Source organism: Equus caballus, chromosome 8, assembly GCF_041296265.1.
Source record: "Equus caballus isolate H_3958 breed thoroughbred chromosome 8, TB-T2T, whole genome shotgun sequence".
NCBI lineage: Eukaryota > Metazoa > Chordata > Mammalia > Perissodactyla > Equidae > Equus > Equus caballus.
Genome location: NC_091691.1, coordinates 2,973,736 through 3,116,301, shown reverse-complemented (window position 1 = coordinate 3,116,301; position 142,566 = coordinate 2,973,736). Strand labels below are relative to the sequence as shown.

Genomic DNA, 142,566 nt, shown 5'->3' with positions numbered 1-142,566 from the left:
AAAGGACAGTTGAGCATCACCTCTTCACAGAGGCTTCCCAGATCAGCCCATCTAGCATGGGGCCCACCACCAGATCCTGCACCCCAATGTGGCTGTTAATTCCATCAGCGCACAGTCCTGTCTACACCAGCTCTCATGTTAGCATAGGGCTCTGACCGCCTGTCTCCTCGGCTCCATCATGAGGGACAGCGTCTCTGTTGGCTGCCATGTCTCCAGCATCCAGAACGTGCTCCACACAGTAGGCGCTCAATAAATGCTGGGCTCTCATTACAGTTGCAGGGAGGTCATGATCAAGGACACGGTCTGCCCAATGAGACGACTGAGGTTGGTGTACGTGGGCAGCTCGATATCCAGGTTGTGATGACATATGTCATAGATGGCTTCAGTGTCCACCAGGAAGGCACAATCAGCATGTTCCAGGGTCGTGTGGGTGGTCAGGATGGAGTTGGAGGGCTCCACCATGGCTGTGGAAACCTGGGGGGCTGGGGAAATGGCAAGTTCGAGCTGGACTTCTTGCCATAGTCCACCGAGAGGCGCTCCATGAGCAGAGATGCAAACCCAGAGCTGGGGCCACTGCCAGAGCTGTGGAAGATGAGGAAGCCCTGCAGCCCCGCACACAGATCACCTGAGAGAAAGCAGAGGAAGGGAGCCAACGTGGGCAGAAGGCACAGCGCAACCTCCAACCAGCCCCAGTCACTTCTCCTCCTCTGCAGGATTATAGGATTCACACCCTCCACAGTGAGCATGCATGGCACTGAGAGGCAAAGCAGACAGATAGTAAAAATGTGTGCATGCACCGCAGCCACACTGGAGGGTAAGACCGTGGACTCGTGATTAAGGCCTCAGTTTTGCCAAAACATCATCCAGGTTGTAATCCAAGTCCTACCCTCCTGTCCAGGACAGCATCCACAGGAAGCTTTCTTGGCACTCTTCTCACCAGTTTGCAGATCCGGTCCAGGACCAGGTTGACGATCTCCTTGCCGATGGTGCAATGGCCTCTGGCATAATTATTGGCTGCATCTTCCTTCCTGGTGATCAGCTGCTCCGGCTGGAAGGGCTGCCTGTTGGTCCCTGCGCACTTCATTTACAAACAGGACACAGGGACCACGAGTCTTTAAGGCTTGTTGTTAACTCACCAGGGTGGACAGATTGGGACTGTCCCCTTCTACCAAGCACATGCTGTTCCTTGTAGGTCAGCAGCATCAGTGTCTCACAGGAAACGTCTATGTAATACACAGACCACAACTGCACCTGATGGCTCTAGGAGAGAGGAGTCAACTCGCGGGACAAATGCCAAGGTGTCTGGTTCCCCACGAAGGGAGGAGAGCTCTCACACCCGCACACAGGCAACTCTACACGTGTGTGTTTCTTCCATCCCTGTAGCCAAAGCCAAGGGTGGAATTTAAAAATCCCTACAGGCTAGACAGTCCCCAGCATGACTGCTGCTGGGCAGTCCCATCAGGGCACCCTATGTGGCCTGGGTCTCACAGGCTTCAGGGTGACATTCTGTCATCCCCTGATGGCCACTGAAAGGTGCTCTCTTTGCAGCTCTCCTCGGAAACTACCTCAGACTTCTAATCTGGAGGAACCCAATGAATGTTCTATACTGAGCTTTCTATGTCAAAAAAAGGTGATTCTCAACAATAAAAGGAGCCATGTTGACACCGGCAACCACACAGATGAATCTCAGTCATAGTGAAAGAATCCAAACCACACCAACCAATGAACTCAGTGATCCCATTGACATAAAACTATAGGAAATACAGAAAAGTAGATTGGTAGGGAGGGGGAGAAGGGGTGCAGGAGAGAACTTTGGGTGATGACTATGTTCATTATCTTGATGGAGGTGATGGCTTCATGGGTTATCAATATGTTAATCACTGTTAACCCTCGTCAAATTACGGACTTTAAATGAGTACTTCATTTTTATGTCAATTACACCTCAACTAAACTGTAGGAAAAAAATAGCAGGATAAAGATTTTTCAGACGTTGGAACACTGAGAGAATTAATCATCAGCAGAACACAATGACAAGAGATGTGAAAGGAACCCCTCCAGCAGAGGGAAACAATCCTAGATGGACAGCTGGGACTACGCAAGGAATACAGACACCACGATTGCTACATATGAGGCAAATATCAAAGACTTTCACCATATTTTAGAAACACAGTTGAATGTTAAAGCAAAGATAATGATTGATTGTGGGGTTAATAACTCACATAAAAGTAAAATATGACAATCAATAGCAGATGGCCAAGAAGGGGACACAGAAGTGGGCTCGAACCTGCAGCTGGGTGGGCAGACTAGCAGGAACTCAGGGTCTCTCAGTTCTCTGATGCCCCCACAGGCCTCTGGTTGGGGGTGGGAGGCAGGCCCTGCCAGACAGCATCTGGCACACAGGGAGCTCCCAGGGAGCAGTGCACTCACTGGGGTCCAGTGGGGAGAGCGCAGGACAGGACCAACAGTGCTGCTTTCAAAGCAAAGAATTTCCCAGGGAAAGAGGGTCATTTCTTTATAATAAAGGGGCCATTCACCAGGAAGGCATCACAGTCCTCGATGGCTGTGTATCAGGAGAGTCACAGCTTCTAGACCCAGAGCTTCAACTATACAAAGAAAACCCACAGAACTGAAAGGAGAAACAGACGGCCCACAGTCCGAGATTTCAACACTCGTTCGATCACTGATGGAGCAGCTAGACAGAGACGAGGATGGATGCAGAAGCCCTGGACGACACTGTCACCTCTCTGCCCAAACTCACGTTACAGAACATGCCCCCAACACAGCAGAGGACGCATTCTTCTCACGTGCACAGGGGACATTTGCCAAGAGGGACCACATTCCCCACCAACCAAAGACAAGTCTCAATAAATCCCAAACAATCCAAAGAAGAGTTTGCTCAGTATTGGGAGGAAGAGCGGAGCCCGGAGAGCCCTGAGCATCCCTGCCTCCAGCTCCGGCCTCCATCACTGCACCCTTGAGGGCTGAGCTGGCCCAGCCACTGTCACCACACCCTGAGCAGCAAGGCCAAGACCCTCAGCTACCCCCACCCCCTGTGCTGCCAACACCAAGCCCAACACCACTGGTGGAGTGCAGGGACAAGAGGGTAATTGTGACACAGGCTTGGGAACAGTAAAATGGTTCAGTGTAAGAAGTGGATATGGTTTCATCCACAGGAGGGACCAGGGAAGATGCACTGTTACCCAGACCACCACAGAGGAGGAAGCCCAGTGCGGACCTTCCAGTGCAGGAGATGAGGAGACTGTGCAGTCTGATGCAACTGAGGGAGAAGGGGCAGAGGCAGCAGATGTGACAGGCCTGGCACAGCTGCAGTGCAGACAGAAAATGTGCAGAAGCCTGGGGCCAGCACAGCCGCTGTTCATGTCGCAGAGGCCTCCACACAGCCCCCAGCAGAACCACCAGAATAGTGAGAGCGGGAATGAATGCGGGATCAGAGCGTGCTCCGAAAGCCAGACCCCACGCCGGCCTGATCGCATGCAGCCACGGTCCCCACCCCACTATATGCGGAGACCCTACAGGTGACCACAGTTTTCCAGCCTCCTGTGCAGGGAGAAGTGATGGAGGGGACTGACACCCAGGTGCAGGGAACAAGGCAGACCAGTAGACAGAAGCTGTATCGGGGTGTAGACCACAGTGCTGCAGGGAGCCTCCTTGGCAAAGACAGCCAGAGAGGACGGCCATGCAGATCAGGAAGATCAGGGACAGGAGACCTACTGTAAGCAGCCACCTCAACGTCAGCACCGCCGCACCTTCAATGACCAACAGAGAGGCCAAGAAACCCCTAGACCACAAGATGACCGGGAGACGAAAGCAGCTGCTTCCCAGCTGAGAACCCCCACTGTGGCTGAGCAGGGTGGGTGCGTAATCACAGGCTTCCCGCCTCCACCACCGTCTGTAGACATCCAACACAAAGAGATGAAGACAACATTCCAGCACCGAGAAATGAACAGAAGATCAGAGTGGAAGACCTCCAGGGCTTGATTCTTTCCTCTTGACCAGGTAACTACAACTACCTGCATTATCTATGCAGCACTGGACTTTCCTTCATTTTTTCCCCTGCTGTGTCTCCCCAAATCCCCCCAGTCATACTTCTATATTAGTTGTGGGTCCTTCTAGTTGTGGCATGTGGGACACTGCCTCAGCAAGGCCTAATGAGCAGTGCCATGTCCATGCCCGAGATCCGAACTGGTGAAACTCTGGGCTGCTGAAGTGGAGCACGCAAACTTAACCACTCTGCCACGGGTCCCAGCCAGCATGGGACTTGCATTATTTTATCTAAAGACATCTCTTTTTGGTAATGAAAAATCTGTTTGTGCTTTTTTTAATGTCTAGTTTTTCTAAATACTAAAGATTTTTAAGTTGTTTCATATCTTGTCAAGTTTGGTTTTAAGATCCTCGTTTTTAATTTGTGATAAAAGTTTACAACTTGATATTTTCAAAAGAAAAACAAACTGCAAGCACCTGTTAATAGAAGTCTTAATAAAAAATTCAAATAATACAAAATATGTTTTCTGAATGTTGGAATTAAATTAGAAACAAATAACAAAAAGATATCTGAAAAATCCTCAAGTACTTGGAAACTAATACCAAGAGAGATTATAAAGTATTTTGACTGGAATTAAAAGAAAGACATGACATACCGAAATTTCTAGGATGCAGCTAAAACAGTGCTTCAAATGAAAGTTCTATAAAACACTCATATCAGAAAAAGGGAGAGATAGTGTCAAGATGGTGGCATACGTGGACTCTGAACTCACCTCCTCCCATGGACACAACAAAGTTACATCTACTCTTGGAAAAATTACCCCTAAAAGACAAATGAAAACTGGGTAAAAAGAACCCCCAAACAAGGGACAGCACGGACTGAGGTAGAAGAGGCAGAAATTCATTTCTGAAGAGAAAAAAAAAGCCACCTTTGAGCCACGATGCTTCATGACTGGCTGGGGGCAACAATAGGTATGAAGCCTTTCCTGGAGGAGTGGGGATCTGAGCAGAGGAGTGTTACCACATTAAGCAGCTTTTGGACTCAGCACAACTGAGATGAGTGTCATAAGACTTAGCTTTGCTGGCTATTAACTACAATGGAGAATACACCCAGAAAAGCTATTGGACAAAAGGGGAAAAAATGTCTGCTCTTAAAGGGCCCAGACACATATTAACTCATTTCAGAAAGCAACCTAAAATCATCAGAAAGGGACACAGTCCTTTGGTGAAAAGAGACTCACCCTATAGGTTCTGGGTGCATCTCGATGAGAGGTCAGACCTCTCCAGAGATTAAGACATTGGCAGCAGCCCTTATTGTGACCTAGTACAGGTGTGCTGACGCAGACACTGGCCTGTTAGCACAGAGGTCTGCCTCACCTCCTAGAGCACTGATTTAATCTAGCTCAGTCAGGGCAGGCAGCCTGCCCTAGGGACTGGCCCCACCCAACTTCAGCCCCTTGGGCAAGCCATGGGCCTGCGTAGGTGGGGGTGCATGGAACCTCTGCTACTGGGTGACTGGATCCCCCTCTGTGGGACAGGGAGCACGAGGGATGGGCCTGCATTGGTGGAGTGTGTGGGTCTTTGCAGTGAGGCAATAGGGTCCACTTCAGTGAGTCAGGGTGTGCACATAGGGCAGGATTGTGTTGACAGAGTGTGTGGCCCTGCAGGCAGTGGGGCTTGTCACCTGCAGCAGACTTGTGCTTCTCAAACAGCCACATAGGAGGTCAGCCTGACCTTCTAAATCCTGAAACAATTGGTGCTCCTGTGCCTGGGGTCAGGCCCACTCAGCTGCAGTCCTGAGAGAGCTGACCACAGCCTTGCAGGACTGGGGCCTACAGCAATTGAAAGCCCCTGACCCTACCAAGCAAACACACTGGGAGTCTACTCACTTAACAGAAAAACTGCAACAGGAAAGTGCTATTAGGCCTTGCAGCCAACTGTGCTGGGGCTCCCCATGCCCGATAAACTGACTGAAAGGACCATAACAGCCACACACAGCTGAGCATTACAACCAGATGGCCAGGGGGACAGCCCAGCCTCCCCAGGCACCTACAGTATGAGTAACCCTGCCATAACAGAGGGCACACATGGCCCACACAGGGGACACTCCTGGAACATCTGGATCTTGTGACAAGAGGGTAGCAAACTGCTGGGCCTCATAAGACATCTCTTACATAAGGCCACTTCTCCAAGATCAGGAGATGTAGTTGACCTATCTAAAACATGGACATAAGCACAGAGAAAGAGGCAAATTGAGACAAAGGAATATGTTCCAAGTAAGGGAACAAGGCAAAACCTCAGAAAAAGAACTAAATGAAACATAAATAAATAATCTACCTGACAAAGAATTCAAACAAAGAGTCATAAGGATGCTCCCTGATCTTGGGAGAAGAATGGATGAACTCTGAGAACTTCAACAAGGAATTGGAAAATATAAAAAAGAACCAATCGGAAATGAAGAATACAATACTGGAAATGAAAAATTCATTTCACTTTCATTTAATTTCCTTTCATAATGAGGGACTCATTACCAGAGTAGATGATACAGAAGAGTGGATCAGTGAGCTGGATGAAAGAATAGAGGAAATCATTCAATCTGAACAGTAAAAGAAAAGAGAATTAAAAAGAACAAGAGGGTCTAAGGGACCTCTGGGACAGCATCAAACACACTAGCATCCATGTTATAAGTGCCCAGGAGATGAGAGAGACAAAAGGACAGAGAATCTACTTGAAGAAATTATAGCTGAAAACTTTCCTAACCTAAGGAAGGAAACAGATATCCAGGTACAAGAAGCACAGACAGCACCAAACAAGACAAGCCCAAAGAGGCCCACACCAACACACCTTATAATTAAAATGTGAAGAATTAAAGATAAAGAGAACATCCTAAAAGCCACAAGAGAAAGGGAACAAATTACACAAAAATAGAGCCAGACAAGGCTACCATCTGACCTGTCAGCAGAAAATTTATGGGATAGAAGGCAGTGGCACAATGTATTTAAAGTGCTGAAAGGAAAAACCCTACAGCCAAGAATACTCTAGCCTGCAAGGTTATCATTCATAATGGAAACAGAGATAAAGAACTTAGCAGACAAGCAAAAACTAAAGGAGTTTATCACAAAGAAACCAGCTTGACAAGAAATACTAAAGTGACCTATGTAAGTGGAAAAGAGAAGATCACAAAGAGGAATAAGAAAATCATAAAAAAGTAATAAAACTAAAGGTAGCAGATCAACTACCTATGAAGCTAATATGAAGGTCAAAAGACAAAAGTACTAAAATTATTTACTTCCATTATAAGAGGGTAACAGATACACATGGACAAAAAAAGAGGTTAGGTATGATATCAAAAACATAAAATGTGGGAGGAAGGGAGTAAAAGAGTAGAGCTTTTAAGCAAGAGGTCAAACTAAAGAGACCGTCAACTTAATATAGATTGCTATGTACATAGGTTTTTATATATGAACCTCATGGTAATCACAAACCAGAAACTTATGATAAAGACACAAAGAATTAAGAGAAAGGAACCCCAACATAATATTAAAGAAATCCGCAAAGGCAAGGGAAGAGAGCAAGTGAAGAAGAACAAAGAAGAGCTACTAAAACACCCAGAAGAAAGTAACAAATGGCAACAAGTACATTCTTGTCAATAGCTACTTTAAATGTCAATGGACTAAATACTCCAATCAAAGGGCATAAGGTGGCTGATTGGAAAAGAAAGAAAGACCTGTATATATGCTGCTTACTAGAGACACACTTCAGACCTGAAGACACTCATGAACTGAAAGTGAAGGGTTGGAAAAAGATACTCCATGCAAATGGCAAGAAAAAGAAAGCTGGTGTCGCAATACTTATCAGATAAAATACACTTTAAAACAAAAACTGTAACAAGACACAAAGAAAGACACTACATAATGATAAAGGGAACACTCCAACAAGAGGCTGCAACACTTGTAAATATCTATGCACCCAACATAGGAGCACCTAAATATATAAAGCAATTATTAACAGACATAAAAGGAGAAATAGACAACAACACAGTATAGTAGGGGACTTTAGCACTCGGCTTACATCAATGGGTAAATCATCCAAACAGAAGATCAATATGGAAGCATTGGCCTTAAATGGCACATTAGACTAGTGGTGCTTGGCAGATATATGCAAACATTCTATCCCAAAACCACAGAATACACATTCTTCTCAAATGCATTTGGAACATTCTCCAGGATAGATCACATTCAATAGATTTAAGAAGACTGAAATAATACCAAGCATTTTTTTCTGACCAAAACAGTATGAAACTAGAAAGCTGCAAATATGTGCAAATATGTGTTGATTAAACAAAATGCTGTTGAAAAACAATTAGGTCAAGGAGAAAATTAAAGGAGAAATTAAAAAATACTTGGAGAAAAATGAAAATCAAAATATGACATACTGAAATTTATGGGATACATCAAATGTAGTTCTAAGAAGGAAGTTTGTAGCAGTACATGCCTACCTCAACAAACAAGGAAAATCCCAAATAAATACTCTAGCAGTGCACCTAAAGGAATTGGAAAAAGAAGAGCAAACAACGCCCAAAATCCGTAGAGGGAAGAAAATAAAATAAAAACCAGAGCAGAAATAAATGAAATAACGATTTAAAAAAATAGAAAAAGATCAATGAAACTAAGAGCTGGTTCTTTGAAAAGATAAAAAAAAATTGACAAGCCTTTAGGCAGACTTACCAAGACAAAAAGAGAGAACTCTCAAATAAATAAAATCAGAAATGAAAGAAGATAATTACAACAGACACTTCAGAAATACAAAAGATTATAAGAGAATACTGTGAAAAGTTACACGACAACAAATTGTTTTATGTATAAGAAATGGATAAATATTTAGAATCACACAACCTTCCAAAATTGAATCAAGAAGAAATGCGCAATTTGAATAGACAAATCACCAGTAATGATATTGAAACAGTAGTCAAAAATCTCCCAAAAATAAAAGTCCAGGACCAGATGGCTTCCCTGGTGAATTCTTCCAAACATTCAAAGAAGACGTAATGCCTATCCTTCTCAAACTCTTCCAAAAAGTTGACAAGGGCAAGAAGCTTCCTAACTCATTCTATGGAAGCCAACACTACCCTGATATCAAAACCAGAGGGGGGCAAGACAAAAAAAGAAAATTACAGGGCAGTATCACTGATGAACATCGATGCAAAAATCCTCAAAAGTACTAACAAATCAAATACAACAATACATTAACAACATCATACAGCATGATCAAGTGGGATTTACTCCAGGGACACAGGGATGGCTCAACATCCACAAATCAATCAAGGTGATACATCACATTAACAAAATGAAGAATAAAAATCACATGATCATCTCAACAGATGCAGAGAAAGTGTTTGACAAGTTACAGCATCAATTTATGATAAAAAAAAAAAAAAAAACCTGAGTAAAATGGGTATAGAAGGAAAGCACCTCAGCATAATAAGGCCATATATGAGAAACTCACCACTAATATCATTCCCAATGGAGAAAAACTGAAAGCTAGCCCTCTAAGAACAGGAACCAGACAAAGATGCCTACTTTCACTGCTCTCATTTAACATAGTATTAGAAGTCCTAGCCAGAGCAATCAGGCAAGGAAAAGAAAGAAAAGGAATCTAAATTGGAAAGGAAGAAGTGAAACTGTCACTATTAGGAGATGATAAGATTTTACATACAGAAAACCCTAAAGAATCCACCAAAACCCTTTTAGAAATAAAAAATGAATACAGTCAAGTTGCTGGATACAAAATCAACATACACATATCAGTTGTGTTTCTATACACTAACAACAAAGTAGCATAAAGAGAATAAAGAATACAATCCCATTTACAATAACAACGAAAAGAATAAAATATCTAGGAATAAATTTAACCAAAGAGGGGAAAAGACCTGTACACTGAAAACTATAAAACATTGTTGAAAAAAATTAAAGAACACACAAAGAAATAGAAAGATAATCCGTGCACTCAGATTGGAAGAATTAACATAGTTAAAATGTCCATACTTCCCAAATCAATCTACAGATTCAGTGCAATCCCTATCAAAGATGCAATGACATTTTTCACAGAAATAGAACAAAGAATCCTAAAATTTATATGGAACAACAAAAGGCCCTAATAGCCAAGGGAATCCTGAGAAAAAACACCAAAGATGCAAGTACCAAAGTCTCTGATTTCAAAGTATACTACAAAGTTATAGTAATCAAAACAGCATGGTACTGGCATAAAAACAGACACACACGTCCGTGGAACAGAATCGAGATCCCAGAAATAAACCCACACATCTACAGATAGCTAATTTTCAACAAAGAAGTCAAGAACATACAATGGTGAAAGGAAACCCTCTTCAGTAAAGGATGCTGGGAAAACTGGACAGCCACATGCCAGAGAATGAAAGTAGACCATTATCTTAACCATACACAAAAATTAACTCAAAATGGATTAAAAACTTCAATATAAGACCTGAAACCATGAAACTTCTAGAAGAAAACATAGGCAGTACGCTCTTCAAGATCTGTCTTAGCAGCACATTTTTAAGTATCATGGCTGACTGGGCAATGGAAACAATAGAAAAAATAAAGAAATGGGACTACACCCAACTAAAAAGCTTCTGCACAGCAAAGGAGACCATCAACAAAATGAAAAGACAACCTAACAATTGGGAGAAGATATTTAGGAACCATATATCTGATAAGGGGTTGATATCCAAAACATATAAAAAACTCATACATCTCAAAAACAACAAAAGTAACAACACAATTAAAAAATGGGCAAAAGATCTGAGCAGACATTTCTCAAAAGAAGATATATAGATGGCCAACAGGTACATGAAAGAATGTTCAACATCTTTAGCTATCAGGGAAATGCAAATCAAAACTACAAAGAGATATCACTTCATGCCCATCAGAATGGCTATAATTAGCAAGACAAGATATGACAAGTTGTGGAGAGGATGTGGAGGAAACAGAGCTCTAATGCACTGCTGGTGGGAGTGCAAACTGGTGCAGCCACTATGGAAGACAATATGGAGAGTCCACAAATCATTAGGAAAACAATTACCATACAATCCAGCTATTCCAATGCTGGGTATTTATCCAAAGAACAAGAAAACACGAATGCATAAAGATATCTGCAACCCTATGTTCTTCACAGCCTTCATTATTCTTCATTCTTCACAGTTCTTCATTATTCACAATAGCCAAAGCCACGAAGCAACCTAGATGCCCATCAATGGATGAATGGATAAAGACGTGGTATATATACACAATGGAATATGACAGCCATAAAAAAGGATGAAATCTGGCCATGTATGACAACATGGATGGATCTTGAGGGTATTACGCTAAGTGAAATAAGTCACAAGGAGAAATTCAAATACCAGATGATCTCAATCAAAAATAGAAGATAAAATGAACAACACATAGAGACAGAGATTGGAGTGGACAGAGGGGAAGGGGGGAGGGAGGAGGATGAAAGAGGTGATTAGGCACACGTGTCTGGTGATGGATTGTAATTAGTCTTTGGGTAGTAAACATGATGTAATCTATATAGAAGTTGAAATATAATCCAGTGCACCTGAAATTTACATAATGTTATAAACCAATGTTACTGCAACAAAAAAATTTTTAAGTGTCTAAAACCAGTCTTACAATGATGTAAAATGATGGAAGGGTTAGTTAGAAGAGTCTGCTCAAATGTGGTCTGTGGCCATGTATAGAGGTGTTGTGTCCTGGGAACTTGTAGAACAGCACACACAGCCTGTGGAACACAGACATGACTGGGAGAGCCCAATGTTAGAGTACTGGCTTTGTCAGTCAGGGTGGCAGCTGCAAACACCACACATAAGCATGGGGCATACCTGATGCTACAGGGTCTAGCTGGCATGAGAAATATGCTATAGGACATGTCTGAGAGCCAAAAGACTGTCCTAGAATGCAGGCAGAAGTTCCATTATTTTCATGGCAGTATAGATGAAAAGGTTTGTCAAAATTAGATAAGCCAAGAGTTGTAGTGTGGACAAAGCAAATTTTAAGGCTTCACAGGAGTTTCATGGCTCTGAAGGCCAGGAAATAGGCTGTGGGGTGATGTCTGGGAGAAAAGCACACAGAGGGTTAGCAAGGGCTGCAACATCAGGAATCCACTGGGGCAGTAACCAGCTGCCCCTAGCTGTTTCTTCATTTGGGGAGAGGGGTGGACAAAATGGACTCAAGGCATTTGGGGTGAGCTGTTGAAAGCCTTGACATGGCTCCTGTCCTGAGTAGGTCCCAGTCATCTGCACCCACTGAGGTTTAGATCTGGAGGCTTTATGGCCTCGAGCAGCTCGTGCCTTCAGGAGAGTGAGGGGTCTGTAAGGTTCCCTCATTACTCTGATTACAGAGCAGAAGGTCATCCACATTCTGAACAGGAGTGGAGCCTTGAGTGAGGGCTACAGAATCCAGGTGGGCTGTAGGATTGGGGACAATATGAGGGGGACTCACAATATCCCTGAGCAAGGCGAGTCCATGTGAATGGCCTTCCTTTACATGTAAAAGCAGAATGAACTTGTGAGTCAGGCTGCAGTGGGATTGACAAGAGAGCTGAGCAAGGGTCAACTCCTGTCACCCAGGCTGCACCACCAGGAACCAAGCTCAGGATGACAGCTGGATCAGGGGCAAAGGATGCCGAGGAATACAGACTCTATGGCTCTGAGGGCTTGTACAGATCTATGGATTTGGTTCCTGTCTGAGTCAAACGTGCCTGCTTTTTTCAAGATTGGAGGATTACAAGGGGAGGAAGTAAGAACTAGTCCACCCTGTTGCAGAAGGGGGTCAGTTAGAGGTTCAGTTCCTCACTCTGTGTCTCTGCACAGTGGGTAATGGGCTACTGATGGACACAGTTCATTCTTTGTCTTAGTAATGTGCATGGTAACAATCCTACCTCACTTGCATGGGTAGCCCAGAGACTAATGGGGACATCTTTTAAAGACTCACCCTCTTCAGAAGAATTTAAATCAGGATGCCTTTCTAACAAGGAAAGTAGGAGACTTGGGGTTTGGTCCCAGGGCAGGGAGTTGAAAATGCCTGTGTCATTACAATTTCTAGTGGCATTAAATTTACATAACAAACCTCTGCCAAAAAGGTGGGAACAGTGGGAGACTAGAGAGGCAGGGTGAGTGTTAAGGGGCTGAATCTGTTGCAGTGGGCTGGGACCTTGGCCATGAAATAGGCTGTCCAGAGACTCCGACAGCTTGCACAGAATCAGAGGGGACGGGTAGAGATCAACCCTCTGAAGGGAGAGTAGGGAAAGACACACCAGTGTCCCTTAAGAAATCCAGTTCCCAATCCTCTATTTTAAGTTTAGTGGTGGCTCAGGGCAGTGACTGAGGATCAGCTGACCCCATCATTTAAGGGGGAAATGCCCCTCAGGAGGAGAAAAGTGAGCCTTCTGGGGGAGCTGGGGCCAAGGGGGGAGAGGTATTTTTAAGCTTTCCTTTCTCTTAAGAGCAGGACAATCTCTCTCCAATGCCCTGGTTTGCTGCGAGACCTGCAAGTGTCTGGAGGCGAATAGGGAGCCTTCTGAGTGGCTTCAGTTTCCTCTCACAGTTGCAGTTTCGCTTCTCTAGAGATTCAAGTTGAAAAGCAAGAAGAGTTGCTCATAATTCTTTTTTTCATTTAATTTCATGCCAACTATTTTCAAAGAACTGTGTAGCAGCCTCCGTTATTACACTTAATGGCTGCACTGACCCACCAACCACACTATTTGGAATTTGGTTTTTGATATCAGGAAGAAAATTTCCTACTAAGCAGGAATTAGGAGATTCCTGTGCTCTGGGGCTTCCAGGTGTAATGCACTGCACCTTTGAAAAGTTTATATAAAGTGTTCAACAAGGGCTTATGGATGTTCCCCTCATTCTAAGTGCATAATTCCCTTTTTGACCATTTAACTTTAGGATGAAACAGCTCTAAAATGGCTCCTATTAAACCTTGGGTATCAGCCTCCCACAGAGCCCCTTCCTGATCACTTTCAGGAGGGCCTGGGAGAGGGTCTGGCCCTCTATTTCCCCTGTGAGGGGGCCCCCGGCCTGTCTCATAACTACAGTGTAATCCTGGGCTGGAAGAACCCCCTTAGCAGCCAGCCACGATCTCCGTGGCTGGGGTTATGAACAGCCACTGACCTTTCTGAGTCCTCTCTAAATTTAGTGGGATCTTCTGACCATGGAGGCAGGAGAGGTTTATAATGTAATAGACCGGCTGAGTCCAGGGGACATGAACTGTCTACAGCGGAGGTCCAGGGTACATCCACAGTGGACCCTGCATGGACTGCCTGACGCTGGATCATATGGTAATTCTGTTTTTAGTTTTTTGAGGAATCTCCATACTGTTTTCCATAGTGGCTGCACCAGTTTGAATTCCCTCTAGCAATGTAAGAGGGTTCCCTTTTCTCTACATCCTCTCCAACATTTGTTGGTTTTGGTCTTGGTAATTACAGACATTCTGACTGGTGCAAGGTGATATCTCATTGATTTGCATTTCCCTAATCATTAGTGATGTTGAGCATCTTTTCATGTGCCTGTTGTCCATTCACATATCTTCCTTTGAGAAATTTCTGTTCATATCCTTTGCCCGTTTTTTAATCGGACTGTTTGTTTTGTTGTTGTTGTTGTTGAGTTGTGTGGGTTCTTTATATACTTTGGATATCAACCCCTTGTGTGATAAATGATTTGCAAATATCTTCTCCCATATTGGTGGGTTGTATTTCCATTTTGTTGATGGTTTCCTTTGCTTTGTAGAAGGTTTTTAGTCTGATGTAGTCCCTTTCGTTAACTTTTTCTTTTGTTTCCCTTACCCAAGTAGACATGGTATTCGAAAAGATGTGGCTAAGACCAAAGCCGAAGAGTGTATTGCCTATATTTTCTTCTAGGAGTTTTATGGTTTCAGTTCTTACATTCAAATCTTTAATCAATTTGGAGTTAATTTTTGCATATAGTGCAAGATAATGTTCTACTTTCATTCTTTTGCATGTGTCTGTCCAGTTTTCCCAACATCACTTATTGGAGAGAGTTTCCTTTCTCTGTTGTATGTTCTTGGCTCCTTTGTCAAAGATAAACTGTCCATAGATGTGTGGTTTTATTTCTGGACTTTCAATTCTGGTCCATTGATCTGTTTGCTTTTGTGCCAGAAGCATGCTATTTTGATTACTCTAGCTTTGTAGTCAAGGATTGTGATGCCTCCAGCTTTGTTCTTTTTTCTAAGAATTGCTTTGGCTATTTGGGGTCTCTTTTTGTTCCATGTAAATTTTAGGATTCTTTGTTCTAGTTCTGTGAAGAATGACATTGGGATTGCATTGAATCCGTAGACTGTTTTAGGTAGTATGGACATTTTGACTGTGTTTATTTTTCCAATCCATGAGCATGGAATATCTTTCCATCTCTTTCTGTCTTCCTCAATTTCTTTCAATAATGACTTATAGTTTTCAGTGTACAGGTCTTTCACTGCATTTGTTAAATTTATTCCTAGGTATTTTATTCTTTCTGTTGTGATTGTAAGTGGGATTCTATTCTTGGTTTCTTTTTCTGCTAGTTCATTGTTAGTGTATAGGAATGCAACTGATTTTTTAAAAGCGATTTTTGTACCCTGCAACTTTGCTGTAGTTGTTGATTATTTCTAGTAGTTTTTTGGTGGATTCTTTAGGGTTTTCTACATAGAGAATCATATCAAATAGCAAATAGCAAAAGTTTTGCTTCTTCCTTTCCAATTTGGATTCCTTTTATTTCTTTTTCTTGGCTAATTGCTCTGGCCAATACCTCCAGTACTATGTTGAATAGGAGTGGTGATAGTGGGCACAGTTGTCCCGTTCCTGTTCTCAGAGGGATCCAGTTTTTTGCTGTTAAATATGATGTTGGCTGTGGGTTTGTCATATATGGACTTTATTATGTTGAGGCACTTTCCTTCAATACCCCTTTTATTGAGAGTTTTTATCATAAATGGATGTTGAATCTTGTCAAATGCTTTCTCTGCATCTATTGAGATGATCATGTGATTTTTATTCCTCATTTTGTTAATGTGGTGTACCACACTGATTGATTTGCAGATCTTGAATCATCCTTGCACCCCTGGAATGTATCCCACTTTATTGTGGTGTACGATTCTTTTAATGTATTGCTGTATTCAGTTTGCCGATATTTTGTGGAGGGTTTTTGCATCTAAGTTCATCAGTGATCTTGGCCTGTAGTTTTCCTGCTTTGTGTTGTCCTTTTCTGGTTTTGGTATCAGGGTGATGTTGGCCTCACAGAATGTGTTAGGAAGTGTTCCATCTTCTTCAATTTTTCAGAATAGTTTGAGAAGGATAGGTACTAAATCTTCTTTGAATGTTAGTAGAATTCCCCAGAGAAGCCATCTGGTCCTGGACTTTTGTTTTTTGGGAGGTTTTTGATTACTGTTTCAATATTGATCCTCGTGATTGGTTTGTTCAGATTCACTGTTTCTAATTGATTCAGTTTGGGGAGGTTGTATGAGTCTAGGAATTCATCCATTTCTTCTAGGTTACTGAATTTGTGGGCATATAGCTTTTCATAGTATTCTCTTATAATCCTTTGTATTTCTGCAGTAGCTGTTGTTATTTCTCCTCTTTCACTTCGAATTTCATTTATTTGAGCCTTCTCTTTTTTTCCTTGGTGAGTCTGGCTAAGGATTTGTCAATTTTGTTTATCTTCTCAAAGAACCAGCCCTTGGTTTCATTGATCCTTTTTACAGTTTTTTCCGTCTCTATTTCATGTATTTCTGCTTTGATTTTTATTATTTCCCTCCTTCTGCTGACTTTGGGCTTTGTTTATTCTTCTTTTTCTAGCTGTGTTAGGTACATTGTAAGATTACTTATTTGAGATTTCTCTTGCTTGTTGACGTGGGCCTGTATTGCTATGAATTTCCCTCTTATGAATGCTTTTGCAGCATCCGGTAAGAGTTGCTATGTTGTATTTTCATTTTCATTTGTCTCCAGGTATTTTTAATTTCCCTCTTTGATTTCATCAATGATCCATTGGTTGTTCAATAGCACGTTGTTTAGTCTCCACATATTTCTGACTTTCCCAGTTTTGTTCTTGTGGTTGATTTCTAGCTTCAGAGCATTGTGATCAGAAAAGATGGTTGGGATGATTTCAATCTTCTTGCATTTGTTGAGGCTTACCCTGTGACCCAACATACGGTCTCTCTCTCTGTTTTTTTTTTTTTTTTTTTGAGGAAGATTAGCCCTGAGCTAACTGCTGCCAATCCCCCTCTTTTTGCTGAGGAAGGCTGGCCCTGAGCTAACATCCGTGTCCATCTTCCTCTACTTTATATATGGGACGCCTACCACAGCATGGCCTGCCAAGCAGTGCCATGTCTGTACCTGGGATCTGAACCTGTGAACCCTGGGCCTCTGAAGCAGAATATGCACACTTAACCAGTGTCCCACCGTGCCGACCCCTGGTCTATCTTTGAGAATGTGCCATGGGCACTTGAGAAGAATGTATATTCTGCTGTTTTGGGATAGAATGCTCTGTATATGTCTACTAAGTCCATCTGGTCAAGTGTTTCATTTAAATCTATTTCCTTGTTGACTTTTTGTCTGCATGATCTGTCCACTGAAGTAAGTTGGGTGTTGAGGTCCCCTACCATTATTGTGTTGCTGTTGATTTCTCCCCTTAGGTCTGTTAATAATTCCTTTATGTACTTTTGTGCCCCTGTGTTAGGTGCATATGTATTAATAAATGTTACGTCCTCTTGGTGGAATGTCCCTTTTATCATTATATACTGCCCCTCTTTGTCCCTCATTGTCTTTTTTTAAATCATAGTCTGCTTTGCCTGATAAAAGTATGGCAACACCTACCTTCTTTCATTGCCATTAGCATAGAGTATTGTCTTCCATCCCTTCACTCTAAGGCTATGTTTGTCTTTGAAGCTGAGGTGCATTTCCTGGAGGTAGCATATTGTTGGGTCTTGTCTTTTTGAGGAAGATTAGCCCTGAGCTAACATCTGCCGCCAATCCTCTTTTTGCTGAGGAAGACTGGCCTTGAGCTAACATCTGTGCCCATCTTCCTGTACTTTATATGTGGGATGCCTACCACAGCATGGCTTGCCAAGTGGTGCCATATCCACACCCAGGATCCAAACCGGTGAACCCTGGGCTACTGAAGCACAACATGCGAACTTAACAACTGCACCACTGGGCTAGCCCATGTTGGGTCTTGTGTTTTAATCCATCCAGTTACTCTGTGGCTTTTGGTTGGAGAGTTCAATCCATTTACATTCTGAGAGATTATTGTTACATGAGGGCTTAATGCTGCCATTTTATCTCTTGTTTTCTGATTGTTCTATGTTTCTACTGTTTCACTTCCTTTGTATTTCATTTTTTTCCTCTTTTCTTTTTTAAAAATTATTGGCAGCTGTGCTAAAAACTGTTGCCAATCTTTTTTTTTTTCTGCTTTTTCTCCCCAACTACCCCCAGTACATAGTTGTTTATTTTAGTTGTGGGTCCTTCTGGTTGTGCTATGTGAGGTGAGGCCTCAGCATGGCCTGACAAGCGGTGCCATGTCTGTGCCCAGAATCCAAACCAGTGAAATCCTGGGCCGCCGAAGTGGAGCACGTGAACTTAACCACTTGGACACAGGGCTGCTCCCCTTTTGAATTTCTGACTGCCATTTCATTTGTTGGTTTTCTGAGAGGGATTTCTCAGTTCTCTCTCTTTTTCTGAATTGTGGCTGTGCTCTGATTTTTTAGTGTTTACGATGTGGATTGTATGAAAGATATTGCAGATGAGATAGTCCATTTTCTTATAGCCTCTTATCTCCATTAGCCTAACCAGGTTCCTTCCCTTTCCTCTCCCCTCTGAGTCATTGCTGTTACACCTTGTTCTGTTTTTAACTTCCTGAGCATGTAGCTGAGTTGAAGTGTGCATCGTTACTTTGGATGCTTTCTTTCCCTTTCTCTTTAAGTTGTGTCTGAGCCTTTGCCTCCCTGTTCTGGTGGAGAGCTGCAGGTTTCTCATCATCTCTGCCTATTTATCTCCTTACTCAGAGCTTTGTAGACTTTTCCCTCTTTGTTGCTGGTATGAGGGCATCTTTAATTATTTCTTGTAGGGGAGGACTGTGGTGACATCCTCCCTCATCTTTTGTTTATCTGAGACAGCTTTTATTGCTCCATCATATCTGCAGGAAAGTTTCGCTGGATAGAGTATTCTTGGCTGAAAGTTTTCGTCTTTCAGTATTTTGAATATATCATTCCGTTCTCTCATAGCCTGTTGGGTCTCTGCAGAGAAATCTGCTGAAGGCCTGATAGAGTTTCCTTTGTAGGTTATTTTCTTCTGCCTTGCTGTTCCTAATATTCTTTCCTTACCCCAAACTTTTGCCATTTTCACTATTATATGCCTTGGAGAGGGTCTTTTAGCATTGATGAAGTTGGGCATTTGATTAGCTTCATTTATCTGCAAATCTGAAACCATCCTCATACTTGGGGAGTTCTCAGCAATTATTTCTTTGAACAGGCTCTCTGCTCCTTACTCCCTCTCTTCTTCCTCTGGAACACCTATAACCCTTATGTTGCCTTTCGTAATTGAGCTGAATATTTCTCAGACAATTCCTTCATTTTTGTAAAATCTTAGTTCCGTCTCATCCTCCACCTGTAGACTTTCTACATTTTCATCCTCAAGAAGACTAATTATTTCCTCCATAAGATGAATTCAATTTCTTAATGATTCTAGATTATTATTTATTTCATAAGTTGTGTTTTTCATATCCAGATTTCTGCTTGATTTTTTAATAGTTTCAATCTCTTTGGTGAAGAGGTTCATTTTATTGCTGAGCTCCTTGAATTGTCTTTCCATGTTTTCTTGTAAGTCATTGAGTTTCCTTTTGATGGCTATTTTGAATTCTCTGTCATTTAGGTTGTGTATTTCTGTGTCTTCAGTGTCAGTTTCTGGAGAATTGTCATTTTCCCTCTGGGCTGAATTGTTGCTGAAGTTTCTCATGCTGTTTGCTGAACTAATCTTTTGTTGGGGCATTTGTGGTATTCTTAGCACACAGATTCCCCCTGTTACTGCTGGGGGGAGAAGGAGCAGTGTTTCTGGCCCCACCCCGACTGCTGGAAGCTGTGGGGGTATTATGAGCACTTACCCCAGCCTGGGGTGCCTTCAGGCACTTGTGTGGACTGTGCTTGTTGGGTGGGGCTTCCTCGCTAGGCTAAGGTCACTCTTTGGCACCTCAGGGGTGCTCTGAGCTCCCCCTCCCTGCAGGAAGAGATCACCAGTGGGTTCAAAGTTGCCACGCCTATTCCTGGATCTACCTCCTCTTTGGGAGTGCAGCTGCACTGTGAGCGCTCACACATGCCTGGGCTGTTTGCCCCAGCACAGAATCTGCTGAGGTCCCTGTTTACCATCTGCAGTTGGCAGTCCACTGTGCTTGTGGGTGAGTCTTCCTCACTGGGACCTGAGCTATGGCTGCTCTTTGATGGCCCTGGGGCACAGTGGGCTCCCCCTCCCCACCGTAAAAGTGAACACACATGTGTTCAAAGCTGCAGTGACTTTTACCACAGCCGCCCAGACCTGTCCCATCTTTGGGAACACAGCTGCACTGTGAGCGCTGGTGCATGCCTGGAAAGTGTTTGCTTCAGTGCGGAAATCTGCTGAGGCCCGTGTTTATGCTCCTCAGTCGCAGTCCACAGGCTGTCGTTCTCGGTGAGTGGGGCTTCCTTGCCAGAACCAGAGCTATGGCTGCTGCTTTACAGCACAGGGGTGTGGTGGGCTCTCTCTTTGTGCAGGGAGAAGGACCATGATTGTGGGCTAAGGGTTACTGCCTCCTCCTCTTACCATCGGCCTGCTGTGTGTTCCCACTTTCTGGGAGCTTGCAGCAGGTTGCAAAGTGTTCATGTGCGTGCACCGCACTACTGAGGGAGAGCAGGGCATGCTCACCTATCTCTGCCACTTCCCCAGTGGCCAGTCCATCCACCTGCAGAGGTATAGCTGTGTCTCTCAGGCATCCTTTGTGCTGTGTGGGCTTCCTCCAGTGGTCAGTGAATGTCCCTTTCATTGTAGTTCAAAAGGTGGAGAGACAAAGGGAACAGCTCACTCTGTCATGTTGCTGATGTCACCAAGTGGAAACTTTATTGAGGTTGGCAGCTGACCTGTTGTCATCTACCCTTTTCCTTGACCAACTTACCCTATCATGGGAGTCCTCTTGAGCCAGCAAGTACCTTGATGTCTCATCTGTTCAACCCATATCCACCAATATTGTGGTCATTTGGCTTCCAAGACGTCCCTTAGCCACAGCTTTTGCCTCATGTGCGTGTGAACCCACAGCAAAGTTTGTGTAAATAGATGCCGGTCTGCTGAGACCACAAACTCACCAGCCTGTGGGGCTGGCCCGGACAGCAGCCTTATAAGGCCTATGCCTGCATCCTACCCTATGTTATTTGTTTCTTGTAACATTTGACGCTAAACACAGAGACGAAAAGAAAAGATACAGTGACTATCTCTGGGAGGGAAAGGACCAACAAAGCCAGCAGTACTGCACCAAATTTACCAGAGTCACTAAAGAGCACAAGAAACTAGTTTCCAAAATATTTTCTCCTGCCAATCCAAATTTAGAAAGAGAGAAAGATATTCTCACCACCTGCTTCCCCCAGACCCGGCCGACAGAGATTCCAGAAAGCTGACGTGGTCAGAATCTCCCCTTTTGCTGGCCTTCACCAGATGACCCAGGATCTCCTCCTCTGCCACCGTCCTAGGGAGGAAGCAGTCCTTCCAGCCAGAGAGGGTAGCTTGCCAGCCAGTGGGGATGCTGCCAGCTGTGCCAAAGCTGCAGGGGAAGAGTGAGTATGCCCTCTTTTCCCCTCTGGTTCTCATGGCTGGTCAAAGAATTAAAATGACGTGAGGCAGGTTAGCAGGAGAAAATCAAGCAAAGTTTAATATGTGTACACAGGAATTCACATGAGCAGGAAGAATTCCAAAGACAGTCAGGCAAATGAGGTGCGTATGTTCTTCTGGACTAAGGAGAGGGAGATCAAGGTCTGGGACCTAAAGGGGGAGAAGGAAGTGTACAGGAAGATTAAAAGTGTTCACGTGTGGTAAGCGAATGTTTGCATTGTCCCATCGATAGACAATGGGACCTGAAAGAGATCTTTTGAAGCAGTGACCCCAGCTAAATGTCTACCATCCCCAGAATTGTCGACGGTAAGAGCTTCTTCCTAGGGCAGGCCCTTTTATCTTAAATTCTTTTAGGCAATTTGGGGGAAGGGCAAATGTTCTTCCAGAAACTTCTGGCCCTTGATTGTCTTCAGATTAAAATAGTTCACACACCAGAGTGACATATCTTCGGCAGCCTGTCCTGAACAGTGTCAAAAGTTTGTGGTAACCCTGCATCAACAAGTCTATGGGCACCCTTATTCTAACAGCATTTGCTCACTTTGTGTCTTTGTGTCATATTTTAACAATTCTCACAACGTTTTAAACTTTTTCATTATTATTAGTTTGTTATGTGATCTATCACTGATCTTTGATGTTAGTATTGTAATTGTTTGGGATTGCCACGAACTGTGCCCATGTAAGACAGCAAACTTAATAAATGTTGTGTGTTCTGACTGCCCCACCGACCAGCCATTCCCCCATCTCTCTCCCTCTGCTCAGGCCTCCCTATTCCCTGAGACACAGCAGTATTGAAATTAGACTGATTAGTAGCCCTATGGTGGCCTCTAAGTGTTCAAGTGAAAGGAAGAGTCACACGTTTCTCACCTTGGATCAAAAGCTAGAAATGACTAAGCTTCATGAGGAAGGCATGTCCAAAGCCTGGATTAGCCAAAAGCCAGGCATCTTACAGCAAACAGCTAAGATCTGAAGGCAAAGGAAAAGTTCTGGAAGGAAATTAAAAGTGCTACTCCAGTGAACACATAAAAGATAAAGCAAAACTGCCTTATTGCTGATATGGAGAAAGTGTTAGTGGTCTGGATAGAAGAGCAAACCAGCCACAACATTCACTTAAGCCAAAACCTAATCCAGAGCAAAGCCCTAACTCTCTTCAATTCTATGGAGGCTGAGAGAGGTGAGGAAGCTGCAGAATAAAATGTTGAAGCCAGAGGTTGATTCATGAGGTTTAAGGAAAGAAGCTGTCTCCATAACATGAAAGTGCAAGGGGGAGCAGCAAGTGCTGATGTAGAAGCTGCAGCAAGTTCTCCAGAAGATCCAGCTGAGATCACTAATGAAGGTGACCACACTAAACAGCAGATTGTCACTGTAGGTGAAACAGCCTTATGTTGGAAGAAGATGCCATCTAGGACTTTCCTAGCTAGAGAAGAGAAGTTAGTGCCTGGCTTCAAAGCTTCAAAGGACAGACTGACTCTCTTGTTAGGGGCTAATCCAGGTAGTGACTTTAAGGTGGAGCCAATGCTCATTTACCATTCTGAAAATCCCAAGACCCTTAAGAATTATGCTAAATACTGTGCCTGAGCTCTATAAATGGAATAACAAAGCCTAGATGACAGCACATCTGTTTATAACATAGTTTACTGAATGAATATTTTAGACCACTGTTGAGACCCACTGCACAGAAAAAAATGATTCCTCTCAAAATATTACTGCTCTTTGACAATGCATCTGGTCACCCGAGCTCTGATGGAGATGTACAATGAGATTGACGTTGTTGTCGTGCCTGCTAACACGACATCCATTCTGCAGGATCTGAGCAGTCATTTTGATTGTGAATCAAGGGGTAATTTCGACTTTCAAGTCTTATTATTTAAGAAATACAATTGATCAGGCTCTAGCTACCATAGACAGTGATTCCTCTCATGGATCTGGGCAAAGTAATTTGAAAACCTTCTGGAAAGGATTCATCATTCTACATGCGATTAAGAATATTCACGAGCCATGGGAAGAGGTGGAAATATCAACATTAAGAGGAGTGTGGAAGAAATTGATTTCAACCCTCATGGATGCCTTTGAGGGGTTCAAGACTTCAGTGGAAGAGGTAACTGCAGATGTGGTGAAAATAGCAAGAGAACTAGAATTAGAAGTGGAGCCTGAAGATGTGACTGAATTGCTGCAACCTCAGGATCAAACTTTAATGGATGAGGAGTTTCTTCTCACGAATGAGAAAAGAAGTGGTTTCTTAAGATGGAGTCCACTCCTGGTGAAGATGCTGTGAATATTGTGGAAATGACAACAAAGGATTTAATTATTAGACAATTTAGTTGATAAAGCAGTGGCAGATTTTGAGAGGATGGACTACAATTTTGAAAGAAGTTCTAGTGTGGCTAAATGCTATCAAACAGCACTGCATGCTACAGAGACATTGTTTGTGAAAGGAAGAGTCACTCAGAGTGTCAAATTTCATTGATGGCTTATTTTAAGAAATTGCCACAGCCACTCCAACATTCCAGAAACACCACCCTGACCAGTCAGCAGCCATCAACATCCAGCAAGATTTTCCACCAGTGAAAAGATTACAACTCACCGAAGGTTCAGAAGATGGTTGGCATTTTATAAGCAATAAAGTATTTTTAATTAATGTGTGTACTTTCTGTTTTTAGACATAATGCTTTGCACACATTAGACTACAGTATAGTGTAAGCATAACTTTTATATGCACTGGGAAACCAAAAATTCATGTGACTCACATCATTGTGATATTCATTCTATTGCAGTGGTCTGTAACCAAACCTGCGATATCTCCAAGGTATGTTTGTATAGTTTCAGCTCTTAGATTGAGGTCTCTGATCCATTCTGAGTTAATTTTTGTGTGGTGTGAGGTGGGAGTCTGACTTCATTCATTTGCATGTGGAGATCCAGTGTTACAGCACAGTGTGTTGAGAAGACTGTTGGTACCCCTGTTGAATGTTAAGGCACTTTGTCAAAAATCAATTGGCCATCAAGAGAATGAGAAGACAAGGCATAAACTAGGAAAAAATATTTGTAAAAGACATAGGTGATAAAGGATTGTTATGCAAAATATAGAAAGTACTCTTAAAAATCAACAATAGGAAAACCAACATCCCAATTAAAAATGGGCAAAATTCTGAACAAACACCTCACCAGAGAAGATATTCATCTGGCAAATAAACCTGTGAAAGCTGCCCCATATCCTATGTCATTTGGGAATTGCAAATTAAAACAACCAGGAGATACGACTAAAACCTTTTGGAATGCAAAAATCCAATTCACTGACAACAGCAAGCGTTGCTGAGGATGCAGACCAACAGGAATGCTGGTGGGAATGCAACATGGCATGGCCATTTTGGAAGAAGTTTTGCATTTTCTTGCAAAATTAAACATAATTTTACCATATGATTCAGCAACAACACTCCTTGATATTTCCCCAAATGGGTTGAAAACTTATGTCCACACAAAAACCTGCACATCTATGTTTTATTCATTATTCAGCTTTATTCATAATTAGCAAAACGTGGAAGCAACCAAGCCATCCTTCAGCAGGTGAATGGATAAATAAACTGTGGTCCATACAGACAAGAAATATTACTTAGCACTAAAAAGAAAAGTGCCATCAAGGCATGAGAAGACATAAAACAACCTTAAATGCCTATTTCTAAGTGAAAAAGGCCAATCTGAAAAGGCTACATAGTGTACAGTATGATTCCAACTCCATGACCTTCTGGAAAGTGAAAACTGTGGAGACAGTGAGAAGGTAGTGGTTGTCAGGGGTGAGTGGGGAGGGAGGGATAAATAGGTGAAGCACAGAGGATTTTCTTTTTTTTGCTTTTTTTTACTTTTATTTTTTATTTTTTTTTATTTTATTAAGATTATGATAGATTACAACCTTGTGAGATTTCAGTTGTACATTATTGTTAGTAATGTTGTGGGCACACCACTTCACCCTTTGTGCCCTCCCCCCACCCCCCCCTTTTCCCTGGTAACCACCGATCGGTTCTCTATGTCTATATGTTAACTTCCACCTATCAGTGGGGTCATATAGAGTTCGTCTTTCTCTGTCTGGCTTATTTCGCTTAACATAACACCCTCCAGGTCCATCCATGTTGATGCGAATGGAAGAATTTGGTCCTTTTTTATGGCTGAGTAGTATTCCATGGTGTATATATACCATATCTTCTTTATCCAGTTGTCAGTTTCTGGGCATTTAGGTTGATTCCACATCTTGGCTATTGTAAATAATGCTGCGATGAACATAGGGGTGCATGGCACTCTTGGGATTGCTGATTTCAGATTCTTAGGGTAGATACCCAGTAGTGGGATGGCTGGGTCATAAGGTATTTCTATTTTTAACTTTTTGAGGAATCTCCATACTGTTTTCCATAGTGGCTGCACTAGTTTGCATTCCCACCAACAGTGTATGAGGGTTCCTTTTTCTCCACAACCTCTCCAACATTTGTCACTTTTGGTTTTGGATATTTTTGCCAATCTAACGGGTGTAAGGTGATATCTTAGTGTAGTTTTGATTTGCATTTCCCTGATGATTAGGGATGATGAACATCTTTTCATGTGTCTCTTGGCCATACTTATGTCTTCTTTGGAGAAACATCTGTTCATGTCCTCTGCCCATTTTTTGATCGGGTTGTTTGTTTTTTTGTTGTTAAGCTGTGTGAGTTCTTTGTATATTATGGATATTAATCGAAGCACAGAGGATTTTTAGGGCTTACTGTAATAGTGTGTACATGTCATTATACATTTGTCAAAACCATGGAATGTACAACACTAAGAGTGAGCCCTAATGTAGACCCTGGACTGTAGGTGATAACGATGTGTCAACGCAGATTCATCAGTAATAACAAATGTACCAGTCTGCTGGGGGATGTTGACAGTGGGGGATGCTGTGCATGTGTAGTGGCTGGGGGTATATGAGAACTCCACCTTGCTTGATTCTTAAAAATAAATGGAAAGACTGTTTTTTTTAAAATCAGTTGGCCATAACTGTAAATTGGCCATGAATTTTAAAAAATTAACTGACCTTATTTTGGATTCTATTCCATTGATCTATATATGTCTATCCTTATGTCAGTAAGACATTGTCTTGATTCCTGTAGCTTTGTTTAGAAATCAGAAAGTGTGAGTCCTCCAACTTTGTTCTTTGTCAAAATTGTTTTGGCTATTCTGGGTCCCTTGTATCTGCATATGAATTTTATAATCAACTTGACAATTTTTGCAAAATAGGCAGTTGGGATTTTGATAGGGCTTGCACTGAATCTGCAGAACAATTTGTGGAGTGTTGTCATCTTGATAATATGAAGTTTTCTAGTCCATGAATGTGGGATCTTTCCACTTATTTAGATTTTCTTTGATTTTTTTCAATTATGTGGAGCAGTTTTCAGTGTACAAGTTTTGCATTTCTTTTGTTACATTTATTCTAATTATGCTTATACATAAACATTCTTTTTGACGCTATGCAGGCAGAAATATTTACTTAATTTCATTTCTGGACAGTTCATTTCTAGTGTATAGAAATACAATTGATTTTTGTACATTGATCTTGTATCCTGCACCTTTACTGAACCTGTTCTAATATTTTTTGTGTGGATGCCTTAGTATCTTGCCTACATAAGATCATGTCATCTGAGGCTAGAGATAGTCTTAGTTCTTCCTTTCCAATCTGGATTCCCTTTATTTCATGTTCTCACCTAATTGTCATGGCCAGAACGTCCAGTAAAATGTTGGATACAAGTGGTGAGAGGACCTCCCGATGTTGTTCCTGAGCAAAGGGAAAGCTTTCGGTCTCTCACCACTGAGCACAGCAGCCGAGGTTTTCTCGTAGATGGTCATCGTCAGTTTGAGGGCGGTCCCTTCTTTTCCAGGCTTGTTGACTGTTTTTTTTTCTGCCTCTGTTGAGAAGATCGTGTGGTTTTTGTACTTTATTCTATTAGTCTGGCATACTACATTGTTTGATTTTCATATGGGAAATCAATCTTGCATTCCTGGGATAAATATCACTTGGTCCCTTTCATATGTTGCTGGATTTAATTTGTGGCTATTCAATTGAGTAATTCTGCATCTATGCTGATAAAAGTTGTTGGTCTGTAGTTTTCTAGTGATGTCTTTGTTGGGTTTGGTGTCAGCATGCTCCTGGCTGTGTAGGATGTGGTGGGAAGTGTTCTCTCTTCTTCTCCTTGTATTTTTGGTGCTTTCTCTTCACTGCATCTCCATGTGTTGCTCTGTGTAACTGCCTTCCTCGCTGGGGTCCAGCACTTGGCCCAGCCATGTCCCTGGAAGTTTAGTTTACTGTGTCGACCATGCTTGGCCATGAGTATCCATTGGATGTTAGTGCCTGTGAAGGGGGGTGTGGTGAGAGCCCCTCTCTGGGTAGATAAAAGTCAGTGCTCTGAAACCCTGCACTCCAGCTCTCAGGTGGCCATCGCTCAGGCCTTGGGGAAGCTCCTGTTACACAACTGCCCAGGCTTCTTGGTTGCAAATGCACTTTTCTGGGTTTCTGTGAAGGCATTTCAGAACAAGGAACTCTGCTCAGTTATGTTTAGGCCACACAGGAGTGAGGTGCAGGTGGGGTCACCCCTGCAGGAAGTGGGAGCCCATCTGAGAAGCTCCTCAAAACAACGTCAGCCAAATACCAGAAGGGAGCAAGGGGCTGGCTAAGGCAGAGTGTTCCAAGTGGCGCCATCTGGTCTGGGGTCCACCATCCTGTCACCAGCCCACTGAGCCAGACAGCCTGCAGGTGCCCCTAACGTCTTATCCCACAAACCACATAGAAACCTGACAACACGGAGAGAGTTCTGGGGGAAGAAGATGACTGTTTTGGTTTTGCTTTGCTTGGATGGATTGTCCTCATTTTGCTATAAACAAGTTCACACCCTGTCACACCAGCCTTTCCACTTTCAAAGGAGCAGGAAGAGCAGAAGGACAAAGACCCCTCAGCCCCAGGAATAAATAAGCCTGAGGGGGTTTGTGATGGTCACGTGATCAGACATGTGATGTGTCCCCATGATGCAGGGACTGGCATGGAGCAGATGCTCAGTCCAAAACACCTCTCACGGATATCCATAAGTGGAGAACTGCTGTTAGGGCCCCCCAGGGTCCTCCATGCTTGACAGGTGCTCCTGGGCTGGGAGGGACTGCCATTGGGGTCTGAGGGACCCTAGGGTGCCTGAAGCTGGAGGGCTGGAGGTGGTCCCCAGGGGTCTGCCTGCCTCCTTTCAGGACACTGTCTGTAGCTGGAAGCTCAGAACAGCCAGCACGAGTTCTGTCAATTCACAGAACACTCCCCACAGCCGGGCGCTCCCTCGTCAGTGGGTTAGGGCGGCTTACTGCCATCCCATTGTGCCAGAGGTCAGGGACTGCCCAGGGCCTCTCAGCCACATTCAGACCCTCATCTTACCAGCGTCTTGCCTGACTCCTGCAGCCCTCAATGTTGAGGGACCTGGGTGGTGCCCAGCTGGTGAAGTCCATGTTTTGGGATGAGGGATCAAGGAGGGCTTCTCAGCAGTGGAAAGCAGGTGGGCTCCAGACCCACTCCCCATACCTGGACGTTAACATCCACAGGACTCCCAAGACCACCCCGGTGACCTGGGTTAGTCACTTTCCTGGTGGCCTGGGCTTCCTCATCTGTGAACCAGACACAGTCATAGGGCTTCCCTAGAACCTGGGAGTCTGGCTGACTGTGTGACGTGTAGGTAGGTTGGGCTGAGTGCATGTCTGACTGTGAGGCGGGGCTGGGTGCTGGATCTGGTGCCCAGAGTGTGGCTGACACAGCACACAGAACAGTCGTGACGGTACCTTAGTTGAAGCAGGTCCTTCAGGGACGGACTTGGGCCAGAGAGGAGGGAAAGGCTGTGGTACCACGGGACAGTGGCACAGCAGAACTGGCTCCAGAAGCATGTCAGGGTGTAGGGGTGGGGTGCCAGGTCTTGGATACTGGGCACAGGGCTCAGGTCACTGTCCACTCCAGGTGAGGTGTGCTGATACAGCAGCCCGGTGGCGCAGGGGATGGGACCATGACCACTGCCATCTGAGGCCACGTGGACGCATGGCCATAGCCCAGGGCCACAGACTCACTCCTGCTCAAGATCCTAGAGGCCGGGCTCAGCTCCAGGGAAGCCTTCAGTTTTCCCCCTGCTCAGAGATCCCAGAGCACTGGAGCGGCTCCTAGTTGGCTTCCTGGGGCTGCTGCCTCCCCATCCTCAGGTCCTCTCCCAAACATGCCCGTGTCAGGCCTGACCAGGCTCCCTCCCTTGCCTGGGAGGCAGGCTGAAGGGACCTCCATGCTCCCATGTGACCTCCTGCCCACCGGCTGGCAGGCCCTGACCCTGCCTCATCCCAGTGGTTCCAGGCTTGGGTCCCCAGGGCAGGGTCAGAGCAAGGACTGAAGGCTGGTCAGGACCCAGCTAGGCGACCTGTCACTCCCCTCTCACCCTTGTACATTCTGGCAGCTGGCCTGGTGCCCCTCTCAGCTGCCCATCATGGCCCATGGGCTGCCCAGCACTGCCAGCTGGCATTCTTCTGACAAAGGCTGAATTGGCTGAAGACACAGGAGGAGACTAATCATGGAGACATCGTTGTGTCACGACGTGACCACACTGGACCTGATCCTGCTGGGTGTGAGTGCCATGGGGAGAATGGGCCTCTATGTGCTCACGGGCACTGTGGTGAAGGGGATAGCTGTGGGTCTTCCTCATTGGTGGAACACGCTTCTTGAGTACCTCATTGGTGGTACATCATGGCCCCTGACTGCAGCAGCTTCCTGGAGGCCATCTTCAGCCCCTGCATCTGCAGCTTCACTGAGGCCCATGTGGGCATCTGGCAGGTGCCTTCCTGGCCAAGCCTCCAGTCTTTCTGGCTGCTAGTGCCATGCTTTTGGCTTCTGCATTATGCTCTTATGGAGCCCATGTCTCTCCCTGGCTCAACCGCACATTCTCTGTTATCAACTTGGTCATCATTTTATTCGTCATCATCCTGGGGTTTGTCCTGGCCCTCCAGCACAACTCAAGCACTGAGGAAGGTGGCTTTTCACCGCTTGGCTTCACTGGCATCATTGCTGGGGCTGCCACCTGCTTCATGCCTTTGTGGGCTTTGGTTCCTTTGCTGTCTCTAGTGTGGCAGCCTGGAACCCAAAGTGAGCTGTGCCTATGGCCATCACCATCTTCCTTGGCTTGCTGCTTGGTGTCAACATCCTCATCTCCACTGTGCTCACCCTCATGGTGCCCTGGCACAGCCTGGACCCTAACTGGGCGCTCACTGATGTCTTCAACCAACAGGGCTATTGCTGGGTGGGTTTCATCATGGCGGCTGTCTCCATCTATAGTAAGGGGCCCTTCCAGACAAGGTAGGAGGGAACAGCGTGGTGGGACACTGCCCTAAGCCTCCCAGGGAACACATCTCCATTTGGGCCTATGCTCCCAGTTGCATCCTGGGCCTAGGAAGCTGCTAATGATTAGACTCTCCACCTGGGCTTGTTTGGAGGGACCTACTCATCGCCCCTCCCATTTGTACATAGAATGTCAGTTCTGTGCATGTGCTTCCAGATCCTTCCAGGCAGAGGGACTCTGCCCTCATCAGATTCTCCAGTGGGTCTGTCACCTAAACAGGGGTGTCTTATTCCTGAGTGGTGAGGGGGAACGATCCAGCACCCACATACACTCAGGCTTACTCTTGTAATGGAAACTTTGGTCTCTGAACCTGGTGCCAATCCAAATAATGAGAACAGAATCTTGGGTCAAAAGGAAAAACAACTTGACTTCCTTTGCCAGGCAGAAGGAACAAAGCAATGGCTAGTGCCTTAGGAATTGCTAGCTCCCCATTAGGGACTGGGGTCAAGGGTTTTAAAGGTTTGTGAGGAATGTTTCTGCTGGTAGGAAGGATGGGGAGGAAACAAAGGATACCATAGGATAATGTCCTTGGCTGTCTGTCTCTGTGGTGGACTCTGGTGCCAGGAAGCTGAGGAGTTGGGCCTGGGAAGCTTCAGTTTCTTGATATTCTCTGGACATCAGCTTCCATGTAATCAACTTCAAGGACCTGAGATTAGCCAAAACTTTTGTGTGAGTTGTAAAGCTCAGGGAGTCAAAAGTTAAAGAAACAGGTATGTACATATGAGTGTAACTAAAGACGCAGAGAAGAGAGATGAGTGTTTTTAGTTTTGACCCCATATATGCTGGATTCAATGTAGGGGAACCTATATCAGGGCTGGCATTAATTGAAGGCCTGTAACATATGCCTCACTGTCATTTTTGCTTTCCACTTGTCTGGAAAAGGGGCATTGTGGTCATCTAGCTACTTCCTGCTGAATTGGGGTGACGTGAGGCAGTTTTCATGGTGGAAAGCTTGCACACACTTTTGCCACTTTCTTCTGTGATAGTTATAGTGTCAATTGGAATACAGGAGAGAAAGTGTTTAAACATGATATATATCCCAACCACCAACAGGTGTATAGATAAACCAAAGTGTAAAATGTCAATGTGGACCAGATTCCTCCCAGTATTCAGGAAAAGAAACTTGAAAAGCAGTCACCAACACTTGCTTTATACCATTCAGTACTGAAGTGTGATGATCTGACGTTTGTTAGAACCAGGTATTTAATAAGAAGCATTTCTAGAGAGACAAAAGGAAAATAAGGTTAATGGTTGGAGCAAATTATAAATCAATTTATGAGCTCAGGCACAACTGGTTAAAACATTTATAGGAATCAGAGTCGAAGCATATTTTGTAGCTTGCAGTGTCTCTGATGATATCATCTAGCATTTAGGTACATTTTGATTGGCTTATACAGCAGCAGACATGAATCTCTCTTAAATTCATATCAAGTTGTCCAGCTCCAGTTTGCAAGGCTTCAGGAAAAAGGGTTGGTTCAGTTTTCAATGATTCCAAGTGAAAATGATCGGGAAAAAAGGGAACGTTAGTTTGGAGGTTTGCTATTTCGGATATTTTAGGAGACTCGAAGAATTCAGGATCCAGTCCAGTTCACAGGTAGAAAACAAAAACCTCAAAGACAATTAACAGGACCCGGGTCTAATATCCACAAATGTGTATTGTGGTTTCTACTGAAACATATTTTTTCCCTAAAATCCTCCTTATTTTTATGAAAGATAGCCAAATTAAGACTAAGTGGTTTGCAAAATAAGTCTATTTTCAATAAATTTGGCCCATTTAGTTACATAAATACAGCAAGAATAGCAATGGATCATATAGGCTCTTTTAAATCTGCTTTGCTGGAACTTTTTACCAGGAATCTCAGATTGAACTTTAAACTCCTCTCAAGGCCAGGAAAGCCAAGCCAAGGACTTGTCATCAGATTTCACCTGTAATACCTACAGATTTGGGTGGATTCCTCTCTTTGTGAGGTCCCCCCAAATATTCTGGGGTTCTTGGCACATGCCAGAGGGAGTGACATTCTTCACTCTACCTTACCAGGTTCCTGGGAATCCATAAGTAGGGTACGAAGCCAATATTTTCAAATGGCTTTATTCCATAAAGTCAACCTTTATTCCTCAAAAGTTATCTGGTCATATCTGAGTCTGTATGTTTTTCTCAAATATGACGTTCCAGTCAAACTCTTGGTAATATAGTGTTTCCAATTGTCTCTTGTTATAGGAAGAACAGATTCTTATTGAACTTAGGTAATCAATTATATAGGCATGAAAATAAGAACACTTACTTATCAGGAGTTTTTAAATTCTGGAGGGATCAGATAAGGGAGAAAAAGATAAATGTTTCAATTTTGTTTGCAAATTTGTACAAGTTATAGTTGTCTAAGAGAAAAAGATCTCCTTAAATCTGGGGGGAAAACCCAAAACAAAACTTTTAGAAAATCAGCAGTATTTTGAACAAAAAGTCATAAAAGCTTACAGTTATCCTCATCAATTTATTTAGTCTCATGTAATTAATTCTTGACCTTCTGTTAGCAGTTTTATGAGGCCACCAGCTTTTCCGTAATTTTTTACCCAGTTCAGTTTTATGATCTGAAAGTTTATCAGAAAGCTGTATTCTAGAGTAAGTGCCAGAGTCCTTTCCACGATTTTTTCTGAAGATGCAACATATTTGCAAAAACATCAGAGTAAAACAGCAACTGTCTGCAAATAACAAAATATTCAAAAATGGCAACTGACAAAGACATTTGACCATTTCTGTGATATACAACGTTTTGAGATAATAACCAGAAATATGATTCATAACCAAGACAGATCACAATTTTAGGAATGTTATATAATTTTTAAACATTTATATCCATAACACTTACCCACACAATACCATCTAAGGAAGTTAATCATTACTTATTTGACACTCTTCGCATGTAATCTAACATGCCAAATAAGCCTAATTAGTTTAGTATTTTCCTCCTTGATAGGAAGAGAGTAAATTTCTCTGAGAAGTTTCAGGAGCCCTCTGAAAATCCCCAGAGAAACTCTCCCTCCTCTCCAGGTCAAAAGAAAGCTTTTATTCAGGACTTGAATATGTTTAGGTGAGGAGCTTGTCAAAAATTACTTACAAGTAAAGAAATGTTTTTTATAACCTCTTTATTAAGAACAGACCAAAAGTTAAAGAAAACTATCTTTTTAAGACAGAGAAAGCCAAATTCTAATTCTGCGCCAGCTTATCCTTGATATTGAAAATCATTTATTTAATTGAATTTATTTAAATCTCAGCCAACTTGACCATGCACAAAACCTCTCAGGGTTTTAATTCCACAAACGCCTGTCACTTACTTTTTACATTCAGAATTTATCCCATGTTTTCTTTTTTTTTTTCCCTTCTAGTACTTTAGGACAAACTTATCTTTTTTTAACAAACAAAAATATTTTCTTAATGAAAACATACATTTTATTTTCCTTGTATACGTAAAGATGTACTTATTTCACAGAAAATTCCACAGCATACATAAAACATGTTTATCAATAAACCAAGGCATCTTTTAGTTTTTCTGTAATAAGAAAACAAAAGTAGACAAACATATTTAATAATTAATGTCTAATATCTTATCTTATTTGAAAATGATCTAAATCTTTAATGAATTTTTATCCTTCAAATTAATCTAGCAAAACTTCAAAGTATGAAGTTACCAAAGAGATTTTCGAAGTTATTAAATACATGTTATATAATATAATTATTTTTTAAAGTTTACCCAACACCTTCATTGTTCCACATTTATTTAGTTTATTTACTGCCAATAATTATTTAGGTTGCCTACAAAGCTTCATGAGACATTTGGCCAAATTTTCCATCATTTTCAGCTATTATTTTTAACTAGTTTTGCAATAGAGATGACATCAGCTTATTTGACCAATAAACGTAGAATAAAGGCGCATGCCTGCACCACGGTCAATGCTGAAAACTCTGAAAACATGCTTATTTTAATCAAACCAACAAACTTAAATGAGCCTTCAGTTACCAAAGATTAATTTTTATCATGTTAATTTCAAAATCATTTGGGTTAATTTCTTTTACATTTAGAAACAATTTAGGTAAGTGCTTACTTTAAGCCAATTAAACAGAGCTCTTAATTATTGGCCATACTATCTGGAGGGAACATACCCCACACATATAACATATATATAGACACACATACACAGTTTCCACAGCTATTGTTTTAAAAATTACTGCCATGAATCATGTACAGTAATACAAACCTCCCTAGTCATGAATCCAAATTTTGTTTTAAGTCTTTTCATTAATATTTGTAAAGAAGACACTCAAGATGCTGGATTTTTGGTGAGGGCAGTCTCCTTCTCCCGTTCTTTCCAGGAAGGCCTGTAGTCTGAGTGCATTTTCTGGTGAGACCTGTAGTGGAGCTGTTTTTTCTTGGGTGAGAAAGTTATCTGAGCATTCAGTTTACAAAGCAAATCTCACCCCAGGAGGGGAATGGGACAATCTGTGATACATAAAAAGCTGTGTTTCAGCTTTTGTTTCCCCAAGTTGCATTCTGGCAGTTGCAGCGTGGATCTCTGTTGAGTTTCTCCAGTGAGTCCAACAACGGCAACCAAGGAATTACTTAATGATGTCATTTGCAGTTTAACACTGAATAAGTGCCACCACTATCCACTAGACAGTCAACCAATTGTGTCCCCACTGTCATTTGTACCAGGGCTGGTGGGGGACTGTTGGAATGGGAACCACCAGTACGGCAAGGAACCCTGGGCCCCATTGCTGTCTTCCTCTTCTGAGTCTTGGACTCAAGAGGTCATGAACATCCTCAGGGATCCTTGATTTTTCCTTTGGTGACTTTTTCTAACTTACAGCACTCGTTTTTCCTGTGCCCGTCTTCTTTGCAATAGGAACACTGATTTTTCTCTAATTTTTGGCATCCCTACCTCTTCCTCCCATCCGGGGGAGCTTCATAAACCACTGTGACTGCCTTGGCATTATGCTGCTCTCGAGTGTTATAAACTTTGAAAGCAACTTCCACCAATTGACCAGAACTCATAGCTATGGCCTCTTCAACCTCATTGAGCTTCCTTCTAATGTCTGGGGCATTTGCCATCAGTGGTTGTGTCACATTGAAATTAGGATTAAAAGGATTCAACACACTTAGGGCAGCCATGTCCTCGTCAAGTTTTCCTTTTGGTGTCTGTGCATCTTTGACTAATGGAGGCTTGACTTTTCTTTGGACCATCAACTTGGTCCTTGGCTGGTCACCTTCCTGATTATGTAACTGCATAAAAGCCTGCATGTATGGAATCTCATCCCATTTTCCAGACCTCTCATAAAACAACTCCAACTGTAAGATAGTGTAATAATTCAAATCTGCCTCAAATGGCCATCTTTCCTCACTTTCCAAGACAGACATTGGCCAAGTGGTGTTACAATAAAATACCATTTATTTTTTTGTCATCGTCTTATAACTATAGGTTGACCAATCAGCCAAAATCTTTCCCAAGGGGCTCTTAGGTGGAATAGATGTCGTGCCTCCCATGAGTCACTGGCAAAACTCAGCAGAGACCCATGCTGCAACTGCCAGGATGCAACTTGGGAAAACAAAGCTGAAACATACCTTTTTATATATCCCAGATTGTCCCACTCCCCTCCTTGGGCAAAATTTGCTTTATAAATTGAATGCTCAGACAACTTTCTCTCCCAAGAAAAAAACAGCTCCACCTATGGGTGCCACCGGAAAATGCACCCAGACTACTTTTAAAAGGACAGACAAAGATACAAACAACAAGCAAAGACCAAACAAGCATACTTTCCCAAAAACTCAGTTCAGAAGTTCATGTTCTGCTCGATGAGGATGTGCATGAGGCCCGTTTCCTTCATGGCTTCCCAGCTCCATTTTAAAGCCCTTAGACATGAGTGACTGTCTCACATTCCACATCCCCAGTCAGGTAACACACAAGGGGCCAGCTTGGGGGAAGCACTGATCTCCCCAGTTCTTACTCTGCTTCTCTGTTGACCAGGCTCCATCTCTCTCAGGCACCCAGCCCTTCCTGCCCCTGGAGTTCTTTCTTGGAAACAGTTTGCTGATTTATCTTTTCTTTTGGTAATAACTTTATTCACATAGCATAATACTCACCAACTGAAAACCTACACTTCAGTGGGTTGTAGTCTATCCATAGCATTGTGCAGCCATCGCCTCTAATTTCAGAACATTTTCATTGCCCCAAAAAGAAACTCTGTATCCAATAGCAGTCACTTCACGGTCCCCTCTCCCCCATCCCCTGCGAACTACTGATCTACTCTCTGTCTCTACGGATTTGCCTGTTCTGGACATTTCATATCAATGACATTATACAACGTGTGCTCCTTTGTAACTGTCTTTCACTTAGCATAATGTTCTCAAGATTCATCCATCTTGTATCACCACTTTTCTCATTCTTATGGACAAATTATATTCCATTGTAAGGAGATTTCACATTTTATTTCTCTACCATGAGTTGATGCACATTGGGATTGCTTCCACTCTGAGGTACTATGAGTAAAGCTGCTATGAATATTCATGTACGAGTTTTTGTGTGGACACATGTTTTCATGTCTTGAGTCCATACCTAGGGGCAGAAAGGCTGGATCATACGTTCACTTCATGTTTGGCATTTTAAGGAACTGCCCAATGGTTTTCTAAAATATCTGTGCCATCTTACATTCCCGCCAGCAGTGCGTGAGGTTTCCAGTCACTCCACATCATCCTCAACACTTGTTCTTCTCTGACTTTTTTTTTTTTCACTGAGGAAGAGTACCTCCTGGGACAGGCCCTTCTCTCTTCAATTCTTTTAGGCAATTAGGGGGAAGGTCAAATGTTCTTCCAGAGCTTTCTGAGCCTTGAATGTCTTAAACTCAAAATAATACACATACCAGAGTGGCCCGTCTTGTGGTGGCCTGCCCACAACCCCGTCAGTTCCTGTAATCACCAAAAGGGGTCTTCCACTCACCATGAGACAAGCTGACAGTCAGGAGGCAAAGTGGTAAGAGAGAAAAGGTCTTTTTATTATAGCTTGTCAGCAAGGGGGAAGATGTGGGACGCATGTCCTAAAGAACTGTCTTAAAACTACAAAATTTTGAAGCCTTTACATAGGGCAAGTGGGCCGAAAAGGGGGGGAGTCTCGAGGTGTTGACCATCTGGAGTTGTGGTACTTGAGACTACAGAGTATCCTTTTCTCTCTTCACCTGGTGACAGATATCCGCAGAGGTTTTTTCCTGAAGGTCATCACATCCCTGGAGACGCTGAGAGAACAAAGTTATTGCCTTATCAGAATAGGGAGGTCTGTGTATAAGCCAAGGCTACAAAAATAGCAGAGCAAGCAGGTGTGTACTTCTCCAAGCTGCATGCAAACCAGAGGATTGCTAACAAGGGAAAGAGAGTGTCTTGTTACAGTCCCAACGGAGTTCCCCTCTTTGAGATGGCTTCCCTTGTGCTAACCTATGTTAACCATTGGCTGAATTTATCTTAGCTATTTAGGCGGCACTAAAATTCCCTTCTCTGAAACTTCCCTGGAAGTGTCACATTTTAAAAGCTGAGCTGGTGACTATGGAGAGAGAAAATGAGTTAGTAGCCAGTTGGTAAGAAATCTGCAAATGGAGAAAAGAACATAGATTAGAATGAGGATGAACAAGCAGATAGGAAGGGATCAGAGCCCTTCTCTTCACACGCCATTAAGCCAGTTCCCGATCCTGGGAATGAGTCAGTCCAATGAAATGGGTGAGCTTCATTCATCTGATGGAAAGTGTGAATCTTCTCTTTATAGATGGAAGTTAGATACTACTTGCCCTGTTTTCACATAAAAGCAACACTTTTCACCAGTGACTGCACAAGCCCCTCCTTGCTGGGCAGTCAGTTTGTCCAGAGCAGGTCCCTTTTGGAGAAGCACAGAGACTAGGCAGTCAATCTGACTGGAGTGTCACCAAGGTTTGTGTGGTGGGGTTGAACTCTTGTTCCATCACCATGGAGAGACTGAAGACTGCCTTTTCCAACTCATAATTTCCAAAGCTGGGGAAGAAGACTCTCAATGCTGAAAAGAACTTGGAGTTGTGATAGTCAAATGGATTCTCTACAATCTTTCAACTGGCATGTTCATGTGGCACAATCTTATGAACAAAGGAACCTAAGTTTGCAATGTGGCTGGCATTTAGAGTAGAGTATCTGGTGACAGAAGAGACCAGGTATCTAAGTCCACATCATCCTGGCCAATTAGCTGGGAGCCCTTTATATACTTTGTTGTCATATAAAATAAAAAGACCAGTGTAGTTTATAGACAAGGTTAGAGCTGAACCTATAGTTTCCAGGTTCTGGAGTGTTCCATGACCTTTGTCTCTGGTGCTGTTAGTGCCTAAATATCTCCATTTTCCATCTGTTCCTGTCAACCTGGGAAAGCAGAACAGATGCAGAATGGCTGGTACAGGAGGTCTGCAGCCTCATTTGGGCAGCTGTAAAGCCTGGTCCTGTCATCTGACCAAGTGAGTCCAGAGTTTGGATCCACCCATATGTAGTTCATGGTATTGGGCAGCTTGACCATGTGGGCAGCTGTACTACCCCAAGTTGGACAAGGGTGGCTCGTAAGCCATCCAGAACATGTGGTGATTTGGCAAGTGTTTGTGCCAAAGGGAATAGTGTTAGAGTCACTTACAATTTCCTTTGAGAGGTTTGAAGATGCCACCTATGGGTCAAGTCATAGAGTGAGTTTGATTGCAATACTGTCCTGGTATGTCACCCAAGAAAGTCCAGTGTCTAGTTTACTTTCAATGCAAAGGGAACAACTTTCACCTATTGCCTTTATCTGGGCAAGGGACAGTGCTGGAGCTTCTATAGAGGTTTTCCGGGGCCCAAGTGACTCACCAGGAGAAGAGGCAGAGTGACGTCTTCCTTGTCGTGGACACCATGCCCTGTCGTTCATCCATCTTCTGCGCTTAGTCCACCAGGTGTTCACATCAGCAGGAACAGAGGCCAGTTCAGGTTCTTCTGTGCTCTCTGACTGTTGACATAGCCAACAGTCAGACATTATTTAGTGTGGCCAGGGTTTGGTAAACTGGGATAAGGGGGAGATTGGTTTGTGCTTGACCTGTTGAGAAAGAAAGAGTTAGTAACAGCAAGACAGAGATTGGAAAAGAGCCCGAGGTAGAAGCTTAGGGAGGAGAAGTGGGACAGATGGAGACCAGTGCTCTCCAGTCAGCTTTCTAATAAATGATTAAAAGGAATATACATATTCCATAATAGTAAAAGTGTTGTTGTCATTGTGTATGTGTGTGTGTGTGTGTGTGTGTGTGTGTAGGGAGTTTTAAAAGCAAGGGGAAAAATTGGGTGAAAGAGAGATTTCTTGATCCAGGATCTTCAGAAAAGCTGTCTACTCCATGAGGCCAGCCACTTCTGGGGCCTGGGAATCAGCCTTGGGAATCCTTAGTCTAAGGTCACCTGTAGGGACTGTCTCCAAGTGGTCCAACGAGTGATGTTATAGGTCTATGTTGTTGTGGCTTCTGTGGATCCAGGAATATTTTTCCTATATTTTGATGGCAGTGTAGGTGGTCAGTAGGACTTCATAAGGTCCTTCCGAGTGAGGTGACAGAGCATATTTTCTTCTAGAGTCCTGGATGGGCACCCGATCTCCAGGTCCAGAGGGAGGGCAAGTTTTGTCAGCAGGTGGGGGCCATGCCTCTTTTACCTGTTGACCACATACTTCAAGTGGACTAATTAATTTCTGTCTATAGCTACTCACAGCACCAAACTGTTCACTTAAGTTCCCACAATATTCACTTAATGCAGGTATGGAAGGTTTAGATGTGTCAGTAGGTGTTGGGTGTCCAAGAACTATTTCAAGGAGTCAATCCATGGCTCCTATTTGGAGTATATTGGATCTTTATTAGGGCCACGGGAAGAGGTTCCAGCCACTGAAGTCCCATTTCTTGACAGACCTTTTCTAAAGTCCTATTGATGTCTAGAATTTCCATTCCCCTTGCCCTGATGATTGAGGATGATATGGGGAATGACATTTTAATGAGTGCCCCATTAGTTTCTAATCCATCTGATCCTTGTTTGGTGCCTTTTGTATCCAATTATCTTTTTCAGATTGTGGGGCATTTGCCTGAAATTTAATATCAGTCAGGAAAAGTGAGGTTTAAAAATTGGGTGGAGAAGGGACAAGGGGGTCCATGGTGAGCTGCATATTTAGCAGCTCTGTCAGCCTGCTGTTTCCTGAAGATTTGACATCAGTCTCCTGAGTGTGGACTGACCAGGGAATAATGGCGCTTTGCGAAGGGAGGTGAATAGCTTGAAATAGGCAGGAATTAAGTGTCCATTGGCAATGGGAGTTCCCACAGAAGTTGAGAATCTGGGGGATTTCCAAACTGTGCCCACAGCATGGCCAACTCCAAAAGCGTATGTGGAGTCCATGTGAAGAGTGGCAGTTTTCCCTTTTGCTCATGTGCAGGCTCTAGTGAGAGCTATGATCCAGCAACTTGGGTGATTTTGCAGTGGGCAAGGAACAAGCTTTGAGCATTTCATGTGGGGAAACTGTGGCATAACCAGTTATTATGTTTCCCCAGAAATTCCAGTTACAGGAGCCATCACAAAACAGAAGTAAGTCTGGATTGTCTGAAACGGTGTCTGAGAGATCTTCTCATGGCTTTGAGACCATTTCTATGTTGCAGGGCAATCATGTGGGATGGAGTGGGGCTCTCCATCATCAGTAAGGGGTAATATGATAGCTGGATTTAAAGAATTACAGTGATGTAAGATGATGGAAGGGTTACTTAAAAGAACCTGCTCACAGGTGGTGTGTGACCATGTAGAGAGGTGTTGTGTCCTGTGAACTTGCAAAAAGCAGACACAGCATGGGGAACATAGAGATGACTGGGAGAGCCTAATGTTAGAGTACTGACTTTGTCAGTCAGAGTGGCAGCTATGAACACAACAGATAAGCATGGGGCATACCTGATGCCACAGGGTCTAGCTGGCATGAGAAATATGCTATAGTACATGTCTGAGAGGTGAATACTGTCCTAGAATGTCTGTAGCAGTTTCATTATTTTCATGGCAGTATAGATGAAAAGGTTTGTCAAAATTCAGTAAGCCAAGGGGCTGGCCCCGTGGCTGAATGTAAGTTCACACGCTCCGCTGCAGGCGGCCCAGTGTTTCATTGGTTCGAATCCTGGGCACAGACATGGCACTGCTCATCAAACCACGCTGAGGTGCCATCCCACATGCCACAACTAGAAGGACCCACAACGAAGAATATACAACTATGTACCGGGGGGCTTTGGGGAGAAAAAGGAAAAAAATAAAAAATCTTTAAAAAAAAATTTCAGTAAGCCAAGAGCCGGGGTGTGGACAAAGCAAATTTTAAGGCTTCACAGGAGTTTCACGGCTCTGAAGGCCAGGGAATAGGCTGTGGGGTGATGTCTGGGAGAAGAGCACACAGAGGGTTAGCAAGGGCTGCAGAATCAGGAATCCACTGGGGCAGTGACCAGCTGCCCCTAGATGTTTGCGCAGCTGTTTCTTCATTTTGGGGAGAGGGGTGGACAAAATGGACTCAAAGCATTTGGGGTGAGCTGTTGAATGCCTTGACATGGCTCCTGTCCCGAGTAGGGCCCAGTTGTCTGCACCCGCTGAGGTTTAGATCTGGAGGCTTTATGGCCTCGAGCAGCTCGTGCCTGCAGGAGAGTGAGGGGTCTGTAAGAGCTCCTTGTTTACTCTGATTACAGAGTAGAATGTCATCCACATACTGAACAGGAGCAGAGCCTTGAGTGAAGGCTACAGAATCCAGCTGGGCTGCAGGATTGGGGAAAATATGAGGGGGACTCACAATATCCCTAGGAAGGTGAGTCCACGTGAATGGCCTCCCTTTAAATGTAAATGCAGAACGAACTTGTGAGTCAGGCTGCAGTGGGATTGACAAGAGAGCTGAGCAAGGTCAACTCCTGTCACCCAGGCTGCACCAGCAGGAACCGAGCTCAGGATGACGGCTGGATCGGGGCCAAGGATGCGGAGGATCACAGACTCTATGGCTCTGAGGGCTTGTACAGATCTATGGATTTGGTTCCCGTCTGAGTCAAACGTGCCTGCTTTTTTCACTGGCAAGATTGGGTGTTACAGGGTGAGGCGGTAAGAACTAGTCCACCCTGTTGCAGAAGGGGGTCTGTTAGAGGTTCAGTTACTCACTCTGTGTCTCTGCAGAGTGGGTATTGGGCTACCGATGGGAAAGTATTTTTTTCCAAGTAATGTGCATGGGTTCTGCATTCAGTAACAATCCTATTTCATTTGCATGTGTAGCCCAGAGACTAATGGGGACATCTTTTAAAGACTCATCCTCTTCAGAAGAGTTTAAATCAGATGAGTTTCTAGCAAGGAAAGTAGGAGACTTGGGGTTTGGTCTGAGGGCAGGGAGGTGAAAATGCCTTTGTCATTACAATTTCTAGCGGCATTAAATTCACATAACAAACCTCTGCCAAAAAGGTTTGCTGGTGAGCAGTGGGAGACTAGAGAGGCAGGGTGAGTGTTAAGGGGCTAAATCTGTTGGAGTGGCTGGGATGTGGGCCTCGAAGTAGGTAGAGATAAACCCTCTGAAGGGATAATAGAGATAGTGTCACTTAAGAAATCCAGTTCCCCATCCTCTGTTATAAGTTTCATGGTGGCTCAGGGGAGCGACTGAGGATCAGCTGATCCCATCATTTAAGGGGGAAATGCCCCTCAGGAGGAGAAAAGTGAGACTTCTGGGGGTGCTGGGACCAGGGGGTTATTTTTTTTAACCTTCCCTTCTCTTTTTTCTTTTTCTTTCTTTTTTTTTTTTTTTTTTTGAGGAAGACTGGCCCTGAGCTAACATTCATGCCCATCTTCCTGTATTTTATATGTGGGACACCTGCCACAGCATGGCTTGACAAGCAGTGCCATGTCTACAACCCGTATCCACACCAGCAAATCCCGGGCCTCCGAAGCGGAACGTGCAAAATTAACCGCTGTGCCTCCAGGCTGGCCCCTAACTTTCCCTTCTCTTAAGAGCAGGACGATCTCTCTCCAATGCCCTGGTTTCCTGCGAGACCTGCAAGTGTCTGGAGGCGAATAGGGAGCGCTCTGAGTGGGCTTCAGTTGACTCTCAGTTACATTTTTTTTGCTTCTCTAAAGATTCACGTTGTAAAGCCAGAAGAGTTGCTCTTATTGTTGTCTTTTACTCTCCTGCTGACTATTTTCAAAGAACTGTGTAGCAGCCTCCATTATTACACATACTGGTTGCCCTGACCCACCAACCACACTATTGGAATTTGTTTTTTGATATCAGGAAGAAAATTTCCTACTAAAGCAAAAATTGGGAGATTCCTGTGCTCTGGGGCTTCCGGGTGTAATGCACTGCACCTTTGAAAAGTTTGTATAAAATGTTCAACAAAGTCTTTTAGATGTTCTCCTTTTTTTTTTTTTTTGAGGGTTTGATACCGACCCTGGTATCAGTTCCCCCACATTAAACCCAGCATATATAGGGTTAAAACCAAAACACCCATTCCCTGCTTACTCTCTGGCTTCCTGCCTCCAGAATCCACTATTCTCCATGGAGACAGACACCGTCAAGGACAAGCACCTGGACCATCTCCTCCCCACAAAGAGATACAGGCTGGTGGGAAAGCTGCTGACCAGCAAGGTCACGGGCTCCCTCCTCTCTGCAAGTGTCTCAAGGCCAAAGACAGGCTGGTGGGAAAGCTCCCACCAGCAAGACCATATGCTCCCCCTCCCCTACCTAAAACCCCAAATAAAATCCCTTCCTTTTAGCTTTTCGGGGAGTTTGGGATTTCAGCGTTAGCTGCCCTCTCTCCTTGCTCAGCGCTGTGCAAAAATAAAGTTCCTACTTTCTTCCACCACCCCCGGTGTCAGAGATTGGCTTGCTACGCAATGGGTGAGTGAACTCACTTCAGGTTCAGTAACAGGTTTTATTTTACTTTGTTTTTTTATTAAGATTATGATAGTTTACAACCTTGTGAGATTTCCGTTGTACATTATTATTAGCCATGTTGTAGGTACACCACTTCACCCTTTGTGCCCTCCCCCCAGCCCCCCTTTCCCCTGGTAACCACTGATCAGTTCTCTTTGTCCATATGTTAACTACCACCTATGAGTGGAGTCATACAGAGTTCATCTTTCTCTGTCTGGCTTATTTCGCTGAACATAATAGCCTCAAGGTCTATCCATGTTGTTGTGAATGGGACCATTTTGACCTTTTTTATGGCTGAGTAGTATTCCATTGTATATATATACCATATCTTCTTTGTCCAATAGTCAGTTGCTGGGCACTTAGGTTGGTTCCACGTCTTGGCTATTGTGAATAATGCTGCAATGAAGACAGAGGTGCATGGAACTTCTGGAATTGCTGATTTCAGGTTCTTAGGATAGATACCCAGTAGTGGGATGGCTGGGTCATAAGGTATTTCTATTTTTAACTTTTTGAGAAATCTCCATACTGTTTTCCGTAGTGGCTGCACCAGTTTGCATTCCCACCAGCAGTGCATGAGGGTTCCTTTTTCTCCACAACCTCTCCAACATTTGTCACTCTTGGTTTTGTATATTTTTGTCATTCTAACAGGTGTAAGGTGATATCCTAGTGTAGTTTTGATTTTCATTTCCCTGATGATTAGTGATGATGAGCATCTTTTCATGTGTCTATTGGCCATCCTTATATCTTCTTTGGAGAAATGTCTGTTCATATCCCCTGCCCATTTTTTGATCGGGTTCTTTGATTTTTTGCTGTTGAGCTGTGTGTGTTCTTTATATGTTATGGAGATTAACCCTTTGTCAGATAAATAACTTGTAAATATTTTTTCCCAATTAGTGGGCTGTTTTTTTGTTTCAATCCTGTTTCCCTTGCCTTGAAGAAGCTCTTTAGTCTGATGAAGTCCCATTTGTTTATTCTTTCTATTGTTTCCCTCGTCTGAGGAGTTATGGTGTCCGGAAAGATTCTTTTGAAACTGATGTCAAAGAGTGTACTGCCTATATTCTCTTCTAAAAGACTTATTGTTTCAGGCCTAATCTTTAGGTCTTTAATCCATTTTGAGTTTATTTTTGTGAATGGTGAAAAAGAATGGTCAATTTTCATTCTTTTACATGTGGTTGTCCAGTTTTCCCAGCACTATTTGTTGAAGAGACTTTCTTTTCTCCATTGTAGGGCCTCAGCTCCTTTGTCGAAGATTAGCTGTCCATAGATGTATGGTTTTATTTCTGGGCTTTCAATTCTATTCCATTGATCTGTGCACCTGTTTTTGTACCAGTACCATGCTGTTTTGATTACTGTAGCTTTGTAGTACGTTTTGAAGTCAGGGATTGTGATGCCTCCAGCTGTGTTCTTCTTTCTCAGGATTGCTTTAGCAATTCGGGGTCTTATGTTGCCCCATATGAATTTTAGGATTCTTTGTTCAATTTCTGTAAAGAATGTCATTGGGATTCTGATTGGGATAGCATTGAATCTGTAGATTGCTTTAGGTAGTATGGACATTTTAACAATGTTTATTCTTCCAATCCATGTGCATGGAATGTCTTTCCATCTCTTTACATCGTCATCGATTTCTTTCAGGAAAGTCTTGTAGTTTTTGTTGTATAGGTGTTTCACTTGCTTGGTTAAATTTATCCCAAGGTATTTTATTCTTTTTGTTGTGATTGTGAATGGGATTGAGTTCTTGAGTTCTTTTTCTGTTAGTTCATTGTTAGTGTATAGAAATACTACTGATTTATGTATGTTGATTTTATACCCTGCAACCTTGCTGTAGCTGTTGATTGTTTCTAATAGTTTTCCTAAGGATTCTTTGGGGTTTTCTATATATAAGATCATGTCATCTGCAAGCAGTGAGAGCTTTACTTCTTCATTGCCTATTTGGATTCCTTTTATTTCTTTTTCCTGCCGAATTGCTCTGGCCAACACCTCCAGTACTATGTTGAATAGGAGTGGTGAGAGTGGGCACCCTTGTCTTGTTCCTGTCCTCAGAGGGATGGCTTTCAGTTTTTGTCCATTGAGTATGATGTTGGCTGTGGGTTTGTCATATATGGCCTTTATTATGTTGAGGTATTTTCCTTCTATACCCATTTTATTGAGAGTTTTTATCATAAATGGGTGTTGGATCTTGTCGAATGCTTTCTCTGCATCTATTGAGATGATCATGTGGTTTTTCTTTCTCATTTTGTTAATGTGGTGTATCATGTTGATTGATTTGTGGATGTTGAACCATCCCTGTGTCCCTGGTATAAATCCCACTTGATCATGGTGTATAATCTTTTTGATGTATTGCTGTATTCAGTTGCCAGAATTTTGTTGAGGATTTTTGCATCTATGTTCATCAGTGGTATTGGCCTGTAGTTCTCCTTCTTTGTGTTGTCCTTGTCAGGTTTGGGGATCAGAGTGATGCTGGCTTCATAGAATGTGTTAGGGAGTACTCCATCTTCCTCAATTTTCTGGAATAGTTTGAGAAGGATAGGTATTAAATCTTCTTTGAATGTTTGGTAGAATTCTGCAGAGAAGCCATCTGGTCCTGGACTCTTATTTTTGGGGAGGTTTTTGATTATTGTTTCTATTTCTTTACTTGTGATTGGCCTATTCAGATTCTTCATTTCTTCCTGGTTCAGTTTGGGGAGGTTGTAAGAGTCCAGGAATTTGTCCATTTCTTCTAGGTTGTTCAATTTGTGGGCATATAGTTTTTCATAGTATTCTCTTATGATCCTTTGTATTTCTTTGGTATCTGTTGTGATTTCTCCTCTCTCATTCCTAATTTTATTTATTTGAGATTTCTCTCTTCTTTTCTTGGTGAGTCTGGCTAAGGGTTTGTTGATTTTGTTAATTTTTTCGAAGAACCAACTCTTTGTTTCATTGATCCTTTCTACTGTCTTTTTTGTTCAATATCGTTTATTTCTGCTCTTATTTCCCTCCTTCTACTGACTCTGGGCTTTGTTCTTCTTTTTCTAATTCTGTTAGGTGTTGTTTGAGGTTGCTTATGTGAGCTTTTTCTTGTTTAGTGAGGTGAGCCTGTATTGCAATGAATTTCCCTCTTAGGACTGCCTTTGCTGCATCCCAAGTGATTTGGTATGACGTATTCTCATTTTCACTTGTCTCCAGATAATATTTGATTTCTTCTTTAATTTCTTCAATAATCCATTGTTTGTTCAGTAGCGTGTTGTTTAGTCTCCACATTTTTGCAACTTTCTCTGCTTTATTCTTGTAGTTGATTTCTAGTTTCATAGGATTATGATCAGAAAAGATGCTTGATATTATTTCAACCCTCTTGAACTTATTGATGCTTGCTTTGTTTCCCAAAATATGGTCTATCCTTGAGAATGTTCCATGCACACTTGAGAAGAATGTGTAACCTGCTGTTTTTGGATGAAGTGTTCTATATATATCTATTAAGTCCATCTGGTCTAATTTTTCATTTAATTCTATAATTTCCTTGTTGATTTTCTGTCTGGATGTTCTATCTGTTGGTGTTAATGGGGTGTTGAGGTCCCCTACTATTATTGTATTGTTGTTGATGTCTTCTTTTAGTTCTGTTAAGAGTCGCTTTACAAATTTTGGTGCTCCTGTGTTGGGTGCGTATATGTTTATAAGTGTTATGTCTTCTTGGTGGAGAGTCCCATTTATCATTATATACTGTCCCTCTTTGTCTTTCTTTATCTGTTTTGCTTTGAAGTCTACTTTGTCTGATATTAGTATAGCGACACCTGCTTTCTTTTGTTCATTATTAGCTTGAAGTATTGTCCTCCATCCCTTCACTCTGAGTCTGTGTTTGTCTTTGGGGCTGAGGTGTGTTTCCTGGAGGCAGCATATTGTTGGGTCTTGTTCTTTGATCCATCCTGCCACTCTGTGTCTTTTGATTGGAGAGTTCAATCCATTTACATTTAGAGTGATTATTGAAATGTGGGGGCCTAACGCTGCTATTTTATGTCTTGTTTTCTGGTTCTCTTCAATTTCCTTTGTTTCTTGTCCCATGGTTTAGTCTGTTCTGATGGAGAGCTGCTTCTCTCTGTTGTTGTCCTTCTACTTATCTCCTTTGCTCTTGGTTTTTTAGCCCCTTTCCTTTTTTTTGATTTTTCAGGAATGAGGGTTTTCCTGAGCATTTCTTGAAGAGGAGGTTTTGTGGCAATGAATTCCCTTAATTTTTGTTTATCTGGGAAAGTTTTTATTTCTCCATCGTATTTGAAGGATATTTTCACTGGGTAGAGAATTCTAAGCTGCAGGTTTTTGTCCTTCAGATTTTTGAATACATCATTCCACTCTCTTCTAGCCTGTAAAGTTTCTGCTGAGAAATCTGCTGATAGCCTGATGGGGGTTCCTTTGTAGGTTAATTTCTTCTGCCTGGCTGCCCTTAGTATTCTCTCCTTGTTGTTGACTTTTGCTAGCTTCACTCCTATATGCCTCGGGGTTGGTCTTCTTGCATTGATAAAGTTTGGAGATCTATTGGCTTCTGTCACATGAAGTTCCATCTCTCTCCCCCAGGTTTGGGAAGTTCTCAGCCATTATTTCTTTGAATAGGCTTTCTGCCCCCTTCTCCCTCTCTTCTCCTTCTGGTATACCTATAATCCTTATGTTGCATCTCCTAATTGTGTCAGATTATTCTCAGAGAGTTTCTTCATTTCTTTTTATTCTTAGTTCTCTCTCCTCCTCTGCCTGCAGCATTTCTATATTCCTATCTTCCAAATTGCTAATTCTTTCCTCCATATTATCGGCCCTACTGTTCAGTGCGTCTAGATTCTTCTTAATCTCCTCTATTGTGTTCTTCATTTCCAGTATTTCTGTTTGGTTCTTCTTTATAGTATTGAACTCTTTTGTGGCATAGCTCCTGAACTTGTTGTCTATCTGAATTCTCTTTTAACTCATTGAGTTTTTTAATGATGGCTGTTTTGAAGTCATCATCATTTAGATTATATATTTCATTGTCTTTGAGATTGTTTTCTGTGTATTTGTCATTTTCCTTCTGTTTTGGAGATTTAATATATCTTTTCATATTGCTTGATGGTGTAGATTTGTGCCTCCGCATAGAGATAGAGTTTAGTTACTGCTTCCACTTGTTTCTACTGGTGTGGTGGAGGGACAGCTGTTTATACTGCACCAACAAGGAACCCTATCAGCTGTTGCTAACTGGGCCTGGGCCCCTCCTCATAGTCACAGTGGTCCTGTGGGTTCCCTCTTCAGCTGTGGGGGCCGTCACAAGGGGGCTTCAGGCTACTGGTGCCTACTGTTGCAGACCACCTAGACGTGCTCCCTCCTTAGGGTCTGCAGCAGTGTTATGGGCTTTCCCAGCAGCCAGGGGCAGGATCACTTATATTTGCAGCTCTGTCACTGTCAGCACCCACAAAATCTCACTTGTCCACTATGGGTCACAGCAGAGCTATGGGCATCTTCTGCAGTCTGTGGTTAGCTCACCTAGCTATGCTACTTTTGTCCCAGGGTCTTCCAGCCTTGTGGTTGCCAGGTGGGTGCTCTCTACTAGTGCTGTGCAGAGGCCATCACTGAGGCTGCTGTGAGACTGTAGAGTTTCTCCCTGGGCCACAGAGCTGGGTTGCTGGAACTCCACCCAGCCCCAGTCCTCTCCCCTAGGATCTCAGGGTGCCCCTTGCCCTGTCTGGGGGATAGCCAGAGACCTTGACTTCAGTGGCAGCTGGCCGGCTGCTGCCCTGCCTGGGATTCTCCTCTCGGGACCCTCCCAGCATTGTGGATGCCGGGCAAGGCCTCTCTGCTAATGGCAGGTAGAGACTTTGCCTGCTGCCCGGACGGAACTCCAGAGTTTCCCCCTGGGCCACGGAGCCTGCTGCTGGAGGTCCACCCAGCCCCAGTCCTCTCCCAGGAGATCTCCAGTAGCCCCGAGCCCTGCCCAGGTGAAAGCCTGGTCAGTGGGGCCAGCAGCGGCAGCTGGCAGGCCGCCGCCCCATTTGGGATTCTCTCCGGGAGCCTACCGGCATTGTGGATGCTGGGTGGGGCCTCTCTGCTAATGACGGGTAGGAGTTTTCCCTGCCGCCTCCGGAGTGTAACTCTGGAGCTTCCCTCTGGGCTTAGGTGTAATTGCGGGGGGCTTAGGTAGGGCTCTGGTCACCTGTTTCCACCGTCGCTCCTCTGGTGTGCACTCCCTCCTGCCCTTGGTGTGTGGCGATGTTCTGGGGGCGTCCACTGAAAGAAAGCTGCTTGCAGGTACTAGGCTGTTCGGGGGTCGGGGTCGGAGAGTTTTCACCTATCTCCACCTCCTCCCGGAGGGGAGTCTGTCCGCCTTCCGATGTATAGCAGCGTGGGTCTCTCAGGCGTCCTGAGATGCTATATGGATATCCTTTGTTAAGCGATGAATGTCCAATTAGTTGTAGATTTGAAGGGGGAGAGACAAAGAAGACTACTCATGCCGCCATCTTGGATCTTCTTCACAACTTTGCCTTTTTAATGTAGAAAAAATGTCATTCTTTTCCAAGGCAGTTACACACTAAGGAGAGAACCCCAAGTATGAATTATTAAAAGAAAGTCTAGTCCCAAATCACTGCTTATTCCACCCCTGTTTCACTTCAGTCCAGACCTGAGTCAAAGCCCCTCCAGAGACCTGTCTTCACAGCTCCAACCCTCAGGCTCGGGACACCTGGTGTCAAGCGTCCTTGTTTCCTTCTCCCTTCTACCTGCCTTATCTCTATGGCTCCACAGCCAGAGATGAGCTTGCCTTGACCACGTCCCTCTGCTCTGAGAAGGCCACTCAGCACTGGACTCCATCATTCTAACACAAACAGAATACATGAAATTGTCCTGAAACAGCACATGCTTGTTCAATACGATGTGCGGTTATTATCAGAAGTGTTAGTATAATGGAAATCCCATAGGGTTTCGGTCGACAGACCTGGGGCCAAATCCTGATCCATCAACATTGGATCCTGGATTCTGAATCAGAGATCAGCTCTAGTCTAGATACAATGTTCTGTTTCCTGTTCCTTCACTGCTGTCATTAGTCTAATCTGCCTAGCCCAGATTGTATCCTCAGCTTTAAGGGAAATCCTTCTGAATCCTTACAGTTCATGTAAAACCCTTCCCAGGACTCAGCCTTGTGTCCATGTAAAATGGGGCTAGTACCTTCCAGCCAGGGTCAATGTGAGACAGGATGAGATGACAGACCCACGGAAAGGGCCTGTGCAGAGACAGACTCAGTGCTGGTTCTCTTTCCCCAGTCTCTCTGGTTTTCATTTCCTGTTGAGGAACAACATTTATGCAGCAAAGTGCACATGGATTAAGGGCAGAGCCTGGTGAATTTTCACAAACAGCACAGACCTATGTAACCAGCCCCCAGAAGCCCCCTTGATGCCCTGCCCTTCTCTGTTTTAATAGTTTGGGGAGTAATGACGTTGTCATCCATAGGAGAGAAGCTGTCCTAAGGAGCTTCTTTGAGACCCTCTGTGTGTGAGTAAAAGAAGTGAAGTTCTCAGAAGGTGACCATGTGCTGCCTGGTCCTGGGTCTCTCCTCAGGATGTCCAGGTGAGCAGAGAGTTTGATGACCTTGCCAGCTCAGTGAAGGTCACTCTTCCAGGGCTTTGCATAAAGACTGCTGCCCACAGAGTGATTCACAGAACAGAGTTGCTGCCAGCCTTCAGCCCGTCCCCACCAGTGTCTGCCCCTAAATGACTGTGGAGTGTGGCTTCCTCATCTTCCATGGGCCACTTCAACTTCCACATGCAGGGTTCTTGGCCTCGCCATGCCTTGTTACCACGTGAGTGTGCACTGAGTCCCCATGTCACCTGACAGGTAAGTCGTATGGAGCTGGCCTTCATTATGACGCAAACATCTGCACCCTCCTCAGCCTCCACAGTTCCCACACTAACCTGGGCCTTTTTCTGTTCTCATATGTGTAATATGAACTCGTATGATGTGCTGCATGTTGAGCTGGACATGGCATCAACGATGCCATGAAAGATGAAGGAACTTAGGAGACGATGAGAATAGAAGGTGGTGTGCAACTGGCATTCCCAACATCAATTTGTGAGAATGTAAACTGACGCAACTCTTTTGGAAGGCAACTTATCACTACGCACCAAGAGCCTTAAAACTGCCTGTGCCCTTTGACCCAATGGTCTGACTAATCTTCTCTACAGAACTAACCAGAGATGCAGAAAAAGATTGATGCCCAAAGACATTTCCTGAAATGCTGTTTATAATATGAAAATTGGAAATAATCTAAACGCCCAATAACAAGGGATTGGTTAACTAAGATTTGGGTCCCTGCAAACATTAAAGCCAATGTTCAAAGAACATGTGAGAATTTGTGAAAATGTGCATGATTAATAAAGTGAGAAAATCCAGATTAAAAAATCACACAGTTTGCCTGGCAGGTCCTCAGAAGGTCCTCAGAAGGTTAAACATGGAGCTGTCATATGACACAGCAATTCCGCTCCTAGAGAAATGAAAACAGATGTTCACAGCAACACTTGTACACAGATGTTCACAGTAGCCTTCTTCATAACAGCCAGAGGTTGCAATGTCCATCAGTGATGGATGGATAAATACTGTGGTACACCCATGCAATGGAATATTACTTGGCAATGAAAATGAATAATATTTGGCATGATAAAAATGTTCTAAAATTGATTATCTTTATGGTTGCACAACTCCACGAATATACTGCAAAAACCTGAATTGTCTCTTTTAAATAGGTGAATTGTATGGCGTGTGAATTGTATCTCAATGCAGCTGTTTAATAGAGAAAAGAATGCAGTCGCATGCTACTACAGGACTGGATCATGGAGCAGGAGGATTGTGTCCTGCACAACATGGATGGACCTTGAAACATTCTGCTGAGTGAAAGAAGTCAGTCACATTGTAAGATTCTGTTTATACAAAATGTCCAAATTAGGCAAATCCACAGAGACAGAAAGTAGGTTCAAGGCTGCCCAGGGCTGGGGAGGTGGGAGGGATGGAGGTTGGCAGCTGAAGGGTCCGGGTTTCTTTTGGAGGTGGTTACAATGTTCTAAAATTGATGGTGGTGATGGTTGCACAACTCTGTGAACGTACTAAACACCATTGGATTGTCCACCACTTTAAATGGGTGAATTGTATGGGATGTAAATTATATCTCAAGAAAACTGTTACCAAAAAAACACGTTATTTGAACCAAATTATGTAAAAAGAAAATATGTGAATGTACATACACAGAAAAAAAAAGACCAAAAGAACCCCTGGCATGTTAACAATGTTTACCTCTAGGTTGTGAGTTTATGTATTTCTTCTTTATATTTTTCTGCATTTTATGCACTTTCTACTCTAAGTATGCGTACTTTTAGAATCAGAAAAATAAATGGTATTTAACACAACATGATACAGGCTACAGTTCAGTAATGTCCATGGCATGGTTGGATCCCTGAGGAAAGAGGGTGCTAATGAGTGAATTTTGTCACCCCACAGTTCATGCGTTGAGGCCTGAACACCCAGTGTGACTCTACTTGGAGACAGGAAGTAGTTAAGGTTAAATGAGGCCATAAGGACGGGGCCCTGACCCGAGAGCATTAGTGTCCTTATCAGAGGAAGCACCAGAAAGCTTGCTCTCTTGCCCTCACCCACGTGAGCACAGCAAGAAGACAGCCCTCTGTGGGCCAGAAAGAGAGGCCTCACCAGAAAACAACCCTCCTGGACCTGGATCCAGGACTCCTGGCCTCTGGAAGTATGAGATGTTGACTGAGGAAAAATCCACTACACTTCAAATAGCAGATATTTATTTGGGCAATTAAAATTGCAGCTCAGGAGACACAGATTCAGGCAGAAAATCAAACTGTGTTCTGAGGAAAACAAGGACGTAAGGGTCTATAAAGGCAAGAAGAGAAAAATTACACAGGTCGTTTGCTAAATTTGTGATTGGTGCTGGCAACAACTGTTACTTCTTGGCTGTATGTGATCACTTGCTAAAGCCATCTCTAAGGCAGGAAGTTCTTATCTTTGAGAGTAAGCGTATTTCGTGAAAGAAGGTCAAGATGACAACAGAGAAGCACAGCTCAAAAGTTAACATTCCCTCTGGTAGAGACGTGGTGTGCCTGCATGAGCCCCATTTCCTTAATGGCCTCCCAGCTCCATTTTAGAATCCTTAGCGTATGTTACTCCATTTTGTTCTCACTGTCCACATTTCCCCTTCTCATCAAGATCTTGCAGCAGAATCCGTCTCGGATCAACTGTTCGATATGTTGATATTTCCCTCATTCCTAGAAATGTTATTTTCTGGAAAGTCATGTCCCTTGTCTGGGGGAGGCCACATGCTCAATCTTCCATAGGAGAAATGCAGTCAGAGGCTCTGGTGGCATCTGAACAATAAGGAGGTGATCAAGAAATGAGTCTTAGGCACTGTCTCTATCTGGAAAAATATCAAGTCCTTTGGAGTTTGAAGACTGGTTGATGATCTCAAGTCACTGAGCAATCATTGTTCTGGAGGTAGACAGACACACAGCATCGAGAAATGCAAGTCATTCGTAGCTTGAAGGTGACAAAGATCATGCAAATCAGAACAATAATCATTAGTATAACTTGGAGCAGATCTGAGGCAGTAGTAGCATAAGAAGCTTAAATACAAGTACACATAGCACAATTCTAATAATCATCGTAAACAATACCTGACATCCTGATCTCCTCTAAGTACCTACACCAGGAAGCCAGACGAAAACATCAATAGAGAATCACAGGGTGTCATTAAAAGACACTGGACGGGAGACATCCTGTGATATTATTATGATTTTTCAAGTTCTAACTGAACTTCACCAGAAGAGTTTATGCAGGTTCGGCAGGAGGTTTTGGCTACAACACAGATGCCACCCTGTCCTGCAAGGAGATACTGAGTGCCATTCAGTTATCTAATACAGCCCTCACTAAAGAATTGGATTGTTGTTGAGTGAAGGCTCGAATGGTAGAATTTGCCAGTTTAACTAGGGTTAGGGATACGTTTTTTCTCAACAGGTCATTATGAACGACATCAACCCAAAGAACAAAGCCTTTCACAGTGGTAATCAATGACAGTAGCTGGGGTGTAAAACAGGGTCGCCTAGTCTCTCCTAGACTATGAGATTGCAGTTGGGTTTCTTCTTTAACAAGAACTTGCAATGGAATATTATGATATCCTAAAAGGCGTTGTCCTGCCATATGCCAGCTGGCTAGACATTCATAAGCCCATGGTTCCCCACAGTAATCACAAAGGTCTACCCAAAGGGGCACGTAGAATGCAATGACTTCTAGTTCTGCAGCGGTGTCAGTGGTCAAGAGCACTTGCTAAGGTCCTTTCCAACGGGGCTTGAGGGCTGTCTTCCTCTGATGATGCTTCCAGAATACCCAGTACCAGGCTGTAGATTATGACCAACAAGATCCTTTAAATTGGAATCCAGGAAAGCATCTTTAACCTGTTGATAATGTTCTGGGGATAAGACAGTAGAGACTCACAGAAGCTGGTCACACTCACATGAGACAAAAGGGGAGCAGCAGAAGGTTGTGGAACAACAGACACTCATCTGCTGACGACTGTCTCATACGTAATACCTTAGGCCAGGGGAGTGTAGTCCACAGCCATGGAACAAACCTCAAAGACGGTTAACAGGACTAGAATCTATTGTCTACAAAGATGCAAACATAATTTTTCTCTCCATAATTACTCTCAAATTTTTTTTGTCAAAGATAATCATGGTAAAACTAATTGTTTATATTAAAAACTAGGCCTGAATATTCATACAAGTGAAAATAAGAATACTGAGAGTTTCTGAATTCTGGAGGGATCAGGAAGGGAGAAAAGGTAAATGTTTCATCTTTGTTTACATAGGAGTGTGTTACCAAATAGTTGATAGATTAAGAGAAAAGATTTCTTTAAATCTGGAAAAACAAAACATTAGACCATCTTTCTCAGCTCATGTGGTCTCATGTAATTTACTATTTCTTCTGCTTGAATTCAGTTTTTCCATTAGTTTTCTCGACTTTGCCTGATGATTGAGGATGATCGGAACAGTGAAATTCCAAGAAGTTTGAAAGGCTTTCGTCAAGGTTCATATGATTTGCCCAGTGAAGTGGGTGCCTGGAGATTGTGGAAGGTACATCCCAAGTGGGAAGCTCGTATTCTAGCAGTTTCTCTGCCATTGTGAGGGCATCAGCTTTGTGGCAAAGGAAAGGCTTTAACCCATCCGGGAAACACAGACAACAACAAGAACATATTGATGAGCCGTAGGAAGTGGCAGCTGACTGAAGTCCAGCTTCAGGTGCTCAAAGGACCCCCAGGGAAGAGTTCTGAGGCCTCTGGGGACGGAAATAGCTTTTCTTAATGTGGGTGAAGAAATGTAAAAACTGAAAAATGAGATTTGCCAGGGAGCTGGGAAGAGCCCAGGAGCTGTCTTGGATTTTCCATAGTCCTGACTGTTGAATTTACAGCGATTGTTCACCCACCTTAATTTCTCTGCTTCAGGAGCAGACTGTTGCCCTGTTATAAAGACCTCAGGATGGCAAAAGTCTGGCAATGAGGGACTGTTCTTTGCAGAGTCTGAATGGACTTCATCCACACATGCCAACCTTTACAAATTCTGTGGTTGCTGCCTTTATGTGAAAATCAGCTAAAGAGCTTTCCTGATATTTAGTGCAAACCTCAATTTTGATGACAGCAGCATTTTATTCCAGGACATATTAGACTCCCAGGAATTTCACATAATTTCTGGACCTCTTATAACCTATACTTGTAAAGACATAACATAAAGATGGCTTAATGTTATTTCTTATTTGACAATGCTTCCACATAATTTAACATTTCAAATAAGCCTAATTAGTTTAATGTCTCTCTTTTTATAAGGAGAGAAAATGGGTCTTGAGATTTTTCAGGGATCCTCTGAAAACTCCCAATGTTATCTAAAAGTCCAAAAAAGACTTTATTTAGAATCTAATTTTTCAAAGTTTGTCAAAAATATCAAAGAAAGTCTTAAAATACTTGCCTAAATAGGATCACAGATCATTACAAAACTTCATATTTAATTATTATTTAACCAAGGTGACAAAAAGATTTCAAAGACAAATACAGAATGTTACATAGCTGCAAAAACTTAGCTCTCTGTAATAGAAAAGACTCAGCTTTTGAGACAAAGCACAGGAAATAATTTTGATAAAACACAATGTCCATGCCTTTTCTCAGATTACTCAAATGTAAAGAAAAACTTTTCATAATTGTTTTATCAGGAGATTAAAAGCCCAAGAAACCTTGTCCTTATAATAAACACAGAAAGAGAACCAAGTTCTAATTTTGCACCAGCTTATTTTTGATACTAAACTCATTTACTTAATTAAATTCATTCCAATCTTAGCCAGCTCGACCACACACGAGACTTTTTTCTTAGGGTTGCTCTCCCACAAACTTTTTTACATTCACAATTTGTTCTTTACTCTTTCATGAGCTTATCACATGCTTGTCATAAACATGAGCTGATATGATTAATACCCCAGGTAGAATAAAAGTTGTATGTTTCCATTGTATCCAGTGCTGATAACTCTGAAGACACACCTATTTTAATTAGACCAACAAACTTAAACAAACTTTTATTGACCAAAGATTATTTTACAGCATTTTAACTTGAAAAACATTTGGATTAGTTTCTATTATACTTAGAAATAATTTACATAAGCTCTTAATTTAAGTTCATTAAATAGAACTCTGTTTAGAAATCAATTTTGTTAATACCATCTAGAAGCAGAAAAATATGACATATATAATGTACGTACATATATATAGACCAACACAGACAGAGATCTTACAGCTTTTATTTAAAAAGTTTTAGCCATGAAACAGGTAGAATACAAAACTCAGTAGTTTACAAATAATTGTGTCTCAAGCAGATGTAACAAGTTAAGGTCACCTGCTTAAAAGTTTGTTGTTGTTAATATCTGTGGAAGAGTCTTTTAAGATTTATCTTTGTTCTAGATAAAGAGGGGATGAATTAGATTTGGGGAGAGAGCCTCTCTAGCAGCCTGCATTTAAAAGGAAACATATTCCCTTTTTTTCCCTCTAACCTCAGGCTTTCCTGATTGAGGAGCCAGGTTGAGCCTCAGGTGACTGTAGGCTGTTAGCTCCTGGGCTGTTTACATGCAAAAGACAGGGGAAAATTTACAACTTCAAAGGACACAGAGAAAAAATGCAAGTTTGTCCCTAGGGCTTTCAGGGTAATTGGGGTTTAAACTTTTCCCTCAGCCTCAGGAATTGGGGACGGTCTAATAAGGATGCTCCTGGCGAGGGTCCAGGCTTTGAGTCAGATGTGGAGGTGTCAGGATTGGTGATGGGGATGGTGGAACCTGATCTGCCTGTGGAGCTGCATTTTCAGTTTTGCAGAGATTTGTGAGATGAGGACAGTTGCTCTCAATGCCTCAGAAATTGGGTTGTAACTTTTTACATTATCTGTAATTTGCTTCTTTCTCTCTGGGTACATAGATTTACTGTAACTTATGTAACAGTGGGCCCTCCAGGACCAGTTCACCTGACCCCATCTCTTATCAACTGAGTGACTAATGATTGCCTTTCAGAAAGTGTGCAAAGTCATATCGCCAGAGCATGAGCAGAAGAGATCTTGACCTGAAATGACCGCAGAACCAAAGATTCATCTCCCTGTAGAACCCAAAGGGCTAGGACACGACTGGACCTTGAAAGTTGACTCTTCTCAGAAGTAAGGGGTCCCTCATTCAGGAAGACCCAGTGTTAGAATTTCTTCCCCACCTCATCATAAATGTTTAGAGCCCTATCATAAAACTATAGAAACTTGTCATAAATATTTAAAGCCGTACCATAAATGCTTGAAGCCTACCAATCAAAACCTGTGCCACTAGTGTTTCTGGGTGCCACCCTGTCCTCCCTACTGTCTTAAATTTCACCCCAAGTCCTGAATCAGGGAGACCAGTATGAGGGCACATGCCCCCTGCCTCCCTGCAGATCCATCTCTCAGAATAAAGCTGATTTCTCCTCCAATGTCCAATGCCATAATTACATGGCTCATTAAGCTCATCAGGCAAGAGAACCCCAATTTTCTGCAGTAACAATTAGTGACCATGAAGGGACAAGGTCCTGTCACCGCCCTCCTGAGACTTTGGAACCCCCAGCAGGATGTGTGGTCTTTTCATCAACCCTAAGCAGCTGCCTAGACAGTTTTGTCTAGAGACATGACTGATTGGATTCCTGTTTCCAGCTTTGGTGGTCCCAGTACCAGGGTGTTTTTCTTTTTCCCATTAGGAGAAGAAATACTTTCTGGATCAAGACGTCTCTGAGCTCTGGGTGAGTAACTTTAAGAAAGTGACTGTCCCTCACCTTGTCTCTCTGGTTTGATTTCCTGTAAATAGAAGTTGGCTTTCATTCTGGGGAGTCCTGGTGGGCTGATACCCAAACCTGGAGCCTGAACCACCCAAGGTAACTAGAGGCAGGATAAGAGGTTCACTCGTGAAGTTGCTTCTGGATCTGGACAACACCTGGCACTGGTTGTGAGCTGCCCCTGGCAATCTGGTTTTGAGTAGCTCCTGGCGCTGGTTCTGAGCTACTCCTGGAAAACTAACTAGTGTTCTGGTCTGTGTCATACATAGAATTCTATTGTGTGTTAATGTTTGTCTGAACAGCATTCAGGCTAACCTGGGATAATTTAAAATTGCAGCGACCACTTTGGGGATCCTTTTTAAGAGCCAGGTAATAGAGAAATTTCTTCAAAGAGTCAAACTCACCACTTTCTGGCACCTAAAGTTTCCAGAAGCTGCAAATGTTTACAAAGAATTGTAGAATCTGACCCAGTTTGTTTAGTGTCCTGAGGGCTTGCCTTAATAATCATTAGGATGGAGGTCACAAAATACAGTTGGGCAAAATCCCGTTGCACTCTGTTTTGTGGCTAAGGTTCCCACCAAACTGCCATCAGCCTCAGGGAATTACATTGGCCATTGGAAGGAAGCCTTAGTTTGACATCATTGTGAGCACCTTGGTTTCAGGGACACCCAAAATTTTCACGACCTGGTTCTATCTGCAGCATAAATATACTTTTGACCAGCTGTGTCTAAAGTCTGAAACAATGGGAAATGCTAATTTGATTCCCATCTGTAGCCCCTTAGGCTACATTCTCCCAAACTGGGCAACTTTTAGCTATGAGCCCATGAAACAGGAAAAATGATATTCCTTTATAACACAGCCTGGCTATCGTGTTCTTTAAAATCTGGAGAAAATGGTCAGATGACAGATCATTCAGTGACTCTGAGAAATTTGGTTTGAGTACTCACTGGTTGATTGATCCTTCTCCTCCCAGAGATGGTCACTATTCTTTCTTGTCTCTGTCTTTTGTGTCAATTGTCATAAAAAGGAAGGAACCATAGGGCAAGACACAGATATCTCTATAAGCTGTTGTCTGGGCCCTCAGTAAACTTTACTGTAGGTTAAGTATGCACATGAGGTGAAAGCTATTGTTAAGGGGCCTCTTGGAAGCCAAAAAGGGCCACAAAACTGGTGGGCACAGGTCAAGCAGTTAAGAGCCATTAGGGCACTTGCCTCCTCAAGAAGACTCCTGTGATAGGAGAAGTTGGTCACAGAATAGGGTACATGATGGCAGGTCCCCAACCAATCTCAAGAACACTTCTGTGTACAAGGTACTCTGTAAAACAACACACAATCCCCAACCCCAAGGTACTTCCCTCCTAGGTATTAGTTTGGCTCCAAGAGACCCAAGGCTTAGGTAAAGCTATTAATCTGCTTGTAGGGGAGAAAGACATTTCCTCTACCCAATGTGGGTTCTTCTGGCTGGAGAATGAATTAAATTCACATGAGACAGAATAGCAGGAGAAAATTAAACAAAGCTTTATAACATGTATACATGGGAGAGGCTCAGGCAAGCTGAGCAACTCGCCAAAATGGCTGAAGCCCCCACCTTAAATATGCTCCTCAGCTAAAGACAAAGGAGGATGTTGGGGGTGGGGGGAGTCAGTTACAGGAGGTTACCAGACAAGCACAATAAACAGGAATAAGATTATTATGCAGATTTAAATCCTGGCATTCTGTATTGATAGGAGTTTCTAGAGATAAGTTCATCCCCCTTCTTCCTGGTACAGAGATGGAGACAATTTTAGAGATGGAGATTTCCCTTTCAAATGTAAATGTCTCCTAACAAAGGGCAAGAAAGTTCCACTCCTCAGAGCCTCCTTCCCTGTCCCAGTTTATTAAAAGTAACCAGCCCCAGATAATCCTCATGCAAAGAGACATATCTTGGGGTGGCCAATGCCAGTCCCCCACATGCTTATAAGATGAAGGTTTTTCTTTCGTCTTGTTCCATGTTTAAGAGCTTCACTTTGTGTCCTCTTTCGTCTCTGCCATCTGCAGGATGCACGTACCAGCATGCATCTTGGCGGCCAGTTGAATAGACTGGGGTTCTGAGATGCACTCTCTTTGTCTGCTGTATCAAATCTCAGGGGAGTTTATCATGAGAGTCCCAGTCCATCAGGGACCTTTGTTGTCTCAACCTTCATTGCTTCTTAGTGCACTACCAACTGTGCAGTGGAAACCTTTTCTTTCTTGGACTATTTTTTGGCAGTGAACTTTCTGGATCTTGTGAGGGCTGCTTCTTTTGCACTCTCTTTTGGGGGCCCCTCTTGTGTCCATAGTTAAGCCATAAATGCTTACTGGATTGAGTCTCTATTAAGATCCTACTCCTCAATGGTCAGACGATTAAATTGGAAAATTAAATTGGAAAAGCTTCTAAATTGGAAAAGTTTTTTAGAGAAGTCTCATAGTGACTAGTCTTAAGAACTAAACTTGGTGTCTCAGCCTCCTCTCCTGCTCTTCCAGAAGTTAGTGAAAGCTCCACCCACTCCCAGGGTAAATTGGCCTAGAGCTGAATTGTGCACTTGGCAAAGGGCCTTTATTAAACACTTTGTGCAGCCTTATTAAAGGTGTGGTACATTGTGCTGAAGTTTTATAACAAAAATATCTTTTGACTCACCTCTTAAGGTAAAAATCTCCATAATATAAAGAAGCAACTGGAAAAACGTAGCTGAAAGGATGGGCCAACCTCTGTTATCATTCAGACTGTAATTAGTTCTTTGGGGAACTGGAAACAACCATGTTTGTCTTGCAAATCCCTGCAGGGCCAGAGGTGTGGCTCTAGAAGGCGGTTCAAAGTTTGCTTGTCCTTTCCCAATCCCAAAGCCTCCCCTGTTCCTCTCTAGATGCTCGTAGATATTGGCACATTGGAGTCAGAAACTCCATCTTGGAGAAAACTTGAATGGTTTTTCTGTGCCTTTGTGATATAGCTGGACAGGCTGATCAACCTATAATATCATTATAGTTACAACCCAATTTCTGAGGACTTACAAGCAACTGTGCTTAAAAAAAATCCTTGCAAGACTGGAAATTCAGGTCTAGAGGCAGTTCAGAGTCCACTCATTTCTCTTATCTCAAAGACCTTGCAACCTTTCCAAGAAATATCTAGCACATCACCAACTGATAATGATGAGGATTTTTAGACTTGTTACTTTTAAAACTACAGATGAGAAGCAGGCTCCGAGGAGCAGAGTTTGCTTGCCCTTTGTTGAGAACATTTACATTTGTAAGGGAAACCTCCATCTGTGAAGATGCCTCCCTCTCTGTGCCAGGAAGAAGGCGGGATGGCCTTATCTCTGGGAACTCTTAATGGGGAAGGCAAGGACTTAAGTTGGTTACTGTCTGGCAACCTCATGTAACTGATTTAGGGTGGTGACTTCTGGCCTTTACTTAATCCGATTTGATTCTTATCTAAAAGTTGTGGGACCACCCAATGGCCAGACCCCACCTGCACTGATACCATTTTAACTTTTTTACATGTTCTTTCCTTTGTCTTGTAAAGAGATGGCTCACATACCTATGCCTTAAATTTAGCCTTACTCTCCACCCATGTTTGCAGCAGTGGGGGGGGGGGGGCAGCAGCAGCAGCTCCTCCTGCCCGTGGGTCCTGTCCCCACACAGCAGCGTGACTGCCCATGGGTCCTGTCCCCATGCTATTCCACACTATTCTCTAAATAAAAGAGCACTACCGCCAGATCTTGAGAGTCCAAGAAATCTTTCTTTCGACTCCTCGGCTCACCAACCCCGCATCAATAAGACTGAAGGAAAAAAGGAAAAAGGAAATAAAAATGGCCATAAGAGCACCCTCACCAAAAATCTAGGATCTTGAATGTCTTCTCCACAAATATTAGTAAAAAACTTAGAATGTGGAATCATAACTAGGGAGCCTTTCATTACTGTACCTGATTCATGGCAGTAATTTTAAAACAGTAACCATGGAGTCTCTGTGTTGCACATCTATATATGTGTTTGTGTGACATCTTACCTCCGGGTGGTCTAGTTTCTAAAGAGCTCTATTCAATTGGCTTAAAGTAAGCATTTATATAAGTTATTTCTAAATGTAATAGCAACTAACCCAAGTGTCTTTCAAGTTAACATGATAAAAATTAATCTTTGGTAAATGAAAGCTTATTTAAGATTGTTGGTTTGGTTAAAATGGACGTGTCTTCAAAGTTGTCAGCATTGGATAATGTGGAGACATGCAGGCTTTATTTTATGATTATTGGTCAAATAAGCTGATGTTATGGCTATTACAAAACTGGTTAGCAAAAATAATAAAATGATGACTAATTTTGCCTACTGTATCATAAAGTTTTGTAGGCAATCTAGGGAATTACTGGGATTGAGTAAACTAAACAGATGTGAAAAAGATAAAAGTGCTGAGTGAACTTTTTAACAATAATTATGTGCTATGGCATGTATATTTAAGACAACTTCCAAAATTTCTCTGGTAACTTGAAACTTTGAAGTTTTTCCAGGTGAAATTAAATGATAAAAATCTCATTGGAGAGGCTGGCCTGGTGGCACAGCAGTTAAGTTAGCACGTTCCACTTCTCAGCGGCCTGGGGTTCGCCGGTTCAGATCACAGGTGTGGACATGGCACCACTTGGCAAGCCATGCTATGGTAGGCGTCCCACATATAAAGTAGAGGAGGATGGGTACGGATGTTAGCTCAGGGCTAATCCTCAAAAAAAAAAATCTCATTGAATATTTGGGTCATTTTGAAATAAGATAAAATACTGAAACATTATTGCCGAACATGTTTAAGTTTATCTACCTTTGGCTTCTTATTACAGAGAAACTAAAAGATGTTTTGGCCTATTAGTAAACATGTCATATTTTATAAAAATTATATTATTAAGTAGCATGTATCTAGAAATTGTAAAAACTGTTTCTTAACTTGCCAAGCCACAGAATGCTAATGTAAAAAATCAGTTCATGATTATTTACTTTTTAGTTTTCATGAAAAATGAACATCCATAAGGGTAAAAATTTCAGTTAATATATGTAATTAAAGCTACTAAAAATGAATAAGGAAAACACCTTTGTCTCAAGAAAAGTAGGATATATGTTTTCATTAAAGAAGCTACAAGGAATGGAAATGTTTTTGTTTTGTTAAGAAAAATTTGTCCTGAAATAGTAGAAGGAAAGAAGGAAGGCATGGGACAAATTCTGAATGTGAAAAAGGAGGTTATAGAAGGTTTGTGGACGAGGAACGCTGAGGAAAGAACTTTGTGCAGCAACACTTAGGGAAGAAAGCCTACTATAAAAATTCTCTCAGGCTCTGAGTATCAGCTTTTCATTTGGCCAATTGTTGACCACAGAGCTACTGAAGAAATTAAAAAACCTTTAAAATACCTGCTTAGTTTTCAGCCAGAACAAACAGTAAATATTTCTGGGAGTATTAAATAACCTCAATTTTTCTAATTTTAGTTTCCCCTGGGCTGTTTAAGGGAATGACATAGCAGTTTACCAGGAAAACCCTCAGAGTCTCGAAAACTCTGGAGTTGCCCCTCAGGGCCCTCCTACAACAGTGGATGTGAGGGCGTCAGTAAGGCCACTAACCTGGTGGACTCCTGTTTACGGTTGTGAGGTCTTTCCTTTTAGGTCCCTCTTACAGCTTTAATTTTCCATTAGCTTTTTGCAACAAAACTTCCAATGAAGCCATTTTAGCATTTTGAAGCTTTGGTTTGGAGTGCACCTGTTAAATGATCTTATCTAGTTAGAATGTTCCCTCTACTGGCCATTGTGATTTTAAATCATCTTTAGTAATTTTGGTCCATTGAGATAGAAATCTACAAGAGAAGGGACCATAGTTCTTAAACAAAACCAGCTGGAGTTCCTGAGGGAGAAACTTCTTGGGAAACTTTGGAAAATGAAAGTCCCATGTGAAAGAAAAGCTCACAGACAGGAATGACAGTAGAGACATCCCTCAATTCAGTGAGAGTGCTCATAGAACAAGGCAACACCCTGCGGAGGGAATCCCATCCTTGGCAAAGGCAGCCACACTGGACTGAGACAATCATCTCCTTGGCTGTCATCCTGATCCCCAAAAAAAGGCACTGACCTTGACCCACTGGAGGGAGGTCACAACCTAAGAGGACCCACAATCACCAGAGTCAGTGATCCATGGAAACAGTGAGCCCCAGGTGGCTCCTACAGGTACCATACCTGGTTCCAGGGGAGGGTGGTCCACAAAGATGAGATCATTTCCGGTCCCACTTTCTGACACCATGTATGTTAACCTATAAATAAAGAGCTAAAATGAGGGGCAGAGAGGCATTTATTTGGGGATCATAGAACTGTAATTCAGGGAGCACAGACTCAGGTAGAAACCAAAACAGTGTCCACCTAGGGAGTAAAAGCCAGGGGTTTTCAAAGGCACAGAAAGAAGATTTGCATTACAAAGAATGTTAATTGGGGTTGGTAGCAAAATTTATTCTTGGCTAAAAATAATAGATTACTAATGCTGGCTAGAAGGGGACAAAAGTCCATCACTGTGAGGGGCTGCAGGTTTCTCGCAGCGTTACTCAGTTCAGAAGTTCATGTTCTGCTGGATGAGGACGTGCATGAGACCCATTTCCTTCATGGCTTCCCAGCTCCATTTTAAAGCCCTGTAGACATGAGTGACTGTTTCACATTCCACAACCTCAATCAGGTAAAGCACAAGGAGCCAGCTTGGGGGAAGCACTGGTCTCCCCACTTCTTACTCTGTTCCACTGTTTACCAGGCTCCATCTCTCTCTGGCACCCAGCCCTTCCTGCCCCTGGAGCTCTTTCTTAGAAACAGTTTGGTGCTTCATCTTTTGTTTTGATAACAACTTTATTCACATACCATAATGCTCAACAACTGAAAATGTACGCTTCAGTGTGTTCTGGTATAGCCACAGAATTGTGCAGCCATCACCACTATCTAATTCAGAACATTTCCAGCACCCCAAAAGGAAACTCTGTATCCAACAGCAGTCACTTCCCATTCCCCTCTCCCCCCTCCCCTGGCCACCACTGATCTACTCCTTGTCTCTATGATTTGCCTGTTCTGGACATTTCATATCAATGAAATCAGACAACATGTGGTCTTTGTAACTGTCTTCTTTCCCTTAGTGTGATGTTCTCAAGATTCATCCATGTTTTATCACTACTTAGTTCATTCTTATGGACAAATAATATTCCATTGTATGGAGATTTCACATTTTATTTCTCCATCAGGAATTGGTGGACATTTGAATTGCTCCTACTTTGGGGCTACTAGGAGTAATACTGCTATGAAAATTCATGTGCAAGTTTTTGTGTGGACACATGTTGTCATGTCTTGGGTACATACCTGTGGCAGAATGGCTGGATCATACAGTAACTTCATGTTTCACATTTTAAGTAACTGCCCAGTGGTTTCCCAAATCAGCTGCTCCATCTTACATTCCCACCAGCAGTGTGTGAGGGTTCCAGTCACTCTACATCATCTTCAGCATTTATTCTTGTCTAATTGTTTGACTGTAGCCATCCCAGGGGGTGCCTCACATTGTAGTTTTGATTTGCTTTTCTCTAACGACTAATGATGCCAAGAATCTTTCCATGCGCTTATTGGGCATTTGTATATCTTCCTCAGAGGAAAGTCTATTCAGATCCATTGCTTATTTCTCAATTGGGCTATTTATCTTTTTATTGTTAAGTTGTGAGTTCTTCATAGGGAATGATGTCAGCATCATGGCAGAGTGAGCTGTTCCCTTTGTTTCTTCCCTCAAAGTTACAACTAAATGGACATTCATTAACCAACAGAGGATTCCCACACAGCACAACAGGAATCCTGAGAGATCCACACAGATATACTTCTGAAGGTGTGTGGACTGGATCCCTGAGAAGCAGTGGAACTAGATAAGCACACCCCACCCACTCCCCAGTAGCAGCAATCCAGGTTGCAGAGCCTCACACAGTGGCCATGGAACTGTAAGAGGAGGCAGGAGCAGCTCGGCCCACACATGTGAATCTTTTTGGAGTGGTAGCCCGGCCTGCAGGAGTCCCCACTGTGCCATGGCAGCCCCACCTGAGAGATCACTCCCCACCAAGTGGCAAGTGGTGTCATCTCAGCCCCCATGAAGGTACCCCACACACCAAATGGAGCAGCTCAGCCAAACCACCCATGAACACAGAGTCGGCATGCATGTACACAACCCACCTGCTGAGCAAAGAGTCCCCACTCCCACAAGAGTGACCCACCAAGTGGCTGCAGCCAGCCTGCAGAAATGCAGCTGTACTCACACAACTTCCAGCAGAAAAGGCAGGATCAGAAACACAGCTCCTGCCCCTCCCCAGTGTTGGCAGGTGGAATCTGCCACTTGATACCACCACAGATGCATCAGTGAAGGATCTGTTCATCAAACACCATGAGACAGTAACACTTCAGGGCAGAAGGAAAATGACAAGTCTCCCTAAACCAATCCTGAAGTCACAGAAATTACAAACCTAATGACAGAGAATTTAAAATAATTGACATACAGAAACTCAATGAGTTACAAGAAAACTCAGAAAGATAGTTCAATGAGCTCAGGAATAAAATTAATGAACAGAAGGAATACTTCACCAGAGAGATTGAAGCCCTTACAAAAAACTATACAGAAATTCTGGATATGAAGGACACAATTAATGAGATAAAAATTAATCTAGAAATCATAAAAAATAGAGCTGACATTACAGAGGATGTTATTAGTGAATTAGGGGACAGGAATCTAGAAATGCTTCAGGTGGAGGAGGAGAGAGAACTAAGATTTTTTAAAAATGAAGAAATTTTTTGAGAAATATCCAACTCAATTAGGAAAAGCAACACAAGGATTATAAGTATTCCAGAAGGAGAAGTAGGGGAGAAAGGAGAAGAGCTTGTTCAAAGAAATAATACCTGAGAACTTCCCAAACCTGGGGAAAAACTAGACTTACAAGTACATGAAACCAATAGAACTCACAATTACATCAATGCAAAAAGACCTTCTCCAAGGCATATAATAGTAAAACTGGCAAATTGAATGACAAAGAAAAAACATTAAGGGCAGCAAGGCAGAATAAAATAAACTATAAAGGAACCCATATCAGGCTTTCCTCATATTTCTCAGCAGAAACCTTACAGGCTAGGAGAGATGGAATGATATATTGAAAATACTGAAAGACAAAAACTTCCAGCAAAGAATATTCTATCCAGTGAAACTATACTTCAGATATGATGGAGAAATAAAAGCTTTCCCAGATAAAAAAAAAAAAAAAAAAAACCTGAAGGACCTCTCTTACAAAAAATGAAGAAGGAAGCCCTCCTACCTGTAACAAAAAGGCAAGGCTTACAAAGCTTTGAGCAGGGAGATAGACAAAATCAGAAAGTTGCAGCCCCTTATCAGAACAGGTTATCAAACACACAATTATAACATTAAAGATAATGGGAAAGAAAGTATCAAAAATATTTATAAGCACTTCAATTTAGTCACAAACTCAGAACACAAAACAGAATAATTTGTGACAACAACACCTCAGAAGTGGAAGAAGAAAGGGATGAAAGCTGCTTAGGCTAATGGAGATGAGAGGCTATCAGAAAATAGACTATCTCATCTATGAGATCTTTTATACAAACCTCATGGTAGCCACTAAACAAAAATCAGAGCAGAGATACAAGTCATAAATAAAGAGAAAACTCAGAAAACCACCAAATTGAAAGGACTGTCAGAAATACAATGGAAAAAAAATATACAACAACCAGAAAACAAGAGATAAAATGGCAGTATTAAGGCCTCACATATCAATGATCACTCTAAATATCAATGGATTGAATTCTCTGGTTAAAAGATACAGAGTGGCCAGATGGATTAAAAAAGAAGACCCAACAATATGCTGCGTCCAGGAAACACACCTCAGACAAACACAGGCTCAGTTCAGAGTGAAAGGATGGAAGATGATACACTAAGCTAACGGCAAACAAAGAAAGCAAGTGTTGCCATACTTATATCAGACAAAGTAGACTTCAAGATAAAAAAGGCAATGAGAGACAAAGAGGGGCAGTACATAATGATAAAAGGGACATTCCACCAAGAGGACATAACATATAAATATGTATGCACCTAATACAGAAGCAACAAAGTACATAAAGCAACTATTGACAGACATAAAATGAGAAATTACAGCAACACAATAATAGCAGAGGACCTAAACACCCCACTTACATCAATGGATAGATCATCCAGAGAGAAAATCAACAAGGAAACAGTGGCCTTATATGAAACACTAGACCAGAAGGACTTGATAGATATATAGAGATCATTCCATCCAAAACAGCAGAATATACATTCTTCTCAAGTGCATATGGAACATTCTCAAAGATAGACCATATGTTGGGAAACAAGACAAGCCTCAATAAATTTAAGGAGATTGAAATCATATCAAGCATCTGTTCCAACCACAATGCTATGAAAATAGAAACCAACTGCAAGAAAAAATCTGAGAAAGCCACAATATGTGGAGATGAAACAACATGCTACTGAACAACCAGGGAATCAATTAATAAATCAAAAGAGAATTTTTAAAAATACCTAGAAACAAGTGAAAATGAAAACACAAAATACCATCTCTTGTGGGATGCAGCAAAAGCAGTGTCAAGAGGGAAATTCACAGCAATACAGACCCACCTTAACAAACAAGAAAAATCTCAAATAAGTAATGTCAAACTACACCTAACAGAACTACAAAAAGAATAACAAAGCCTAAAGTCAGCAGAAGGAGAGAAATAAAAATTAGAGCAGAAATAAATGAAGTAGAAACCAAAAAAATAGTAGAAAGGATCAATGAAACTAAAAGCTGGCTCTTTGAGAAGCTAAAGAAAGTTGACAATCCCTTAGCCAGACTCATTAAGAAGAAAAGAGAGAAGGCTCAAATAAATAAAATTAGAAACAAAAGAAGAGAAATTACAATGGATACTGCAGAAATACAAAGGATTATAAGAGAATACCATGAAAAACTATATGCCAACAAATTGGAAAATCTAGAAGAAATGGATAAATTCTTAGACTCATACAACCTCCCTAAACTTAATCAAGAAGAAATAAAGAATCTGAATAGACCAATCACAAGTAAAGAGATTGAAACAGTAATTGAAAACCTCCCCAAAAATGAAAGTCCAGCGCCAGAGGGCTTCACTGGAGAATTCTACCGAACGTTCAAAGAAGATTTAATACCTGTCCTTCTCAAACTATTCCCAAAAATTGAAGATGATGGAACACTTCCTAACTCATTTTACGAAGCCAATGTCACCCTTGTCCCAAAGCTGGACAAGGACAACACAAATAAGGAAAATTACAGACTAATATTGCTGATGAACATACATGCAGAAGTCCTCAACAAAATATTGGCAAGCTGAAAACAGCAATATGTTAAAAGGATCATACACCACGATCAAGTAGGATTTATACTGGGGACACAGGGATGGTTCAACATCTGCAAATCAATTAATGTCATACACCACATTAACAAAATGAGGAATAAAAAAACACATGATAATCTCAATAGATGCAGAGAAAGCATTTGACAAGATCCAACACCCATTTATGATTAAAATCTCGATTAAAAAATCTCAATAAAGTGGGTATAGAAGGAAAGTACCTCAACATAAGAAAGGCCATATATGACAAACCCACAGCCAACATCATACTCACTGGGGAAAAACTGAAAGCCATCCCTCTGAGAACAGGAACAAGACAAGCGTGCCCACTTCTGCCACGCTTATTCAACATAATACTGGATGTTTTGGACAGAGCTATTAGGCAAGAAAAAGAAATACAAGTTATCCAGATTGGCAAGGAAGAAGTGAAACTCGCTGTTTGCATGTGACATGATTCTGTATACAGAAAATCCTAAAGAATCCATCAGAAAACTATTGGAAATAACCAAAAACTACAGCAAAGTTGCAGGGTACAAAATCATCTTACAAAAATCAGTTGCATTTCTATACCCTGATAACAAACTAGCAGAAAGAGAAGTCAAGACTACAATCCCATTTACAATTGCAACAAAAAGAATAAAAATGGCTAGGAATAAATTTAACCAAGGAGGTGAAAGACCTATACAATGAAAACTATAAGACGTTATTGAGAGAAATTGATGATGACACAAAGAAATGGAAAGATTTTCCATGCACATGGATTGGAAGAATAAACATAGTTAAAATGTCCAAATTACCTAAAGTAATCTACAGATTCAATGCAATCCAAAGCAGAATACCTATGTCATTCTTCACAGAAATAGAACAAAGAATCCTAAAATTCATATGGGGCAACAAAAGACCCTGAACAGCCAAAGCAACCCTGGAAAAATGAACAAATCTGGAGGCATCACAATCCCTGACTTCAAAATGTACTACAAAACTATAGTAATCAAAACAGCATGGTACGGGCACAAAAACACACACCGATCAATAGAACATAAGTGAGACCCCAGAAATAAACCATACATCTACAGAAAGCTAATCTTCGACAAAGGAGCCAAGAACATACAATGGAGAAAGGAAAGTCTCTTCAATGTACGGTGTTGGGAATACTGGAGAGCCACATGCTGAAGGATGAAAGTAGAACATTATCCTACACCAAACGTGAAAATTAACTCAAAATTGATTAAAGACTTGAAAGTAAGGCGTGAAATCATAAAACTCCCAGAAGAAAATATAGACAGTACACTCTTTGACGTCAGTTTTAGAAGCATCTTTTTGAATACCGTGTCTACTCAGGCAAGTGAAACAAAAGAAAAAGTAAACAAATGGGACTACATCAGACTAAAGGGCTTCTGAAAAGCAAAAGAAATCAGGAACAAAACGAAAAGACAACCCACCAACTAGGAGAAATATTTGCAAATTGTATATCCAACAAGGGGTTAAGTTCCAAAGAACACAAACAAAAAAACAACAAAAAGACAAACAACCCAATCAAAAATAGGCAGAGGACATGAACAGACATTTTTCCAAAGAAGATATACAGATGGCCAACAGGCACATGAAAAGATGTTCAGCATCACTAATTATTAGAGAAATGCAAATCAAAACTACAATGAGATATCACCTTACAACTGTCAAAATGGCTATAATTAGCAAGACAAAAAATAATAAATGTTGGAGAAGATGTGGAGAAAAGGGAACACTCAAACAATGCTGGTGGGAATGCAAACTGGTGCAGCCACTATGGAAAACAGTATGGAATCTTCTCGAAAAATTAAAAATAGAAATACGATATGATCTGGCTATCCCACTACTGGGTATTTATCCAAAGAACATGAAATCAACAATACAACAATACAAATACCATACACACCCCCATGTTCATTGCAGTATTACTCACAATAGTCAAGATGTAGAAGCAACTGAAGGGCCCATCAGTGAATGAATAGATAAAGAAGATACAATGGAATACTACTCAGCCATAAAAAAGACAAAATTGTTCCATTTCCAACAACATGCATGGATCTTGAGGGTATCATGTTAAGCAAAATAAGCCACACAGAGAAAGACAAATACCTTATGATTTCACTTATATGTGGAAGATAAACAAACACATAGATAAAGACAACAGATTAGTGGTTATACCAGCGGGGAAAGGGGTGGAAGGCTGGGCAAAAGGGGTAAAAGGTGCATATGTATGGTGGTAGCTAAAAACTAGACTATTGGTAGGGAGCACAATGCAGTGTATACAAAAACTGATAGATAATAACGTAGACCTGAAATTACACAGTGTTATAAAGCAATATGGCCTCAAAATAATTGAAAAAAAGAGTTCTTTATATATTCTGGATACAATCCCCTTATCAGATATATGATTGCATATATTTTCTCCCATTCTGTGGATTTTCTTTTCACTTTCTTGATGGTATACTTTGTGCATGCAAGTTATTAATTTTGATGAAGTCCAACTTATCTACATTTTCTTAGATTGATTGAACTTTTGCTGTCATATTTAAAGAAAGGATTGGGGGAGGGCAAAATGGGTAAAAGGGGTAAATTATAGGATGATGGATGGAAACTACACTTTTGGTGTGAGCACGCTGTTGTGTATACAGATGTTGAACTATAATGTTGTACACCTGAAGCCTATACAATGTTATAAACCAATGTTACCTCAATAAAAGTAAAAACTAAAAGAAAGAAAGGAGCCATTGCCTAATCTGCAGTCATGAAGATTTACTCCTATGTTTTCTTCTAAGAGTTTCCTGGGAGTTTAGCTAAACTTCTCCATAGTGTTGCTGCCTCAGCATCCATTTCATGTGGACAAGCAGCCTGCAGGGCCTTTGAAGTGACTCTAGCACTTCTCTCCTGAGAGTGCACACCCTAGATAACCACCGGCAGAGTCACAAGTCAATGGAAGTTTCTGGTATGGCTTCCACCACTGCCCTTGTGAGAAGCATTCTCTCTGTCTCTCAGGGCCTTCCCCCTGCGCACCCCTTAGATAACAGCCCTGTGAGACTTACCAAAACCTCTTCTCGGTTTGAATTGACCAATCCAGACTTAGCCTGACAATCCCAAAGCACTCCACCTGTGGACCCCAATAGAGGCATATGCCCCAGGTCCTGCCCTGCTCTCCGCCTGCCCTCTGCCTTAACCTCCTGGTGTGGCCCCTCAAGGTATCCCATGGACCTTCTCCAGGACCTGTAACAAACTTCTCTATTTTGATAACTTTGTGGTCTTTGATGAACCAAGGCTTACCCTCCAATACCCCCAGGGCTCTAATTAACAAACGTTAATTTGACGTTAATGTTATGTTAATCATAACAGCTATTACAGGCATATCTCATTCTATTGTGCTTTGCAGATATTGCATTTTTTACAAGTTTAAGGTGCAGGGGAGGAGGAGGAATTTCTCCCCTTTTCCCCTTCTGGTTCTCATGGCTGGTCAAAGAATTAAAAATGATATAAGGTAGGCTAGCTGGAGAAAATCAAACAAAGTTTAATACATGTACTTGAGGAACTCACATAAGCAGGAAGAATTCCAAAGACAGTCAGGCAAAATGAGGTGCATGTGTCCTTCTGAGTTAAGGAGAGGGAGATAAAGGTCTGAGACTTTAAAGGGGGAGATGACAATTTACAAGAAGATGAGCAGAGTTCATATGTGGTAAACAAATGTTTGTGTTGTTCCATCTACAGACAATGGACCCGAAAGAGATCTTTGGATACAATGGCCCTTGCTAGATGCCTTCCTGCTCCCCACACCTAGAATTTTCCATGGTAAGAGCCCATCCTGGGACAGGCTCTTCTCTCTTAAATTCTTTTAGGCAATTTGGGGGAAGGTCAAATGATCTTCCAGAGTCTTCTGAGCTTTGATTGTCTTCAGCTCAAAATAATCTGCATAAAAGAGTGGCACATCTTGGGGTGGCCTGCCCTGAACCCCATCAAAGGTTTGTGGCAACCCTGCATCAAGCAAGACTATCGGTGCCATTTTTCCCACTGCATTTGCTCACTTTGGGTCTTTGTGTCACATTTCAGTAATACAATGTTTGAAGGTTTTCATCATCATTAACTTGTTATACTGATCTGTGATCAGTGACCTTTGATGTTACTATGGTAATCGTTTTGGTGTGCCACGAACTGTGCCCATGTGAGACAGCAAACTAAATTGATATATGTTGTGGGTGTACTGACTGCTGTACCCACCAGCCATTCCCCCATCTCTCTCCCTCTCCTCAGGCCTCCCTATTGCCTGAGACACAACAATGTGGAAATTAGGCCGATTAATAACCCTACAGTGGCCTCTATGTGTTCAAGTGAAAGGAAGAGTTGCATGTCTCTCACTTTAAATCGAAAGCTAGAAAGGATTAAGCTTAGTGAGGAAGGCGTGTCAAAACCCTAGATAGGCCAAAAGTTAGGTCTCTTGTGCCAAACAGTTAGCTAAGCTATGAATGCAAAGGAAAAGTTCTTGAAGGAAATTAAATGTGCTGCTCCAGTAAATACACGAATGATAAGAAAGCACAACAGCCTCATTGCTGATATGGAGAAACTTTAGTGTTCTGGATAGAAGATCAAACCAGCCATGACATTCCCTTAAACCAAAGCCTAATCCAGAGCAAGCCCCTAACTTTCTTCAATGCTATGAAGGCTGAGCCAGTGAAGAATCTGCAGAAGAAGAGGTTGACTCTAGAAGAGGTTAGTTCATGAAATTTAAGGAAAGAAGCCATCTCTATAACATAAAAGTGCAAAGTGAAGCAGCAAGTGCTGATGGAGAAGCTGCAACAAGTTCTCCAGAAGATCTAGCTGAGATCATTAATGAAGGTGGCCACTCTAAACAACAGATTTTCAGTGCACATAAAAGAGCCTTCTGTTGGAAGAAGATGCCATCTAGGAATTTCATCACTAGAGAGGAGAAGTCAATGCCTGGCCTCAAAGCTTCAAAGGACAGGCTGACTCTCTTGTTAGGGGCTAATGCAGCTGGTGATTGAAGTTGAAGCCGATGCTTATTTACCATTCTGAAAATGCTAGGGTCCCTAAGAATTGTGCTAAATCTACTCAGCCCATGCTCTATAAATAGAACAACAAAGCCTGGATGACAGCACATCTGTTTACAACACGGTTTGTGGAATATTTTAAGCCCAATGTTGAGACCTACTGCTCAGAAAAAAAAAGACTCCCCCTCAATATATTACTGCTCATTGACAATGAACCTGATCACCCAAGATGTCTGACGGAGATGCATAATTAGAATAATGCTGTTTTCGTCCCTGCTAACACAACATCCATCCTGCAGGATCTGGGCAGTAATGTTGATCATGAATCAAAGAGTAATTTTCACTTTCAAGTCTTTTTATTTCAGAAACACATTTCATAAGGTTATAGCTGTCATAGATAGTGATTCTTCTGATGGATCTGGGGAAAGGAAGTTGAAAACCTTCTGGAAAGGATTCACCATTCTACATGCCATTAAGAACATTTATGATTTGTAGGAAGAGGTCAAAATACCAACCTTAACAAGAGTTTGGAAGAAGTTGATTCCAACCCTCACGGATGACTTTGAGGGGTTCAAGACTCCAGTGGAGGAAGTAACTGCAGATGTGGGGGGAATAGCAGGAGAACTGGAATTAGAAGTAGAGGCTGAAGATGTGACTGAAATGCTGCAATCTCAAGACAAAACTTAATGGATGAGGAGTTGCTTCTTATGGTTGAGCAAAGAAAGTGGTTTCTTGAAATGGAATCTAGCCTGGGGAAGATACTGTGAAGATTGTTGAAATGACAATAAAGGATTTAGAATATTACGTAAACTTAGTTGATGAAGAAGTGACAAAGTTTGAGAGGAGCGGCTCCAACTTTGAAAGAAGTTCTGTGGGTAAAATGCTACCAAACAGCATCACAGGCTGTAGACAAATTGTTTGTGAAAGGAAGAGCCTATCGATGTTCCAGACTTCACTGTTGTCTTATTTGAAAAAATCTCCACAGCCATCCTAACCTTCAGCAACAACCACCCTGATCAGTCAGCAGCCATCAACACCGAGGCAAGACTCTTCCCCAACAAAAAGATTACAACTCTCTGAAGGTTCAGATGATGGTTAGTTTTTAGCAATAAAGTATTTTTTAATTAATGTTTGTAATTCTTTTTTTAGTCATAATTCTATTGCACGCCTAATACACTACCGTACAGTGTAAATAAAACTTTTATATGCACTGGGAAACAAAAAATTCATGTGACTCACTTTGCTGTGACATTCATTTTATTCTAGAGCTCTGATACTGAAACCACAATATCTCCAAGGTCTGCTTGTACAATTTCAGCTCATCAATTTAGGTCTTTGATCCATTTTGAGTTAATACTTGCATGTGGTGTGAGGTAGGAGTCTGACTTCATTCATTTGCATGTGGAGATCCAGTTGTTGCAGTGTGTTGAGAAGACTATTGTTTCCCCCATTGAGTTGTTTTGGCACTCTTGTCAAAAAGGAATTGGACATCAAGAGAACGAGAAGATGAGGCATAGACTAGGGGGAAAATATTTCTAAAAGACATATTTGATGAAAGATTGTTATAAAAATAAACAAAGAACTCTTAAAAATCAACAATAAGAAAACCAAAAGCCCAATTAAAAATGGGCAAAATATCCAGACACCTCACCAAAAAAGACGTACAGTTGGAAAATAAGCCTATGAAAAGATGCTCCACATCCTATGTCATTAGGGAATTGCAAACTAAAACAACAATGAGATGCCAGTACACACCTGTTAGAATGGCAGAAATCCAATACACTGACAACACCAAATGTTGCTGAGGATGCAGAGTAACAGGAGCGCTCATTCATTGCTGGTGACAATGCAATATGGCACAGCAAGTTTGGAAGACAGTTTGGAAATTTCTTACAAAACTGAACATAGTTTTATCCTATGAATCAACAACCACACTCCTTGCATTTACCCAAATGAGTTGAAAACTTCTGTCCACACAAAAACCTGCACACGGATGTTTACAGCAGCTTCATTCATAATAGCCAAAACTTGGGAGCAACCAGGATATCCTTCAGTAGGTGAATGCATAAATAACTGTGGTTCATCCAGACAATGGAATATTATTTAGCGCTAAAAATGAATGAGCTATCAAGCCATGAAAAGACAAGGAGAAACTTAAGTGCATATTACTAAGTGAAAGGAGCCAATCTGAAAAAGCTACATACTGTATGATTCGATTACAACTCTATGACCTTCTGGAAAGGCCAAACTGTGGAGACAGTGAAAAGATCAGCGGTTGCCAGGGGTTAGTGGGGAGGAGGGATGAAGAGGTGAAGCACAGAGGATTTTTAGGGCTTACTGTAATAGTGTGCACACGTCATTCTACATTTGTCAAACCCATGGAATGTACAACACCGAGTGAACCCTAATGTAAACCATGGACTAGGTGATAACGATGTGTCACTGTAGGTTCATCAGTTATAATAAATGTACCAATCTGGTGGGGGATGTTCATAGTCAGGGAGGCTGTGCATGTGTGGGGGCTGAGGGAATATGAGAACTCCACCTTCTGCTCAATTTTGTTGTGAACCTAAAACTGCTGTAAAAAAAAATAAAGTCTATTTTTTAAAAATCTATTGGCCATAATTTTAAATTGGTCATAAATTTTTAAAAATTATTTTCCCATGTTTTTGAATTCTCAATTCTATTCCATTGATCTATGTCTATCTTTATGTCAGTAACACACTGTCTTGATTCCTGTAGCTTTATAGTCAGTTAAGAAATCAGAACATGTAAGTCCTCCAACTTTGCTCTTTGTCAAAATTGTTTTGGCTCTTCTGGGTCCCTTGCACCTCCACATGAATTTTAGGATCAACTTGATGATTTCTGCAAAATAGGCATTTTGGATTTTAATAGAGATTTAACTGAATCCGCAGACCAATTTGGGGGGTATTGCCTTCTTGACAATATTAGGTATTCCAGTCCATGAACATGGGATGTCTTTCCACTTATTTAGGTCTTATTTAACTTTTTTCAATGATATTTAGTAGTTGTCAGTGTACAAGTCTTGCATTTCTTATGTTAAATTTACTCTAAATATGTTTATACATAAATTTTTTTGATGCTTTGTAGGCAGAATTGTTTTCTTAATTTCATTTCTGGATAGTTCATTGTAGACGTATAGAAATACAATTGGTTTTTGTATATTGATCTTGTGTCCTGCACCTTTCCTGAATTGGTTTATTAGTTCTAATATTTCTGTGTGGATTCCTTAGTATGTTGTCTAGGAAAGATCATGTCATCCGAGGCTAGAGATAGTCTTAGTTCTGCCTTTCCAACCTGGAGTCCTTTTGGTTTTGTTTTGTTGGTTTTTTGTTTTGTTTTGTTTTACGGGTTTTTTTTTTTTTTTTTGAGGAAGATTAGCCCTGAGCTAACTACTGCCAATTCTCTTCTTTTTGCTGAGGAAGACTGGCCCTGGGCTAACATCCATACCCATCTTCCTCTACTTTATATGTGGGACACCTACCACAGCATGTCTTTTGCCTAGCAGTGCCATGTCCGCACCAAGGATCCAAACTGGCGCACCCCGGGCTGCCAAGAAGCAGAATGTGCAAACTTAACCACTGCACCACCAGGCCGGCCCCTGGATTCCTTTTATTTCATGTTCTCACATAATTGCCATGGCCAGAGCCTCCAGTAAAATGTTGGATACAAGTGGTGAGAGGACCTCCCGATGTTGTTCCTGAGCAAAGGGAAAGCTTTCGGTCTCTCACCACTGAGCACAACAGCCGAGGGATTTTCGTGGATGGTCTTCGTCAGTTTGGGGGGGAGCGGAGGTCCCTTCTATTCCAGGTTTGTTGACTTTTTTCTGTGTCTGTTGAGACAATGGTGTGGTTTTTGTCCTTTATTCGATTAGTCTGGCATACTACATTGATTTTCATATGTTAATTCAATCTTGCGTTTCTAGGATAAATCCTACTTGCTAATTTTTATATGTTGCTGGATTCAATTTGCTGGTACTCAGTTGAGCAATTCTGCATTTATATTCATAAAAGATGTTGGTCTGTAGTTTTCTTTCCTTGTGATGTCTTTGCTGGGTTTGGTGTCAGGGTGCTCCTGGCTGTGTAGGATGAGGTGGGAAGTGTTCTCTCTTCTTCTTGTATTTTTGGTGCTTTCTCTTCACTGCATCTCTAGGTGTTTCTCAGTGTAACTGCCTTGCTCACTGGGGTCCAGCACTTGGCCCAGCCATGTCCCTAGAAGTTTACAGTTTACTGCGTCGACCACACTTGACCACGAATACCCATCGGATATTGGAGCCTGTGAAGAGGGTGTGGTGAGAGCCCTTCTCTGGGTAGATGAAAAGTCAGTGCTCTGAAACCCTGCACAACAGCTCTCATGTGGCCATCAGTCAGGCCTTGGGGGAGCTCCTGCATTTTTCTGGGTTTCTGTGAAGGCGTTTCAGAGCAAGGAGCATCTGCTCAGTTATGCTGAGGCCACACAGGAGCGAGGTGCGGGAGGTGTCACCCCTGCAGGAAGTGGGAGCCCATCTGAGAAGCCCCTCAAGACAGTGTCAGCCACATACCAGAAGGGAGCAAGGGGCTGGCTAAGGCAGAGTGTTCCAAGTGGCACCATCTTGCCTGGGAGTCCACCACTCTGTCACCAGCCTGCTGAGCCAGACAGCCTGTAGAGGCCCCTAACGTCCTATCCCACAAACCACATAGAAACCTGACAACATGGAGAGAGTTCTGGGGGAAGAGGATGACTGTTTTGGTTTTGCTTTTCTCGGATGGATTGTCCTCATTTTGCTGTAAACAAGTTCACACCCTGTCACACCAGCCTTTCCACTTTCAAAGGAGTGGAAAGAGCAGAAGGACAAAGACCCCTCAGCCCCAGGAATAAATAAGCCTCGGGGCTTTGTGATGGTCACGTGACCAGACATGTGATGTGTCCCCATGATGCAGGGACTGGCATGAAGCAGATGCTCAGTCCATGACACCTCTCACAGATATCCACAAGTAGGGAGCCATTGTTTGGGTCCCCTAGGCTTGACAGTTGCTCCTGGGCTGGGAGGGGCTGCCATTGATGTCTGAGGGCCCCTAGGTGTGCCCTAAGCTGGAGGGCTGGAGGTCGTCCCCAGGGCTCTGCTTGCCTCCTTTCAGGACACTGTCTGTAGCTGGAAGCTCAGAACAGCCAGCATGAGTTCTGCCAATTTACAGAACACTCCCCACAGCCGGGCGCTCCCTTGTCAGTGGGTGAGGGTGGCTTACTGCCATCCCATTGTGCCAGAGGTCAGGGACTGCCCAGGGCCTCTCAGCCACATTCAGACCCTCATCTTACCAGCGTCTTGCCTGACTCCCGCAGCCCCAACACCTCCCAGGGTCGAGGGGCCTGGATGGTGCCCAGCTGGTGGGGTCTGTGTGTTAGGATGAGGAATCATGTAGGGTATCAGCAGCAGTGTTAACTGGGTGGGCTCCAGATCCCTCCCAGACCTGGACCTTAGCCTCCACCCACCTCCTGAGGCCACCCTGGTGACCTGGGCTAGTCAGTTACCCTGTGGCCTGGGCTTCCTCATCTGTGAGCCAGGCACAGTCATAGGGCTTCCCCAGAACCTGGTGAGCTCTTGTCTTGACCGTGTGAGGTGTGGGCAGGGTGGGCTGAGTGCGTGTGGGACTGTGAGGCAGGGTCCAGTGCTGGATCTGGCACCCAGGGGTGGAGCAGGCCCAGCGTGCTGAGGGGCAGCAATGGGGACAGCAGGGGATTCAGAGCAAGTCCTGTGTGGTTGAACTCAGCCAGAGAGGTCATGAAGCCTAGGGTACCTAGGGACAGCGGTGTGGCAAAAGTTTCTCTGGCACTGGTGAAGCAACAGTGTGTCAAGGTGCAGGGTGGGGACGCAGGGCCTTGGCATTGGGCGCAGGGCTCAGGGTGCCCCCCACTCCCAGTGGGGTGAAATGATAGACCAAACTGGAAGGCAGGGGATGGGGCATGAACATCACTGTCTGAGGTCAGGTGGCCACCTGGGTGAAGCCCAGGGCCACAGCATCACTCCAATCCTGGGTCCTGGAGGCCTGGCCCCATTCTTGGGAAGCCTCAGGTTTCCAATGTGCTCTGGGATCCCAGAGCACAGGAGGGGTTCCTAGCCTGGCTCCCTGGGGCTGTCCCCTCCCCACTCTCAGGACCCCTCCCAAACACCCAGTCCCTTGCTCGAGAGGCAAGCCGAAGGGATCCCCACACTTCCCTGTGGCCTCCTGCCTACCCGGCTGCCAGGCCCTGAGCCTGCCTCATCCAGGCCTCCAGCTGCCAGTGGTTCCAGGCTTGGGTCCCCAGGGCAGGGTCAGAGCAAGGACTGAAGGCTGGTCAGGACCCAGGGAAACCTGTCACTCCCCTCTCATCCTTGTAGGTGCCAGCAGCTGACTTGGTGCTCCTCTCAACTGCCCACCATGGCCCGGGGGCTGCCCAGCACCTCCAGCCTGGCACGCTTCTGCCAGAAGCTGAACCGGCGGAAAACACCGGAGGAGCCCACCACAGAGACATCACTGCGGCGTTGCCTGAGCACACTGGACCTGACACTGCTGGGTGTGGGTGGCATGGTGGGCTTTGGCCTCTATGTGCTCACAGGCACCGTGGCCAAGAGGATGGTTGGCCCTGCGATGCTTGTGTCCTTCAGCGTGGCCGCTGTGGCCTCCCTGCTCACAGCCCTATGCTACGCGGAGCTTGCAGTGCGTGTGCCCTGCAGGGGCTCTGCCTACCTGTTCACCTATGTATTCACGGGTGAGCTGTGGGCCTTCCTCGTTGGCTGGATCATGCTCATCCAGTGCCTCCTTGGTGGATCCGCCGTGGCCCGCATCTGGAGCAGCTACCTGGATGTCATCTTTAGCCACCGCATCCAGAGTTTCACTGAGGCCCATGTGGCCATCTGGCAGTTGCCCATCCTGGCCCGGTACCCAGACTTCTTGGCTGCTGCCATCATACTTTTGGTCTTGGCTCTCATCTGCTGTGGAGCCCGTGTCTCTTCCTGGCTCAACCACACCTTTTCTGCCATCAGCCTGGCCATCATCCTCTTCATCATCATCCTGGGGTTTGTCCTGGCCCGCCCGCACAACTGGAGTGCTGAGGAGGGCGGCTTTGCACCCTTTGGTTTCTCTGGCGTCATGGCTGGTGCTGCCACCTGCTTCTACACCTTTGTGGGCTTTGGCGCCATTGCTTCCTCCAGCGAGGAGGCCCGGAACCCAAAGCGAGCCATTCCTATGGCCATCGCTATCTCAGTTGGTCTGATGGCTGGTGCCAACATCCTTGTCTCCACTGTGCTCACCCTCATGGTGCCCTGGCACAGCCTAGACCCTAACTCAGCCCTTGCTGATTCCTTCCTCCAGCGGGGCTATAGCTGGGCGGCCTTCATCGTGGCAGCTGGTGCAATCTGTGGTAAGGGGCTCTTCTGAACAAGGTGGGAGGGAACAGAGGGGTGGGACCCCTGGAGGCTTAGGGCACACATCTCCATCGGGGCCTGTGCTCCCAGTTGCATCCTGGGCCCATGATTAAACTCTCTACCTGGACACCTTGGGAGGGAGCACTCACCGCCCCTCCCAGTCATACACGGAATGTCAGTTCTGGGCATGTGCTTCCAGATCCTTCCAGGCAGAGGGATTCAGTCCTCGTCAGATTCTCCAGTGGGTCTGTCACCTAAACTAGGGATGTCCCATTCCTGGGTGGTGAGGGGGAGCAATCCAGCACCCACTCTCAGAGCCCAGACAAACTCATGCCCGTGTTCCCAAGGGGCCACCCATGCCCTAGTCCCCAGCAGCAGCCCCCGATGGGCCTGTGCACCATGGTGACCAGTCTCCCACCCTCCTCCACAGCCATGACCACTCTCCTGCTCACCATCTTCTTGTTCGTGCCACGCATGCTCTGTGCCATGGCTGCCGACGGGCTCTTCTTCCAGGTGTTTGCCCGCGTGCACCCCCGGACATGAGTGCCTGTGGTGAGCCTCCTGGTGTTCGGGATTCTCATGGCTTTCCTGGCGCTGCTGCTGGACCTCCAGGCACTGGTCCATTTCCTGTCTATTGGAACACTTCTGGTCCTCACTGTCCTGACCATTAGCATTATCATGCTACGCTTCCGAAAGTCCCCTCCATCCAGTTCTCAGGGCCCAGGCAGCCCTGTGGGCAGAGAGCAGACCTCAGCCCCTGAGCCCGGGCAGCTGCGACCAGCCCTGAGGCCCTACCTCCGCTTCCTGGGTGGGTGCAGGCCTGGAGTCGCTGTGGCCTGGGCCCTCGGTGTCCTGGTGGCCTCAGCCATCACTCTGGACTGCGTGCTGGTCTTCGGGGACTCGGCCCTGCACCTCCCGCCCTGGGGCTACACCCTGCTGCTCCTGCTTAGCTCCGCCACGTTTCTGCTCAGTCTTCTCGTCCTGGGGGCCCACCAGCAACAGCACCGGCAGGACACCTTTCAGGTACTTCCTCCAGCCAGCACCCACCGTGCTCAGCCCAGCTGGCTCCCTTCGCCCCTTCCTCCTCTGCCGTGGCAGGATGCACCAGGGCTGCAGGGTGGGGGAGGCCAGTACCCCAGCCCCCTCTCTCTGCATGGCGGGTGGGCCCTTGTCTCCAGAATCTCCAGAGGCAGAGGAAGGCTCTGTGGACTCCTGAGAAATCAGGCCCTGGGCCAGCAGCCCTTCCCTGCAGCCCAGCCCTGCCCTTGTCCCCTCAGGTCCCCATGGTGCCCCTGACTCCCGCCCTGAGCATCCTCCTCAACATCTTCCTCATGCTGCAGCTGAGCTACGTGGCCTGGCTGTGCTTGTCCATCGGGCTGCTGATTGGTGAGTGGGGGCCAGGCTGGGACCCCAGGGGGCTGCAGGAGGAGGGCACACAGGGAAGCAGGGCTGGGACCTGCCCCTCAGGCTTATGCCACCCTTGCAGGACTTGTGGTGTATTTTGGCTATGGCATCTGGCACAGCAAGGAGAACCAGCGGGAGCAGCCGGGGTTGACTGCCACACACGGCAGCCTGGAGGAGATGGTGCCAGCCCTGCAGTCCCCCAGCCAGGCACCGGCCCAGGAGCCCAGACTCACGGAGCAGCCCTCTAGTCCATGAGGACTACTGGGACTTGACTGCCCTCCCCCACCTCCTTGGGAGGCCGGAGAAGCTGGCAGCCCCTCTATCTGGGGTAGCTTGGGTTTGCAGGCCTGCCCATGCTGGGGGGTCCTCAGGACCTCAGGACCTTAGCCCAGGTGCCAAGCTTTGAGTCTTGGGGAGTGGGCCATGGGCAGCGCTGGTGTGGGGGTCTCTTTGCCCAGCGTCTTCCAGTTTACGACCAACTCCAGCTACCTGAGCAGGTGGAGTAGGGCGGGCAGGGAAGAGGCCCGAGTCCCAAGGATCCACAATAATAACAGATCGGCCAGCAATGTGGCCTGCTGCTGTGTCCACTGTGGGGTCTTTGTGATCCTTAGTCCTTACCTGTCCCCAGGAACCAGATGATTATCTCCAACCTACAGCACATTTGACAAGGTTCTATAAGGTGAGGGTGCCAGTTCTGGGACAGCCCTGAGCCAGGGACATGGCCAGACCTCGGTCCTGGGATTCTGCCCTCAAGCCAGTGCCCTCTGCCCAGCTCACAGGGGAGCTACACATACCAGGCATAGAGGGGTCCCTGACAGGGCGGGGCCAGGCTCCCTGCCAGGCTCCCCACATGTCCCCTTCGGGGTAGATCCAGAGAGCAGAGCCTGGACCCCAAGGAGGCCGCCTAGAAAGGGCAGTGCAGTTCCAGGGTTCCCTCGGTTTCCCAGAGCCCCCAGAGAGCAGGGCAATCCTGAGGCCTGCCCTGGATGGAGAGGGCTCCCTGCCCGGGCACATACATCTCTCAGGCACAGGCCCACATGGCCCACATGGTCCCCTGGGCATGCATCCACGTGCAGACTGAGGGAGCAGCTGTTTCCCAGCCCAGGGCGGCCAGCAGCTTCCAGCGGCGTCTCTCCCTGCCACTCCCTCAGGGCTTTGTGACAAAAGCTCAGGGTGGGACACACGTGTGCCTGTGGGGACACAAGTGCCTGGGCCTGCTCCAGGTACCTTCAGCCTACCTGGTGACAATGGGACCCCATCTTTGGGGGTTCCCAGGCCCCAGAGGGGTCTTGGCTTGGCTCCTGCAGCCCCATCCCTCCCCTCCTGACCGTGGGCCCAGGACATGGGGAAATTCTCCAGCAGGCAGGACTTAGGCCCCCAGGAGGATTCCAGAGCCTGAACCAGGTCAGCCTGCTGGGGGCCCCGTGTCCTCTGTTAGGGACATTCTCTCCAGCCCCTGGGCTCCCACTGGGGTCTTGGTCAGAGCGTGGTCCTCGTGCAGTTGCTCTGGCTGGAGTAGGCAGCTGCCCAGACATATTCTTGGGTGTGACCTTGGGCAGCAGTGACATATGTGTCCAGATATACAGCCTCCCCACCCCATGGCTCCCAGGAGCCCAGTGAGCAGGTTCCAGGGCATTGGGCTGGGGGTTACAAAGGAGACAGACAGAAGGACCCAAAGGACCCCATGCCCACCAACTCAGCCCCTCTGCTGCTCCCATCCCAGCCCTCCACAGCCCGAAAGCTAGCACCAGGAAGGGGCTGGTACTCATCAGCTGAGCAGGTATGGGCCCAAGAGGGTCCTGTGCCCTTAAATGGGGTCCTAGGAGGTCGGATCATCTGCCCACCACACTCCTCACTCCGTGGATGAGGCCCAGAGCTGGGAGGGGCCCTGACCTGGGAACCCAGCACAGAGCAGCTGCCACAGCTCCTCTTGTCAGGCTGCCTTCTCCCTGGCCTTGGACTCTGGCTGCACAGACCCCAGTGCGGGGCAGCTGAGAGGGCAGGGGCTCTCCCTGTCAGAGGGTGCCAGCAGGGGGAGGAGGGCTGGGAGCCAGGCAGGCCCAGAGGCGACCACCGCCAGTGTGGTGGACAGCTGGAGAGCGGGGAGCTGCTGGGAACACTGGAGACGGGGCCTGGGAGAGCGTCTCCAGCCCCAGGCGGAGCCCCACTGGACCAGGGCCCTGCATCTGTTCCCTGCAGTCTCTACACAAAACTGGCTTCTGTGGTCCCCAGGCAGCACCTGCCGAGGCTGGAGCTCAGGGAGGGACAGTCTATCTGGGAGCTGAAGGGTAGAATTCTCCCCCCACCTCTGCCCTGGTCCTGCCAGGGCTTCAGCCATGAGTAGCCAAAGTTGGACCCCCAACCTTTCCAGTCCTCAGCCCCCAACCAGCAGAGAAAGGCTACAGGCCTCAGGAATGGGCCAGCGAGTGGGTGCCAGTCCCACCCTGGTGACGGTGTCCAGCTCCCAGCAGAAGCAGTGGGGACAGGTGCTGGGCCCCGTCTAAGGCACCTGGGCAGCCAGATGTGGGGGTGGGGAAGCCGCCTGTCTGCTCAGGGTTGGCAGTTCCCTTTGGGGCCTTTGCCTGCAGATGAGGACAGCAGGGCGGGGCTCCAGCCACCATCCTCCAAAGTGTAGCCCAGGGTCAGGCAGGCCCGCAGCCCCCTCCTCATGCTTGGTCCTCCAGTAGAAATGGGCTTCTCCATCCACGTACAACAGCAGTAGGTCACAGAAGGGGGTGATCTGGGAGAGGCAGAGCAGACACACGGCCTGGCCCCCAAACTGCCATCCCACCGCCTCCCCAGCCCTCACCCCAAGACTCAGTGTCAGCCCTGAGAGCCCGGGGGTACACTCAAGGGGCACATGGTTGCCAGCAGCTAGAGGGAGCCAGGATGGTCAGACTCACCACACCCAGCCGGGCCGCTCCAGTGCCCAGAGCGAGGGTTGTGAGGATGAGCCCGAACTTCCCTGCCTGAGAGAGACCTGGGCTGAGCCTCTCTGCCTGTGGCTGTCATTCCTCCCACCCCTCACCCCTGCCCACCCCACCTGCCCCAGCCTGGCCCCTACCTGCCCAGGGACGAGGATGTCAAAGCAGATCCCGTAGAGCTGAGCAGGCTCCGGGCCTCCATGCCTGAGGCCTCCCCCCACTGAGCGGCTGTTCTGGGGCAGGAGAGAGTCCAGTGGCTGCTCTGCCCACTCCTGGGTGGCCTGGCCCTCACAGGCCTCATCTTACTCATCCACTGACTCCATCCACCCCAGCCTGAGTCCTGGGTCTCAGCCCTGTGTCACTGCTGACGACACAGGGGACAAGCAAGCTGGGACCTGCCTCTCAGAAGCTCCCTGCCTGCTGAGGGGACGGGGATAGAGGGGTCCCTAAACAGACACTGGTAGTGGGGATTGAGGAGGTGGGGCATCCCGGGGCTGTGGGGTCCAGAGAGGGGCACTCACTCTCCCCGGGGAACCAGGGAAGACTTCCTGCCAGGAGACCCTCAGGCTGGACTCCCAGGGCTCAGGGAGGAGCTCTAGGCAGAGACAGAGGGCGGGGAGAGTGCAGAGGGGAGGGGAGCAGGGTGTGGGCGGGTCCAGCCCCACATGGTTGCACAGGGCTGGGGGGCCAGCGAAGCCAGGCCAGGAGGACCCAGCAGGCAGTGTCATGGGCGTCACCTCCAGGGCTGGTGGCTGTGTGCACATATGTGTGAGGGTGACGAGGTGACATGAGGGGGCAGAAGGATGGGACAGTCTCCTTAGGAGCCTCAAAGACATGAGAATATATGCAACGCAAGAGCCTTGAGTGCATCTTGGATTAAAAAATAAAAGATTTAGGACCATTTCTGGCACAGCTGGGGAAATTTAATATTAGATTTATCTGCCAATGTTAAATTTCCTGAGTGTGAGAAGAGAACAGCGGTCACCTGGGGAAGGTCCTCATTCTCAGGACAGCAGTGAGAGGGGTGAGTGTCTGGATACCTGCCACTTACTTTCCAACAGTTTCCTGTGAAATCCATCTAAATATACCCGGTTCTCGAGAGAGGAAGAGAGAGAGGAAATGGGGCAGAATGGTGAAAAAAAAAAAAAAAAAACACAAAAACAAGTGTGGTGAACCCAGATGAAGGCTACATGAGTTTTTGTGGGACTAATCTTTGAGGTTTTCTTTATATTTTTGTAATTTTTAGATAAAACCTTAAGGGAAAAGTAACAAGAAAGCCCCTGTGCCGTGGAGGGAGGTGCTGGAGGCAGGGCGGAGTGGAGGAGGGGCTGGGGTGAGGGGTCCCAGCTGCAGCAGGGTGTGGGGACAGACGGGGTGTAGGCCAAAGGGCTCAGGAGGGAGGCTGGACGGAGCCTGTGCTGGGGGACCTGGAGCTGAGAGACCCCCTCCTGCGCTAGGACCCCCTCACACGTCCAGAGCGTCCAGAGGGATGGGCCAGGCTGTGGTCTGTCCCGGCCACCACAGGAGGACAGGTCGGGGAGGACCTGGCTGAGGAGCAGCGGGCGGGCAGTGGGGCCGCACCTGAAGTTGTAGCTCCACTCCTGCAGCTGGAAGGAGTCGTGGGGCTGGCAGTCCGAGCCCCTGGCGTCCAGGTCACAGTCCCAGCGGACGTGGATGCCACAGCACCGCCCTGCACACAGTGCATCACTGCTCCACCAGCACGCAGGCCCCAGGCCCTCTTCCCGAGGCCTCCCGGAACCCTGACCCCCACGGGTCCACCATCAATGCCAGGTCCTCAAAGACACCTCCAGCCATGGCCATGAGGTCCCGATGCAGAACACAGGACAGCAGGGGCTGAAGCGTGGGTCACAGCAACAGAGCTTGAAATAGGTGGTGTCCCAAGTCTCTAAGCCAGTGGACCTGAGAGGGGTTGGGGCCAATGGTCGGGCCAGGAGGGGACAAGGATGATCAGGGCCAGCCAGGACCCACCATGCTTACTTGGAGAAGCTGAACTTGCTGAAGGTGACAGTGATTTTGATGAACAGCGTGAAGTTCTCAGCCTGGACCAGCAGGGGCTTCCTGCAGGTGGGGGAGGTAAGGGCAGGCTCTGCGGGTCCTGGGACCCTGCCCTGGATGTCAGAGACACTTACACAGGCACAGTGTCACTCTCCATGGGGCACCAGCCCCAGATCTCACAAGTCCTTTGGGTCCCCTTAGAGATCACACACTGGCCCATTTTTGTGCCTTGAAAACACAAGACAAACTCCAGGCCTCCAATCCCCATAGGGCCTGGGACGGGCGTGGGCAGGGGGCTGCTGGCAGAAAGAAGAGACACAGAGACACCACCAGGCCTGCACGTGGGAGCAACACAGGGTCCCAGCCCAGCCCCCTGAACCCCTATCCCCGTGGAGGTGCTAGAAGACAGGGCCCACAGTCACCGTGGCTGTGCATCCCCGTCTCCCCTTCAGGACAGTCCTCGTCACCCAGCAGGTCCCCAGTGGGATGAGGGGGCTGAGGTGGTGAGAGAGCAGAGCTGTCCAGGCCCAGGAGGTGTCTCCCCTGAGTGACCCAGCCCTGCAGTCCCCAGGGACACACCCCTCCCCTGCTTAGCCCCCAGGTTCCCTGAGTTTGGGGCACATGGGAAACCTGGAGGGTGCAAATAAAAGGAGGTGGTCAGAGGGGGAGGGTGAACAGCTCCCCAGCCAGATAGGGGTGCAGCGCTGTCTCCCAAGGCAGAGCGAGACTCCTTCCCTCCCGACAGTTCTGTCTCCGGGGGAGGGGCAGAAGTGACTCCTCGAGGCCCAGCTCCTCTGGTCCAATTCAGATGACAGAATAGGGACCGTGGAGGGACTCTGGGAGGGTGAGTCATGCCAGGGTGGACATGCTGGGCGTGGCACACAAGGGGCGGGACCCTCCTCAGAGTGGTCTCTAGGGACATGGACCCCACACACTGGCCAAGGAACCACAGGCCAGTCCCTTCCTGACTTGTTCTGCTGTAAACAGGGACATTAGTGCCTGCACAAGGTCACAGAGTTCTGGGCATCAGCCAGGAGGGGATGGGGACAAGCTCTCTGGGAGTCCCAGACCTGGGAGAGGAAGCACCCTCAAGTGTCAGGCACTGGCACAGACATGGCTCTGCTGTCCCTGTGGTCTTCTTGTGGACCCCCGGTGCACTTCACGTAGCAGCCAGGCTGAGCTTTCACAGGTAACACCATCAGAGCCTGCCAGCCTTTGCTTGCCACCCTTGGAGGCTCCTTTTCCATGATGGCGGCCACCTAGTCCCTGCAGATCCTGACCGCTGCCCAGCCCTCCCCTCCCTTCCTGGGTGTGCATCCCCGACACATGCAGAACTGTCATGGGTAGCACATGGTGCCAGCCACCCTTCCCCACAGCCCATGCTTTTTCCTAGGCAGAGCTCACCACCTGCTCTGCTGGCCCCCAGCCATGCATGCAATGAGGGGTCCACCTCCCCACTAGCCTGGGCGGGCGCCCGGCCCAATTTAGCTCTGGATCCTCAGTGCCTGGAAGCATGAGGCTCATGGAGAATTCGGGTTGAGCTAATGAGAGTGAATAGAGAAAAATAGAGAAAAAAACTTGCCTCAAAGAGGCAGACAGGGGCTCAGAAATGGCTGGAAACCCAGCCTGAATCCTGTCTCCGACACGACTCACCTACCTGGAGGCACAGGGTTGTCCTGGGGCACAAGGTCGATGACTCGATGAGGCAGGACCCCTTCCCTCCCAAACCCAGCTGCCAGCCTGGAAACCTCTGACACATCCCCGAGAGCCTGTCCAGGGCCACTCCTCGGTCAGGCCCTTCCTGAGCCCAGCCCTGTGACAGCGCCAGCACCCCCTCTGGCATCACATCCCCTCTTTCATACACTCACGACAGGGGTGGGGTCAGAGGTGTCAGCACCTGGCAGCAGCACCCAGACACCCACCTGTGGCAGCTTCACAAAGTCACCATGTCCCACCACCGGTTCCCCAGCTCCTTTTCTGGGTCATGGAAACCCCTTTGAGTTTGGTGATGACGGAAACCTGGGGGTCCATGGTCGGCTCCTGGTAGCCTTCTCTGGTGGGAAGGGCCCACCTGGGGAGGAGGCGATGGGCAGTGTGGCGTGTCCCCAGCACATGGTGAGCAGCAGCAGAGCTGGTCCCGCCCACTCAGCCCCTACACACCCTATAGGCTCCCAGCACAGCATTCAGATCCCGCCTCTTCTCCAGCCTCATTTCCACCCAAACACCCTGCACAGGCCAGACGTTTCGGCCAGGCATCAGAGAGCCATGCGCTCAGTCTGAGCTGCCCACCTCCTCCCTCACCACTCCTCCTCCTCCCCTCCCCCGGCCACACCAGCTCCTCCTCAAAGGCTCCCCTGACCCAGCACAGCTGGTGGCCTTTCTCAGGGGCCTCAGGGCTGCAGCTCTCACAGGGGTCAGGGACTACATCCTGCCCTCCCGGAGCCTCCTGGGCAGGGCAAGACCCATCCTGCTCTGTGCCCAGAGCGCAACACGGGGCTGGGGACAAGGCCCAGCAAAGGAGGCAGTTGGGCACACAGGAGGACACAAGCACATGGCTCGCTCTTGTCCCTGCTGGCCTCTAGACAGACAGAGATCCTTCCTTCTGCCCCTCCCCTGTCCAACATGCTCCCTCCACCACCACCATCCCAGCCCCTGGAGAGTCAGACCCCCAACCCTCAGCCCAGCAGGACCAGTCAGGGTCCCTCCAGCCAACCCACCCAGGAGCCATTCTCTCACCCACCACATAGACCAGGACCCCGAGCTGCAGCAGCCTCTGCAGGGTGCCCACCCGCCACTTCCTGCTCATCACTTACTTCTCAGTTTTGTAATCCAGAAGCCCCAGCCTGTCCAGGCCCCTGGGGAGCCCCTGCTCTCAGCTCCTGCTGGCTGCTGGGAGCAGGAGTCAGCACAGCAGCTGCAGCCCCAGCTGAACAGGAGGCAAAGCAGGGGCCGAGGCCAGGCCAGGCCAGGCCAGCTGTTAAAGGGACACTCGGGGCAGGATCCAGCCCCACCCCAGCCCTGGGCTCAGTCCCAAACCCCAGCTGCCCTGGGCCTCCCTTCCTCCCCACACTCCATCTGCGGGGCCCTGGGGCACCGACAGGAGCAGCCCCTCTCCCCTGTCCTTTGACCTCACTTCCTTGGGGGTGAGGGGATGACAGGGTTATAGGTAATTTGAGAGGGTGCCATGGTGGTGGCAGAGCCCAGGAGGGGCCAAGGAAAGCTTCAGGAAGAAGGGCCCTCTGAGCTGACACTGCAGAATCTGAAGTTCAACAAGCGAAGCTGGGGAGGGATGTTCCTGGTGGAGGAAGCCGCACACGAGAAGCTGGAGCAGGAGAGAGAACGGGGACCCACAGAGAGAGAGTGAGACTCTGGCTCCAGAGAGGTGGCTGGCTGGCTCTGCAAGGTCCCCCAGGCCCTCCTGTGGGATGCTCCTGCAGAGCTGCCCCACCCCTTAGCGCAGGGACTAAGCACAGCTCTGGAGTCAGGCAGGGTCCCCAGTTCGCGGAAGGCGGGCGCTGCTGGACCCACGTGGGCGGCAGGGGGAACAAGCGCCTGCAAGGCGCCCAGCCCTGCGTCTGGCCCGTGGCGCGCGCCTTTCTGCGCCCTGGCCAGGAGCAGGCTCAAGGTCAGTGCAGTCCAGCTGCGGAGTCCGCAGCCACCAACAGCCCGGGGTTGCCCGGGCGACCGCCACGGGGAGCGCGTCTCTACTGGCTGCGGGGGGCGCCTGTCCGCGGCCCGCCACATAGGATTGGTCCATGCGGCCGGCAGGTCCGCCCACATCCCCGGCCGCCCTCTAGGTGCCGCCTGACTCAGTCCCAGCCGAGAACCCGCGACTGTGAAATGGACGGAACCATGAGGGTACCTGCGAGAGGTCGGAGGAGAGTGAAGAGCAGGAGGAGGAGGCGGCGGCCCCTGGGCTTCCTGCAGGGGTCCCGGGGGCCGAGGAGGGTTCGGACTCGGAGTTGGACTCCGATCTTCAGACAGCAGGTGCCCGGTTAGAGGGTTCAGGTCTGTCTCCTCACCTTGGGGCTTCTAGGCAGCGGTGGAGGGGGCAGGCTGGGGCGGAGGGGGCAGGGGACCCGTGTCCAGCAGAGACCCATCCCTCCCTGGGACACCTTCTGGGCAGCGCTCCCGGAGATGCTCTTGGCAGCAGCAGTTGTTCCGCCATTAGAACACGCTTCCAGAATGATGTTAAAAAGCAAAAGCTCAGCCAAACTGTCTAAGAAGGGGTTTCCCATCTCTTCCTGAAATGGGATCAGGGCTGGGTTTTCCCCACCCACAGGAAAACTCAGCTAATGGATGTAGGGAACTTAGAGAAGGAATAATCAAAGGAAAAATAAAACAGTGTTCAGTTTTTCTTATTCTAAACTGATCTAACAGGTTCATCTTGTTCAAAATAATCATTGTAAAATACACTTGGTGATAATAGTTCATGAACAAGTGGCGCCATTTTACACGGGATGGGAGGGAGGAATCGGGAGGACTCTGTCATAGGGACCCGCATTAACCATGAAGAAACAGTGTCCTTTCAAAGTGAAGTGAGGTTAGTTGTAAATTTAAATTGTAAGCTCTATGGAAACCATTTAAAAACTGTAAAGAAATCTAATTGACACACTAAAAGAAAAAGTGGAATCATATGAAATGCTCAGTTAAAACTATAGAAGGCAAAAAATAATTTTAAAAGTGCAAGACAAAAAAGGGAAGATCAAAAGAAATGGATAGAACCAGTTAGAAATATGGTAGATAGTAATCCAATTATTTCAATAATCACTTTAAATAGGAATGATCTCAATGCGGCCAGTAAGAGAGATTTCAGACTAATATGAAAAAATAAGAGTGAACTACATGCTGTCCAGAAGAAACCCACTTTCGTTGTAAAGACACAGCTGGATTAGGAGTAAAGGGACAGGACAAGATTAAGTCAGGCTAACACACATCCAAGGAAAGCTAGAGGAGCTGTGTTAATTTCAGACAAAGCAGATTTCAGAACAAGGGAAATTCTCAGGGACAAAGAGGCATTCCATGATGTGAAAGGGGTCACTTCTCCAAGAAGACATGACAGTCCTTAACATACACGCCTCTAACAACAGAACATCAAAATATGTGAGGACAAACCGATAAAACTGCAACCAGAAATAGACAAATCCACTATCACAGTGGATGGACACAGAACCAGACAACTCCCCACAAGAGCACTAAACACCGCTATTTCAGTGACTGACAGACGCAGCAGGTAGAACCTCAGGAAGGATGGACTGGACGGTGCCACCCATCTACTGGAGCTCAGTGACACTCATAAAACACCGCATCCAACACAGCAGAACACCCAGGCTCCAAAGCTCACAGAAGGGGCCCGCCTCGTGGTGTAGTGGTCAACTTCCCACACATCAATCCAGTGGCCCGGTGTTCATGGGTTCTGATCCTGGGCACAGACCTACACATGACTCATCAAGCCATGCTGTGGCAGCATCCCACATACAAATTTGGAAGATTGTCACAGACGTTAGCTCAGGGCCCATCTTCCTCACCAAACACAAACAAACAAACAAAAACTCACATGAAATATTCACCGGATAGCACACATTCCAGGTAAAAAAGAAAAATCACACCTCAACAGATTTAAAACAACAGAAAGCAAATAAAGTATGTTCTCAGACCAAAAATGACATTAAAGTAGGAAACAAAAACAGAAAGATAGCTGGAAAACCCCAAAATATTTGCAGATTAAACAATAGATGGGTGAAAAAAAAGATGTCTCAAGAGAAACTGCAAATATTTTCCACAAAATGAAAATGAATATACAACTAATAAAAATGTGTGGAATGCAGTGAAAGCAGAACCTGGAGGGAAATTTATGGCAGTAAATGCACATGTTAGAAAAAAAGGGGCTGGCTCCATGGCTGAGTGGGTAAGTTCGCCCACTCCACTTCGGTGGCCCAGAGTTTTGCTGGTTCAGATCCTGGGCGCGGACATGGCACTGCTGATCAGGCCATGCTGAGGCAGCGTCCCACATGCCACAACCAGAAGGACCTACAACTACAATATACAACTATGTACTGGGGGGCTTTGGAGAGAAGAAGAAGGAAAAATCAAAAAAGAAGACGATGGGCAACAGATGTTAGCTCAGGTGCCAATCTGTAAAAAAAAAAAAAAGATCTGACACAATAAGCTAGAGAAAGAAGAACAAAGGAAGCCTAAAGCAAACAGAAGAAAGGAAATAATAAAAATTACCACAGAAATTAATGACACTTAGGGGCCAGCCCAGTGACCTAGTGGTTAAGTTCGCACGTTCCGCTTCGGCGGGAGGTCACTGGCTTGGATCCCTGACGGGTATTTATGCACCGCTCATCAAGCCATGCTGTGGTAGGCGTCCCACATATAAAGTAGAGGAAGATGGGCATGGATGTTAGCTCAGGGCCAGTCTTCCTCAGCAAAGAGGAGGATTGGCAGCAGATGTTAGCTCAGGGTAATCTTCCTCAAAAAGAAAAAAGAAATTAATGACACTGGAACAGGAAAATCAATAGAGAAATCAATAAAACCAAAACTAGCTCTTAAAAAATATTTTAAAAAACGGATAAACCTCAAGCCAGGCTAGCTCAGAAAAAAAAAAAGAAACACAAATTACTAATATCAGAAATGAGAAATGGGCTATGATTACTGATCCCATGAGCATTAAAAGGATAATAAAGAAATATTTGATAGTTAATATCTTCCCTGACGAGTTCTTTTGGATCTATAGCAAATCTTGAAATGAACTAATTCAAATCTTGCCCTGACCCTTTGACAGCTGGCTTCTAACTCAGATAACCAAAATATTGATGAGGATGTGAGAATCATTTCCATCTAGTAAGACTCTATCGTGCATAAATTAGACATCAGCAAAATGAGAAACTTTTGGGATTCAAAGGACACCATTAAGAATGTGAAAAGATGATCCACAACAGAGAGACAAATTTGTAAATCGTATATTTGATAAGAAACATACCTAGAATATATAAAGGACAGTAGCAACTCAGTTATAAAAAGACAACCCAATTTAAAAGTGGGCCAATGAGCTGAACAGACATTTCTCCAAGACGACACACAAATGGCCACTGAGCACATGAAAAGATGTCCAACATCATCAGCCATCAGAGAAATACCAATCAAGGCCACAGAGAGAAGCCATTTCACACCCACAGCGTGGCTAGAATCAAAGACAGACGGTGAGTGTGGGTGAGGACGTGGAGGAACTGGGACCCTCACACGCTGCTGCAGGAACGGGAAACGGTGCAGGCGCTTTGTAGAAGGTCCTCCTGGCATCCAAACAGGGACACAGAGAGTGACCATCTGACCCAGCAGTTCCGCTCCCAGGTGTGCGCCCAAAAGAAATGAAAGCAGATGTCCACGCAGAAACTTGTGCAGGAATGTTCACAGCAGCCACAGTCATAAAAGCCACAAAGTGGGCACAACCCAAATGTCCCTCACCTGAGGAAAGGAGAAATACATCGTGCTACAGCCACACCATGGATATTATTCAGCAATCAAAGCAATGAGGGGCTGACACACGCCACAACACGGATGGACCCTGAAACCATTACGCTGAGGGAAAGGAGCCAGACACAGAAGGTCACACACTGTGTGATTCCATTCACAAGAAATGTTCAAAACAGGCCAATCCATAGAAACAGAAAGTGGATTTGTGTTTGCCTAGGCCCTAGGGGCTGGGGGAAATGGGACTGTCTCCTAAAGAGGAGGGTATTTCTTTAGAGGGATGGTGGAAAGCTTCCAGAATCGACTGTGCTGATGTTGCACAATTCTGTGAATATATTAAAAAACCACGAATTGCATGCCTTCAAGTGTGACTTGTATGTGAACCATTTCTCACTAAAGCTGTTCCCATGATTAAAAGACAGCATTGTGTGTCGTCAGCACAGAACGTAACCCCCAGAAAGGAGCACGGAATCTCGTTCACTCACTTTAAAGGATCTGAACTAGGGCAATGAAACCCAGAGGAATTCTATTAGCTAACGATCTGGGTGGCAGGAAATCCTGAAATACTCACGAGGATGTCCATGTTTTAATTTTTAGAAAAAGGCAAAAGGTTTAAAAACACATATTGACAAGTGTCAGGAAAGAATCATCATCGTTCAGGGGGAGGGGACACAGGGAAGTCATCAAACGGAAAGATTGTCAGTTTGTGTCACACGGATCCATACCCTGAATGTGAAGGTGGACCCACATCCATCACTGCTCCAGCCCTAAAGATCACCTCAAAGTCATCTTTGATTTTAACAATTAATAGTACCTCTTTCTTAAGCATTAGTTTGTGAAAAACCAAAATATTAAAAGATAAACATTTTGGAATCATGAAGAATTTGATTTTGCAGATTCCCAGTTTTAAAACTATAAACTTGTGAGGAGTCCATTTCATAGGTACTGAAGGGACTCTCCTCCTCGCCTTTGGAGTGGATTCCAGACATGACAGACACCTTAGGAGACAAGTGAAAAGAATCCACAGTGTTTGTAAAGGGCTCTTTGTTGACCCTGAATCCAACCCTAAACGCTCTATCAGACAACAGACACAAATGCGGGTCAGCATGGCCAGCAGGCAGAGAAACGAGGATCATGGGAAATTCAGTACTTTGCAGTGATGGTGAGGGCGCGTGTCTATTAAAATCCATCAGGCTGGGGCTGGTGCCGTGGCCGAGTGGTTAAGTTCTCGCGCTCCGCTGCAGGCGGCCCAGGGTTTCATTGGTTCAAATCCTGGACGCAGACATGGCACTGCTCATCAAACCACGCTGAGGCAGCGTCCCACATGCCACAACTAGAAGGACCCACAACAAAGAATATACAACTATGTACTGGGGGGGCTTTGGAGAGAAAAAAGAAAAAAATAAAATCTTTAAAAAAAATAAAATTAATAGAATTTAAAAAAAAATTTTAAAAATCCATCAGGCTTTAATGTGCCTTCCACGAGTAAGCAAATACAAATACAAAGACATCCGGATTTGTCACAAAGCTGTGCACCTGTTCTTGATGCCAATCGTTGTCCCCCTTCAGTTCACATGACCATCACTGACCACAATACGCTCCCCTGGGAGCACACCACTCACCAGGGCCAAGGTGCCTGTGGTGCTGGTGCCACCGAAGTCCCGGCTACTTAGCCAGGTGACACCTGCAACCCCCACCTCCCCACTTCTGTCCTGGGAAGGTCAGGAGGGCCCCCATCCTACCCCAGCCAAGGGGCTCTCCAGTGGCTGTCATGATACAGTCAGGGTTCAATGACTTTGGAGGCCTAGGGTCACCAAGTACGAATGCATAAAGAAGCTGCCCTCTACCCTCACTATGATCGTATCAAGGAGCATTCTTGACACTGAAAAGGAAGGATGTCGTTTCCAGAATAAAGGACAGGCCTTCCCAGGAAACAGCAGTTGCCAAGCTCCCCATGACATGTGCGTGCACATAATATACAAATCGCACTCACCCCACCTTTCTAAGGGGTTCCCTCCTCCCTAAATGGAGATGGTGAGAAACCTGCCCCCAGGGGTGTGGTGAGAAATGAGCACCGGGAAAGTGTGAATCCAGCCCCAGCACAGAGCGAGAGGGAAGACATGTCAGCTGCTTGATTCTCACACACTTGTCTCCTCCAGGCCTTGATCTGCTCACTGCCCGCCGTCAGGGAAGACTGTCATAGGCCAGCATGGGGCAGAGCCTGGCCATGGTGACCAGGCCTTGGAGAGGCCCGGGTGGGGACACCAAGTCACGACGCAGGGGCCCTATGGCGTCATTAGTACAATGCAGCTCGGGTCCACTCTGCACTAACCTGCTTTGTACCAAGCACAGCGCTGGGCGGCCACAGTCAGGAGCAAGACAGCTCCTGCCCCCCAGGAATGTCAGACCCAGGGAAAGGAGAACCAATGACGGCCTCAGACATCCGATGATCACTGACCTAGTGCTTCTTGTAGAGGTTTAAACAGAAACGTAAAGAAGCAGGGCATTTGAAACACAGTCAACAGAAATTAGAGGAAAACATAAAAATGAAATCATCTGGCTAAATGAGCATTGCAGATGCTCATTCCACTTGCAGACATTGTAGCTGTGACCGTTGCTAGAATTACCTAAAACCCTGTGAAGACGCTAGAACAGCGGAACATCCTTATTTACCTCCTGAAGTGGGGGAGTCGTTTGCTCGTGGAAGTTTGGCAGGATGCTCGGGGCCTGTGACGGCTGCTGGCTGAGTGTGCAGCAGAGGGAGCAGAACAGAACCACTCAGCGAGGGAGCCAAGCACACTGAGGGGGAGACTCCACCCAGAGCGGGGCTGTCATCACCAGTTCCCAAATGACCTCTTATGCAATCTGACCCTCCCCCAAAATCTGCGCCGAGGGGTCATTTTATTCATGGAGACCCACGTGAGCACCCCATGTTCAAGCTCTGGAACAGCAGGACATCGACTGGCTGACAGATACCAGGACCCGGCCTTGGTCCTCTATCCAGCGGGTGCCCTGGTGCCAACAGCGAGCCCACCCTGATCTGCCCGAAGCCAATGGTGATGGTAGCAGCGGAGGTGAAACCTTTAATGACTGACGGGGCAGGACATGATATCCAGCAGGGACCCCCGTCAGCCAGGAGGAAATACTGAGTGGTCATGGCTCTGCTCTGTCTCAGAGGACATGGGTGGATGTGGGCTGGGAGATGGGGTGTGGGTGGGACTGGGTCTAAGGGCCAGTGGTGACGCGCCCTGTTTGGGCTGGTCTGGAGAGCAGGAATAGGAGGCTGGGGTCTGAGGATCTGGGCGCTTCTCCAAGTGTCCTGGCCTCTCAGCAGAATGTGGGGGGGGGGGGGGCTGAGGGGTGAGGGCACCTCCACCCCACCACACACACACACACACAGGGACAGTGCTTGGAATGCAAAGAAGGAAATGCTGAGGGCAGGGTCAGCCCCAGGAGGCAGGTGCCTCAGGGCCCCAAGAAGAGCAGAACTACAGTCCCCGCCACAGCAGGAAGGCCTGAGGGTCTCACCCGAGAGCAGGAGCCCCAGGGCTCACTGCACCAGCCCCACAGGAAGGCCAGCAGCACAGCACAGGCGGGCTCACGGGAGGCGTAGGAGGAGACCAGGAGGGACATGATGGCCGTGGGGCCCAGAGTCACATCCCGGGAGGTGCCAGGAAGACCTACACGAAGCACCCATGAAGGCAGAGTAGAGGCCAGACTGTTGGGGAGAGAGAGCGATGAGCCCCCAGGAGGCACACGGCACGCCCATGGCATCCCTGGTGTAGACATCTGAGCACAGGGGTCTGTGTGTCCATTGGGTACGTTGGGCACAGTAGCGCACACAGGCAGGGTAAACGCTCACCCTCTATCACCCACGAGTGTGACCTGCAGTGACCAGGGGACCTCTTTTCTTCCCGTACCCATCTGGTACCACCTGGGTGACACCTCCGGGAGCACAAAGGCCTGTGTGCCTCTGTGTGAGTGTGTGAGTCTGAGGAAGTGTTCTTAAGGCCACGGTGGGTCATCCCGCTGGCCCCCTCACACAATCCAGAAGTAGCTCAATGCCTGTGTGTGACAAAAGCAGGTATAGGGGCATGTGTCACATGCTCAAAATTGTAAACTGAGGCTTCTTGGCCAGATGGGGCTGGAGCCCTGGGTGCCCCACTGCCTGGAGGGGATACTGTGCATTTCTCCTCGGCTTCTGGGTGGACACTGAGGCCCATAGTGGGGTCAGGCCATGGGCAGAGCATGTGGCCAGCAGCAGGGCAGACATCTCACCTGGGGCAGAAGTCAGGCCCCTCAGCACAGGCCAGCGCCTGGGGTATGACCTTGAGCCCCACCTAGAACCTGGCCATTAAGTCCACCTTCAGCCACAGCACACAGCAGTTGCACAGCCAGGCCAGGATGGGCAGCCTCCTCTGCAGGGCCGCAGCGGGGCAGCAGAGGGCCTGTGGGGCCATGAAGGGTACCGTGGGCCTGGCCTGAGCCAGCACCTTCACTGAAGAGGGCACGCACCGGGTGGGCCTGCAGGTGACACAGAGCAGCAGCCAGGGTCCCAGCTTCAGAGAACCCAGCAATAGGGTGGGGGTCCAGGGCATCAGCAGAGGCACAATCTGTCTCCCCTCCAGGGGGTCTGACCCAGATGGGTTAAATGGCCCCTTGCTGGTCTGAGAGGAAGCCAACAGGCTGTGCAGAGGGGCCTCCACCAAGGTGGGCCGTCCCCTCCCCTGCTCACTGCTCTCCCCAAATCCCCCTGCCCAAACCCTGGGCGCCTTCTCTCCCTCCATCAGCGCTGGCCCAGAAGAACTCGGTGAAGAATTTCTCAGTGAGAAGCCGAAATGCTCATTAGACTCAGGGCTTCTCCTCCGGGAGAATTTGTTTGCTTTTTTTTCCTCCCCAGGGAATTTAACCGGGAGCAGCACAGAGAGAAGCCGGGTCCGGGGGGCACCCTATCTGGGTGGCGGGGAGTGGGTTGGGGGACCGGAGGTCCTGAGGGACTGGGGTTTCCAAGTGTGCACCATGGGGGGCTGCACCCACTGAGGGGGACTATAGTGCTGTGCGGGGTTTCTCACATCTGAGGACAGGCCTTACCCCACCCCCCACCTGTGGCGTTCGCATCCCTAGAGGGACCCCAGGGGTTCTAGTTGGTTCTCAGAGAAAGTCTCGGTTAATTCTGGGTGCGCAGCATCCTCTCGCATCCTGGCGCCCCCTGCCGCAGAGCGGCCCCAGACCACCCCTCACCCAGGGGCCTCGCGAACCTGCTCCGGGCAGAACCCGGCCCCCACCCCCGGAAGCCGCTTGCCCCGAATCCTGGGGTCTAAGAGTAGGGACATCACCCAGACTGCGGTCCACCGGCCGCAGGCCTTGAGGACGGCGGGGACCTGGATGGGGACATGGTTTGTGAGGAATCGAGATCCCTGTGGGAGGCGCCCTGCGCCACTGGATTCCTGAGCAGCCCCTCGCGTTGTCGTCCCCCGTCGCCCCCCGCCCATCCCCAGCAGCTCGCCCACCTCGCTCTGGGCCCGCTGCCCGCAGCAGACCCACCTCGCACCGCAGCTCTGGGGGCTCCCGACGCCGCCGCATCCAGGTCTGCAGGAATCCGAGAACTTCGGGTGCAACGGGCGGGGCCGGGGCTTAGAGGGGCGGGACAGGCTACAAGGGCGGGGCCCGGCGGGAACTTGAACGCAGGGCAGGGTCGAGGTCAGAAGCCACCATCCCGTGCCCTCCTAGGGCCAGCTTGCTGGGTGCTGCTGCTACTGGCACTGGGCGTGGCCCCAGAACGTGCTGCAGATCCTTCGTGAGTGCTGTAGGGGACAAAGGCTCAGGGAGGTGAAGTGACTTGCCCAGGGTCACAGAGCTAGTGAGTCGGCCAGATCCTAAACCTGGGTCTGTCTGAGTTCAGCTCTTCACAAATCATCATTCTGCCTCCCTCTCGTAAAATAAACAAAGCAAATAAATAAAACGAGTCGCTACTGGCCTGGCTGTGGGGACCATTTGCAGGAGAAAAGCAGGTCAGAGGATTGGGGGAATCACATCCCCGGGACCTGCTGTAAAAGGTCCTGAGCCGCTGGAACAGCTTCTTCTGGGTCCTGAGAGTACCATTTGCCTGGGGCTCCCCTGCGGGCCCCCTGGTGTGGGCTGGGCCCTTGGCTGATGTAGAAGTTGGTCCCAGGCCAGGGTCCCCTGAGGTCTGTGCCACCCCTGGGTGCAGGGGGCAACAGGTGCCACCCACTCCCCCAGGCAGAAGCAGAGACCCACCCAGACGAATATGCAGACAAAAGGCCCGAGCGACATTCCGGGTGTGACCTGGCGACTGAGAACGGGAGGAGCAGCTGGCCCAGGAGCCACTGAGGTAGGATCTGCGGGAGGTAAGGACCCAGGGCAGCCTCTCTCCTCCTCCCCTCCTCGTGTGTGTGTGTGTGTGTGTGTGTGTGTGTGTGTGTGTAGATGTCATCTCCTCTCCCCTGCTGTTTTTCTCTCTTCCTCGCCCTCTCCTCGCCCCCTCCTCCCTGGCAGCTCTGGCCCATTTCTGCTTCTCTCTCTACTTGCTGCCCCCTCTTTCCCAGCCACCCGCCCCTGTGTCCAGGGCAAAAGGGGTCACCTCTTGGCTCCTGAGTGTACACACCCTTGTCCACCTTTCCTGTGCACACAGGCCAGTATCCATCAACCTCAAGTCTCTCCCCTGGGAGAGGGGTCAGGGTGGGCCCAGTGGGGGTCAGGGGTCCACCTTGGCCCCCTCAGCCATGTGCAAACATGGCTGCCTGGGCTTGAGGGCCACTGCCCAGAGGACAGGCACCACTCTTGCACCCAGGCCTGCGTGGGGCTGCCCAGCACCTTGTCCCCCTCCCCACTACCCCCTGACAACCTCCACAACCTACACGGAGGAAGGCAGGGCAGGAGCCAAGTTCTGCCCAGGCCTCGAAGCCTAGTTTGGACCCAGCTCAGGATATGAACTCATGCCAGACCACCTGGGTCCACATCTTCGCTCCAACAACTCACCAGCTGGGTGACCTGGGACAAGGGATTAATCCTCTGCTCGCCTCGGTTCCCCCATCTGCAAAACAGGGGACACAACAGTACCTGCTTCTCAGAGTCCTTGTGAGGACTGAACATAGATTAACGTATGTGAAGAATTTAGCACGGCTCCTGGTACAATGGAGCTCTGTGCGCGTGTTTGTGATCATCATCATCATCACTATGTGATAAGAGGTCAGTCACGCCCTTCAGCCAAGGAACACCTGCACCACACCTGCACTTGACCACACTGAGTTTATCACTCGTTGCCATGTGGGAGAACACAAACCATGCGGAAGCGCAGGGTATCTCCATAAGAGGGTGGTACAAGGAAACTATGATCAGATCGGGTTCTAATGGGTGCTTTTGACAAGGGTCCAAGGCAGTTCCAGATTGGGTGCTGTCAGAAAAGGGAGAAAGTTCTATGAGTAGGTATCTTATACACCTTACCTATGGGGAGGGTAGAGAAGAGACTCTCCTCCCAGAATGACTCCTGAGTGGCGTCTGGACACAAACAGCACAAATGCATGGAAACTCCACCAAGACTAGAACTGTCGACAAAAGGCAAGACAGAATGTGCAGTCTGATCTTCACTGTCTTGAAGGCTTGATTAAGCAACAGAAAAAGAAAAATGGGGGCTGGCCCCGTGGTCGAGCGGCTAAGTTCGCGCGCTCCGCTGCAGGCGGCCCAGTGTTTCGTTGCTTCGAATCCTGGGCGTGGACATGGCACTGCTCATCAAACCACGCTGAGGCGGCATCCTACATGCCACAACTAGAGGGATCCACAACGAAGAATACAAAACTATGTACCTGGGGGCTTTGGGGAGAAAAAGAAAAAAAATAAAATCTTTAAGAAAAATGAACATTCTGCAGAAGATTTCAATAGAAACCAGAGTCTCACAACATGATGAGTAAACTGTCCAGGACTCCATCCAAAATTACACAACACGGGGGCTGGCCCCGTGGGTGAACAGTTAAGTTCACACACTCCGCTTCAGTAGCCTGGGGTTCCCCCGTTTGGATCCTGAGCACAGACCTACTCACCGCTCATCAAGCCATGCTGTGGTGGCATCCCACATGGAAGAGCTAGAAGGACCTATAACTAGGATATACAACTATGTACTGGGGCTTTGGGGAGAGAAAAAAAAAAAAGAGGGAGACTGCCAACAGATGTTAGCTCCAGGCCAATCTTCCTCAGCAAAAAAAGTGCACCTTAAATAAATAAATAACCCACAAAGATTAAGAAAATCTACCACCTCTCTAGAGAAAAGGCAGTCCACAGATCCAGCCCTGAAATAACCTATACAAAGGACCTCTCAGACAAAGCAGCTCTTCCAACCAGGCTCAATGTACCAAATACAAATTTCTCAAATTCGTGGAAAGAAACACGTTCTCAGCAGAGAAATAAAAAGTATGCAACAGGGGCCTGAGGGCCCAGCGCCTGGGCAGTGGGCAGGTCAGTTGTTATGATGTCCCCATTTTACAGGTGAGCAGTCAAGGCTTGGAGACAAAGTAACTGCTAGAATGACAGGAGCCCGTTGGGGTCCACCACAGCCAGACCTGTGGCTCACCACTCACCCTCGCAGCCTGGTGCCCAAGGTCAGCAGGCCTTATGACCTCTATTCTGATGCCCCCATGGGAGGCTCCTGGTGTGGGGCAAAGATGCTGGTCCAAGTGGGAGGAACAGGAAAGGCTGCAAGGAGGAAGGGCCTTGGGGTAGCCTTGAACCACAGGGAGCAACAAGCTGCTCTCACCCTGCAGCACTTCCTCGAAACCACAGCTGACAGATGAGGAGACTGAGGCTCAGAGAGGCAGGGGGCAGACTGAGCAGCTTAGCCCACGAGTGGTCACATGCTAGGTACCCCAATGTGCAGTAGCGGCCCACCTGCCACTCAGCCCAGTGATGGACAGGCCTGCTGCTGGGCTGAGCCCTGGAGGAGAGGCCAGGGGCCTGGGGTCCAGCCTGAGCCCCAGCTCCAAGGGGAAGGCACCTGCCCAGACCTGGGTCCTACCCCTCAAGGAGCAGAGAGGGGAGGTACACAGCAGGCAGAAGGAGGGTGAGGCTGGATGCCCTGGCCCCCCTGCCCTGGCACCAGCTAGGTTTGCAGGGCAGAGGAGGTGAAGTCACTCCCAGGCGGGTGGAGCAGAGGACGCCTGGGCCCGGGGCTCCGGCCAGGACTCGGGTCCCAGGGGCTGTGGAGGCAGCTCCTCCCGTGAAGCGTCACACCTGGGGAAGCAGTGGCCCAGGCCTCTTTGTGTCCTTGTCACAATGGAGCCCTCCGGAGGAGGCGGTGTGCGGCGTGCCGAATCCTGCAGGGCCCGGCTTTGTCGCCCCCTTGCAGCCGGAGCCGGTCTTGGCGATGGGGCTGGGCAAGTCCCAGGAATCCACCGGGGCGGGGCCCGGGCGGCCTGATGGGACCCGCGGGTCCGGAGGCCAAATCCTTGGGACGCCCTCGTGTCGACCCCGGATCCGCAGGCCCGGGTAACGGGCGGATGCATTTTTCTGGGACCCGCCGGGTCGGGGAGGCGGCCCCGCCGTTTCCGCGGGGGTGGGCGCAGCAGAGCCAGCCGGCTCCCGGGTGGGGTGCGGACCCGGTGGGGTCTTGGCCACCCGGCTACACTGTGTTATTTTTAGCGTGAGCTGCCCTCCTCCGTGCTTCCTGCTGAGTGCCAGGAGCAGATCCCCGCCCGCTCTGGCATCAGTTTCCCCATCTGCAGAGTGAGATGCCCTAGCCCACGTGGGGACGTGGGCTCCCACGGCGAGAGGGGAGGATCACTACCCACGACTGGCCTCGGGCCACGCAGTCCCTGAGCAGCTGGCAGCTGTGGGCAGGTTACCCCTCTTCCCCTGCCCGCCACTTCTGCCTTCTCACCCGCGAAACCGAGACTCCAACGCGAGAAGCCCAGGGCTGGAGGGTCTTTTGACACTCCCCCCAACTCATGTGTGGTTTGGGGGCGCTGTTGGGGCTAAGCCACCAGGGGCCCCAACCCGCAGGGTCTGCCCTTGAACTGGGAGTTCTGGGAAAGACCAGCTCCGACTTCCAGGAGGGTTGGAGGCTTTTTGCAGTGGGTTGACACGGCACATGCTTGACCTTGTGGAGTCTCAGGGACTCCTCCGTAAAGGAGGCTGAACCTACCCACGTGAGGGTCGTGAGGGGAGCAGAAATCAGCACCAGGTGCCACAAATACAACCACGGCTTTCAGACTCAAGGTTAAACTCCCAGTTAATGTCTGCCGAACAGACACCTCAAGCTTCCTGGCTTAAGGATAATAATTAATGGCGGGCGGGGGACGGGGGGGGGGGGGGGGGGGGTGGTGGGGGCACCCCAGCCTGGCCAGGTCCTGGACTCAGAACATTAAACCCAATTCTGAATTTGGTAATTATCACCCCAGGTACTCCCTCAAGCTTTTACCACATACCTATTTATTCCTACTCGACATAAGACATAGGTGTGGTTTTGTGTATTTGCAAACTATAAAGGCTTTACCATCTATGCACGTTTCTGCAACTTTATTCACACAGCTTTGCTTCCCTTACACCGATACCGTTCCTCAAGTTCATTGCTTTTTACTGATGAGGGGCATTCTAGCGTTTACTAGTTTGTTTCTCCATTTTCCTCATGATTGACATTTGAGTTGTTGACAGTTTTCCGGTATTACAGGCAATGCTGCATTTATGAAGAGAGGTTCTTGGGCACGAGATGAAGAGTTTCTCTAAGGCAAAGCCCAGGAGTGGAACTTCAGGAATTGCTGGGTCACCAGGCATTTGCAACTTCAATTTCCTAGATACCCCAAATTGCTCTCCCCATGGCTGCACAAATTTACATTTTCATCAACAGTAGGTGAGCATCCCAACTGATTCTTCCCACCTTGGTACTGCCAGAATCAAAGTGCCAACCCGCTGAGTGGGAAACAGCCCCCCCTTGTGGATTTCATTTGCATTTCCCCATCACTAATACACCGGAGCACCTTTTCCTTCGTTTTTTTGGCCACTTCAGTTCTCTTCTGTAAGCTCCCCATTCATAGCCTTTGCTCCTTTCCTTTTCTTTATGAATATGTAGGAATTCTTTATATATTCTAAATACTCACACTTTGTTGGTCATATGCTTGTGGACACCTGCTCCTGGTCGGTAGCTTTTGGTTTCATCTTCTTATGGTGTCTTTTAACACAGATTTTTAATTTTAATGACTTTAAATCTTCACAAGAAACCTGTACGGTTTATCCTGAGGTTATAAAAACATTCATTATTTTCTTCTAAAATGTTTAAAGTGTGCTTTTCAAATTAGTTTGTATGCACCTGGAATGATTTTTATGTACCAGGTGAGGTAGAAATCCAATTTCATTTTTCCCCAGAGAGAGAATCCACTGCCCCAGCACCATTTATTAGTCCATTATTTCTCCAAAGATTTTTTAAAGAGACGAAAAAAACAATAGTTGTTTTGAAAAAAATAAATCTATCTAAACAAAATATTAGCAACAGAAACCAACAGTGTGTTGATAGCAACAATTACAACATTATGACAAGTCGTGTTTACCCCAAGAATTCAAGGAACCTTCGAAATCACTAGAAACTATGGATGTAACTGAGCTGTTAAACGGAGTAAAGTACAAGCCCATCCGATCGTCTCAGTAAACGCAGAAAAGCATGCAATTAGCAACTGCTAACATTTTACTTATTGTATTTTTCCTTAAGAATGCACGGGGTCTCTACAGGTTTTTAAACGTTCAGAGCAGCAAACATCAGACAAAAACCAAGCTCGAGCAACAGCGATACTGCAGCATCCATCCTGGGGCATGTCCTGTCAGTCTCCGCTCAGGTGACTTCCTAAGGTCACTCTCAGGTCCATTTCCATGACCATAAATAGCATCTTTGGCAAGTCTGGTTCCGGTTTGGCCCTTATCCAACTCCTGTTCCACGAGAAGCCCTGAGAAATAAAAGATTAATCCAGCCAAGTGGACCCTACGGTTTCTCACCTCCGAACGCGCCCCGACTATAGGCGGGGCGAGCCTCTCACGCAATGGATCCCCTGGCAGCAAGCCGAGACGGGTTATCTTCTCGGCATTCCAAGTCACTAGCTCGGCCAAGTCGGACAGATGCGAGCGCTCCAGAGACTGGTACGTCGGCCTTTCGGTCTCTCCCAATTCTGCCCCACCTCCGGGGAATGGGTGGGGACACCTTGACTGAAGGAGGGTGGGGATGTCCGTGCAGAATCTGAGGGCTACGCCTTCAACCAGTGCCCAGGGACAGGAGCTTCCCAGGGACTGGGCCGCCCGGGCCCCGGTGGCGGCAGGGGCGCCAGATGGAGGAAAGGGGAGGCCGGGCAGAGGGGCCAGAAAGGGCGACGGCGGCGGTCGGAGCGGGAGACAGGCAGGAACCCGCAGATTCACTCCGGAGGCGGCAGCGAGGGAGGGGACGGGGGGCGCAGGGCCGGAACTTCCGGGGAGTCTGGAACAAGGTGATGAGACCCGCCGGCTGGGACCTGCAGATGCGGAGGCAGGGCGTGGGCCGGGGTGACCTCGGCCCAAGCTCCCTTCTGGTCTGCAGAGATGGGCTCCAGGCTCGGCGGAGTAAGGAGTAAGCGGCTTTTCGGCCACAGAACTGCAGAAAGGGAGGGATGGAGGATGAACAGCAGCTGTTCTTACGGCCTCGGACTCAGGCGACCCGCTCACGGCCCCGACACCTCTTAACGCCCCCTGCGCCTGCGCCTGCGCCTCGGCCGCCCTCCGCGTGGGAGTCTCGCCGCTCCGTGCGCCACTGCGCCTGCGTCTCGGCTGTATGTTTTGCGCAAGCCGTCAGCTCATCGACTTCCCTCAACACCTACTGCGCTTGCGCATGCGCTTCTGCCTCAACCTGAGTTTGCGCCCCTCTAACGTTCTCTGCGCATGCGTTTCTCCCTCTCGGCTCATTTGCTTCTGGCGAATGTCCTAGTGAAATGAGTGCACCACCCTCCCCCCAGCGCGCATGTGCCGGCACCTGCCCGGCGATGGTGGCCGCGGTTCCCCTGGGGCAGGGCAGAAGCTCACAGGCCGCACTTCTCCCGAATACTGGAGAAATGTGTACGTGCTCGATGCCCTCCTGCGATCTGGAAAGGTCTGAAGTCCAAAACCTGCCCGGCCTAGGCGTTTCAGATAAGGGATTGAGGACCAGCGTGAACTGCACGGGCGCGGCCACTCTGGAAGGCTTCACGACGGCGTCAAATGTACAGAAACCCCTCGTGCTTGTTTGTGGAGTTTGGTGCTGGGCTCAGACGAGCATGCGTAGGTGTGCACGCGCAGGGATGGTTTGGTGGCCAGTGCAGGGTGGCGAGGGGTCACATGTCTGCAGATACGCGGGCCGGCGGCATCCCGGGCTGGCACGCATCGCGATGCCCTCGCGGTCCTCGTCCTCGTCAGGGCCAGACGCGCGCCGAGAGGCACCCGGCCCTGGGCGCTGCAACCGTGGCTACCAACCCCCTCCTGTGACTGTTTCCCACTCTCGCCTCTTCCTCAACCGCCATCTCCTCCTCCATGCTTCCTCTAAGCTCTGTCCTGACGTCCTGCTTCACCGAGGGCATGGGGGTACCAGAAGAGGACGCCCACACCGCCCACCACCCCGTCCCTTGGTTTCTCTCCAACCCGCGCTGATTTCCTTCAGATGTGAGCACAGCGCACGTACACCCCTCCTTCAGGTCTTTGTGCAAATGTCACGTGACCACCTTCTCCAAAAGCTCCCCCCTCACCCTGCCCTGCTTTACGTCTCCGTCGCACTAGCTAACAGATTGTATGTTTTCCTTGTTGGTTTTGTTATTTCCTGTCTGCTCCACTGGAAGGAAGGCCCCCTGAGGCCGCTGCTTGAGTCTCTTGTTCACTGCTGTATCCCCAGCTCCTAGAACAGTAGGTTTATTGTCCATAGTAGGGAGGCAAGAAAGATTTGATCACTGAGTTAAGAATCACCGTCGTAGCTACCGTCTGAATGCTTCTCATGACAGGCACCGGACTAGGCAATCTCCAATGCAGGATCTCATGGAATTAAATGATTCCTGCTGTCTTGGAGACGTGCCAGCACCCCCTGCCGCATGGACTCTGTTGTCGGCAGGCACTTGTCTCTTGCTGCTTTCTGCAGATCTGCTCTCTTAGAGGAATTCTCACCTGCATGCAGCCTGCATGGAGCTTTGCCCTGACTCCAGTGAGACTGACTACCGCCTTCTCAACTGGCTTTCTCCTGAGGCTTCCGGATTGGGAGGAAGTTCCTTAGGCCTTATAGGAACTGTGGGCAGCCAGGGTGCCTGTCACGGACCAGTCTCCAGACCTGTGGCAAGATCTTTGGCAGGACCCTGCCCACCAGAACCTCTTCCTCTGCCTCCCCATCCCCAGCACAGTATCTCACCAAATGGTGCATGCATGTCCCTCTTCTGCCAGCTGTATGTGCCCCAGCACAGTTCTTGTCTGGGACAGGCACTTGGTATTTGACTGACAGACGAGTAAACAGTCCTCAGGTTCTGGAAGTTCTTCAGAAAACTGTTAGCCAAACATCCTTCTGCCATGAAACTTGTATTTAAGTATTAAAAAAAATCTTCATGGGGCCAGTTTGGTGGTGTAGTGGTTAAGTTTGCATGCACTGCTTCATCAGCCCAGGGTTCAAAGATCCAGATCCTGGGCACAGACCTACACACCACTCATCAAGCCACACTGTGGTGGCATCCCACATACAAAATAGAGGAAGATTGGCCCAGATGTGAGCTCAGGGCCAATCTTCCTCACCAAAAAAATAAAAATAGAAAAATGATCAATTTGACTTGTAGGACCTTAAATTTGCACAATGATTTGCCAAAACGAGAAAAGCAGTAGGATTTGCTGGGAAAAGATCAACGGTTTGATTTTTGTATAGTTAACTACTTTGTGAATGCCGAGGAGAACATCTGAGGGGAGCAGTTCATTGCCGTGCCTTTGAGGGAGTGGAGAATTTTCAGCATATACTGAATTTTCAAAATTTTAACGAGAATGGTATTTTGTAATTAAAAATTATAAAAGGAAAAATACAAATAAGATTCTGAATTCCAAAAAAATTCCAACTAAACGGGATGGAGCCTCAGCGCCCCAAGTGCTCATGGCTGGTGCCCTCCATCTCTAAGGGCGTTGCACTAGGATGAGGAGCTGTCCTTTATGGGACCCAGTGTGTGTGGCCTATGTGTACCGTGGCTGTCTCCCAGCCTGGAGGTGGGCATTATTATCTCCAGGTCCAGCGAGAAAGTGACTCAGAAAGGGTGAGGGAGCAAGGGCAGGGCTGGCATTGGGACCCAGGCACTGCCACCAGCTGCGGCTGCTCTGTGCTGCTCCATATGCCCCCCATGTCCCCACGTGTAGTCCATGTGGCCCCTTCTCTTATCCTCATTGCACACCAGGCTGGGAAGTAAGAGGATCCCCAGCCACTCTGTTGGAGAATGTTCAGGTGGGGCGAGTCACTGGGGCTCATGGGCTGCTGTCCTGCCAGGGGCAGAGCATCATCCACTGGGGCCCCAGCTCAGAGCGTGGTCCTGCCGAACCACAGCAGGCAAGCCCAGGGACAGTCCAGCATGGAGGGCCGAAACTGCTGTCCCTTTCAGGAAAATGCTGGCAGGGGTGGGGTTGGGGGGTGAAGGGACAGCAGGGTCCTAGGCTCAGAGCAGAAGGCTTGGGTTCCTCTGCTACCTGCTAGCCCTGTGACCTGGGTGACTCCTCTCCTCTCATTGCCTGGCTCAGACCGATTGCAGTGCTGTGATTGGCAGGCTGCAGCCCCAGGACGGAGGTGGAGGCTGTTAGTGGTCACTCTGTGTTCTCTCTTCCCTCAGATTCAGGGCAAGGTCCTGCTCCTGACCATCTGTGCAGCTGGCATTGGTGGGACTTTTCAGTTTGGCTACAACCTCTCCATCATCAATGCCCCAACCTTGGTATGTACCCTCCTTGCCCCCCGTCATCATTCCAGTGGGTGCTGGGCGATGGCTGACAGCTGACCCCTTTGGAGCTTCAGGCCAGCGTCCAGTTGGTGGCGCTTTCTCCCACGGGTTCATCTTCCCTGGGATGTCCCACAGGTCCTGTGGGTTCAAACCCAGCTCTGCATCCTCCCCCGAGCCCACATGTCCCCCTGAGTCCCTAATGTCAGTGGATGACACCACTGTCACCCACTCGGGGTCAGCCTTGACTCTGCCCTCCTCTCTCGGACGCCAAGTGCTTCCTAACTACCTCTCGCATCCAGCTGTTTCTCCCTGTGTCTTGACCACAACCCCACTTCAGGCCCTACCTCTCCGGCCTGGATTGCTGGCCGGGCCTCCTCACTGGACTCCCTGCCTTCAGTCTCTCAAGTTTGATCAGGCCACTCCCCTCCCAGAAACATTCTGTAACCCACCCCCCCACCCCCCAGTGCCTATGGGAATAAGGACAGACTCATCCTCCTGAAGTTCCAGGCCTCCTGGGATCAGAACCTGTCCTCTGTCTGCCACCTTCATTCCCCTAACCCTGCTACCGAAGCAGGTTAAATGCAGTCCCCCAAAAGCACACCACCCTTCTCTAAGCCTCCTCCCCCTGGAAACCCTCTCTGCCCCACATGCAGACGCCCTTCAGAACCCTCCCAAATACCATCACCTTCCAGATCCTTCCATCAACACCCCCCAGCTGGAAGTCACCCCCCGACACATATCCATGGTGCAGGTGCCTTTCTCATCCTCCTGCTGGTTTGCTCTCAGTGTCTGAGTCATCTTTGAATCCTCAGCACGTGACGCTGGCCTGGCCCATGTCAATTTTCAGGGAGTGCCTGTGGAAAGGAGGGATCTTTCAGCCCCAGTGCTAGCAGCCACCTCTTACTTCCTTCAGAAGGGAGAGTGTCCTGTCATGTAGCTGGGAAGGAGGTGGGGCTGCACACCCTGGGGGTGGGGGGAAGAGCTGCAGGAGCCAGGCCCCAGGACGGAACTGGGGCTCTCCTGTCCCTGCATGGCCTCACCCTCCACCCAGTGACAACAGCTGTCACCAGGCTCATTTCTTGCCAGCTGGGAACCCCAAATAAAGTCTTCCCTGGTAGCTCCAGCGGAAAGGCCTGGGAAGAATCTGATTGGCTGGTTTAGATACATACCTGTTGACCAATCGTGTGGTCAGGAGGATGGAGCACTCTGATTGGCCAGGTCTGGGTCAGGTGACCACCTTTAAGGGGATGGGGAGGCTGTGATTCACAATGGGAGAGAACTTCCTGAAAGGAAGGTATGTTAGCAGTTGGCAGAGCTGGGGATGGGAGCACATTCTGGGCAGGAACAGTTACAGCAGCCCAGCCTCTTAAAGGAAGGATGGAATGAAGGGTTTAGAAAGGGAGGTTTGAGCTGCAGCATTTGTTTGTCTGTTCGTCCACAAGCACATGAGTGCCCACTTCAGTGCACACATTCAGGCTGCAGAGGGATCCGCTGGCAGCAGGGCGCTCGCAGGCCTGCTTCTCACAGGCCTCATTGCCCCTGCAAATGGGACTTTCGGGGGCTCAGAGGCTCCGCCTACCCCCCGAATGGTCACTCTTGAGGAGTTCCAGCCCAGATCTTGGGAGGCTGGCCCTGGTCCCAGCTCCCTTGGATGGGTCCTTCCCCAAGAGGGACCTGGCGGGCACCAGGCCAACAGCCATTACCCTGAGCTGGCTGGGCAGGAGAGAGCTCTCCCCACACCTAAACCCACTGCCTTTCTCACGTCCTGTCCCGAGGCCCAAGACCAGCCAGACACTGACATTCATCTCTGACCAAGGGAAGGGTGTCTGGCCTTCCCCATGCTCAGTCATTCCTGACCTCCTGGCCTCCGTTCGCTTCCTAAAGTGGCAGCTGTGTGGGGCAGGGTGGGGCTCCGGGGTTCCAAACTCCCCGGTGCAGCCCTGACCGTGGGCAGGTCATTTCCCCTCTCTGGGCCCAATTCCCAGGGTTAACAAGGAGCAGAGTAATATGTGTCTAACAGAATACTCCCGAGGGCTTGTCACAGTCGGGGTCCCTGGAAACACGTGGCTCACTCCAGATGAGTCAAGCAGCTTTAGAGACCACAAAGGCAGGTTTACAGAGGACTGAGGGGCATCAGGAACACATGAGGCGGTGCGGGTGCAGGAATGCAGTAGGAACACCGAGTCCTTACCACCTGATCCGCAGAGGCACAGTGGGAGGAGCAGTTCCCAGAACCAAAGGACAGAGCCATGTGGCATAGGCCCCCTCGAGAGGAGCAGTGACCTCTGGTCGAGCTCACAGCCAGCCTGAGGTGACCTCCCAGGACGGGAGCCCCAGGCACTCGGGGCACAGATATCCCCAGACCATGGCCTCTCTCTCTTGCCTCCTCTGATGCCCTGCGGGGGCTCACCACAGGCTAGTCCAACGGGGAGCCAGTCAGCAAGGGGGCCCGCTGATGTGGCCCTTGTAAGTGGCTTCCTGGGCCTAAAGCAGGGAGACAGGTGACAGTGGACTCGGAGGGGCACGGGGAGACTGTCCAGCACTAGCTCCCGGAGACACTGCCTGTGAGAGAGACCAGCACAGGGCACTCATAGGGTGGGGCTCAGGCAGGCTTGTTCCCGCCCCTCAGGGAGGAGCGTTGCTCAGGAGACACTGCCTGTGAGAGACACCAGCACAGGGCACTCACATGGTGGGGCTCAGGCAGGCTTGTTCCCGCCCCTCAGGGAGGAGCATCACTCAGGGGAGCTGGTGGCCACTCCACAGAGGCAGAGCCCTGGGGAGAAGGCATAAGGTGGGAAGCCCCTCCCTGGGAGGCTGACGGGCATCTCTGTCCACAGCACATTCAGGACTTCACTAATGAGACATGGTGGGCCCGGACTGGCCAGCCGCTGCCCGACCACCTGGTTCTGCTTGTGTGGTCCCTCATCGTGTCCCTGTACCCCCTGGGGGGCCTCTTTGGAGCGCTGCTTGCAGGGCCCCTGGCCATCAAGCTGGGAAGGTAAGTGCTTCCTGTGTACCCCTAGTGCCCTTTACACGAGGGCACTCCAGTCTGCAGGCTGGAGAATGTGGAGATGGAACATCACCAGCAGGCCCAGACCCAGGCCAGCTGCTCACCCAGCCTCTTATTCTGCCCATAGTTCCACCAGGAGGGTCACCCTTCCGAGCAGATTGGGCCGAGGGAGGAATCCTGTGCTGTGAGGGAGGGAGGACTCCAGGTTTCCAGTTCCCCATCCACCAACAAATGCCCTTTGGCGGTAAACAAGTGTATTCTCCCTGGGCCTCATCTCCCCCGAGTATCCAACTGATGCAGTTCTTGGGTCACAAACGAGAGAGACCGACTCTGACTGAGTTAATGGAAAATTGTAATCACCGGAAGGACACTGGAGCGGCTCACAGAATGGAAGGAAGGGTCAAAAGGCAGGTCTTGAGGAGGCAGGAGCCAAGGCGGGGCCGAGGATCTCGACAGCCAGAGCATTGGACTTTCCTCCTGGAGGATGCCTCCAGCCCGTCAGCTCCAACTACATTCCATCTCCACCATCTTCAGGCAAGATTCAGAATCCAGGAAGACGGGTTCTTACTGGCCCACCTTGGGTCACATGCCTATACCTGTGAAGGAGCAGGAGAGACGCAATGCTGGGCAGAAAGACAAATGGCAACCACAGTCCACCCCTTTGCTAGCTACCTGGTGGGAGTAGACACATTTCTCCCATATATTCAGTTCCATACATGCCCCTCCTAACATTACTCGACTGTGCCATCATATACACCAGCATTGTGTCTTCACCCCTTCCCAAGTGACACCACTCACAGCATTGTCTTGTCACAGCCACCAAGCCAATGTAATGGAGATATTCTTTCTGAGCACAGGCTTTCCACTTGATGACCATTCTGCCAGCCCTGCAGTTAACCTCTTGATATTCTGCTATCTATACACTTCATGATAAATTTACCTGCCACCAAGACACCCCATGGGAGGAGGAAAGAAGAAGAAAGAGTAGGAAAAAAATGAAGCAAAAGAAAAGTAGTGGGTGAATTTATTTTAAAGCATGTGACACAGAAAGTCTGGAAACACAGGTAGGAGTTCTTCTGGTTTCAGAACTGGTCACAGGCTGTCGCACATCGGCGCCTTCCATCCTCTGCTTCTCCACTCTTGTCTGGGGCCAGCACTTCCGCCGGCTGAGGCTCTGCCCATTGCGGATGACTCAAATCTTCCTTCTGGAGTGGGCCTGGTGGGCCTGCTGTTGGAGGATCTTCAGCAGGTTGTTCTGCTCTGAGCTCATCTGCTTCTGCATCATGGGATTCCTAACGCAATGGAGGCCCCGGGCACCAGCCTCTCTTCTTTCACTGATGTGACTTCCTTCACTGGCTACAAAATTACATGGATGCCATGCTTGTATATCTAATGCGTGTATCTGTAAGGATGTCTTCAACTGCAAGTAACAGAAAACCAGGACTCAGTTGGCGAAAACAACAGGAGACCCTTGATCTCACACAACAAGAAGTCTGGAGGTGGCTGCCTTCATGAAGGGCCACCGCAGCCCCAGCTCTGCTCCTCCGAGATTCCCTTGGCTGCCAGCTCCACTGTGTGTCAGATTTGTCTTCAGGCTCGCAGCTGGGAAGCTACAGCGGCCTCACCCAGATGCAGCACCACCCGGCAGAGGGGGAGTTCTTCCAGGCCAGTGCTCTATATCAGAAAGAAAAACACCTGTCAAAAACGCCCCGGGTCTCCTTGCCCAGCCCTGAGTCACTGGCACGGAGAACGGGGTCACCAAGACTGGGCTGGATGATCGGGGTCACACCTGAGCCGTATGGGGAAGGGGCACATTCCCAAACGAACTGAGGCTCTTCCTGCAAAGAAAAAGGTGATGAGAGCTGTTGCCTGCATATCTAGTGATACCTGGAACAGTGTCCCTAGATGGTGGCACTGGCAGAAGCATGAAGGGAAGGAATTGAAAATTCAGACTCAGCCCATGTGTCTGTTCCAATTCTAACAAATTAGTGGCCCATCCCCAAGGCAGGGACCAGTGGAAGGAGGTCACCTTCCACCCAGGAGCTGACTGGAGCCCTGACACTTGTTGCCGTTTCTGGGAGTCAGGGTTGGCTGTGTAGGGTGGCAAGGTAGCTCGTCAGCTTGGTGACAGGAAGCCCCTATCGTTGAGTCCATGTGCATTTTCTGTCCTCGAGACCCTCCCTGCTGTGTTTACGAGCCAATGGAGCGAGCGCTGGGCTGGCTGAGGACGACAGCGGGATGCCCTCACAGAGGGGCCATCCAGGCCGCCTGGTCACGCAGAGTCTTTGCAGTGGCAGGGACTTGTGCTGAACGGAAACATGGACAGGTGTATGTTCAGGCTCTGGGCCAGTTCTGACAGCTGCCTCTGCTCCCTTCCCTGCACCTCCTTGAAGCCAGGCTGCAAATCCTGCTTCATGTAAGACTTTGACGATCTAACCAAAGCCTTTGGAACAGGGACAAAATTCCATTCTCAACATTCTATCTAGAGGAAGGGTTTAACTCCTCCAATATCTGTTAGGGCCACCTTTGAGCGACCATAGCTCTGCATTTCTGGCTAGAACAAACATATGCACACAACCATCTGCAAAGCAAGGTCAAGTTTTGGGTTTTGTTTTGTTTTAAACTAAAGACTGAGGCCCCGGGTGTGCCTGGGAGAAGGGCAGCAGCAGAGGCAGAGCAGGCGTGCTGATGTGAGTAACCTGCTTGTGGGAATCTTTGGGGCCCCCACGGGCGTCACTAAATAGTGACTGAGTGCTACTGGGCTCACTCATGCTTAGCACAGGAGTGTCACATGCACCCCATTCCTGATGGGCACACAGCAACCAGGCACATGGTCCTGGGTACATGGGTACATGGTCCCACACTCTGGTGTTTACTCCCCACTAGGGCCTAGTGACAAGACCAGGAGTTATTTCTCATTGAGAGGATGGTAATTCACTGAGGTAGAGGGGCTTTCCTCCAAGACCCGAGGTCTTGCACTGTGTTCTCCTTTTAGCCAACTGCCACAGGCACTCGGAGCAGCGGACGGTCTGCTAGTCTACAGGGCCGATGGCAGAGCTCTGTGCACTAGGTTTGGACACAAGAGAACACTCCTCTTGCTTAGCTCCACTCAAAGCTGCCAGGTCCCAAATCACCTGGTATGTGTGTCAGATCCCGACACCCAATGTGCACATGCTCCCTCCAAAACGGCAGGAAGCCCTCTGAGATTTGCCTGTCCTTCTTGGAGGAAGGGCAGCAATTTGTCACACACTTGGAGGAAATGTGCTGACACGTGTTGGTTCATTGGACCCAGGAACCTTACTGACAGGTGGCCCCTCACTCACGCTTCCATGCTGTCATGCTTGCACCTCACCAAGACATCTGGTGTCCTTGCTGCTTCCTCTTCTCCAGGTCCTTTCAGGACAGGGTCATTCCAGTAGTGGGTCAGCAGGATGCTCTGTGGGTTGCGCAGCTCCCTGTGGAGGAGGTTGTGGCCCAGAGCTAGAGAGCTGCTGTGTCCTTAAGGCAGGTCCGTAAAGGTGTAATACTGTCCCTGCCCGGTGACAGCTAAATGTTTCTGTGTCTGTGTATTGAAATGCAGCAAAGTGCATTCACCAGATGAATAGCCACAATTGAAGTACTTTATTAATGTATAGCAGTGAGGAAACCATATATGGTATATTAGTTACAACTGGAGTTACCACTGGATTGAGTGTGTCATAATCTCCTGACCTCGTCCATTCTCTGGACCCAGGACGTCTAAGCTGCAGCTGGGATTCCATCACCGATGTGCTGCTGACTTTGGGCAGCACTGGCCTCCTCTGGGCTCCAGTTTCGCTGTCGGTTCAGCGAGCATATGACCCACGCTCAGCTCTCCTGAGGGGTCTGTAGACAGCACTGCTGAGCTCAGCATCAGGAGCCCAGAGCCGGTGCTTCATCTTGGGGGAGCCGCTGACACTTCCAGCGCCCCTTCCTTGTTTGCAGTCTGTCCTGCTGAACTGGGCATGGGCCGTCCAGCCATCCTGAAGCTTCTGAGAAGTGACTCTATAACACAGGGGGGAAATGTGAGGGGACTTCCCCGGACTCCCATCACCCCTCCCTCAGTCTGAAAGTCCCTGTTCTTCCTCCCATGTTTCATTGAGTCTGAGAAATTAGATATCAGTCCCTTCATTTTCCAGCGGACCTTGAGAGAACAATATTTCATCTGTAGGGATAAAGCCATAAAATATAAGCTCTGTCATTTCAAGGTATGGCACAGGCAGAAAAAGCAGTCTGGGGGTATGCTGGGTTGGGGGGGAGTGGTAGTATGCCCCTGCAGCCACACCGTGGTCACCCAGGTACAATGGCCAGTGGTCATTTCCGTCATGCAGTTCAGACTCCTTGACACAGTTCACACTTGCGCACACGCACAGGTCTGACCAGGGCCGGCTGGAGAGGCACAGAGGGGTCCCCAGAGATGGTCCCTCTGGACTGAACCCGAGCTCTCTCACCTGTGTCCCCCGCCCCCCAAGGAAGAAGTCCCTGCTGGTGAATAACGTCTTTGTGGTGGCCGCAGCAATCCTGTTTGGCTTCAGCCGCAGAGCAGGCTCCTTCGAGATGATCATGCTGGGACGGCTGCTCGTAGGAGTCAGTGCAGGTATGGGCAGAGGGCGTCTCATCCTGCCTCTCTAGCCCTGCTCATTCATTCCTTCCCTTCCGTCATTCATTTATTCGCTTTATTCATTGATTTCCTTCTCATTCATTCCCACCTTTTCCTGCAAAATGATTAAATATGGTTTATCTTAAAAGGCTCATATAACTAGACACTTAAAATGTATAAAGAAAAATACAAAAGTTGAACAGGGGTGTGAGGACAGACATCCCCAACCTACGCTAACAGAGGTCCTGGGTTGGAGCATCAGTCTCAGCCACGAGCTTCCTGGCAGCCAAGGTGTAAAGGCATCTAGGATGAGTTCTCTGATCTTCCCTACAGAGGCAGAATAGCCTGTTAGGGACTCCTCAGTTTCCGGGGCTTGTCATGTGAGGAAGCAGAAATTCGAGCACATCCACCTGGGCTTATAGGGGCTCCCATCAACAACTCCCTCTTGAGTCCCTACTGTTTATACAGCCAGGTGTCAATGTCTATATTAGTTTCTATTGCTGTGAAACCAAGTTCTCTAAAACTTAGTGATGTGCACACATCCAGGTGTGAGCATGAACGTCCAGCCCATGTACCTAGGGGAGAGCGCCCCCAAGGAGCTCCGAGGAGCCGTGGCCATGACCTCAGCCATCTTCACCGCCCTGGGGGTCGTGATGGGCCAGGTGGTCGGACTCAGGTCGGTGCCCTGCCGCGTGCACTGAGTGGTTAGAGGGGTGTCAGAAAAGCCCTTCTTCACCTGAGTTTCTCCCCTGCTCACCAAGGAGATTCAGGCTTTGCTTCTGTGTATTCAGGCACTGAAACCCTGTCCGCTTCCATCTGGCCGGTACACAAAATTGATGTCAGTCAGCCACACTTCAGTGTGAATCACCCATTTCCATCCTCTCCAGACCAGGGAGCAGAAACAGGTCTTAACAAAGGAGAGGGTGAAGGTTTGGGCTCTTAAAGAGGAGCATGTCCTGGTCATCTCAGAAAAGAGAGGAGAGGGCAGAGCCTGGAGCCCTGGGAAGAGGAGTTGCTAGGGACGACGTGGGGCTGCAGCCCTGCCTTATCCTAGGTCCCTGCCTGGGTGGAGGGCTCTTGGCGTCCAGACCCAGAGCCAGTCAGGAAGAGGCACAGGGCAGTGCAGGCCCTCTGCCCTCAGGAGGGCAGGCAGGCAGGGGGTGGGGCTCTGGCAAGGAGGCGTCTGGCCCAGCCTCTCCTCTGCCTCCCCAGGGAGCTCCTGGGCGGCCCGCAGGCCTGGCCCCTGCTGCTGGCCAGCTGCCTGGTGCCCGGGCTGCTCCAGCTGGCCTCCTTGCCCCTGCTTCCCGAGAGCCCGCGCTACCTCCTCATTGACTGTGGAGACACCGAGGCCTGCCTGGCAGGTGAGTCCCTGATCTCGGTCCCCCACATCACCCTTGACCATGGGGCACATCTGACCAGAGCATATGGGGCCCATTTCTGGGTTTCATTCATCAGGGAAAAGCTGTCCCTCTGTTTGTGCCTCAGTTTCACGATCCATCCATCTATCCATTCAAAACTGTATCAAGGCGCCGTCCTAAGTGCCAGGGCAGGGGGATGGAGCAGACCCAGGCCCTGCCATGCAGGAACTCCAGGGTGGTGCAGAGAAAGAGCCCTCCACACACGTGTGGGATGAAACACCGTGTAAGACCTCATGGGCCCAATGCCAACTGGGTGCCCATGGTCTTATCTGTTAGCTGTGGCCACAGTAATGATGCCCAAGGAACAACCCCAAAACCTCTGGCTTAAACATCAATCACTTACTGTATCTTCTGCTCTTTTACTCGCTGGGCTGGCTGCACGACTCTGCTGGTTTCACCTGGTACAGCTCTGCTGTACATGCCTCTCCTCTCACTCTCGGTACCAACAGGCTGGCCCAGGAGTGTTCTTATTACGCTGACGGCAGAGGCACAAGAAAGCATATCCAAAGGCACAAGCATTTTCTGAATCTTTGATCCCACTGGCCCAAAGTCAAGGGATGGGAAAATCAATGACATACCCTCTCGGATGGCAAAGGGTGTAGATTGAGGGAGGGTAAAGACCAGGGCCCGCCAATGGACTCTTCTCAGCTTGCCATCATGGCCACAATTATTATTCATGTCCTTCCCCTGTGCAAAACGTGCTCAATGCTGTCCTGGGGACACCCCCACCAAGTCTCATCCAATCATGGCATCAGGCTTGAAGTCCAGGATCTCAAGATCATGTCAGGTCTATATGTGCCTTCTCTTGATCCAGAGACCTAGGAGCTAAAAACACAAAGTGCCCCTCCTGCACTCAACAGGCAGTGGTGAAAGTGGGACAGTGCAACCACACCCAAGCCCGTTTCAAAAAAGAGGAGGCAGAGAAACAGAAAGCAGTCAGCAATCCTTAGAAATGCTGAAGGGCCCCCGGGAAAACACTGCTGGGTCCCCTGCCTTGGGGGTGGGGAATGTTCCTCCATGGAGCCCATGGCTCGGCTCCCCAGCCATGGCTTCCCCAGGTTCTTGCTTCTGCCATCTGAGGTGTCCTTCCTTTTCCATCACCTTCCTTGACACCTTCTGAGAAAACGTGCCTGTGGAAAATGGGGGCACAGAAGTCTTTACACTTCAGACTGTCTCAGTCTCTTCACCCAGGCTGGCGGAGCTTTTGTCAATATACCTTTCTCAAAAACGACCTGAATTTTCTATGTATTTGATTTGTGTGCCAAAAACTACAATTCTTTTTAAGATGTGCTTCTCTCTTGCAACTTAATTACTGGAATTTTGGGTCTCTTGGTTTGCTATGGACCTACACCTGTAAGCCCCGAAATGCCCCTTTTCCAGGCATGAGGGTCTCTGAGGCAGTGCTTTAAGCCACACCCTTGATTCGACCTTTCCCTGAGTCCACGGCTCACTGGCAGAGCGCTGGATTTCATCTTGCTTCCAGGCTCTAACTTAACTTGGGACTGTCTTTGCTATCTGGAGAGGCTAGAGATGAGAAACAGGTTTAGTTTTTGTTCGTGTTTTTTATTTAACTAACCTAGCAAGTGCTGGAATCAGTTCAATTTAATTAAATTGTGTTCCCTCTGAAGGTCTCTTTGAGCTTGAGTTTTTCTCCTAGTACGCTTAGAGCACTCAGCCAAAAGCAGCCGGTTCCTGCTCTCCACACTTGAAATCTCTTCGCCCAAGTCCAGAAGTTCATTGGGTCTGTTTTCTTTCCTCCCTGTTACTGCCCTTCATTCACGGCCTTTCGTGTTTCCAGCCTCCTCATGTCCTCTGCCTGGTCTTGGAACGGATACTGTGTCTCAGGTCCTAGTGCAGGTAGCAGTTACTCCTGGTTAATTGATCAGTTTGTAATTGCTTCCTAGCAACCACATCTCAGTGGCAGACAAAAGAAGCAATAATTAGCTCAAACCTCTGTGAGTTCTAGAGTTGGCCCATGAAGGCGGGGTCTGGTGGTGCCTCTGCTCATCTTGGTCACTCATGCAGGTCAGCTGGGCATTGGTTGATCTACTACGGTCCCAGCTGGATCAGGTCTGCTCCTCCTGGGACCAGAGGGCTAGCCCCGCCGCACGTAGAAACGAGCAAGGTCTCAAGGCTTGGGCTGGACCCTGCACACCCTCCCTCCAGCCTCGTTCTATTGGCCAGAGCGAGTCACGTGGCCGAGCCCAAGGCCCAGGGCTGGGCTGCGGACTTGCCCCTTTAGTGGGAGCAACTGCAAGATCACAAAGCAAAGGACAGGGATCCAGGGCGGGGTGAAGAACTGGGGACGATAATGGCAACCTACTGCAACTGTCTGTCCCTTTTGATGGGTCCGCAGAACCCTGAGGTTCGAAAGCCCTTTTTGGTCCGAGGTGCCGGTGAAATGACAGGGCCAGGAAGGTCATCGCCCTCTGACTGGGGGTCCCGGAGAGGGAGGAAGGAGTGGGGCTGGGGAGCTCACGGTGGGGAGCTCAGCGCCCTCTCCCCCCGCCAGCGCTGCAGCGGCTGCGGGGCCCCGCGGACGTGGCGGGCGAGCTGGCGGAGCTGGAGCAGGAGCGCGCCGCCTGCCGGGACAGGCGCGCGCGGCGCCCGTGGGAGCTGTTCCGGGAGCGCGCCCTGCGGAGGCAGGTGGCGAGCCTGGTGGTGCTGGGCAGCGCCATGGAGCTCTGCGGGAACGACACGGTGAGGCGCGACCCCCGCCCCGGGGGGGCCCGGGCGGTGGGAGGGAGCCCGCGCCCCAGCCGCCCTCGGCCCGCCCTCTGCAGGTGTACGCCTACGCCTCCGGCGTGTTCCGGGAGGCGGGGATCCCCGAGGAGAAGGTCCAGTACGCCATCATCGGGACCGGGAGCTGCGAGCTGCTCACCGCCTTTGTCAGCGTGAGTGTGGCCCTGGGCTGACCCGCCACTAGCCCTGCGGGGCCCTCGGGATGCTGACACTCAGGACTCAGTCCTCGGCGCTCAGCCATTCTTCACTCCAGGTCACTGTTCAAATGTCACGAGTTAGCAAGCATTTATTGAGCACCTACTGTTTGAGGGGCACCCACACCACCATTTTGCCATGAGGACACTGAATGAAGTTGAGTGGCAAAGGTCCTCTGGGAAATTCATACTGTCTTCATCTCCTGTAGGAATAAACTTCCCCTATCCCCCCACCAGCTTCCTCATGAGGCCCCTCCCCACTGCCTGTCCTAAACCAAGGTGACCATGGCCCCTGCACGGGGTGAGTTACTGAGGACTAGTTTCCTTTGCAGTGTGTGGTCATTGAGAGGCTGGGCCGGCGTGTGCTGCTGATGGGGGGGTACTGCCTGATGACCTGCTGGGGGAGCGTGTTCACAGTGGCCCTGTACCTGCAGGTAAGTGGGCAGGGGGTGAGGGAGGAGTGGGAGGCTGCAGCCCACCCAACGACCACCTCACCCCATCCCCTCTACTGCAGAGCTCCATCCCCTGGATGCCCTACCTGGCCATGTCCTGCATCTTTGCCTTCATCCTCAGCTTTGGCATCGGCCCAGGTGAGCAGCCCCAGGGGCTCCAGGCATTGGGCCTTGTTAAAGGACCAATGGATGTCTGGGTGAACCATGGGTCGACATGAACGCATGTTGCCAACCTGCCCCTCTGCCTCCAACCCACCTGTACCCAGGCTTCTGGGAGGGAATGGCTGGAGGAGAGCACCAAGGGGCCCCTTCATGTCTGGGGCAAGGTTGGGGAAAGGCAGGGCAGAGAGCCCTGGCTGGCACCTCCCTGTCCCCACTCCTCCTTCCAGCCGGAGTAACAGGGATCCTGGCCACGGAGCTGTTTGACCAGACGGCCCGGCCTGCTGCCTACATGGTCTCCGGGGCGCTCATGTGGACCATGCTCTTCCTGGTGGGGCTGGGGTTCCCCTTCATCATGGTAGGCCTGCCCCTCCCCCCAGGGGGCCCTGTCTTAGGTTTTGTCACTGTCCACATGAGAACCCCCACGGGAGGCTTCCCTCCAGGGAGACTGAGGCTGAAGGGGATGGGGCTTATCTGAGCAAAGAGGGTCCAGTCCCTCATCATGACCTGTCATGGAGCCTTCCATCCAGGGGCTGGATGGGGCCACACCAGGTCTCGGGCTCTCTTTTAACCCACAGGAGGGCTTGTCCCACTTCATCTATGTGCCTTTCCTCGGTGTGTGTGTCTGTGGGGCCATCTACACTGGCTTCTTCCTCCCTGAGACCAAAGGCAAGACCTTCCTGGAGATCTCCGAGGAATTACACCGACTCAACTTCCCCAGGAAGAGCCCAGGCCCCACGTGGAGGGACCCGGAGGTCATCCTGTCCACAGAGCTGTAGTCTACGGGTGTGGCTGGGGCCCAGATCCACCTGCTTCTCTTCCCTTTGCTCCTCTCGAGGGTCTGGCCCTCTCCAGTCACAGCTCCTGCATTCGTGTGTTTAACGGGTGCTTATTGAGCACCCGTATGCAGGCATGGTGCCAGGTGCTTAGCAGTCAGCATTGAGCCAGAGAGATGGGATCCAGGACATCTTGGTGCGCCCCATCTAGAGGCTGTTAACCCGGAGAAAACCAATAAGAACGGAACTACGAATCTGGGAATCCAGTGGAAGGAAAAGCCAGGTGATGAAGGACGTGCATAGGAGGGGGGGTCTGACCTAGTGGGAGAGGGAGATGGTCAGAAAAATGTTCTCCAAGGAACCGATTTTTAAAAATCAACATTATTGAGGTATAATTTGACATACAATAAAATGCCTTAATAGTAAGGATACAAGTGATGAGTTTTGACAGATGTGGATACCCATGAGACCACCACCACAGTCCAGGCAGAGCTTTCACATCACCCCAAAAGCTCCCTCCTGCCCTTTTGCAATCAATAACCCACCCCACCCCCAGCCCCAAGCAACCACTGACCTGCTGTCTGTCAGTGTGTGTCCGATGGGCCTTTTGGGGACTGTGATATGACTCCTTACTGAATGTTTGCATTAGTGTCTGGCTCTGCTCCAGATGAGTATTTTGAGATTCCTGCACGTCGCCGCGTGTATCAGCACGTATTCCCTTGTGTTGTTGAGTCGCATTCCACTGTGTGGATAGGCCATCATTTGTTCCTCCATTTCCCTGTTGGTGGACGTTTGAGCTGTTTCTAATTCTTGGCCATCATGAATAAAACTGCTGTGAACATTCCTGCACAAGTTTTGTAGACATGTTTGGATAAATGTTGTGGGTAAATGAATTCCTGAGTTGAATAATGAATGTATATTTAACTCTAGGAGAAATTGTTTCCCAAAGTGACTTCTGTTTCACGTTCCCACTGGCAACGTCCGAGAGTTCCGGCTGCTCCACCTCCTCAGCAGCACTTCTTGTCGTCAGTCTTTTTAATTTAGCCATCCTACTAGCGTGTAATGGTGTCTTGACTAATAATGTTGAGGATCTTTTCATGTGCTCAGTGTGTCCATTCTTGTATCTTCTTTTGTGAAGAATCTGTTGAAATCCTTTGTCTGCTATTTTTTTTAAAGATTTAATTTTTTAGAGTGCTTTTAATTTCACAGCAAAATTGAGAGGAAAGTACAGAGATTTCCCATCTGCCCCCTGTCCCCACACACGCATAGCCTCCCGCGTTATCAACATCTCCCAGCACAACAGTGCATTTGTTACAATCCATGAACCTACACTGACACATCATTATCACCCGAAGACCATGATTTACATTAGGTTCACGCTTGGTGTTGTACCCTCTATGGGTTTGCACAAATGTCTAATGACATGTGCCCACCATTATAGTTCATACACAGTATTTTCATTGCCCTAAAACCCCCTCTGCTCAGCCTGTTCATCCCTCCCTCCCCGCTAACCCTTGACGACCACTGATCTTTCTACTGTCTCCATAGTTTTGCCTCTTCCAGAATGTCATCGAGCTGGAATCATACAGTCTGTAGCCTTTTTGGATTGGCTTCTTTCACTTAGTAATATGCATTTAAGATTCCTCCATGTCTTTTCATGACTTCATAGCTCATTTCTTTTTAGTGCTAAATAGTATTCCATTGGCTGGATGGATCACAGTTTATCCTTTTACCTACTGAAGGACATCCTGGTTGCTTCCAAGTCTTGGCTATTATGAATAAAGCTGCTGTAACATCCATGTGCGGGTTTTCGTGTGGACAGAAGTTTTCAACTCCTTTGGGTAAATACCAAGGAGCAGGATTGCCGGATCACACGGTAAGTGTATGTTTTGTGTGTAAGAAACTGCCAAACTGTCTTCCAAAGTAGCTGTGCCATTTTGCATTCCCAACAGCAACAAATGAGAGTTCCTGTTGCTCCACATCCTCAGCAACATTTGGTGATGTCAGTGTTCCAGATTTTGGCCATTCTAATCAGTGTGTAGTGGCATCTCGTTGTTATTTTCATTTGCATTTCCCTGAGGAGACATAATGTGGAGCATCTTTTCACATGCCTGTTTGCCAACTGTATGTCTTCTTTGGTGAGGTGTCTCTATTCAGGTCTTTGGCCCGTTTTAAAAAATTGAGTTGTTTGTTTTCTTATTGTTGAGTTTTAAGAGTTCCTTGTATATTTTGGATAAGAATCCTTTATCACATAGGTCTTTTGGAAATATTTTCTCCCAGTCTGTGGCTTGTCTTTTCATTCTCTTGACCACGTCTTTCACAGAACAGAAATATTTAATTTAAATGAAGTCCAGCATATCAATTTTTTCTTTCATGGATTGTGCCTTTGGTGTCATATCTAAAAAGTCATTACCAAACCCGTGGTCTTCTAGCTTTTCTTCTAGTGTCTGTCATTTTTTGTTGGGTTGTTTGTCTTATTTTTGACTTATAGAAATTCTTCGTACATTCTAGGTGCCAGTACTTTGTCAGATCTGTGTATTGCACATTTTGCTTGCAGTCTGTAGCTTTTTTGTGTTCTTAATAGTGTCTAAGAGCAGACATTTTTATTTTGATAAAGTCCAAGTTACCAATAGTATCTTTTATGATTCATGCTCTGTGTCCCAAGACGTCTTTGCCTATCCCAACATTGCACAGATTTTCTTCTAGACGTTTGATAGTTTTAGCTTTTACACTGATGTGGATGATTGATTTTTTTTTTATTTTTTTTTATTTAAGATTTTATTTTTTCCTTTTTCTCCCCAAAGCCCCTCAGTACATAGTTGTATATTCTTCGTTGTGGGTCCTTCTAGTTGTAGCATGTGGGACGCTGCCTCAGCGTGGTTTGATGAGCAGTGCCATGTCCGTGCCCAGGATTCGAAGCAACGAAACACTGGGCCGCCTGCAGTGGAGCGCACAGACTTAACCACTCGGCCACGGGGCCAGCCCCGTGGATGATTGATTTTGAGTTGATTTTTATGCAAGGTATGAGATAGGGTTGAGTTTTATTTGTTTATTTTTGATGGATATCCAGTCATACTAGCACCGTTTGTTCAAAAGGCCATCTTCCCGCCCTTGAATTACCTGGGCACCTAGGTCAGAACATCAACTGACCTTTGTTGTGTAATAAAGAATTTGACTGACCTTTAGTAGGAGGCAGTAAGTGCCAAATGAGTGGGCATGGTGGGCGGTGGGCTTTCTGGGGAGAAAGGAGTGTCTGAGTGGGGGTCAGGAGAGGTCTCAAGGAGAAGTGACCTGAGCTGGCTTCCCAAGGGCAGGCTTAGCTGGAGTTCTTTTTAAAGCTGGAGCCATTGGAGGCAGGAGAATTGAAGGATGAGGACAAAGCCCCTGTGTGTCCAGTAACTGTGGAGCATTCTGGAAAGCAGGCGTCAGCACTCTTGGAGCCTGGCTTCTCTGTGCCCTCTGCGCCATCACTGCCTCTGCTGACCAGCCTCCCCAGCTTAACCTTGGGTTCCAATCACCACCCTGGCCGCTGCTGGCCTCCAGTGAAGATTCATGAGAAAGGATCCATTGGCAGGCGTCCCTCGAATTCCCATGGTGTACAGACTGTGAGCAGGGCGGGTGTCAGACGGTGTCCCAGGTCTGGGACTGCATTAGACACACTATGTTCCCTGGTCCCATGGATGTCTCTGCAGCATGGGCTGCAGAGACGGCCCCAGCCCAGGCCCAACCCTTGGGCTGTGTCACACTCACCATTCTCCCAGCCAGAATTGGCCCTGGTGAGGCCTCCCACACTCTGGGCGTGTGGGGTGGGCGTTGCAAGGCCTTGTTGCCCAAGGAACCCCTCAGCTGGGCAAGGAGATGGAGACTCAGGATAGGACCCTGCAGACAGAGAGACCGTGCCAAGAGAGGTGGGGGAGATGGCCTGGGCATCACAGGGGATCCGGCCTGGTGGCCGACCTGTCTCTGTTGTCCAGGTGTGAGCATGAACCTGCAGCCCCAGTACCTGTAGAGAGCACCTCGAGGGGTTCCCAGGAGCTGTGGCCATGACCTCAGCCATCTTCCCGGCCCTGGGGATCCTGATGGGACAGGTCAGGCTCAGGCAACCAACACCACCTGCATGGAGGGTTTGGGGCCACCAGTAAGTCTTTCTGTCCTCAGATGGTTTTTCAAGCCCCACAGCCTGAAATCTCCCAGTTTGGGTTTAGGCTGTTATTAGCTCTTCCCGCTTGAGTGTGGATTGCCTTTTGAGACGCCACCAGGACAAGGAGCAGAGCTAGGATAGGGACAGAGCGAAGGCTGCATTGAGTGAGGGTGGCCTGATGGAGGGGTTGGAGGGAGAGCACCAGCCTCAGAACATGGTTATCTCAAGACAGGGAGAGGCTGGGCCTAGGCCCCTGGGCAAATGGTGCTGCACCTGATAGAGGAGAAGCTCCCTGCTCCCCTGGCCCTCTCTTGGGTCCTTGCTGGGCGGACATCCTGACCCAGAACGCGTTAAGAACAACCACTGGATAACGCCTGTCCTCTGTAGGCAGGTGGGCAGGGGAATGGGGGGCAGGGGCAGAGCAGGAGCCAGGGTGGGGGCAGAGGCGGAGGGCTAGGAGGGATGGCTCTGGCAAGGAGGCATCTGGCCCGGCCTCTCCTCTGCCTCCCCAGGGAGCTCCTGGGCGGCCGCGGGCCTGGCCCCTGCTGCTGGCCAGCTGCCTGGTTCCCGGGCTGCTCCACGGGCCTCCCTGCCCCTGCTCCCCGAGAGCCCGCCCTGCCTCCTCATTGACTGTGGAGACACCAAGGCCTGCCCGGCGAGTGAGTGCCTGACCTCCGGTCCCCAGACCACTCTTAATGGAGGGGTCCCAGCAGCCTGGGCCCCCAGCCAGCCCCTTCGTGTCCTGTCTGCTGGTCTCTATCAGACCCCAAATCCCCCTGAAATGCCCTCCCCCCATAGCCAAAAGCTCCCCGGTCCTGGCCCACCTGCCCAGGCTCCAGACCCAGTGTGGCCTCTCCCCACCTCCCAGAGCGCTTGGCTGCCTCCCTCTCCTGGCCAGCACCCCTCCCTCGCTTGCTTGCTGGTTACCTGGGCTGTGTGTCTCAGCTTCCCAGGGCCCAGAGCCAGGGGCCCAGCCTCTCTCACCGGCCAGCAAACAGTGGTCAGGCAGCTGCATGGTGGCCAGGGTGCATGTACTGTGCACGAGGGTCACAGGTGTGGCTTCCAAAGGGCTACAGTCCGTTCCCCCACATTTTCTCTCATCCGCTCCCCCCTCGAACGCTTTGAGATTCTGCTTCCCTCTTGCTGGGACACAGGTCGCCCTCTCTGTGCCTCAGCTGAGTCATTCACTGATTCCCTCCATTTACACATATTCTTTTAGGACCCCACTCCCTGTCCTCAGGCGGCACCCAGGACCCTCACCTCGCAGAGAGTGAAACAGTCTCGCGGCAGCACCGTCAGCACCACCATCCAGAGCTGACATCTGTGGAAGGGTCTCTGCATATCAGGACTGTTCTGAGTGCTTCACAAGCGTTGGCCCCTTTAATCCTAACAAGGGCCCCATGAAATAAGTACTTTCAATATCCCCGTCTTACACAGAAGCAGAGGAACATGAGGGCAATGGCTTGTCCCAAGTCTCACCACTAGGTGGCAGGGCCAGGCTTGAAGCTGGTGTCGTGACCACCGCACCACACTGCCTCCCCTGCCCTGGCTCTTTTGCTACCTGACCTCATTTTTGCTACCCCTGCCCTGGGTCGGGGAGGCCCAGGGGCCGAGGGTCCAGGGTGACACTGTGGACTCGTAGTGGAGCAGGGCTTGAGCTGGTGCTCTCTGAGGGTGGGGCCAGGACGGGCGGCGGGCCATAGAGGACAGAGGCCATGACTCAGGCTCTGCAGAGGCAGGTGGGGAGCCCGTACCCTGGCCCTCGACACAGAGCCTGCACGAGATGAGGTCGTGTCCTGCCCGTTCCCTGGCTTCATTCTGCAGGCAGCAGGGAATCGCCAGAGCTTAGGGAGAACCAGACACCCAGAGAGAGACAAGGATGCTGCAGGGGAGCCCAGGTCCCTCCCCATTGCCCCAGCGGTGGAGCGACATTCCAGGGGCAGAGGCCAATTTTTTGCCTACTCAGCCCTGTCTGGCTCCAGGCGGCCAGGGAGGGAGGCCGAGAGCCAGGAGCAGTGTGGACACAGAGAGGAAAGAAACGGGCCTCCAGGCCCTGATGTGCACACACATGCACACATACACACACTCACACACACCCCTTTCTTTGGAGGCAGACCATGGAAACATGTCCACGTAGGCCCAGGTTGAGGAAGCCTAGAGATGGGTGGGTTTCCAGCTGGAAGTGCCAGGAAGGCTTCGTGGGAGCCGTGGGTGCTGCTCAGTGGACATGGGAAAGCCCTGGGCAGAGGGGAGGTGTCAGAGGGGAAGCCCAGAGTCCACCTGGACTGCAGTGGTGGAGAGGGGCTCTGAGCCGAGGTGGGAGCCCTGAAGGCCAGGCTGGGGAATTTATCCTGTAATCATGGGAGCCAGACCCTCCAATGGTCTCATCCCGCTCACTCCAATGACATGTGTCCCCACACTCTCTGAGGTGCCCCCCTAAGGTGCATGCTTATGCCTCCTCAGTGCTCCAGGAGGTGAGGGTTTCTCAGAAGCCCAGTACACCACCTTTGGGACAAGTTACTGTGAGCTGCTCGTGGGTGTGAGTCTGAGCTAGGCTGCACCATTGTCACCTCCTGTGCAGCAGCTGGAGCAGGCACGTGCCCTGGGGGCTCCTGAGCAGCTGGCCCTCAGCCTTGATGGGATCTGGCAAGGGGAGAGCTGGGTGGGGACAGGACCTGGCCAGCAGAGAAGGAAAGCACAGTCGACCACTCTGCCCAATGTCCACTGTTGGAGTTCAAGCCTGTTAGTCCATTTCCTGCTCCAGGGTGCTTGGTTACAATGCAGTAAGATCAGGGAGCATTTACTGAGCACCTGCTGTATGCCAGGAACTTTGCACTTGTCCTTAAATCTCATTTAATCTTCACACGAGTCCACGGGAAAGGAATTACCACCTTCCTTTTGAAATTATGAAAGTGAGGCTCACAGAGTTTGAGCAACTCAACCCAGATCACCCTGCTCTGAACCATGTCTTAGGTCCTGTGGAGAGAGCTGGCCGTGACCACTGGCTCCCGCCGAGCCCAGGCCCTTCCTTTGCAGTGGGCAGACTCCTGGCAGACACCCCTCTTTGCATTCCTGTATCTTTGGGTACAGCTGGGTGGGGGGTCACCAGCAGGGATGATGACCCGCCAGGTCTTCTTCTACTATGAGTGGAGGAGGATGGGGGTGTCTTTGCTGGACTTTGACCACATTCAGTGAACAAGGGCTTGGGGACTGGTGCATGCCCAGACAGTCGGGGGCTCAGGGCTGGCTGGGTTGTTGCTGTGGGAGTGATGCACCAAGCATGACTAGGGGAGGGATGCCGAGGACAGTGAGGCTGGTGCAGGGCAGGTAGCCCCTGGTGAGGGAGCTGGCGGGCCTCCCTCCTCCCCCACACCCTCCCTGCAGTGTGGGGGACTTGGATCCCATCCTCGGAGACGTTCAACCGGCAAGGGCAGGGAGGCTGGCTGCTCAAGGCTGCCTACTGGGTGCTCATGTGGGCCGTACCCCTCCTCCTCCAGCTGGTGTTTCCCGACATTGTGAGGTTTCCTTCCATCCCCCTTCTCTGCCCGACAGCCCTCACCCACGGCCCTCAAGAAGTCCTCTGCACCAGCCAGGGGTTGCACTGGGGCTGCGAATATCGGAAACCCTGACAAATGGTGCTTTCAGCAGAGGCTTCTTTTTCTCCTGTAACAGGAAGGCAGCGGAAGACACTGGGCAGAGCAGGCAGAGCCCCAGGCTCCTCGGGGCTGCCACTCTCCGCTTCTCTGCCTGTGTTTTTCCAGCTCCCAGCTGCCTAACAGCTGCTGCACACCCGGGGGTCGTGTCCAAGTTCCAGGCGGGGCAGGAGGAGTGGGGTAGGGTGCGCCTCCATCAGGAAAGCAGCTGCTGCCCGATAAACCCTGGACACTGCAGGAGCCTCACGGGGCCACTCCTGGTTGCCAGGGGCTCTGGGACTGTGAACATTCTAACCGAACAGAGCTGGGAGTCTGTCCGAGAGGAGGACGGGAGAGGCGCCCAGGCAGGCCGGCAGCCGTGTCTGCCGACGCCTCCCGGTGCCTGTGTCCTGTTGCTCGGTGGATAATTACTGAGCGCCTATTGATGCCAGGGGCGTTACTTTTCTATTGCTCTTAGAACAAATTACCACAAATTTAGCAGCTTAACACAACACACATTTATTATCTCACAGTTTCTGTGGGTCAGAAGTCCAGCAGGAAGTGACTGGGTCTTCTGCTTCAGGTCTCACACGGCCAAAGTCAGGGTGTCTCGAGGTCAACTGGGGAAGAACCCACTTCCAAGTTCATTCAGCTTGTCGGCAGAATTCAGTTCCTTGCGGTTGTATGACTGAGTGCCCTGCCCTCTTCATCATCAAAGCCAGTGATGGCGCACCGAGGCCTTCTCCTGCTTCAAGTCTCTCTGACTTCCCCTTCTGCCGCATCTCTCTGACTCTAGCTGGGGAAAATTCTCTGCTTTTAAGGGCTCATGTGATTACATTGGACCCATCCGGATAATCCATGATAATCTCCCTATTTTAAGGTGCGTAACCCTAATTACATCCATGAAGTGCCTTTTGCCTTGTAATTCGAAGGTTCCAAGGATTAGGGCGTGGACATCTTTGGAGGTCCTCTGCCTCTCTCCAAGGTAATGGGTCAGGAGGTACACGTACAGCAATGACCAAAAAGAGGCAGTCCCCAACCTCGTGGAGTTACCACCGGAAAGGAAGCATCACCTCACAGATACAAATATGGTGACAGCCTCGAAGGACAGGACAGGTGCTGGGCACATTACAAGACCTGACCAGGCCAGGAGCTCTGGGGCTTTCCCAAGCAACTGAGCCCAAGTCAGATGAGGGAAAGCGCAGGCAAACTGCATTTCAGGACCAACGCCCGGCCCAGGAGCCAGGAGCAGGGCCCTGAAGGGCAGTACACAAGATCCAGAAAGCCAGGGAGGGTGGTGCCAGACGTAGGGCGGAGACCATGTCACCCAGGGCACTGTCATAGCACTACCGCTAGCATCAGGGGGCCTAGCAGCAGTCTTTAGACCATTTGGTCCTCCCAACACCCCTCTGTAAAGTGGCCACTACTATCATCCCAAATTACAGGTGGGGAAACTGAGGCTCAGAGAGGTTAGCCAAGTGTCCATGAGGCGGGACTGGGAATCAGATCACATCCTCGGATGCCTCTCTAAGACGGCACTGACTGCCCTAGGAAGGGTAAGAGGACACGGTACATGGCTCCGAGGCTGTGCCGATCAGGGAAGGCTCCCCTCTGCTACAGCAACAACCTGAAAATCCCAGTAGCTCAGCGACATGCGCATCGCAGGTGTTCGCTGGCAAGGCTCCATCTCGTCACCCACTTGCGCCTTCTCAGAGACTGCGAACCAGGCCCTGGCTGTTGAATCTTCTGCCTAGAGTCACTCATGTCACTTCCGTTCACATTTCACGGGGCAAGTCACACAGCCAGACCCGCTGCCAGGCGGCAGGGAGGTAGAGTCCTCCGGGGAGGAGCAGGCCACCACAGCAGCTGTCACAGCAGCCAGCCAGGCCAAAGGTGATGCCAGCTAACTTACACCAAGGGGGTCGGAGAGAAGTGAGGACAAGGAGGACAATGGAGGAAGATATGTTTCACTGGCAGGCGACTAGATGTGGGAGGAAAACCATGCCCTTGGATGTGGACGTAGAGAGCAGGAAGTGCAGAGTCGGCTGCTGGGGCTCAGAGGAGAACCCTGAGCAGGAGCCGTGGCCCGGAGTGCATCAGTGCATCAGCGGTAAGGGAGCCCTGGCAGAGGTAAGAGCGTGCGGTTTAAGAGCGAGGAGGGGAGCAGCCTGAGGCCCAGCCGGAGGAACCCACACTTACAGGCTATTTGCACTACTGGGCCTTGGGACCTCCTGACCGGAGGCTGGCTGGTCCCACAGGCATGAGAGTCCTCGCTTTATCACATGGCCATTGCCAAGGCCAGTGTGTGCTGTGCCACCCTAACTGGATCAGACCTGCCAGAGACCAAGGACAGGACCTTCCTGGAGAGCTCTGAGGACTCAGCCAAATGCACCATGACCCCTCCAGCGCCTAGGAGAATGTTCTCTAGCACAGCACTCTGACCAGGGAGTGGGGGCGGCCATTCAGCCACAGGCCCTTACACCCAGCGATGTCAGGGCCTGCAGGCTCAGGCCTGGCCCTCGGCACAGCCAGGGCCCCAATCCAGCTCCCAGTCCATCTGCTGCCATGTCCCCTCCCTGCGTGTCATGCCTCTCTTCATTCACTCATTCATTCATTCTGTTCATGTCTCTCATATGCCTGGCACTCACTAGATGCCACCAAGCTTATCATCTGTGGAAGAGACAAAGAACTCACCCAGGGCTCGGTGAGAGGGCAACCCTAGAAGACCTGACTCCGGTGGGGCCTCCCTGAGGAGCTCAAGTTTCCCAGACCTGCAAAGAAGTTGCCCAAGGCATGGAGGTTCTACGGGTGGGCTCTGAGACACAGTTGCTGACCGCCTTTGGCCCACAGAGCTCTGTCTGGGCCTCCTCTCCTACTCCCTGCCCCTCCCCTGGGTGCCTGGCAGCATCCTCACCCACCCCGAAGAGCGGGTGCGGAAAAGGAACCTGGACAGTGACTCTGCTGTGGCAACTCCCCTCTCACCCGTAGCAATGACTACCTCTCCCCATCTCACACTCACACACACAAACAAGGCCACGACTGTAGCCGTTAGGGACACGTGGCCCCAGAGACTAAGGACACAGAAGGGCCCAGTGCGTGTGGTGGAATGAGCTGGGACTTCATCTATTTGGCTGGCCGTGAGCTCCCGGAAGGCAAGGTGTCACCTGTCCCTTTAACCGCAGCAACCCCAGCTCCCGGCACACAGACGTCGCTGAGTAACTACTGGTGACTAAATGAAAGGACTGACAAAGAAAAGAAGGACAGGCAGGTTTCTGGCCGCCATGTGGAGAATAGCTTTGAGACAGTGCGCGGGGCCGGGAAGCCATCGCCCAGCCCCCCGGAGTCCCGCCACGCTGGGTGACCTCCGCCGGCGGTGACGTCACCACGCGAGACCGAGCCGCAGCCTCACGGGGCTGGGCCTCCGCCGGCGGTGACGTCACGGGAGGCGGGGCCTCTGCCGCCGGCGGGCGGTGCCCGGCCGCGGTCACGTAGCTCAGGTTCCTGGTCTGCTGCGGCGCGCGTCTCAGTCGGTTCCTGTGCACAGTGCCCGGCGTCCCTCCGCCATCATGCCGATGTTCGTGGTCAACACCAACGTGCCCCGCGCCTCCGTGCCGGACGGGCTCCTCTCCGAGCTCACCCAGCAGCTGGTGCAGGCCACGGGCAAGCCAGCCCAGGTTGGCCGGGAGGGAATAGGAAGGGGGGTGCTGGCCGAAGAGGTGGGCCGGGGCCGTGGACGCGGGGAGGCGACTCCGGGACGCGGGGAAGGGACGGGGGACGCCCGGGGCCCGGCGAGGTCGCTGGGACCGGCTGACCGCGCCCTTCCCCCGCAGTACATCGCGGTGCACGTGGTCCCGGACCAGCTCATGACTTTCGGCGGCTCGAGCGAGCCGTGCGCCCTGTGCAGCCTGCACAGCATCGGGAAGATTGGCGGTGCACAGAACCGCTCCTACAGCAAGCTGCTGTGCGGCCTGTTGGCCGAGCGCCTGCGCGTCAGCCCGGACAGGTGCGTGGGGGCGCGGCGGGGCGGGGGGCGCGCGCAGTCCGCGGCCAGCGACCGTGCAGCCCGCTGAGCCCGCTTGGCTTCCATCCCTCGCAGGATCTACATCAACTACTACGACATGAACGCGGCCAACGTGGGCTGGAACGGCTCCACCTTCGCCTGAGGGCCGTGCGGGCCCGACCCGCCTGCACCAGGCCCCGCCGCCCGCCGTATTCTGCCCGCCCGACCTCCAGCGACCCCCACCTCCCGGTCGGGAGAAATAAACGGTGTGGACATCGTGGCTGACTCGGGCTTCCTTGGCTTGCGGAGGAATAGGTGCAGGGTCGGGACAGTGACTGGAAGGGGGGCCCCGTCAGAATCTGCCGTTCGGGTGCCTTTTGCCTAGCCTTTCCTCTGCGTCCCCAGAAGCACCCCAGGAATCAACTCAAATCAGCCTCCCAGGCCACGCTAAGGACTGCACTGGGCGGAGCCTGGAGCCGAATCTGTCCCTACCGCAGGGGCAGGGCCACCACGTGGTTGAGGGCTGGCAGGGAAGAGGGTAGGGGTTGGGATCCCTGTCTGATTGGCATGCGGGGTCAGAGGGTCAGCTGGGCCTGGACCTTTCAGCTCCATCTTCCTTCATCTTCCAGAGGGGCAGAGGTTGCCCTGGGGAGACCAAGCCTTCCGCCCTTCTCCTCAGGGTCACTCTCTGGTAGGCTGGTGCCCCAGTGTCTTGGCCTGGAAAATCTCATTTTTGGGGGCAGTTTTCAGGTGTAGAGGTGGAGGGAGGTGCACAGAAGGCAGAGTTCCTGGTTATACTGCCTTGTCTGCCCCTTATGCTGTGCCTTTGCTCTCCTCCCCTTGGGCCCCCCCAGCCCTGCTCCCCACCCCCCAGTAGTTTCCTGAGAAAACAGCCAGCCTGTAGTTTCAGTGCCGTTAGTGTTTTATGCTCCAACAGCTCTGGAAAGCCTTCAGGTGCCAGTCCACCCCGATAGGACAGTGAAGGACCTGGCCCTGAGGGCACGGTCCAGAACAAATCGGTATCAAGGCCTGATGTGACTGGGGTCTCTCCCCAAGATCCTCCGGCCTAGTGCAGGGGCTCCCTGGTAGGGGTGGTGGTAGGGCAGTCGGCAATTTCAGTGGCCACACCTGGACCCTAGGGGCCTCAGCTGCCCTGTTGCCCATCCTCCTGGCCGAGAAGTGCTGCTCGCCCAGGCCACTTGGCCTTTGGGCCCAAATGCCTCACCACCTCACAGTCTGAGAGCCTCCATGTGCCCTGGCACAGCGCCCTCCAAGCACGGCCCCGCCGCTGGCACCAGGAATTCATGTGCCTGGTGCTGGCCGGTGGGCGCCTCCTGCACTGCCTGCCCTGTGGGAGAAGTCAAGTTTATTTCAGCTGCTTGCACAAAGGGGGCTCCTCTGGCTTGAGCTCATGAGGCTTCTTGCTCTTCCTTAGCCTCGATCTAGGCAAGAACATGCTAGATGCAAGGTGATTTTTAAAATTCCACAGGATTTGATTTGCTTTTGGAAACTGGAGTGGCTCTGGGGAAAGGGGGTGCTGCCTAGGCCGAGCCTTGAGAGCCTGTTACTTCCCTTCTGACTGAGAGCAAAGAGCAGGCCCACCTCTGAGCCGCAGGCAGTGATGCCGGCTGCCTTTGTGTGGAGAGGCCCGGGGCCTGGGATGGCCACAAGTTCCTCCTTCCTTGGGTCACCTGTGTGGCATCAGTGTGAACACCCGGCAGGCAGGGGCAGGAAGCTCCGGGTGCCCAGTCCAGCCTTGAAGCAGAGGATAAGTCAGACGTGTCCTCTCATTATGGCAACTTCAGAACAACGCAGGCCCCAGTGCTGCCGAGCCCAGTCAGTTGGCACGTCCCCTGTGGCTCCACAACCTCCCTCTCCCTCCTCTCGCGGTGCAATGTTCCTGGCATTCTGTCCTCAGGGGCAGCCCCCTCTTGCCAGCCTGCTAATCAAGATGCCTGGGACTGGTCTGCTGCTCAGTCCAGGTCCTGGGGTGCTCTTCCCCCACAGCCCCCTGTCATCTTCAGCCCTGGGCAGCAAGAGTTTGCTTCCAGAAGAGCAGCAGGGAAGACTGGGGTGATGTTTAGAGAGAGGAAGGAGAATCAAAGCTCAAAGGAGTCTGGGAAGGTGCGGCCCATCTTTGGTGGGGGTGCGGGACGTGCTTCTCCTCCAGAGAGGTCTGTGAGAGCCTTCCTCCAGCTCGCCTCAGTCTCCTCAGTGGAAGAGCCGGGCTGCTGCACGTCTGTCTCAGTGCTGGGGGGGTGTTGGTGCCATGGCCCACGCATCTCAGCCTAGCTTGTGGGCTGGGGCCTCCCTCCTGGATCTGAGCGCCTGTCATGGAACAGGCTCCAACCTCAGCCCTGGCCTTTGTCACGTCCCCTCAGCTCCCGTGCCCCCCTGACCTCCCAGTTTCCAACGCAGAACCTCTTTCCTCTGCTTCAGGCTGCGTTCCACCTGGCCTTCATCATCCTGCTCTTAACCTTGACCTCCCAGCCTACATTATACATGGTCACGGGAGAGCAGGGGTGTGAGTCTTGGTGAGCAGCTAGTCCATCTCCCTCTTCCCCAGAAGACACTGACCCTGGCTCCCCTGGGTGTGCTTCTGCCTAGCCAGCTGCCTCCCAGGGCTTAGCCCCACATTCACCCCCTGCCACCCCCAGCGAGGGCTCTCATCTTGTCACCTCACATGAACAGTAGCGGTCTCTCCAGCTAAAGTTGGGGTCTCTGAGGGCTGAGGAGGCAGGCAGGGCAGGCTGGGCACCTGACGTATGAGGGGAGACTGGAGCGGCTCACAGGAGCCAGGTGAGCAGAGCACGGCCCACCACCCCCTACAAACAGGAGTGTCAGCAGCTTTGGCCAGCTGGAGCATCCACAAGGCAGTGGCTCCTTGCATTCCAAGGAAAAAGAGGGTATTGGTCAGGAGCCCACATTCTTGACCCTGCCCACCATGCTCCCAAGTCCCCAGGTGCTAATCATCAGCCCTGCCTGCCAAGAAGGCCAGCTGCTGCACCCCACCCTCAAGCCATATCCTGTCCCCCAGCCCAGTCACCCCCCGAGCCAGCCCCATTTCCTCTAGATCATAGGCTCCACTGCCCACCGAGCAGCCTGTCCCTTTCTCATGCCCCAGTGGCTGCCCCAAGATCCACCGGGGTGCAGTCAGCCTTTGCAACAGAAAACCTCGAAGCAGAA

The 142,566-nt window shown here is 48.3% G+C and overlaps 3 protein-coding genes, 2 long non-coding RNA genes and 1 pseudogene across 20 annotated transcripts; 3 read left to right on the top strand and 3 right to left on the bottom strand.

The window, feature by feature from the left end:
* Positions 1-80,339: 80,339 nt before the first annotated feature.
* Positions 80,340-86,499, top strand: LOC100053714 (cationic amino acid transporter 4-like). The gene is given in 4 exon segments (XM_023646735.2): positions 80,340-84,491; positions 84,926-85,518; positions 85,773-85,881; positions 85,982-86,499. Coding segments are annotated over 4 exon segments (1,857 nt in total). The 5' UTR covers positions 80,340-83,509; the 3' UTR covers positions 86,155-86,499.
* LOC100630726 (P2X purinoceptor 6-like) lies at positions 80,694-94,846 on the bottom strand (annotated as a pseudogene).
* Positions 94,847-97,788: 2,942 nt separating this feature from the next.
* LOC111774585 (uncharacterized) lies at positions 97,789-106,142 on the bottom strand. Its single transcript, XR_002809590.2, has 4 exons — positions 105,777-106,142; positions 105,312-105,366; positions 103,857-104,116; positions 97,789-99,645 (listed from the first exon to the last, which is right to left on the bottom strand). It is a non-coding gene; the product is annotated as an uncharacterized lncRNA (long non-coding RNA).
* Positions 106,143-109,694: 3,552 nt separating this feature from the next.
* On the top strand, positions 109,695-128,459 carry SLC2A11 (solute carrier family 2 member 11). 15 transcript variants are annotated; one of them, XM_023646727.2, is made up of 12 exons: positions 109,695-111,526; positions 114,134-114,232; positions 117,076-117,236; positions 121,739-121,863; positions 122,413-122,542; positions 123,079-123,227; positions 125,797-125,984; positions 126,068-126,178; positions 126,553-126,654; positions 126,735-126,810; positions 127,062-127,162; positions 127,410-128,459. In XM_023646727.2, exons 1-12 carry the CDS (start codon positions 111,260-111,262, stop codon positions 127,608-127,610), a joined length of 1,710 nt encoding a protein of 569 aa, XP_023502495.2. In that variant the 5' UTR covers positions 109,695-111,259; the 3' UTR covers positions 127,611-128,459. The 15 variants fall into 15 exon arrangements, with proteins under 15 accessions (XP_023502495.2, XP_023502494.2, XP_023502499.2 ...); XM_023646726.2 differs by having other exon boundaries at positions 127,062-127,189; XM_070275239.1 differs by having other exon boundaries at positions 110,254-110,441.
* LOC138925314 (uncharacterized) lies at positions 120,847-125,679 on the bottom strand. Its single transcript, XR_011441283.1, has 3 exons — positions 123,628-125,679; positions 121,718-121,981; positions 120,847-121,271 (listed from the first exon to the last, which is right to left on the bottom strand). It is a non-coding gene; the product is annotated as an uncharacterized lncRNA (long non-coding RNA).
* An 890-nt stretch (positions 128,460-129,349) lies between the features above and the next one.
* MIF (macrophage migration inhibitory factor) lies at positions 129,350-139,658 on the top strand. 2 transcript variants are annotated; one of them, XM_070275248.1, is made up of 4 exons: positions 129,350-129,483; positions 135,964-139,054; positions 139,211-139,383; positions 139,477-139,658. In XM_070275248.1, exons 2-4 carry the CDS (start codon positions 138,947-138,949, stop codon positions 139,541-139,543), a joined length of 348 nt encoding a protein of 115 aa, XP_070131349.1. In that variant the 5' UTR covers positions 129,350-129,483; positions 135,964-138,946; the 3' UTR covers positions 139,544-139,658. The 2 variants fall into 2 exon arrangements, with proteins under 2 accessions (XP_070131349.1, XP_001489661.1); XM_001489611.7 differs by lacking the exon at positions 129,350-129,483 and having other exon boundaries at positions 135,914-139,054.
* The last annotated feature ends 2,908 nt before the right edge of the window (positions 139,659-142,566 follow it).

What these genes read in the sequence shown, in the direction of transcription:
- MIF (XM_070275248.1), top strand. Translation starts at nt 138,947, where the DNA reads ATGCCGATGTTCGTGGTCAACACCAACGTGCCCCGCGCCTCCGTGCCG. An exon ending in CCACGGGCAAGCCAGCCCAG is followed by an intron (nt 139,055 to 139,210) that starts GTTGGCCGGGAG and finishes CTTCCCCCGCAG; the next exon opens with TACATCGCGGTGCACGTGGT. An exon ending in CTGCGCGTCAGCCCGGACAG is followed by an intron (nt 139,384 to 139,476) that starts GTGCGTGGGGGC and finishes CATCCCTCGCAG; the next exon opens with GATCTACATCAACTACTACG.
- SLC2A11 (XM_023646726.2), top strand. Translation starts at nt 111,260, where the DNA reads ATGAGTGCACCACCCTCCCCCCAGCGCGCATGTGCCGGCACCTGCCCG. An exon ending in TGCTCACCGCCTTTGTCAGC is followed by an intron (nt 126,179 to 126,552) that starts GTGAGTGTGGCC and finishes TTTCCTTTGCAG; the next exon opens with TGTGTGGTCATTGAGAGGCT. An exon ending in TGGGGTTCCCCTTCATCATG is followed by an intron (nt 127,190 to 127,409) that starts GTAGGCCTGCCC and finishes TTTAACCCACAG; the next exon opens with GAGGGCTTGTCCCACTTCAT.